The sequence below is a fragment of the Heterocephalus glaber genome, unplaced genomic scaffold, assembly GCF_053883595.1.
Source record: "Heterocephalus glaber isolate CG9 unplaced genomic scaffold, H.glaber_assembly_v1.0 deba00000347, whole genome shotgun sequence".
NCBI classification, from domain to species: Eukaryota; Metazoa; Chordata; class Mammalia; order Rodentia; family Bathyergidae; genus Heterocephalus; species Heterocephalus glaber.
The window spans coordinates 45280764-45403818 of NW_028258143.1; the positions used below are offsets into that span (position 1 = coordinate 45280764).

The following is a 123055-nucleotide window of genomic DNA, read 5'->3' on the forward strand; positions in this document are numbered from 1 at the left end:
TGGGCCGTTTCCAAGTTTTAGCTATTACAAACTGTGCCGCTATAAACATGGATGCACATATATTGCTATGGCATGATTCTTTTAATTCTTTTGGGAAGATATCCAGCAGGAAAATAGCTGGGTCAAATGGGATCTCTAATCCTAGTTTTTTGAGGTATCTCCATACTGATTTCCACAGTGGTTGCACCAGTCTGCACTCCCACCAGCAGTGGAGCAGGGTTCCTTTTGCCCCACAACCCTGCCTGTATTTGTTATGGGTCTTCTTGATAGCAGCCATTCCTTCTGGAGTGAGGTGGAATCTCAGTGTTGTTTTCATCTGCATCTCTCAAATAATCAGTGAAGTTGAACATTTTTTCATATGTTTATTTGCTGTTTCTACTTCTTTGTCTGAGAAGTGTCTGGTCGTTTCAGATGCCCATTTATGGATTGGATCTTTAAATTTGGGAGGTCTGATTTTTTAAAGTTCTTTATATATGCTGGATAGTAGACCTTTGTCTGAGGAACAGCTGGTAAAACTTTTTCCCACATTGTTGGCTGTTTCTTCATTCTGTTGGTGGTTTCTCTTGCTGTGCGGAAGCTTTTTAATAAGATGAGATCCCAGTTGTTGATTCTTTGTGCTAGTTCATGTGTAAATGAGGTTTTGTTCATGAATTCTTTTCCTACACCAATGTCTTCAAGAGTTCTACCTAACCTCTCCTCCAGCCAGTTTAGTGTTTCTGTTTTAATATTTAGATCTTTGATCCATTTTGATTTTAGTTTAGTACATGGTGAGAGATATAGGTCTAGTTTTAATCTTTGGCAGGTTGAAACTCAGTTTTTCCAGCACCATTTATTAAAGAGGCTATCTTTCCTCCAGTGAAGGTGTTTGGCTCCTTTGTTAAAAATGAGTGTGTCTGAAGTTGTTTCTGCATCTTCTAATCTGTTCCACTGGTCTTCAGGCCTGTTTGTTTGGCAGTACCATGGTGTTTTTTTAATCACAGTAGCTTTGTAGTATAGTTTCAAGTTGGGGATTGTGATACCCCCTGCCATGTCTCTGTTGCCTAGAATTGCTTTTGCTATTCTAGGTCTTTTCTTGTTCCAAATGAATTGTTGGATTATTTTCTGAAGTTTTCTGAAGTATGCTGTTGGAATTTCAATTGAGAGTGTATTGAGTCTATATAGCAGTTTTGGAAGTATGGCCATTTTCACTATATTGATCTTTCCTATCCAGGCACAAGGGATGTCTTTCCATTTTCTGATATCCTCTTCAATCTCTTTTTTCAGAGTGCTGTAGTTTTCAGAGTAGAGGTCTTTGATATCTTTCATTAGACCGATTCCTAGGTATTTCATTGTTTTGGATGCTATTGTGAAAGGAGTTGTTTCTCCATTTCCTCTTTCAGTAAGTCTGTTGTTTGTGTACAGGAAGGCTATTGATTTTTGTATGTTGACCTTGTATCCAGCTACTCTACTGAATTTGGTTTTTAAGTCTAGAAGGCTTTTGGTAGAGTTCTTGGGTTCTTTTTTTTCCCCCATTAACTTTATTAGTACATTTTAGGTATAAAATACAGTTACATTCATCATTGGGGTCTTGTACCATTACATGAGTCTCTTGGTTCTTATTTTTTTTCCCCTTCCCTTGCCCTCCCTTCACCCACTCCATCCTTCCCTATTTGTAAAGCCCTTGTTTCCATTTTTTTCTCTTCTCATATTTTTTCCTTTCCCTTTTTTCCCTTCCCCTACCCCTCCCAATTCTCCTGCTCTTTCAGACCTTTTCTTCCTGTTACACAATATCAGTTATACATTTTTAAAATTATAATATTAAGATGTAGGGGACATTACCACAGATTTTACAGAATTTAAAAGGATATAGAAAGCATATTACAAAAATCTTTTTTGAAATAAATTTGACAACTTCTAAGAAGTACCTTGGAAGACAAATTAATGAAACTAACTCTGGAGGAAATATAAAATTGGAATAGCACCTATTAAAGAAAGTATATTCCTAGCTTGAAAACCTACCTATATGACAACAGTAGGCTCATAAACATTTTAACTGATAAATTATATCAAACAATTAAAGCAGAAAAAAGAAGGAATACTTCTCCCCTCATTTTAGGAACTCAACATTGTGCTAATCCTAAAACTGGATAAAGATAATAGAAGAAAAAAGTATGAACATAGATAGAAACTTGTTTAACAAAACAAACTATTGGAAGTCAGATCTGGCAGGATGCAGAAAGTGGTTTTGTTATAGGGATGGCAGTGTTGGTTCAGCATTGGAAGATCCACCCCCAAAAGTCATCATTTTAAGAGAGGAAAGGAAAAAGCCATGTGATCCTGTCACTAGTTGGAGAAAAAGTATTGGACTAAATTCTACAGCTGTTCATGGTAAGAGCTATCAGGAGACTAGAAGTAGAACAGAAACTTCTCAACAGATTAAAGACATATACTCCATATTTCCAGTGAGAACACCTTATATGAATGGAGAAGATACAATGCTTTCTCCTTAAGGTGGGGAACAAGGGCAGATATGCTTACTCTTTATTTGTCCATTAAACTTTGAAACCTAGTCCCCACCAAAATAATCTGGCAATAAAATGACACAACTAGGATAGGATTGATATGGCAGAAGCAAAATCTTTATATGTAGATGAAATGATCATCTACAGAGAAAATACTAAGAAATCTCTAGGAGCCCCTAGAACTTCTACTTAAATTTAGCAGGATTAGAAAACACAAGGTATATATAAAAATTCAGGTCTGTGTATGCTTGCTATAAATGAAGAATTGGATATTGAAATTTAAAAGTTATGTAGGAGTATAAAGGAACTGGAAAAGTTAAAAACAAAAACAAAAACAGTGTTGGAAGACGTTTAGTACCTAATTTTAAGACTTCTTCTAAAGCTACAGTAATCAAGACAGTGTTGGTGTAAGGAAAGACATATAGATCATTTGAATAAAACAGAGAATCTAGAAATAGAACCACACATATATGGTCCACTGAGTTTTGAAAGATTATTTAACATTAGCATTTTATAAAATATAAACTCAATTCAAGAGCTGAGGAAGAGATAGTGTTTTCAGCAAATGGCACTAGAACATCTGGTATCCATATATAAAAAATAACCTCAACCCTTTATTTCCATACATAAAAATAACTTGAAGGGCTCTATGAACCTAAATAAGAAAGCCTAAAAGTATAAAACTTTAAGAAGAAATTATAAGGGAAAATATTTATGAATTCAGGGTAGTCAAGAACTACCTAGGATACAAAAAACATGATGCATAAAAGAAAAAAATTGGTAAATGAGATTCCATCAAAATTTAGAACTTTAAAGGGCATCATTAAAATGCAAAGTAGTCCTTAAACAGACCATATTTCCAATGCATATAACCTATGAGCAGAATATATAAAGAATTCTTAGAGCTCATTAATAGACAATCCAATTAAAATGTAGACATAAGAAGACGATAAATAGCCAGTATAGCACAAGGAAAGGTGTGCAACTCTAGAATCAGAAAAATACTAATCAGTACAATAATAAGATTGAATTATACACTCATTAGGGAGATGAAGTTCAAAGTTTTAAAAGCCTTGTCATGACTTTTTCTTTTTGTTGGTTTCTCCTGCTTTGCGTTTAATTTGTCACACCCAATGGATTCATTCTGCTGGGTTTCCTGGGGTTGTGATCCTCATTGTCTTTTCCTAGGGTATTGTCTAAGATTTTTTGGAGTGCTGGTTTGGTATTCATGAAGTTCCTGAGGTGCTCTTTATCATGAAAGTATCTTATTTCTCCATCAATTTTGAAAGATAGTTTTGCAGGGTACATCAATCTGAGTTGGAGGCTGTTTTCCTTTAGGGCTTGAAATACATCACTCCAAGCTCTTCTTGCCTTGAGGGTTTGCATTGAGAAGTCTGCTGTGATTGTGATGGGCTTTCCTTTGTATGTGATTTGTTTCTTTTCTCTCACTGCTTGTAGAATTTTGTTCTTCTGTTGGATTTCTGGAATCCTAACTATTATATGCCTATGTGTAGATTTTTTTTGATCAAGGCTAGCTGGAGTCCTATATGCCTCACTTATCTGTATGTCAAGTTCTTTTCCCCTGCTTGGGAAATTTTCTGCCATCACTTCTGTGAAGAGTTTTTTTTATGTCATCTGCACTCTCTCCTCTTTCTTCATTGATTCCAATCAGTCTTATGTTATTCTTCTTTGCATCATCTAGCAGCTGCTGGATTGATTTCTCATGTTCCCTTACAATTTTAAAGAAATTTTTCTCTTCCTGGTCACTAATTGCAATCTTATCTTCTATATCTGAAATTCTATCCTCACATCGGTTCATTCTGCTGCTCAGACTTTCCATGGAGTTTTTAATCTCTTGGAAATCTGTTTGCATCTGTTTTATGGATTCCTTTTGTTTCCTATGTTGGGATTCCATCATATTCCTCAGATCCTCTATTTCTTTATCTGTGTCCTCTCTAGATTTATTAATCATGTCTTGCACCATGAGCACAATTTTGCTGTTATCTGAGTAATTATTTCTGATTTCATTTTTCCCAGAACCTCTTTTGTTACCAGTTCAGAGAGTCCAGGTGGTTGAGTATCAGATTGTTCCATCTTGTTTCCCTTTGGGGTTGCAGTAGGTGATCTGGAACTCTGTTTTTAAAGCTTGTTTATGTATTTCCTCATTTCCATGGGTGGGGCCTTCTGGGGCCCACACAGCTCACCTTCTCTACCCTAGGAGCTGGGATGGCAGCAGGGAAGCTTCCTTCTGGGTGCTGGGACTGGCTGAGCTTCACTGCCCTAGGAGCCTGGGAGGGAGGCAGGGAGCTTCCTTCCAGGTCCTGGGACCAGGTGAGCTTCTCTGCCCTAGGAGCCTGGGATGGAGGCAGGGGAGCTTCCTTCCGGGTGCTGGGACCTTCTCACCTTCTGAGTTCTTGGGTTCCATATAGAGTATCATGTCATCTACAAATAAGGACAATTTAACTTCTTCATTTCCTATTTTCATTCTTTTTATTTCTTTCTCTTGTCTAATTGCTCTGCCTAATGTTTCCAGAACTATATTGAACAGGAGTGGTAATAGTGGACATCCTTGTCTTGTTCCTGCTGGGGATCAAACTTGGAACTTTGAGCTTGTGAGGCAGGTGGCAGAACCACTGCGCTAAATCCCCAGCCCCAGCATTTCAGTTTTTGACCATTTAGTATGATGTTGGCTGTTGGTTTTTCATACATGGCTTTTATCAAGTTGAGATAAAGACCATCTATTCAAATTTTCTGTAGGGTTTTTATCATGAGTGGGTCTTGAATTTTGTCAAATGCTTTTTCTGCATCTATTGAGATAGTCATATGGCTTTTGTCTTTGGTTCTGTCAATATAGTATATTACATTTATTGATTTGCATATGTTGAACCATCCCTGCATCCCTGGGATGAATCCCACTTGGTCAGGGTGTATGATCTTCTTGACGATCTTCTGCATTCTGTTTGCCAGTATCTTATTGAGGGTTTTTGTGTCTATGTTTATTAGGGAGATTGGCCCTTGGTTCTCTTTTTGTGGTTGGGTGTTTCTCTGCTTTTTGGATCAAGGTGATACTTCTTTTAAGGAATGAATTTGGGAGTATTGCTTCCCTTTCAATTTCATTGAAGAGTTTAAAGAGTAATGGCAATAGTTCTTCTCTAAATGTCTTGTAGAATTCAGCAATGAAGCTGTCAGGACCTGGGCTTTTCTTCATTGGTAAGTTCTAAATTATGTTTTCAATTTCATTGATTAATACTGGGTTGTTTAGAATTTTTAGGTCTTCATTCAACTTTGGTAATTCATATGAATCTAGAAATCTGTGCATTTCTTCTGTTTTTCATGTTATTGGTGTATAGGTTCTCACAGTAGGTATTGATGATCCTTTGGATTTCTGCTGGGTCTATCGTAATTTCATTCTTTTCATTCCTAATTGCATGGATTTGGGCCTTTTCTTTTTTCTTTTTTTGATAATATTGGCTAAGTGTTTGTGAATTTTATTTATTCTTTTGAAGAACCAACTCTTTGTTTCATTGATTTTTTTGTATCCTTCTCTCTGTCTCCATTGCATTGATTTCTTCTCTGATCTTTATAATTTCCTCCCTTGTACGAGGTTTGTCTTGCTCTTCTTTTTCTGGAAGCTTGAGATTCAGCATTAGGTTGTTTATCTGAGGTCCCTCTGTTTTCATAATATGAATATTCACTGCTAGAACATTTGCTTTTTACTGCTATATAATGCATTTTTAAAATATGACATGTATATTTGAAATAAAAATCATTGAACTTCAATTGTTGAAATGTTCTGTATGTGTTTAATAGAAAGGGCCCCAGTCCCTGGGCCATGGGTTCCTATTGGTCCATGGCTTATTAGGAAACAGGTTGCACAGTAGGGGGTGAGCCCTGGGCAAGCAAGCAAAGCTTCATCTCTGTTTACAGCTAATCTGTATCACTCAGTGCTGCCTGACTTCTACCTCTGTCAGACCATCAGTGGCATTAGATTCTTATATGAGCCTGAATCCTATTGTGAGCTGGGCATACGAGGGATCTAGGTTGCATGCTTTTTATGAGAATCTAATCCCAAAACCATCTTCTCATCCTTGTATATGGAAAAATTATCTTCCACAAAACTGGTCTGTGGTACCAAAAATGTTAGATCATTTTTCTAATAGAAGAAGTTGTTAATTGCAATGTTCAAAGCTTAAATATACTTGTAGGTTTTTCTGTACAAGTGAACTATCAATGATTCAGGAAAGTATGTTAAAAACTATCATTTCATAGTAGATTTGTCTGTTTTTTGTGATTCATTATATTTTTATTTACACATTTTAAAGATAAGTTCAGTAGATGCATTCAAAATATATTGTGATTTAAATTAAAAATTATTACACCGTCATCAACACCCCTCAAATACTCCCCTTATTTCAAATACATTTATCCTCTTGTTCTTGCTACTTTCTGAAGTGGTTCTGGATGTTCTCTTTTGTGAGTGTCCTTATGAAGACAATCAATTTTAGCCAATGCTGCTGCAATGTGCCACCTAACAGAGAGCCAGGCTCACAGAAACATTATGGTATATCTGTATCTACTTCACTCACCAGATCTGGCACCATGCAACTCCAAACTCTTCCTCAAAGTCAAAAGGATCAGGAGAAATAAATGTTTGGAATAGTTTCAGGACTTTGTGGCAGCTGTGATAGTGCAAATAAAAACAAGAAAAAATGACTGCCAGAAGTGCTTCAAAAAGTGGCAAGTGCCTCGCAAGCACAAGGTCCTGAGTTCAATCCCTGGCACCAAAAAAAAAAAAAAAAAAAAAGTGGCATGAATGATAGGATAAGTGTTCAAAGAAAAGAAATATTTTGAGGGGGATTAATTGCATTATGACTTTTAGTGTAATAATTATTTTTAAACTTAAACATTCATTGTATTTTTAGAGCACATCTCATATTTCCCCATTGGCTTACTGTTAACCTTTCTGTATTTTTACAAGTTTAGTTAATTTATTTGAAATTGCCTGATATTTGCCTTTTAACTGGACAGTTCAATACACAGACAACTAACAGCAATGTATTTTTCAACTTAATTGTTAGGTGAAAGCAATGGGTGTTTGGTTGAAACTGTACTTCACATTTGAATTTTGATCTATTCTTTGGCTACTAATATAAAATATGACATTGTCATGATGCTGGGCTATAGTCATGATTTGTGGCTCCCTGGTCATCCCAAACCCATGCTGGTAAACATGAAACATTTTATAGTGATGTTTAAAGCTTACACATGCTCCCAGTGGTGTTAAGCTCTGATGTTCAATAGATTAGGTGTATTAAAGGTACTTTTTATATATAACATTTTCAAATGATATGGGTTAATTGGAATGTAAAGTCATCTTAAGTTGAGAAGTATGTGTAGTTTGATCTCTGTGAATTAATGATTTGTTTCTATAATATCACTAATGCCATGGCATTACGTTCAACTCTGTTTTGAAATTGTTCTCCAGTGTGTACTATTTTTACAGAATATGGTGCAATTTTTCCTCTGTAATTGAGTAAATGGTTACACTGGATATCAAGCAGTATAATGGAGAGAATAAAAGATTGGTTATGGAACCAGATTTCCTGGATTAGTAACTTTTTTGTGCTCCTTCTTATTAGTATATCCTTTAACAAATTAAAGGTACTCTCTGGGTTTCAATTTCTTCATGGTTCTTAATTCATGGAGATAATATGAGTATTACCATGCAAAGTAGTTGATAAGTGATAGAGTACAGTAGCCATTTGTTTTTATGTTGGCTATTTAAATATCCAACAGGTTTGTACATTTTGTTTTTCCTATGTCTCTCTTCCACCTCATGCTTCTGAATTTATTTAATATCAGGCTGTTCTGTTTCCCCTGTCTACTAGATTTTAACATTTTTATTCCATTTCTTTCCATTTGATAAATACCTTTGGAATTTTATTGAGCACTTACAACAAAGTATTTTCATCATTTGCTGAAATAATACCAAGAGCTTGGAGTTCTTGAACTTCATGTATGATTCCCTGAGTTGACCCAAAAACATTCTATTCTTTTAGTTCTGTCTGTTGGTTTTAACAGAGAAGTTAAAATTGTTACGCCTTTGGGCCAGGGATTTAGCTCAGTAGTGCCACGTCCTGCCTCACAAGCACAAGGTTCTGAGTTTGATCCCTTGTACCAAAAACCAAACTTACAAACAAACAAAAAATTGTTACTGCCTTAAACCATAACCACTTGTGTATATTATCCACCAAGCTCAGGCCAGGTTCAAACTTTTTTCAATTTTTCTTTCTGTACTTAGAACTTTCCCATGGAAATAATTTTCATTTTCCGAAAGTACATCCTCTGAAGTATATTTCTTTTGTGGGAATATATTGTTTATAAAATATTGCTTTGAAAATTTATCTAAAATATTTTCATTACTCTCTTATTCTTAAATATAGCTTTTAAAATATAAAAGTAATTTAACAAACATTTTCTTGTGTCATTTTTGTTATTTCTGTTGTAATCTAATTGTTATTTTGATTTTCTTTCCTGTTAACTTAATATTTTCTCTTGGTCTTAACTGCACTGAAATTTTTTGTTTATCTTGATTTCAATTCTTATTTTGATTACTGAATGTTAGGATTTGTGTCTGTTATAGTGGAAAATTTTAAACTATTTTGTATACATGGATTGAATTTCCTTCATATTTTAATTCTCCTTTTGGGAATCCAATTATATTTTACCTTAAAGTTGCTTCATTTATCAAAGCTTTTTTATATTTCACATCTTTGTCCCTTCTGTCTTTGTAATTTTTTTCAGTTTACTGTTTCTCTTTTTTTTTTTTTGTATTTAATCTTCTACTTAAATCTTCAATTTTATTTTAATTTTACTTACATTCTTTATGTCTTGGAATGATACAGTATGCTTCTTTTTATCCTGCCCCTAATACTAAATATTTTAGTCCCTCTTTATTTCTTTAATATTATTAAACATTTTTATACAGTGGTACTCTGGCTCACGAACTTAGTTCTTTGCATGATTCAGGTCACAAACTGAATTGGATGAAAACCAGATCAAATTTCCCCATAAGGTCAACATTGAACCAAACTAATGAATGTGAATCAGTTCTCGTCCAATTCAGTTTGTGAGCAGAATCATGGAAAGAATTAAGTTCATGAAACAAGACCTCACTGTATTGTATATCTGAAGACTTCGTGGGTATGTTGCCTCCAGCCCCTGCAACTCTAGCAAACTTGTCCCACCTTCTCACTGTTTTCTTATTTTCCTTGTTGTGATTTCATGCTTCTTGTATTTCGTGAAAATCTCTTGAGTCCTTTCTGGATATGTGGGCTCTCAGAAAGGATTTCAGTTTGTTTCTGCCAGCAGCCCAGGATCACTGGCAACTGGCTCCACTTTGAATTTTTGACCTGCAATATTTTGTATTGGACTAATAGTATAAATAAAGGCCACAAATGTAGCTGATTTAAGCATCTATGATTATGAGTAAGGGAGATTGTTCATAAACCTAGAAGTAAGATAAGCTAGAAGAGTTTGTTGCCACTTTTCCTGTGTGTGGCTCTGAAAGTATGATGTTTCGAAAAAGTGTTTCTACTAAGGTGTAACCTTTCATGGTTTCTGAATTCATACAAGGTTTCTAACCCACAGATGGTTTCAAGTCTGTCTTCTATTCCCTGAAAGCAGGAAACCAAAAGTGAGACAGGGCAACTAAATCAGAAGCCTAAAAGCAGCTGGTGGCTTCGATGTTTGCTTACCTTCACCAGAAAGCCTCTTGCTTTTTTGTGAGTCACCTACGCATTAAAATGGAATTTAAAAATCTTTTCTTTTCCATTGTTAGATAATTTATGATGGGAAGATTTTATGGTCATTGTTTCTTTATAGATAATTGTGTACCTCCACCAACCTAAATCCTAAAGTAGTTAGTACATTACCAGCATACCTGTGAATTATTAAAGTGAAGAATAGCTATGTGATTTAGGTAATGAAATGAAACCTGACATATTTATATTCATGAGTTGTATTTCTAACTGAGGGCAAGTAAATAAAACTATTCTTTTGCTTGTAGAATTGATGCAAGTAAGGTTTTTTGGCAGTAGTTTCTGTTGGGATACAGTTACAAAGTATAGAGTATTCTCAAGAAATTTGCACAACTTTCAACTGATTACAAAGATGGATCATCTGAATAGGGATGAAAGTAAATTTGAGAATCATTCTCCATGAAGGCTAAAAAACTTTATTGGCACTTTTTTGGTACTGAAACATTTTTTTATGTTTCTGCAAGAATCAACTCTATAAGCTCTGTGTCAGAATACCGACATTCACACACTTAGCTAACCATTGTCAGTGACAGAAAGAGGAGTGAGAAAAGTTAATGGGACATATTCTATATTTTGCATATATCATGATGTGTTGAATAGAGAGACGTACAGATGGATAAATATAACACAGTATGATAAACACCACCACACATGCATATTAGGCATACTAAGAGGAAATGATGTAGTCTACCTGAAGAAGTCTGAGGAAGCTTCCTGAAAGATGAACCTGAGCTGATTATAGAATGACAATTGTTCACTTAGAGAGAGAGGGAGAGAGAGAGAGAGAGAGAGAGTAAGCGAGAAAGAGAGAGAGAAAACAGAGAGGAGAGAGGTTTTCCAGGTGGAGAGAGTAACATGTACAGAGACAGAAAAGACATCAAAAACACTTCATAACTAGAGCTTACGTGATCTGGTGAGAGGATATGAGCTATGAAGTGGTGGTGGTCAGTGACAGATTCTGGAGGGCAGAGATGAACAGGGCAATAATGCAGAAAAAGGACCCACAAGAGTCAGTCATTACATAAGTTTGGATGTATTAAAATACTAATTATTGTTTTCTGTAACAGAATTAATTGTTATAGATGTTATTTTAAGAGAATTATAATTGTCATTTATTCATTTATAAACTGTACTCTAGGGAATATGACTCATGCCCAACTTTTTGGATTATTGTGATCAATGTTATTAATGACAAGCAGATATGCATGTAGTTTGATGCAGTTTTACAAATGATTAGTGATTTATTGGGTTTGATATATTTTATTATGTATCCAGTATTGCCTTTTATAAGTCCATAATAACATGGATAATAATAGCCATACTTTCAGTCATTTGAAGTATCCTTCAACTCTGTGGTATAAAATATTTGAGGATAAGAAGACTTCCCTTAATGGTGTTAAAGTCAGACCAAAAGTTGTGTCTATTAATTATTTTCTGAGTGATGCTTTACAACATATTGATAATATACATTTTTCTCATTAAATATTGCCCTTATAAAGGAAGTTGCTCACTTTGAATAAGCAGTTTGATTGTGAACATATACTAAAGACAAACAACAGACAACATTCTCAATAATGGAGGAGGAATCTAAGGAGAATTTTATTTCCTGAATTACAAGGATAATTTAATGAGAAAAAAATGAAACTAAAAGCCAAGTATCAGGACTATTTACCCAATTCTTTTTACATTTCCATAAAAATGGTCAACTCTGTCTTTATATAATTGCTACTGAATGGTTTGAAATGCACAAAATGGTTCTCCCGTTATTTTACTGAATCCAAATTACTTGAAAATTAGTAAGATGCATACATTTATATAGTCACTGTCTTTTGGTTACAATATTTGAAACCAATAATATCCAGTTTTCTTTTCATACAATTTTTTAAAACTAAAGAACAGCCACTTAGTTTCATTTATTGGTGAAATTATGATTCTTTAATTTTATAGTATTGTTATTTTTATGGCAAACTTAATTCTATTTGATTTTCAAATTAGAATTCTATCAATATTAGTATAAAGTCTATTAGTAGAAAGATATTTCTCATGGAAGAAGTTATTTAAAAAATCTATCAAATTATGTCAGTAACTATAATCTGAATAATAATCTTTAGCTAGAGTATATTTAAAAATGATTCTATCTTTTCTATTGAAGAGTCTATTCTATTTTCAAAGATGATGGTTTAGATATAATGCATACTAATAGATTTCTTGATTAATGATTATATAATGTCAAGCATAAAAGAGGCTAAAGATTTTTTTTTTTTTTTGGTACCGGGGATTGAACTTGGGACCTTGTGCTTACGAGGCAGGCACCGGAACCACTGAGCTAAATCCCGGGCCAGAGGCTGAAGATTTTTGCAAAGTGATATTGGTTTCTCTGTGTTGTCAGCAAGACCTATAAATTGACTTGAGCATAAAGAAGCCAATTAATTTCAATTAGTCACTTTATATATGTATTTTGGTGAGATTATGAAATATATATTTAGATACAAGTAATCTTAAAATATGCATTACAACTTGAGTTTCCTGTTGAGAATAAAATTTGATTTTGACCTGCCATAAATCCAAAACAACATATATTCTCATTCCTTGTATCATTAATACTTTATGTATAATTAGGAGATTGTAGAAAACATTTCAGTAATAAGAATGTAGCATTTGTTAGTGACCAGAAATATAAGAAATGGCATCAATTAATTGAGAGGAGTTGAGATTAGAATGCTTATAGCCAAAGGAATTAATTAGAATTGGCAGCTATTGTAGGTGGCTATTACTATTATTATCAAACCTGAAAGATGGAGCATATGGGCTTGATCTTTTGCAGACATTAAAGTTCACACTTGTTTTAATTAGCCTTTATTCTGAGGAGCTTCTTGTTAGATCATGTAGTAGGTTATAAAACTCATGTGAACTTTTATGTATACAAACATAAGATCAAGTAAATGTTTCATTAACTGTATATATTTTAAACTGCCAACAATAAAAAGTCAGAGGCCAGCAAATGAAATACAATAAAAATGAAATATTTATTCTTTTGGCTCAATAATGAAGTAGCTCACCATTCCTTTTAGTAATAGCAATTCCCTGCATGCAGATCATCAATACACTACAGTAAATAATTTTGTAAAATAAATTAACATTAAACTTTTGGTTTGTGCAAAAAAACCACAAAAATTTGTATCATGTTGGGTAATTGCACAACTTTGCTACTTTGTTCATGGCTAAAAAGGACAAAGTCCATGTCATATTTTTAATAGCTTTAGTGCCACAGGAGTTAAAAAAATAAGCCTAGTTTGCATATGCAAATACTACAAAAGTTGAGTTTAAAAAAAACCAAACTTCCATGAATGACAGGTTATTTTGAGGCAACCATTGTTGGTACAAAATGGTCTAAGTTTGAATTTTTCACCAATGTATTTCCTATTAGAATGCTAAAAAATATATTATAACAAAGAAATCCACAAAACCCATTGTCTAAATTTTATTTTAGGAAATTATCTGTTGAAAATTCTTATGGATTCAAAAGTTTGGAATTGTGATTAAAAATAAGAAGCAAAAACATAAAGTAAAATAAATTGCCATGTCATTAACCTGAAAATAATTTTCTTATGTACAAAATGCTGACAAATAAATTGATCATATTTTTACATTATTTATATTTGAACAAGTTTTGGATGTATTTTTAGCAAAATATGAAGTAAAGGTTTTGACAATAGGCTGTATGTGGTGTGTTTCCTTGAAATCAAGAGAGACACGATATGATCTTCAAGTTGAATTTAAAATGCAAAAGTAAAGATGTTTTTAAATAACTTCAAACTATTCTGCTGGACATAGAGACACAAAGTTGGTTTAATTCATTCTACCACCAACATGTGGCTTCTTCTAACCCAGACTTGTGAAGAATGGATTGAGTAAAATAGAATAGCATAGGCAATATTAACATGCATTAGTGAATGAATGGCACAGGATACATCCCTGTTGGAAGCTCGCAAAAGACACATAAACTGTGGTACATATTTGATTTAATAGAAGTTGTTTACTGGGAGATATATATATTATAATATAATATAATATATATTATATAATATATATTTGCCCAAACATGCACCACAGAATAAAATAACTATTTACATAACAGAGGGTATTTAATTGACAAACTGTCAGCTTTGCTGAGAGCAGAAAATGGCAAAGCAATACTCTAGCAGAAAGTGAAACAACTATTCTAAAGTGTTACTTTAGATATACTTTTCTAGAACAGATTTATTAGACTACTTTTTGGAAAGCATTTAACCAAAATTAAATATAGAGCTCTGGAACTTAGAATAAAATTTGCACTTGCTGAAACAGAATACTTTGCATAAAAATAATCCTTTAAATATTAGAGGAGACTTTACAGGCACATAACTGTTCAGATATAAACAAACATAATAGACTAAACACCTTTAAAATTAAAGCCATATAGAAAATGGAAGTATTTGAGATTGTTAACATTAGAATTTTTCTGATTTTGAGCAAGAATTTCATCTCTCAGGCAAAATATTTTTGTGTGATTATTTTAGAGATTTGTGGAGTAGGAACACTGGGTTCTTACATACTTTTTCCACAAGGTAAACTTCATTTACAAAAATAGTGACATAGTAATATGAATAAACTATGAATTAGGGATCAGAGAAATTCACTAGAAGAAATTTTGTAAAAATATGGCAGATATGGAAGTTAAAAATAGAGTGGATGCAAGTATTGTACTAAAGGTGTTTGGTGTAGTTACAATGATCACTTAGCACAACTATTCCTATAGTCTAGGTAGTCATTAAGTTCTCCTCAGCAGTGTCAGCTGGTAATGAGAGCAGCAACCTCTCGTCAATGTTGGTACCCTGTTTCACAGAGTTGCAGTGACAGAGAGGTCACTGTCTTGTATAGGCACTGACCATGAGTATTTTTTGAAACAGTCAGTTTGGCGTGGACCTCCTCTGGGAGTCCAGGTGACACATTTACCTTCATAGGCTGTAAACAATTGATTACAAAGATCTTTCTTTGCTTCTTTTTACTTTTGATTTTCTCTGACCTCTTTCCCTTTGCTTTCTTTTTCTGTTTTGTCTTTTTCAAACTTTTCCTTGTCTGGTTTTGTCACACTATCATAAGAAGGAGGAGAGGTGGTAGAGGAGCTTCCATCTGTTTTTTCTGGGGTGGAATTTCCATTTAATTTGTCAATAACCATGTCATCTTTTATAGGTAAATCAATCCTTCCTTTGATTGTATCTTTGTTATATTTACTTGTTATATTTTTTAACCTTTGCTTTAAAAGAAAGCATCTGAAATTACGCTGAATGATAGCAGCAGACACCTCCTCTTGTTTGCGTTTCAAAGTGGTTGTAATGGGCTCATAGGAGACTTTGGAGGGGTTTGATGCCATGAATCGCTCTTCCATCTGTATTCGCAGGGCATCCATCTCTCCGCTCTCACCCAAAACCCGCTTTGTAAAAGCAAATAAGATGTCCAGGCAGTGGATCCGGTCTCCACTGACCATGGGCAGGTCCATAGCAATGAGCTGGACTTTGTTTGGTTTTGCTATGAGAAGAGGGGGATCTAGGGCAGCTGCAAAATCAGAGAGCTTTGCAAACTCTATGAACTGAGTTGCATCAGGATCGAACTTCTCCCACACCTCGTAGAACATCTCAAAGTCATCCTCACTCAGGGGCTCTGCACTTTCTTCAGTGGCAACGCTGAAGTTCTCCAGGATGACAGCGATGTACATGTTCACCACCACTAGAAAGGAAATAATGATGTAACTGACAAAAAAGAAAATCCCAACTGATGGGTTCCCACAGTCACCCTTCACAGAGCTTCCAGGATGGATTGTGTCAGGGTCACAGTCAGGTGGTGCACTGTTGAGAATAGGTGCAAGCAGTCCATCCCAGCCCGCAGAGGTGGTAATTTGGAACAGGCAGATCATGCTGTTGCCAAAGGTCTCAAAGTTGAACATGTCATCAATTCCGGCTTCCTTTTTAACATAGGCAAAGTTGGACATTCCAAAGATGGCGTAGATGAACATGACCAGGAAGAGCAGGAGGCCGATGTTAAACAAGGCAGGAAGAGACATCATCAAAGCAAAGAGCAGTGTGCGGATCCCCTTTGCTCCTTTGATCAGACGAAGGATTCGGCCAATCCTGGCCAGACGTATCACTCGGAACAGGGTAGGGGACACAAAATACTTCTCTATCAGCTCCGCGAGAAACATTCCTGTGGAATAATACAGAACACAGCTGAACAGTGAATACAGTAACTTGTGCTTATAGGAATGCTTTGTCTGTGGATAATCTATGAAAACAGACTTGATTTGAATATAAATCTTTAATAAATATTTGAATTCATTCTGTAATATTAGATTAAATATTTCTGAGGTTTTGTCAATGAATGCATAATTTCATAATATGGACTTTTGCAAATCTAACTAATCTCAGGTATTGGCATGGCAACTTCAGATTATATACCCCCATTTACTATGAAATGTGGTGATTACAAAGATTATTTCTGAAACAACTGAATACATTGCCTTGTAGTTTTGAATAATGACACTCTTTAGTTAAAGGAAAATGGCTAATATTTAACATGAAGCTCTAAATGTGGAGTTGTATAATATCTCATTTTCTCCATTCTCCTCAAATCTTAGTCCTCTCAAGACCTACATCAAATGTCAGGACTCTTACCTCAGGAAAACTGTTAACTCCTTTGAGCAGCATTGGTCATGGCCTCGTCAGTGCTTCTTGTAGTACTAACCCTACTGCGCTGTAATAATTTTTTTCAAAGTTACTCATTTCCTCTCCCAGCTGATGACTTTGTTTAGGTTGAAGAAAGCATCTGATGCTTTTTGTTTCCTGTCCTCTTCTCCAAATCTAATATTCCTAATACAGTTTCTAACTAGGTAGCTTTGTCAATAAACCCAGGTTTCAGAGTTTTTATTCAAATATATTAGTTCTGAAATTTAGATTTACACGTACTACTACTCTCAGACCTAATTTCCATGTTAAGCAGCCGAGGGTACTTAGGGCACCTGTTTCACTACCACTATGTTTTGCTGTAATTCAACTATTCTTACCCACAATGGAGAGAATCACCACCACAAAATCAAAGATGTTCCAGCCTATTGTGAAGTAGTAGTATCTGAGTGAGATGAGCTTCAGCACAAACTCTCCAGTGAACAGGACAATGAACACAAGGTTGATCCGAGACAAAACTAGGGTCATATATTTGCTCTGGTCATCTGTTTCTACCATCATGGTGACCATGTTGAGGCAGATAAGGATCATAATGCTGATATCAAAGACTTGTCTGGTTACAAAATCAAAGACCATTCCTTGAAATTTATTCTAGAAAGAGAGACAGGAGAGAGCAGATTTAAAGTGCATCTACTTTAAAATAATGATCCAGTAAAATTGAAGATAATATCTCTCCACTTATGGTCATGAGATGTATACCTTTCTCACATAACCTTAAACAATTTCGTGTGCTCCCTTTTGCTTCGTGTTAAAAAACTGAAAAATATCCTGTAACAACAGAAGATATTTTGGTTCACTTAGGCCCCATGCGGAGACAAAGCTAAATAAAACACATTTATAAATGGATGGTAACTGGCTGACAATATGCACAGACTTTGCTTGATTTTCATAACTGCTAATTTTATAAAAATAATGACAACTAGTAATGAAGATTTACAAAGTAGGTTAATATAGGCACACTTGTAGATGGATGGCTACCCCAATTAGTATATCAATAATTTAAGAATTTGCTGTTATATTGTACTTTTCAAACTATATCGGTCATTTTTCAATTCTACCTCTTTTAGTTTTGTGTGTCTATGTGTTTGTTAATTTATCTATTTTTGCTCTCCACCTATTGTCTACCTTTACCAATGCTTTGACAAAAGGCATGACTTTAAAAAATTTTATTTTTTGTTTAATCAACAACCATTTTAAGAATCACATGCTTTTTAAAGGTTTCTATATTAATATGGTTGTGAAATATAATTTTATTAAAGAAATTTTTAATAAATTAGAATGAAAAAGAAATTACATGGCTGACCCAAAACAAAAGTTCATGAACTGACAATGTTTCCAAGTTTCAGTAATCTTCGGTAAAGTAAGGTAACTCACTCCCTTCAATGGACAGTATCCTTCGTCTTTTTCTCCCTCACCCTCCACCTTCTAAACTCCAGTAATTCTTAAAAATTTAGTAAAATGAAGTCACTGATAGGATTCTTGAGACCTTGTCAAATCCCAGTTTTAGTAATTACATGTTTTGCAATCTGGGGTACAATATTTATTTTTCTTGGTCCTCAGTTTTCTTATTCTTTACCTATCTCAGAGGAGGACAGGAGAGTTACAGTATATCTCTGTGAACCTAATCCATCATTATTATGCCATTCATTATTATTATGAAGCTCCACAAAGTGTCCATTCTGAACATTCTTTTGGGGGACTGTATTTAGTGAAACAATAAATGATTTTGATGACAGGCTTCCTTTCTAAACAGATTAGAAATATTTTCTAATCTTATGAATGAAAGATCAAAGAGCAAGGAGGGAGGCCAAGGGGAGTGGAGTAAGCCTGGAAATCTCTATCTACTTAAAAAAACATAGGATAATGTCTTATAATAAGATCAGAGGAGAAGCAACCAGATGTGGTGCTGGCAGGAGGAGGATGGACCTTGCTTTGGAGAACTTATTAGGAATTCTGAGTCAGAGGTTTACAACTCACAAAATATAAAGAATACTACCTAAGAGCTCAGCAATTGGTATTGTGCTTAGCAGATGTAGATTGTGCTATACAATATGAACTTTATAATTATGTCTCTATATTGGTGATATCACCTAAAATGTTCTGGTTCAGAGCATTTCTCAACTTGATTAAATGGAAACATGGCTTTAGGCTTTAAAGAATATGAGTAATTCTTACTGAAGGCCTAGGTATAGGTTTCTGAGGTTTCTTGGATCCAAGTTTCTTCATTGCATTGTAATACTTTTTCTGTTCTTCTGTCATAAAAATATCTTGACCTCCAAAGTAAAGACATAGTATAATACTGGTTACAATCCCAACATGTGTTACAACAGCACTTTCTTAAAACATTTGAGTCTTCCTTTAGTGTTTTGTTCAATTTTAAATGGATATTCTTTTAATTGTATGTTTATTCTGCTTATCCCATTTATGTGACATTATGACATACTTAAATAATATGCAAAACCTATAAGCACATAAAATTCTGATTAGTACAGGAGTCTAACTTGTTTACACTATGTTTAAAAGAAGGCCTAAGGGTGTCAAATATATTTTCTGAAATCAAATATATTTTCCTTTACTGCTTTAGTCAACAATTTTAACCATTTTTTTGTGCTAGACAACATCCTTGATCTCAGAATTACATAAACACAAGATATATGACAAAGTGTCTTGCTCCTCAAGGGGCAAGAGACTTTTAAAAACATAGTTGGAAAATATATAGAGATATGAAAAAAAAAGAAAGCACTGCAGAAGCAACAGTACACTGGGAGACTTAGAGACAGGCTTTACATGGGCAGTACCCTTAAGCTAGGATATAAAGGATGATTAAGAATTTACTCGAAAATACATCCCAAGAAGAGACACTATAATTTGTAAAGTCATGAAGATAAAGGGCTTGACTTGTTCAGAAGAGGTTAGAAAAATTCACATAGATATGTGGGCAACAAGTGCTGGTGGTGATAATCAGTGTGTCTGTAGTGACTAGGTAACAGGGCACCAGATACAAAGAATGAAGTGTGGGAGATGAAACTGGAAAACTGGATGGAGATAATTGCTAAAGTCTGCACTGGGTGTTTAGAAACAGTGTCAAATTGTCATGTCAGAGACATTTCCAGCCATTCTGCAGTGGATGAACCTGGACAGGAGCTACTGACCATAGCTGTAACTTAACTTTACATGTAGTAAATTGAAAATAGTATAAACAAAGTTTGTCATGGCTACAAGTATTCTGCTGGTTATTTAACATACAGAAACTCAAAATAGTGAAAGATACAAGCTAAGAAATACTTATCTTCTTTTTCTGCTGGTTGAAGTTATCTATGATGACACCAATGAACAGATTCAGAGTGAAGAATGATCCAAAGATGATAAAGATGACAAAGTATAAGTACATATATAGATTTTCTTCATACATAGGCTGGAGTTTAACCTAAATCATATTGAAAATATTATAGATATTAAAATGATAAATATTTAAATTAATGCAGTGAATGTTATTACTTAACAGTTACTTTCATCTTGTCTTAAAATAGTTTTATAAAAAGAATTTTTTCAAATTAGCATGAAAATTTGCAAATATTACAATTGTTCTTGAGTCTATTTTCCCATTTTGTCTTACCTGTAACATTCTTTAGCATAAATTATAGTGATATAAGTAGGAAAAATGTCTTGTGTGTATTATTATAAGTTTTTGCAATATTTTGTTTGGGTTTGAAAATGCTAGCTCTTGGAAATTTAGCTTTATTAGCAGAACATCAACTTCTAAGAGGAAATTACAGCATATACAAATATATTTTAAAGAATTATTTTTATTTCTATTTTCAAAATTGAGTTTCATGAAACTTGTTTGCTTTTATGTATCACAATGTTCTTGGAAACTGCTTCGAAGGCTAATTTGTCACTCTCCAGGGATAGAAAAAGAAATTATTCTGCTACTGAGCAATTTTCCCACTGAATAGTTGCATTTATAGGACTAAGCTGATGTTTCTGATCCATGCAGTTGGATAATCTTTCATAGTAGATATATAAGACATATATTAGCCAAAATATTTATGTAAAAGCATAATAGCTTAAACTGACAATTTTTATATGCAATGATAAATATTCTGATTTCATGTACTATAACTTTCTAAGTATTTTAGTTAAATTACCTACAATATTTACCAAGAAAAATCTAATGGCTATAAATAGGTAGTAGTTAAGAGATACTTACATCTCGTGAATCAACAGCTGCATACATAATATCCATCCAACCTTTAAATGTGGCCTGTAAACAACATATATTTGAATTCTGCAAATTTCTCCCAAGATTGGCATTGTATCTGATGAAAATCTGACACTATTGTAATAAATAATTTTGTATAATATTATGAAACTTTCTAGGAAAATACTTCAATGAATTAAAGAAATGAAATTGAAATTTAAAAAAGGTTTGTATTTCAGGTCTGGAATTTTCTTCCTTTGTTTCTCTTGGAAGATATTCTAGTCTTTTGATAGAAAAACTTAACTAGAGACTTGATTGATGAAATTTCCATCTTAGACTTATATTCTTTTAATATCAAAAGTAAGCTCTGTGATTCAAACCTATGGCAATGTTTAAACACATTTCAATCATTTTCTCTATTTGTTCATTAGTATATTTACTGTCAGTTATGTAAAGATATTTAACATTATACATTTTAAAATCTACTTTTCTATTCAAAGTAGAATTGTATTTCTTTAGACAGTGCTACAATAAGTTATTTGGCTAATAAAACATTTAATTAATCACTATAATGTACACATTATTATTTTAACATATGAAAATTGTTCCTTTAGGTATGATCACTACAGGGAAACAAAAATGATAGTTGTGTTCAAGAAGAAAAACAAAAACAAGAAGAAAATAGGATGAAGATATGTAATATTACATTAAAATATATGGAAAGCTTCACAATGGGGAACTATAAAAATAACTACAACATTCTTTATAGTCAAATCTAGCAGATATCATTGGTGTTATCAACTACTTTCTACTGTCAAATGTTAATCATACAAATGAAAAACATCAGAGAAATAATCTAACTTGAATAATCCTAAAAATGTTTTCAAAACTCAAACAGTAACCACTTACCACTTGAAGCAATGCAAGATAGCCAGCACCAACATTATCAAAGTTTACTTTCACATTTTTCCACCGAGCTTGCTTGCCAAGGGCCTGACAATCGCTCAAATTGTTGACATCACTAACTTCAAACTTGTTACCAGTTGTCATGTTAACACAGTGATAGAACTTGCCAGCAAACAGATTCACACCCATGATGCTAAAGATCAACCAGAAGATGAGACAAACCAACAGCACGTTCATGATGGAGGGAATTGCTCCAACTAGGGCATTCACTACCACCTAGAAGGAGCAATGAAAAAAAGACAGTACAAATTACCAAAAGGAAACCACTCCATTCACTTATATATTTAGTGTTAAGAGATGTTTGAAAAGAGTTAAATAATAATCTAGGTGGATTTTTAGTTCTAAAATGTTTCTTCTAATATTTTGTAGTTCCTACTTGATAAAGAAAACAAACAGGAACACAAGTAAACACTTAAGGATTTAAGGAAAGCAAAAATACACCAGTATATGAAAAGAAATAAAAACTTGGAAAAGTAAGATGAAGTCAGAAAATATTTGCATGCTAGGGAAGAAAGAAAAAAAAGATGTATTAAATGCAAACAGAATAAATAATCATCTTTTAACAATACATTTTAATTTTTAAGAGTATGAATTATTGATTTTAAAAACAGGAGTTAAACAAACCTTTTACAAATAAACAAATACTCAAAATTTCTTAAACCTGTATACTCAGAGCAGTTAACTTTTTATGGGTATGAAGAATAAGCATGGAAATGTACAAAATCCTTTTGCCCTGATTGTTAAATTCTAAATCTAAAATGTATATTAAATTAAGAATAAGAAATGAGATTTATCCACAGATGTAAGACTACTGAATATAGCCTCATTATTATTATAGGAAGTCTCTTAAATGTTCCCTTTGGGAGCACATGTTATTTCATCAAACCAGGTTGCCCTATTTGGTTAAGGGAAGATTCAATCCCCTTTCATCTCATAAAAGTCAGAAAAGACTAAGATGTATTTTAAAATCTCTAAGGAGGTCAACATTTAATTTAATCTAGTTCATTTTGGACTGTTTTGAATTTATATTCAATTAAATTATTGTTTCATTTAAAATAAAATAGACTATTTTAGAAATCAAAATTTTTAAGTTTACATCAAAATCTGAAGTTCAAAATTATAAAAATTTTCTTTGCTAATTCAATATTATTTCTTCTAGAAATAAAGCCACGTATATTACATTGCAGTTCCCAGTTTTTTCCTCTAATGAAATTTTCATAAAATCCTCCATAATCGTACAAATCCATTTATCTTTAAACAAATATATGATCCATTTAGAGGGAATTTTCATGCTTTCATATGACTGAATTAAAAATTAGAATATTTGTCAGATTAGAGAAAAGTTCTAGTTTTCTTATGTTCAATTGCTATCTTCTCTTTAAAATGAGCTATTAATATATGAAACCAGATGACAGCTTAAGAAATATTAGTGATGGTAGAAGGCTGTTTTGTAAAGCACTTGAAATTGTATAATAATTGCTATGAATTCATTAGCAGTGGCAGTGAAATAAAACCACAATGTAAAAACCAAGCATTTCTTTCCTCATAATGCTTTTGGAGTGTCTGGACAGTAGTTTCATTCTCCCTGATGAGTAAAACTTGCAGTCAAGGCTAAAGCAATTTTATTGCCCCAAACAAACCACCTCCTAACATAAAAACCCTGTGGCCTTGAAGAAATTCAATATCCATGTGTATTTGCAAACCAGATTAAACAAAGCTGGCTTTTGTGCAAAACAGCACTGTGAGGGGTGTGGCAAGTGTGTGCTTTATGTTAGGAACCATAATATGTGCACTAAGGAAGAGAATAGAGGAAATTCAAGTGCTATGGAAAAAGTGAAGAACGTCGGAGGATGTTCTCATCTATAAAACAAAGCCTGAGGATGTCTCAATACTTAGCTAATTATCCTAGCAACTTATTTTGCTTCCTTAATATGCATAGATTTAGTAATTTATTTTTTTCTGTACAACTATAGTTTTTATTACTAATATTAAATCAAGTGAAGTACATAAAACCAATTTTGCCTTTTATTCATTGCCAGTACCTTTCTAGGAATTAAACTTATTTAGAAGGACAAAAGCCCCTCCTAAAATGAAAGTCAGTAGTGAGGAGTCATTTCTAAATATGTGACTATGAGAAGAAATAATTTGCAGCACTGTTTTTGAATGTTGTATGATCCCTGGATTGTAGTCTTAGCTCTGTCAAAATTTCTCAGGGTCTGTTAAAATAAACGTCAGTTTCAAGAGGTTAGGCTTAGTGATCTCTTAAGATCTTGCTTTGAAATTAGAAATTCTGTAAATTTCAGAAGAGTATGTTGTCCTTCTATACATAAATCACATACAATTTTGACATGCATCTTGTAGAGTTTCTAGTCTTCTTACCCTCATGCCTTCAAACCGGGATAAGGCTCTTAAAGGTCTTAAAGCTCGTAGTGTCCGTAGGGATTTGATGGCACCAAGTTCTGAGTAGCCAAGAGCATTGGCTACCAAGCTAACCAAAGAAACCTATGAAAGGAAAGCATATTAATTAGTTCATTAAGAAATAAACTGTCCTCAAAAGGCATAGGATGTACTGTCTGTTCTTCAGCACTCACCAATTGAAAGCTTCGACATTCCTTGCCAATATTTATCTTCTTCATATTGAGATTGTTGTACACAGCCAGCTTCATCTCATACTATTGGCATTTCTTACTAGTGAGTCTGAAATGCTTGCCCATTTTCATAAACATTTACAAAATCCTTCACCTAGATGTTTTATGCCAGAGACCTCTTTTAAACCTGGACATATACCAGTGATGATTCAGGGCCCAGTAATAATTCAGGGATTAGTTAAAAAACCAGAGGCTTTGTGCTTGGTTGCCGAAAAACCATATTTTTCTCCTGAAATTTTGTAGCAACTTGTTTAAGCATTTTGGAGACATTTGCCATAAAATAGAGTCAATTGGTCTGAGACCTGTTTTCCCTTCCAGGTAATATAAGCTTACTATTAGCAGGGATGGAACATTGTTTCTTTAATATGCTTAACACTGTCTAGGTGAACACATCTTACTGGGTACATGCTGTATAAATAGATAAAGGAAATTTTTACCTGGAAAGATTTTATTCAAACTACTGGACTTTTGATAAGAATACAGCACCTCCTTTTTAGAAAAATCAAGCATTTTTCTGTTATTTATACACATGTTAAATTTCACTTTGGTATATGAAAGATTAAAGAAGGCATCTTTTTGGGAAGTACATCATTGGCTTTGATTTTCATGGAACATAATTTGATGCCTTCATGCATAAATCCTAAGAAGTAGGTACTATTACTAATACCTTTTTATTTTTGAGGAAGCTGAGCGCTATCCACACACATTGATGGACAAAGAAGAAGGACCAGAAGGAGGAGAAGGAAAAGGAAAAAGAGAAGAAGAAGGTGAAGGAGGAGGAGGAAAAGGAAGAGGAGGGGGAGGAGAGGAAGAAAAGGAAATCGGGAAGGAAGAAAGAACAATTCACAGCTAATACGAGGTGGAGTTGAAGGCTTGAATCTATATGATATGACTTTAACCTTTAGCATCCTTTAAAAAATTCTTCATGTGAAACATAGAAAACAGCAACAAAAAAGATCTTAATATTAATGACTTTTCTGAATTCTTGCAAGGATGTTAGTGTTTTCCTTTATGCACTGGAAAAAAGTTAGCTCATTAAATTCACTGGGTGACTTACAGGCTTTGGGGCTTAATTTTCTGTGAAAAAAAAAAGCTGTTGAAAATGAGTATAAGTGAATTCCCTCAACAATCTTGTGATATGAGATGAAATCAACAGTCTTCTTGACATTGTGTCAAGGACGGTATCAAAACTAGAACCCAGGCTTTAAAGGCAAATGGAGCCACTGTCCCTTCATTATTTAATTTAGCACATATCTCACAGAATTTAACGAGATAATGAGTGACTTGAATATTGTACATGATCAGTGACAAGATAATGTATGAAGCTATTCATTTCTGTCTTGGGCTTGCAGCTAGAGAAGATTGATAAGATGGGAAAGGTTATTGAATAACTCATAGGGTTCTATGTTGTGGGTTCCTTTGCCTCAGGAGGTACTAACAGCTTTTTTATGTTTTGGAGTTACTCTATGAAGTCTTCTTTTATCCTCTCAACCATGTCCTTCGTTTAAGACCAAGGCTTTTTAACAGGAAGTGGCTGCAAATTTCTCAAGATCCTAAAGTAAAGAAGTGCATACTATGAAAAGAAAAGAAAGTCATGTCCAGAACCAGCGAATGCTGAAAGATGTGAAGTCATGCGTTCAAAAACTAGGAAGCATTGCTTGCCTTATCCACCAAGCTCAGTAATTTACCGTGTTGTTAGACAAGCTCAGCATTGTGAAACTGCTTTTTCAAATCCTCATGCCTTAGTGAACAAAGTGGCAGAGTTGGAATCCTGATGTATTGAGGACCAGCAGTACTCACAACCATTTTTCTAGGCTGCCATGTCTAAAAGTTTCTGAAAGTTCCAAAATGGAGACCATTAAAAACCACTTCACATTGGATTTTTCTGACCAATTTATGTGGGGAACTTTAGAGTATTTGATTTATTTAGGGAAACAGAAAGAATTTAAAAGATTTGTGGAATTTTGAGAATATTCAGTGCAGAATGGTTTAATCAAGTATTTTAGAATGTTTATTTTTCTATGCAAATTTCTCTAAGATCATTACAATCTTATGCAAATAATTTAGCTTGCATTTGACTTAAGCCAAGCTGTCATCTTGTCTAAAACTCTAACTTATTTTATTTAGTTAATTAATCTTATAAAAATCTTAATATGTCCAAAAGGCAATTTGGAAATAAGGCATTTTAAAGGTCTTTTAAGCAGAGGTAGATTCTTATAAAATATCTAAGAAGAACTCAAAATACTATTCTTTAAAGAAAAAGCAGAGAGGAAAAATTCCACTGGATTGTTGAATTAATTATAAATCGAAAGTCATTAGGGTTGTACATAAATAGATAAATGAATGAAAAAGGTTCAGATTACATTAAACACATGCTAAGATATAGTATGTGGATAATATGGTAAGGTATTAAATCAGAGGAGGAAGACCACATCTGATTATTAATTAAATTAGAAACCATTTGGAGGAGAATGATATTAGGGAATTTCCTTACATCTTTCTGCAAACAATTCAAAATTGAGGAAAACTTAAAACCTAAAATTAAAAACTAATAGGCAAAAAAGTGTTCAAGGGATAAAACTGGGTAAAAACAAGGAAATATTCTTAATGACCTTATGTGAAATGTTCTTCATATGCACAAAAAAACCCCCAAGAAGTAAAAGGGACTGATAAATATAACTAAACCAATATAAAAAATTTCTACATGACAAAAAAGTCAAGAGACAAAACCCTAAAAAGGAAAGTTATTCATAAAACGTGACAATACAGCAAATCTTCTTACTATGTAAGGAGCTCCTTAACCAAATAATAAAACCTACAATTCTTTATAAACTTGAACTTTAATCTATCTTTTTGAACAATGTATTTATTTATGCTCTCTACTGAATGAAATTCAACTGGACGGAAAGCAAAGGAGTACAAAGAGAATGGGTTATGAAACAGCAAGGAGATCAGTTTTAAGAAATTCTAGCTTACATAGGAATGACTACTTCGGCAGAGGAAAAGCAACTGAAACCTGGATGTCTGTAGAAGCAAGGCAAATTGTTTCAGTGAATAAGTGAAAGGCTCTCAACCTCGAGGCATCAGGTTCCTGGAGACTGGGGGAGGCGGAATGGTTGGGGCTGAAATCAGAATTGATTGAAAGTCTGTATCCAGGAAAACCAGATCCATCACTCTGTGACCTTGCAAGGGAGCAGAATGTAATACATCTTCACAGCCAACGGTAAAATCTATTCTTGCTACAGAGGTCAGCACATAGAAACTTTAATCCGCTTTGTGTTTGGGTTGCCCTGTCCGACCACAAAAGCTTCTTCAAATACTATGCACTTGAGGTTTCCCATTAATAGTAGCAAAAGATTTAAATAGCATGTAGATTAACTTAATATTTCTTAGGGCTAGGGCACCTGGGACTTCAGATTCCTAGGTGAAAAGCTCCCAGCCTTCACCCCAGAGCAGCCCTATTTTCTATCTGCTAGGTCCCCCCTAGAAGCAGGTTCAGGTGGTGTTGAGGAACAGATACAAAGCTACTATGAGAGCTGTGGCAAAGGTTTTTTGGTGAAGACTGGATCTTGGGGCCCCTGGAGATGGAGGGATTTGGTCAATTCGAGTGAGCATTGTGGACAGTAGGAATGGATTGGAGGTTTCTGTGAGATCAGAGTAATTCCCATGCAACATCAGTCAGAAACGGAAATTCATTTTTGAACAGTGGATGTTTGTAACTCAGAGTCTGCTTCTTTGCCATTGACATATTTTCTACTTCAATCTTAGGCTTTTATAGTTTATTTGTTGGTCTTGTACATGATTAGAAAATTCACAGTGCTCAAAAGTTACCATCTTGGTAACCATAGTATTTTTTGTGTCCTAATGGGAGGTAGTCCTCAGCATTCTTCCCTGGAGAAAGGATGAGGAAAATCTGGTAGTGCATCATTGGGAAGGCTGTGTGGCACAGAGAAGCCACGGGTTCCACAAGAATTTCACAAAATCTAAACAGTAGCCTTTGTTGTCAAAGGAAGACTTTGAATCAGGTGATCATTCTAAATTTACTTCCTTGTCTGGAATTCTTAATGCATTAATTTCAATATTGTTAAAGTAAAATCACACTACACGTTATTTATGCAGAAAAGACCAATCACAGTATCTTTCTTAATGGATGCATCATCTTTAATTACGCACATCACTGGAAGAAAATTTTCAAAGTATTGATTTAATTGATAGTGATCATGATTAGGGATGTATAATTATGGAATATATAATTACAAATCTATCCTCAGGTTTAAATTTTTTGTAAAATCACAATCTTTTTGACATTTTGCATAACATATTTAAGATTTATAGCATATAACAAGTAAATAACTACTTTATGTCTCAGTTTTCTCATCTGAAGAACATATTTTCAGTAGATGTTTCATAGGTTAAGGTTAAATGAACACATTAAAGACATAGGTCGATTTACGGCTTTGTGAAGGTTAGTTGTTATTAATATTATAAATAAGAACCCTTTTCTGTCTTTACTGTCAACATTTAGAATCATGAATGATAAGCTACAGAAGAAAAGGGGCCAAATGGATCTTCTTAAACAAAAGTTTGCTGAGGTCATAACTGGAAGCAGGGAGCACAGTTAAAATATTGCCTGGTCCACTTGGTCATAGTGGTGTTGATGTACTGTTAAAGAGGACTGACCAGACCCCAACTCATTCATAGGTAGGTAATATGCAGGAGAGTTTGCTTATTGAGGCTGTGAGGGGTAAAAGAGTGAGAAGCTGTAGACAGCACTTGGCTCAGCTTCCTGAATTCAGGAAAAAATGAATGACAGAAGGGGAAAGATAGAAGATAGGAGGAGTATTGGTAGATATCATTAAATACAATTAAAAATGTGGTTCATAGCTTTCAAAGAATGGGATACAGAATTTTATAGTTCAATTAATAGAGCTAACTGTTTTGAATCTTGCCAGTGCAAAATTTTTCTTGGTAATAAACTAGTAATGATAAAGTATAATTAAATTCTTCCCCCAAATGGGTAGAGTGACTAATTTCTACTAGGACAATATTTTGGGGGAAAGTCAAGCCATAGAGAAGATTGTTTACATGGAATTATGTCTGTAGAGAGATCAGAATTTACATGACATGACAATAATTTACAGTGATTTAATTTCTTTATCTCAAAGTTACTGTACTTTAATTCTTTTCACAAATCTTTCTGCTGAAATTGAAGACACACATGTATGTATTAGCTGGACACCTCATTTTTAAACAGCAGTACTTATGAGCAACCACTCTAAGAATGCAACATGAGAATTATGAGTAGCTGAGCACAATGTATCAGATTGATCTGTATCTCCTGAAAAATATGGGGCAAAGAGCAAAGTGCTAGATAGAGGTAGCTCTGCCATCTACCAGCTGTGTTACATTTCTAAATCTCCAAGATAGAGACAAAACGTATAGCAAAGTAGAAATAATAATAAAAAGACATATTGTGATTAATTGGAAATAATTAAATTAATATATAATTATAATTAATTAAAGTTAATACATAATTTATAATGAAAAGATGTTGATAATGAGATTTATAAAGTAAAGATTAGAAATACAGGCATTAGAGCTAGACTACTTCAGTACAAAATTCAGTTTAGCCACTAAGGTTAACTAGGGCAAGCAATTTAGCCTTTTTTTGCCCTAACTTCCCATTTGGAAAACTAAGAGTAATTGCCATTTCTAACTTATGGAACTTTGAAGATTAGATGGGTTAACATATGTAACTGCTTTTAGTAACATGTATGCACAGTAAGCAGCAAATCAGGGGTAGCAATTTTCATTATCATTATGTAAGTCTCTTAATTAGTACCAACCTCACAATAAGTTCTTAGAGTGTGAGATGTTATGCTGAGGTACTATTATGAACAATTTAACTGTGTTATTGAGAATGCCCAATAGGTCAAGAATTAAGGCAGGAAACACTAGACTCTAGAGATGTCTGGTAATTGGAAATAAATATTAGGGTCCCAAAGTGTCTCCATTCTATTGTTCACATCAACAGAACATCTGGAGGGATGAAAAAGCAGGGGAAGTGAGATTCACAGCATCAAACCAAGATCTCATTGAACCCACATTACTGCTCTGTGCTGTGAAGGAAGTGGAAATGACCTGTGGGCAATAAATACTTCATAGCTGAGTCTGGAGTTTGTTTTGGACATCTCAGCACCTTAGGGTAGTTTAAAAGCAAATTTGAGTTTTCTATGATTGATGCTCAGATGAATTTTTGAGGGATGATATTTATGTAAAACTCCATAAGGATAACAAGAAATCAAATTGCTTTTAATATATTTCAAATAAATACCAATTATCTAGTTCAACATCTGTTCAATAGCAGCATCTATAGTATAATTTGTATAATTCTGCAATGGTTTAGCGTATCTTAAATTTTAGGAAGATAATTTTTTTTTCTTTTTTTGGTACCAGGGATTGAACTCAGGTCCTTGCACTTGTGCAGCAGGCAGCGAAACCACTGAGCTAAATCCCTGGCCCAAGATAATATATTTTTGATGTTTGGATACAAAAAAAAATACAGAAACAGGAAAAACTGGGCCATCTAGTGCAATATTTGGGGAGACAGAGGCATGGATTAAGTTGTCCTCCTTGGTTCCAAAATGAATGATCACACTTGCTGTTTACTTTTCATTGGTTTTCTTCTCTCAGCCTTTTCAGACAGTATTTTATTCCCACCAATTCCAAAGACTCTCATTCACAACAGTGATGACCTCATTTTGTCAAAATCCAAGTGTCAATTTTCTGTACTTTGTCACTTGACCTTGCTGTAGCTTTTGAAAAAAATTGTTCTCTCTTCCTTTGGAAAAACCCTATTATCTTCGAGCTGTGTGACACCAGGAATATTCTGTTCTTCTTTTAACTACTATTTGTCGGTCTCTTACTCTTACTCCTCACTGTCTCTTTATCCTTTGCTGTGGTAAAGTGTCCATCAGAATTTGATTTTGGACTCCTGAGTCAATTTGCATTCCCTACCTACATGGGCTGAAACAGGTTCATAGCATCAGAGGCCATTTATATCCTGTTGATCTCTAAATTCAACATCAGGTCCTGGCTTCTCTCCTGAACTCTAGATACAGAATTCTATGCACCTAGGTATCTTCTCTTGAATGTCTAATTGGCATCTCAAATTCAATACATTTCTTTCAGCTGTCATCTGGCTACCCTGCCAAACATGTTTCCAATATTGCAATATTGCCCATGACAGTTAATGGCTCCACTTTCTACTCATTTGTTGAAGAAAAACTGTTTGATGAATCCTTTCTTCACTCCAAACAAGTCCATCAGTGAATCTCTTCATCATAGTCTACGACAAAAATCTCCTTTTTTCCAGGATTATTAAAACGATTTCCTAATTGGTCTCTCTGCTTGTAGTCTTTGCCTTCCTTTTTCTAAATGTGGTCACTTTAAGAAATAACATTAAATCTCCATTTTTCCTGCTCCAAGAGCTTCCCGTTGTACTTATAATTAATATAGAATCAATTATGTAATATATGGTACATGTAATAAATTATAATATGATTTGAACTTCTTTCTTGGCTCCTGTGTACCTTTCTGAATTTAGTTTCCCTTGCTCTCACTTGGGTTTTGCCACACACAAGCACACCAGTCTTCTTTCTGTCTCTTGAATTTCCTCCATTCATTCCCACTTTAGCACCAAGAAATTTTTTCTCTCTTCCCTCAGGTCCTCGAACGCCTGGCCTCTTTCCTTAATCACCTGCTCACAGCCACCTCCCTGGAAAGTAGCTGACATTGTTTGCCTGTTCCCTTTCTCACCTGTTCTTACCACATGACCTATCTTATTTTAGACCAGTTATCTCACCTTGATTTTATTTATTTATGTACCTGTTGCTTGTTTCTCACACTTCCTGCCCCATGGATGTGAGCTCTAATGGAGCTTGCCCTGTCCTATTCATATCTCCTTTGTCTACAATAGCATATGGTCCTTCATAGCTATTCAACCATATTTATTGAATAAATGAATGTATTTTAGGAGGTTAGAAAGATAGCTCACTGAAATCTAATTTTACTTTTAAGTAGGAGATAGAAAGGCTTCATTTCTTACATAGATGCATATCTCAAGTATATGAATGTAGCTTTTGAAAGGTACATTTGAAAGTAAAGTGTTTGTTTTAGGATTTTGTGGCAGTTTGATTTAGTTACAACAATATACCTTATGGAATTTGGAGCTGTCTTAGGATGTTTTATTTGTATTTTCAAAAACTGTTTTAACGTGATGTTTACTTTAGCTTTGTGAATCTAATGATCTGAGGACAAATTCTTATTTGTGTTTATATTAAGTCATGTATTTCAGTTTCAGGTTTGAGGAAAAAAGAATAACACAGGCTCATTTAAGATAAACTAGCTTGTCAAACCATAGAACATCTTCATTAACCAGCTGCAATCCAGTAATTTTGACTCACTAAAGAGGCAGTAATTTGTTTTGCACCTGTATTTTGTCATTCATTTACTCATTTAAATAAGTATCTAAATTAGTTATCTAAAGATGAAAAAATGATATAAGATTAGCTCTTTAGAATGTTTTTCACTATAGTATTTTCTATATACAAGTCTTTTTGAAGCACAGATCATCAAATGCATTTAGTGTCCACTAATTCAAGGAGTTGGAAATTATTAATGCTGAATCCCAAAGTCAGTTTTTCTTTGTCTCTCTTTGTCTCTGTCTCTCCTCCACCCACACTTGGCTTATATGTCTGATACCTTTATATTGGATCAGTTAGACAGGAATTCGAGGAGGGAAAAGGATAACTGAATTGAGAATTGAGAGATATGGAAACTAGTATCAATGTTTTCATGAAATAGTTGTGCTATGTCCCGAAAACTGTAAAACCAAGAAAACAGGCTAGAGAGTCTTTAAGATCCATTCCAGTTACATAACACAAGAACATTAACTTTCCCTTTGTGGATAATTTTCCAGGACAATATTGAGATTCACTTTTATTATTTATAAAACTTGAGACAGAAATTATAAATCATAGCTGATCTATTTTAAGTGACTTAGCAGCAGATATTTTATGAACTGAAAGGATTAAATACATTTTGGTTACAGAATTATAAGTGTATATATGTATGAGAGGAAAGAGTAAAATTTGGATAGACCCAGATTTGCCAAAAATGATTAAGAGAATGAATGTACACATAAAGCAATCATTGATTCATATTGGCAAGTGTTAGGGCTAAAAATAAAGTGCTTTTTGATTGCTAGGAAACAGCTAGACAGAATGCTTAAAGTACCTTGTTTTGTTGGGAGCTGTGAAGCCTTGTGCAATGGAATATTATAGACGACTAAGAACCAGACAACTGTCATTTTGCCGCAGTGCCTCTCCATTATTTGGAACAAAAATAAATAAATAAATGGGCAACAAGTCAGATAGATTCCATAATTGTAATGTTGCTATGACTACGGTCCCCAGGGTAATCAGATTGAGAGCAGACCTATACCTAACTTTGCATAGTAAATATCTGATTAGCTACTGGGCTATCTAACTACTGATTTTAAAATGGAAGTGCATCTTGTCTCTGTGAGTATGGGTCTAAAGGAATATAGGAAATGGGTTGATTTAAAATTATTTAGTCACATGTGTTCTGGTAAAATCTTAAAGAGTAATTCTCACAATTCCTGGTTCCCAAATCTATCTTGATTTTGCCTTTTGGAGATTTTAAGAATTGAATTATTAATAAAGTAAGTGCTTAGATTTGTTAATTAACAAATTTGTTATAGATATTACTTTTCTTGAGGTCCTTATTTTTCAGGGAAAAAAAGCTGTTGGCTTGTAGTATAGAACAACTCTCTTTTTTCTCTTATCACTGTCTAAATTTCTCAGCCTTCCTCTATTCTGACAGAAATCCTACATTGTAGAATTAATTGTAACTTAAAAAATCTATATAGTTATGTCAACCATAGTGACTAGGTTCTTGGCTTCAAGGTTTTAATTATACAAATATATTAAATGTCAAACTTGGCTCAAAATTAAATTCATAAAAATCATTCAGGATACTTACATCAACAATCAAGAAATCTAGCCAGCACCAGGCATTAGTGAAATATGTTTGAAATCCATAAGCTACCCATTTGAGAAGCATTTCCAGAATGAATATGTAAGTGAAGACCTTGTCAGCATATTCTAGCATGGTTTTGATTGTCTTTCTCTGTTCGATGTATATGTCTTCAAAAGCCTGGGAATCAAGAATACTTTATTTTACCTCAATGGCTCGCCTCATATAAGTACTTGAAAAATTGGGTAGTATAATATTGAGTACAAAGCAATGACTTGACAAATATTGGATCACTTCATTGAACATCATATAAAATCTAATGACTAAAACAAATTGTGAATACGTTGATAGGGAAAGGCCAATATCTTTCTTGATGTCAGCTATGCTTTATTCCTACTTTTTATGCCAAAATACCTACCTCAATTATTGCTACAAAGACATGCTTTTAATAAGGTAACATGAACAGGAAATAACTGTAAATTTTGTTAAAAAGGGATAGAATTAGCTTATGACAAAAATGCTTTCCATAATTTCCTTAATGATCTGGCTCATTTTAAAAGAATAACTTGATTACATTATGAGGAAAGCAAAAATACACATTTAGTCCATAAATGCTAATATGATTATTAGGACAAACTGGATGTCACTTGTCAGGGAAGGTAACATAGCCACAGGACCATAGGACGTGTCTGCAAAAGGTTGTCTCAGAGAAGAAAATGTCTGCTAGATAAAACTCTAGATGAGAAATTCTATCTGTTCTGATTTGTTTTGAATGATATTTTGCATAGTTACATCATGGTCACTCAGCTCTGCAAGGCACAGATAGACCTTCTGTTTTGATTCTTTTGATTTTGGTATTTTAACAGCTAATTCTTGTCAATGTACATTTCACTTACCAAAGCACCGCTACTGAGAAGTATCATGAAGACAATGAAAGTCTCAAACCAGTTGTGCTCAACAATGCTGTAGCAGGTTTTCCGAAGATTCCACCAGATTTTTCCTTTGCCTTCTTCTGTACTTACTTGACAAAATGGGAACTTTTTAATACATCCTAAAAAAGCAATATTAAATATAATAAATTAAAAAAAATCTTTACCTTAAAAAAGAAAAGAATAAGCTCTCTTTCTTCCTTGTTATCCTGGTGTAAATTAATCATTTGAAGTTAACTGGCTACTATATTCCCTAGTCATCATCAACATTCCTCCTCTTTAATGAATCATTCTCAGACCTATGTTCTCAGCTAGCTACTTAGAGTTCAAGGAATTACTTTACTTTGCCTATACTGCTTGAGTAAAATTGATTTTATTCTTCAGTGCCCACCAGGATCTCTTTTCCTCAAGGCAACTGAGGAAAATAGAATCTAGGTACATTTCTCAGATTTGGGGCAAAACTACATGTTCAAGTTGTTTATTCATATTTTCATGTGATCCTGGGCTTTTATTTCCTTCTTTTCATGCACTGAAAATCCCATAACTGTCAGTTATCAGCCACTGTTAGTGCTTTCCAGCTTATTTATTTGCAGCCTCAGTGCTTTCCTTTCTCACTTCTGTGACTCATCTTGTCAGCCAGTCATCTTATTCCTCTGTCCTCTGCCTCTAAGACTCCTATTACTGTATTTCTAATTTCTATCCACTCTTTTGAATTAACTCTCTGAGCTACTACTCAACAGATTAAATACAGGCACAACAAATCAATAAATTTATTGATTTGTGTGAAGACACTGCACTGGTCATGTGAGAACAATTATTGCTGTCCTGCCAAGGCTCTCCAACACAGCTACATTTTTCCTGAAGTTCTGCCCATAGTGCAGAACAACCACATGTTAAACTGCCAGGGATGGGAATTTAATCATTGCAGTCTCTATAAATCACATCACACTATTGCCAGTGCATTCTGAAGGCACTGCAATATCAATGACATAAAATATTTTAGAATGCCATTTATCTCATAGATCAGTTTTCTAACATTCTCGAGGACAAGAATAAAAAAACCCTTTAATTGTCCAAGCATAGTCTCTGCAATAATATATATTATGATTTGGAAATACAGACAGATTGACTTTGTGAAAGAAAACAGGAAAACAAAGATAAACACGCCTTCATAATTTCTTTTAAATATATCTTCAAATGAGGTCTATTCAGTCTTCCTAAGGAATGAAAGAAGACTGCATTTAATTACATTAGAATTTGTTTACCTTCAGTGAAACAAGCTTCTGGCTTAAGGTCTTCCTCGGGTTCAATTTCAGCTTGTTCACCTTCCCGGGGTGGAGCGACATCAACTGTGCTTCCTTCAGATGAGCTGGTTGCATTCAATTTCTGAAAACAAAATCCCATTTCAAAGATGTGAATTTTCTCCCTTTCTAGTCAACCAGTTGGGAAAAGCTCTATCATAGTGTAAAAAAATGGTAGTGATTGCCTTTGATTCTGTTAATACTACTGATAAAGATGTACTAATAATTTAACATAATTAAATTTTACTATTAAAACAGTGTGACTGCTGATTTAATTCAGTCAAAAATGGTTAGACAACATATAGTGTAGATGATTTAGAAAGGCTGCATTATATTGATTAATTTATTTTATGATTTCAACTTGTATATGGATGCCATGTCAAAATAACCCAATAACACTGACACTCTTGCTTAACTAAGGGTAGTCTGATAAAAGTTTGGTATGCTACATCTACTAATGATTACATTAATTAAAATGCATCAAATGAAATCATATCTTCCACTTCTTTAGATGGAAATTTTCAGAGGGCAAAGAATATTACCAGTTGTTTCTAAGTACTGTCCATGTTTCTGTAATTTTAGAAAGTAGAAGCAGTACATTAACATTAGTCACAGTCATTATATTTCAACTTTGAGCTATATTTTTCTCTAGCTTATGTAATTCCTTACTTTACTAGCAGAAAATGATGGATCTCTCTTTCTTTTCTTTTTTTTGAACACATAAATGAATTCAACACCTGTCAAAGAATTCTAAATGAAATGGAAATTTCTTCATTAATGGGATTGTCTAGAATCTGTATAGACTTTCATTAGGAGCTCAATCTGAATTCAACATGTGATCAGACTTTGGTTTTTTTCCTCCAAATAAATCATAGTGATATGCCACATGTCTAGAAGAGCCATTTAATAACGTAAGAATAAATAATAAATTTCCGAGATCAGTTGGGAAGACATTATAAATGAGTAACCTTCTACGAAAACCAATACAAGGACATGACATACAGCACAACCCAGGTAATGCAAAGCTTTCAGGATGAAAGATCAGCTCATGGACATACTAATGGTTTAAAAGACCCATTAATTTCATTAGCTAAGTGTTAGGGTCATGCTGCTCAAGCTTTTGGAAGAGTTAATGTGCTATTTTTAAAAAGCTTAAGTGACTCCCTAAAAGGAAGTCACATTGGTGGAAATTTGACTCAAAATTCCCTATTTATTGAAATCATAATGCCAATGTGTTTTAATATTGTACATTGTGAACAAAATTTCAAAAGTAATATTCAGATTAATACCTTCAGTAGTGTTAAAGATGACATCACCATGTACCACTAAATATGTTATAAAAATGACTTTAGATGAAAATATAATTCAATAATGTTGTTCCTCCTAAAGAGAGGAGCTAGGCCATCAATTTTGGCTGATGTTTTTTTTGTTGCAGTACAAGGATTATTGCCATTAATTATTTTCTGCAATGTGGGAAAGCCAAGACATATTTTCTTCTCCTGGGATTTTTCTGAATTGTACAGTCAGGATATCTTTTTTCTTTTTAAAAAGGCTTGAAAAACTACTATTGGGTAGAACTGTGGCAGTTGCTGAAATAATTGTTTGGTTTTAGCAGCTAACTCTTCCTTTCCAATTTCACTTGTGTTGTACAGATTGCACACTATGACTTTTGATGAGTGACAGCAATAATATCCACTGTATAAATAACACCAGTAAGTGTTTTAAGGTTAGTTAAAAGAAGTTTCCTAATTAGACTACTGTCTTTTGGCTAAGGCAAGTTCAATAATTTCTTCTGAGCCTGGTCATGATCTACATCTTACGAAGTCTTTCTTTCTTGTTTGATTTCTCCTTACTAAAGTTTATCACCCATTGGGTCCATTATGCCTATTACCTTTAATCAAATATCCATATATATGAATATATATTCACACACATGTATATATATATATAATACATATATACCAAATATAACATACATACTTTATACCAAAAGATCCAGTATATCACCAAGTATTGAATAGAAATCAAATACTGTTATTGAGTTCATAAAAAGTAAATAAATAGATTGGATGCACTTTTATATTACTTTTATAGAGAAAATTACAATGTTTAGACAATTTCTTCTCTGCTTTCTGATAAAGTGTAATTCAGTTATGGTCTAGACAGAAATCTATGTAATTGTTATAAAATAAATTTTTATTGAATAGGGATCATTTAATTAATAATTTTTAAATATTAAAATCTACATTTCCAATATGGAAGTAGGAATCAGGAAGGAAGAAAGTACTATGTATTATATTTATCCATACATATACACATATACTTTTCCACTTGAAAATTTTAGAAAATATACTCATCTTTCCTTTTCCATTTTGCCACTGATAATATAATCAGGTGATGTTTAATTTTTCATATAACTGTCATACATTCTACAGGTGTTTTATAGCAAATGTAAATATTTACATAAAATAATACTCCACAGTACAGCTAATAAACAATTGAATCAATTATCACATATGGACCTCTGAACTTTTTTTTTCTTTTTGGTACTGAGGATCCAACTTGGGACCTTGCGCTTGCGAGGCAGGCGCTGGAACCACTGAGTGGTTTAGCTCACATCCTATTTTCTTTTGAGACAGGGTCTTCAGAAGTGGGCCACACTGGTTTCAAACTTTTGATCCTCTTGCATCAGCCTTCTAAGTAGCAGAGACAACAGATGTGTGCCACAGAAACTGATTTGGGTGTATTTTTTGTTATTAGAATTGTCTTTACATTATAAATGTTTGTAAATGGTACCAACATATTTCATGTAATAATCTCAATATCTTAAATAGCTCTGGAGGTCATGTCTTCATACATCTTAAAGTAGAGAAGGACAGAGTTCATTTAGTTCACCTCCATCTACCTGGCATTGTAAGGCACAGCATTTCTTTTGAAAGGAGCCAAGAAAAAGACCTTGGCCCCATTCTGCTCTTAGGAGAATCCATTTATATGGACAATTGCTTGTTGTTATTCAGGAGTTATGTGGATTATAAGGATAAACATTTAGGCTCTGGAAAGTTCCTCTAGGAATGTTTGAAGTGACCTTAGACCTCCATGTAGCAAAGGTTAAAAAACAGCAGAGCAGTGTTCATTTTAGTAACAAATGTTTTATGGGAGGCTTCCTTCCCTAAGAAAGTTGGTATAAAGCCAACTCTTTCACATTGCAGAATTAGGCTTATTAATGTTTTAATCACATTAGTCAGAAATGCCACTACATTATTTTCAATCCTATAGGCCATATTTTTATCACAGGAAAATAATGTATATTTTATTCTACAAAAACATAGTAACTATATAAACTTTCAAAAGCTATACGTTTATCTGTTTACAAATTAAAGCTTGAATTGAATTCTTATTAAATTACATTAATGACCAACATACTGTCTGCAATACTTTAGGAGTTGGATATCTAAAGAAGTTTATTGTTGTATTTTTAAACCACTAATACACACTGTGGAAAATGAGTTAAGCTTTTAAAATTATATACATTGATAGAACAGCAGCCTACACAAATTCCATACTTTGGTATAATCTAAATAATGTAAACATTAACATTCTGGTCTTCATATCTTTGTAAACAATAGTTTAAGATACTCTTATCATAGCCATACTGAAATGATTTTCAAAGTTTAAAAGCATGTAACTGATTTAAACGCAAGTGACTGATGATAAATACAGAGAATAACTTACTTTATATTGCCATAGCTGTGATACACAATGATATAAAATAAAAGAGCAAAGAAACCTGAAATGAAATTTACCATAGTAAGCAACTCAATGACTATACTGAATAACTAAAATTAATATGTGTTCTGAAGACATTAGAAATATAATTGGGAATATAGATATAACCATAGAAAGCTTCCATATAGAACCACATAGTACAAGTTCAAACTTGTTTTTCTTGTACTATTTTCTCTCTAACCCCTCCAATATTTTACAGCACTTAAAAGTTAGATTCTTCCATCCCTTGTAGAAGACACTGAATCTACAGAGGGATGATGGCTTATGCTCTACAAATGCACACTGGAAAGCAGGTTTTGAGATGCAACATTCTCCAGGCCTAATTCAGCCACAGAAAACATGCCTGGCTGTAGCAGAAGCCTGGCGCAATGCTGTGGAAGCTGCACGCTGATCCAAGAACCATGTTCTCAAAGACATGGTACCTGAATAGGAAGTGTTCAAGGAGGTTAACCACAAATACCACTCAGAGGAATGGGTTATTTCAACATAAGAAATGACAGAATTAGCAACCGGAAAGGCCATGAGACCGTTTCCCCACCCTTCCAGATAGCACAACCTTATATAGAAATTCCCCTGTATAATGAATATTAGTCTTGATTTTTATCCAATTAAATAATGAAATTTAACTTTCAGAGGTAGAAGAGAATGTTAGCAACTGGCCTACTTCCACTGAAATGCGCTCACATTTCATTTATTTTCAATCAGCTCTCAAATGTTGGGCTCTCACAAACTGCTATATGACTTGAGACAAAATAAAAGATTCAGCCATTACAGATTGCCTTTTAAATCTAGCCATTTCTCTAAAAGAATTAAGGATTTTTGTCTTACTCATAAAAGAGGATAATCTTTTTGTCACACATACTATGAGGGCCTTAGTCTGATCTTTTGGATATGCATACCCATATCTTGACTTATGATAGTACACTTAAAAATAGGCAGCCACATACTGAAGTCATTTGGTTAATTTTTCAAGGCAGAAAAAAATATGACAAAACCAATAGCTCTTTTTGCTGACCTCTTATCAAATGGTTAAAAATATAAACTGTCACCATTGGATTTTTGTCTTGACATATGTTAAATGTATAGTAAGTGCTTAGTGCTCCTTTTATTTAAAAATAGCTTTGATGGAAACATAATTTGTAAAGCTGAAAATAATTATGTGGTGGTTGAAGAGCAGGGTAAAAGGGCACCAAAAACAGCAAAAAGCAAAAGTAAAAGGCCATTTATCTTCAGAAGAGATGCAGACATTTCCATTTATCCAGACTTAATTGGGTTTGATTCAGTAGAAGTACATGGAAGCATCAAGACAATTCTCAAAAGCTTGAGACAGGTTTAAAATGGCTATTCATACAAGCATGTGCGGCTCTTAAAAAGGGCATTTGGAAGACACTGACCGAAAAATTGAAAGCCAGAGGGGTCCTCCCTCTGCTCTTCAAAGTCTGAAAACAGCACAGTGGTTTTCCAGAAGGGCACATGCTCAGGACTTTAGTCAAGTGTCTGCTTTTAGTTTCTAAGAAAGTTTCAAAAAAAGAAGGCTATCCTACAAAAAACCATGGTGTAAATAACATTTACTTCTATTCATCTTGTGCAGAAAAATAAATCAGATTTTCTTCAATGAATAATAATGCAGTTTTATGCTTAAAACTCAGTTGGTGTTAAGTAAAAATTGCATAGATCACCAGGGATTGTATTTGTTCTATTTTTCATTAATAATTTTATTTCTGAATTTGTTGTATTTCACAACTAATTGTCAATTTTACCTAAAGAAGCAGAGCATGTATGTTCAATCTAGAGATAATCCTATACTCCAGATATTCTTTGTCACCAAAAGTCTTGAAAAAGGCTAACACTTATAAACATTTTTACTTTTTCATCATAATTTCCCTCTCAGAACTGTAAATGTTCACATCACTAGGAGAAAGTTGAGTCAAGAGAACAAAGGCTTAGTTCATCCACAAAGCTACAATAATTTTGCAAGATGACCTTTACTCCTCATAAAACTATGACTAGTAATTAATAATAAAAATGGTAACATTTCTAAGCTTGTTTTTATTTTTTTCTGTTTTGTGTAGAAAATTTGCAAAAAAATTAATGTATACTAGGGAAATTCCAAGTCAAAAGTGAGTGTACTAGACTAATTATTCAATGATCCAGATGCAATGAACTTTTCCTCTTTCCCACATCATGGTATTTTCTTCCTTTTAATTACTTTACAATGATCACTGTGGTTTTGCAGACAATTGAGGTAGCAGTTTCTCCAAACTACTGAAAATCCAAGATATGTGGTGCCCAAATGCATATACAGACTATGGCCCTTCTCAAAAACTCATGATCACCCTACTTCTTTTTACAGAGTCTTTCCCTCAAGCATGAAAGCAAATATTTCCATCTGGAGCATATGAATTGATTAGGTTGAAAATCATATTAATGGATCTGAACATAATAATTGGAAAATGGCAGTACTATCAGAAAAAAAAACCATTGAGGCTCTTTTTTTAATCATACAATTGACTTATAAGGGCTGAATCATCAACAACAAAAAATGTTGTGGTCTTATTTCAATGAAATAAAAGCAGAGAAATAAAAATGCATGCTCTTTTAAAGTCCTTCACTATATTGAATCTTAAACATTTTTATCATGTTTTAAAATACTTCTTGTAAATCCTATAGAGCATGCAATTATTGCTTTTAAAAGTCTAAAGCCTGAAAATCTCATTAGCAGAATTAAGTACGCTGTTGGGGCTGCCCATCTCGCCTGACCATGCTGTGATGTGTCACACGCTTCAGCAGAACAGCTGGGTGAGTCTGGCACTTCCTTGCCACGGCAGGGGAAGGAACAGAGCTGAGAAGCATGCAGGCAGTCAAAATTCATTTGGAAAGTGATTGTACGTGTACAACTTGCTTGGGTAACCTGGGTAAAAGTGGTGGCACGAGCCTCTGGCTGGTTAAAAAACACCAGAGCTGCATTCTTGATGGCTCCAGCTTGATTTTACTCCTGTGAGAAGAATGGTAAGCAGTGAAGGTCACAGTATGATATTGCTCGGTTAGTTTTGGAATTCAATTTCAAATATGATTCTTAAAAAGCATTTATTCTATATCCTTCACTTAGGAAGTCAAACAATCCTTTAAGAACTAAATTGTAAAAATCTATAGTTACATAAAACTGAGAAATCATGATAATGTGAACTTTAAAAATGTAAAATGAACAAAATTCTACATTAGAGTTTGTCACAAGATTTGTGTAAGTCCAAGTTTTTCCTAGATTAAGAAAAACACTTTGAAATCCATGCTTTCAACAGTCTTACATTTTTTTTTGGGGGGGGGTACCAGGGATAGAACTCGGGTCCTTGCACTTGCAAAGCAGGAGGTGGAACCACTGAGCTAAATCCCCGGCCCAGTCTTACATTTTTTTATGCAAAATTCTCTATTTGTTGCCATACCAAGCTGGTTATGTTTTGGTGTTCATATAAGCAGATGTAATAAACACACAATGTGTATAATACATGTTACATAACATACAAAATAATAACAGGTCACGTTTTTATTTCTAAAAATCTTCTAGGTTTCATTTATCTCTCACTGAACTTCTCAGACATATTTTGGTATGAAAATGAATGAAAAGAGTAGAGTAGCTAAAGTTTTCAAGTAACATCCAACTTAATAATTTACCACCTCATCTTAAAGCAGAAAAATTTTGTAATTTTGGATTTCGTTTGTTTGCTTGTTTTCAAATGAGGACTATATAACACTCTTGGGTTTAGCCTATCAGCTTAGCTACTTTGTAACCAAAGAAAAACAATATTCTGTGCTCTTCAAAGAAAACTCAATGCGCCTTTGCCTCTCTCGTCAAAGCAACAAGAATCATAAACCAAAATGTTTGTGATTTTTATGTGTATGATCATTTATTTTTAAAAAGCACCCTAGCTGATGTCAGTGGATACCTAGAATGTGACCAGGGTTCAATGTCAGCAGTTTTTGGAAACTTCAGATAAAAACTACATTTAACTAGAATTTATCCAAATGTTTCATAATGTTAGAACTGCTGATTATTGCTTTTATTTTTAAAAAGCATCTACTCTTTATCTTGTATGTGAGCATACATGTGAATTATTACCATTTTGATTTTTGAAATCTGGTACTGTTTTATTTTATTTATTTTATTTATTTTTCTTTTGGTACTGGGGATCAAACTCAGGACCTTGCACTTGTGAAGCAGGCGGTGGAGCCACTGAGCCAAATCCCTGGACCTCTGGTTCTGTTTTAAGCACATGAAGGTCATAAAATTTATTGTTGATTTCAAAACATTGTGCAAGATCATTTGAAAATTTATTGTAATTTAAAATATACATAATTTATATTATGATTTTCTCACTAATATTTTTGTATAAACAGTTTCACTATATTCTCTATTTGAATTTCACATATTCAAAATTATCTTGAAAGAGGATAGAATAGTTATAAAAAATGCACAAAAAATTTTTTTGCTCAGACAATAAATGTTTTCTCTGACTTGATAATGGGGAGGAAAGATTGCATCTCAATATTCCAATTTCATGATGTTTGAGCCACTAAAAAATATCTGTGAACCATACAAATATTTTGAAGTATTTTGCAAACCAACTACTTGATAGAAGGACATTAAGATACTTACTTTCCATGAATCCAATGTCATAAAACTTGTGGTTTTAATGTAGGGAGTTTTTTTATTTCTTTGTTTTCTTTTTTTAACCTTTTCATGACCCTAAGCTATTCATGCTATTTTTTCTCTAATTTTCTTCAAGTTTTTGCTTTATAATTACTTCTTTGGTGACCTCTTCTATTTTCAGGGACCCAAATAATTATGGAAAGTGTATTATCAAATCTATTTTAAACCTGATCTGTCACCCAGACCCTTGTTTTCAACTCTGTCACTCTATTTTCAGCACAGTCATCTCTGGGTATCCATGGGAAATTGGTTCCAGGACCCCCTGCATATACCAAGATCAGCAGATGTTCATGTCGCTTATGTAAACTGGTCTAGAATTTGCATATTACCTATACACATCCTTCCTTATACTTTAAATAATCTGTACAAATAATCCCTAGATTATTTATAATACCTAATATATTATAGATGCTATATAATTACCTTTTATACGTTTTAATGGAATGACAAGCAAAAGGCTCTAAGCGTTCAGTACATATGTAAATTTTAAAAATATGTTTTGATCCATGGTTGGTCAAATCCCTGTATACGGATTCTATAGATAAGGAGGGTCAACCTTACATTCTAACCAAAGTCTTTCCATACAAACCTTTTCAAAAGAGAACATTTTGAACAATGGCACTGCCAGTTTTCCAATTTCCTAGATTCTTCAGGTAGGGTCAAATTGCATTAGTCTCAGTTATTTATTCCCATAGACCAGAGTTTTATTAACTCATTGCTATCAAGTGATTATTACATTTTCCAAGATAATCTCCAAGATTTCTCACTCTAAACTGTTTTGTTCTTTGATACCAATAAATATTCCTAAAATATCACTTTCTTACTGTCTTCCTTGTTTAAGACGAAACAGTATAATTCTTTACTGATTGTGTATCCAATCTCAAACTCAGACTTACTTCAAAACTTTACAATCTAGGGCCGGGGATTTAGCTCAGTGATTCCACCACCTGCCTTGCAAATGCAAAAAAACCCCCAAAACTTTACAATCTAAAATTACCAGACACATCCAAACATATTTTCCACTGTCTAGTTCTTTATTTATGCTGCTGGTTTCAAATCTTCACCTTAATATTAAGAACTCACTTTCATCTCTGGCTCACCTTTTGCAGGTGTTTGCTTTTTTGGTTTCTGTTCATGTGTAGATGACTCAAACTTTGTAGCCTATTTCAATTTCATGTCTTTCATTAAGCAACTTCCCTTGCTGTTCTTCAGACTATAACTGTGTATGCAATCCTGTGGGATCAAACTTTTAAATAGGTCTTTAATGGTTTTGTGAATTAGTGTTAGTTCACTCAAAGAAGTTGAGATTCTCCTGAAAGAGGATTGTGTTATAGGGATCTTGTTTAACTTTTCCTTACTCTTAGTATTCAAAAGAATGACAATTTGACAAAAAGTGCTCAATAAGTGCTTGTTAATTAATTGATATTTCTTCTTAAATAAATCTGTTGCATGATGGAAATAAAGTTAAATTGAATTCTTAATTTACCAAAATGTTCAGCATAAATTAAAAGTAAACTCATTAAACTGACTTTGAATGAAATTCAAGGGAAGAATATTTGCTACCTCAGTTTGAAAGTACTTTTTTTTTAACCTTTTTCAAGATATTTTAAAATTTATTATTATATTTCAGCACTCTGAGAATATATGTTTGGGGAAAAATAAGGAAGCTATTATTACAACACTTTCAGCTACTTATTTCAAACATTTCAGGTCAAATTATGTTGATATACTTATTTTAAAGAAGAAAGTTTCAAAATATGTTCACAAAATCAGGCACCATTGGTCTGATTCCCATGATATCAACATCATACCCTGAAGCTATAATACATCTTTTATAACTCCATCTGTGCTAGATTTACTTCCAACTGGTATGCTAGAAGTCCATAAATAAATAATAGTAAAATATTTTATTTCCATTTCCCTCACAGAATTGAAGAATTTGTAACATAAAGCTACTACTATAAGACTCTATGAATTCTAATCATACAGTGTAATCAATTTCCCTTCTTTCTAACAACGAGTTATATGACAGTAAAAGCACTTTTTCCATGTACAGTTGAACTGTGGTCATCAAGTAGAACCTTCCTAAGTGGGTCTTAATATTTTTAAATTAATCTGGAAACTGTAGATTTGCTCCTTGCTTGAGCAAAATAAGGACAGGACTATTTGCACTTTCTTAATAAATATAATACTTTCATAAGTAAAATACTCTATCATAGTAGATAAAACTCTTAAAAACTAAGCAAAACGTTCACATTAAAAAAAATCACAGCAAAACCTAATATGGAATGTAAGGATATGATATTGGCACAATTAACAATAAAATATAGTTCATTAAAAAGAACATAATGTAGTGCAGAGTAGAATGTAATAAATAACATCTTTTTTTGACAGCAAAAATTTTTAACTTGACTTTCAAACTATCAAGAAAAGAAATGTACTAATTGTTCAAAATAGTGATTTCCTATAGTAAGTTGAACTTCCTATGAACAGATTTCCCAGTATTATCTTATGACTTTCAATACTATTCTTCTAAGTATGGGTGTATATAGTATTGGGGATTGAACCTAGGACCTCCCACATACTCAGTATGTGCTCTACCACTATATTATATCACCAGTTGCAATATTACCTTTCAATAATGCACATAAAGGCAAAAACAATACTTAAAAACCACAGTGCAAGGTTATGCTAGGAAATGAAACTAAAATTTAAAAGCACTATTACCTCTTTGCTTTCTTCTAGTTCTGACTCACTGCTGAACTCTTCAGTATTTAAGTTTTCAAAGTCAGACTCTCCCATGGCAATTGGCACTGTTACAGTTAGACTGGGATTGTTTATGAATGACATATAATCATTTTCATCTATTACATATTTTTCAACACTGCTTCCAGTACCCACACCACTGGTGGTTCCATTCCCATCTTTCAGGTAATTAAGCTCTTTACTTATTTCAATTCCAGTGTTATTGGACATGCAGCTGTCTATTTTGTTGCCTTCATGAATTTCTAGAACTTTTGGCTTTCTAAAAAAGGCCTTTTGGAAACATTCCCGTATTTTATTTTTCACATAATCAATTCCTTTTTGCATCCTTCCTATAGCAATTTGGAGATTGTTCATTTCATTGTCATCATCTGTAGCAGCAAGGTTGTCTGAGCTAAATGAACTCAACAATAAGGCCAGAAAGAGGTTCAGAACCTAAAAGAAAAAAAAGAGAGAGAGAAAGTTCTATTTATATTGAATTTTGCATAAAGCTAACAAGCTAAATAGGAACCTCATAGATCTTTGCTAATATTGCTTTAACAAATGCTTCTTGGATGCTTATTATGTTTCTGATATCATGTCAAAATCACACACTATTTGAAGGACCTGATATCTGCTTTGTAAAGACACAATGACAAATCAAGCATCTCTTCTGTCCCACTAAGAATAAGAAAGCAGATCTTCTAAGGTTTAAATTGTATCTACTCAACCTTGCCAGTAAAAAGACAAAAAAAAAACACTTTTAAGGTTTTTTGACTTAAAAATATATTAGTTTACTTCATCTTACCAGTTTGTTTTGGGAATATCTGACTTCACATGCGTAAATTTAAAAGAAACCAGTTATTTAATAGCCTACTGATATGTGCAAAACCAATATACTTGAAACACAAATTCCTTTGGTCCAGTGGTCAGAAATTTTTATAATAGCAGAAAATTCCAAATGCAAATTACATAAAGCTTAACATAGTTCTCATCAAATATACTTCGAAATTTATGTGTTCAAATAGCTCAACAGATGGAGACATCTCTAAAATTATTCCAACGTTTAGGCTAGACCCATATAATGTGAATTACTTTTTTCCTTTCTTTTATGTGGAGAAAATATGATGAAATGCTAATTCTCAGTCATGGCAAAATATGGAAAAATTTACCCAATTAAGTGATAAACTATGGCTAATGAAAGAATAATTCAAGATTTCTGATGTGAAAGGAACTTTACTTGTAGGAATATTTTAAACTTGAAACATAGTTGTGACTATCTTATGTGGTAGTGAGATAAATGTAAAGCAAGAACCCCAGTTTGTTGCCTTATTTCTGTATCAGATTCACAGAATCTAGAGGTTTCTAATTTAGAACTAGAGCTTTCTAATTTACTTTTTTCAGAAAAAATTACATGTTCACAGGTAACCTACCAGTATTCTTTTTAGAAATCTCATTTGAAATGTACCCTTTGAAGGCTTTAGTATGATTGTGTAAAGAAATTCTGTGTCCATACGTGCCTGAGAAGTTTAAGCATTAACACTCATACCCATGGAACATTAATACTTTTTTTTGGTACCGGGGATTGAACTTGGGTCCTTGAGCTTGCTAGGCAGGAGGCGGAACCACTTAGCTAAATCCGCAGCCCATGATTGTTAAACTTTTATAAGATCAACTTCCTTTAGTCCTCACTACAATATATGATTACAGTTTTTTTATTCCAATACCCTAGACAAGAAGCCTGAGCTTCAGAGTAGTTCAGTAACTTGCCCATGCACTGAGTGGGATTTGAGCCTAAGCCATTTATTATAAGATCAGAGGTATGTTTACCCCTCAGTCTATTTTATTACCACTATATGATCTCATTTGTAACACATACGTACCACAAGGTTTCCAATGACCATGACCAACATGAAAACAATAAGGCACATGGCCTGACCAGCGACCTCCATGCAGTCCCACATGGTCTCTATCCACTCTCCACACAGCACGCGGAACACGATCAGGAAGGAGTGGAAGAAGTCATGCATGTGCCAGCGTGGGAGCGTACAGTCCTCATTGATCTTGCAGACACATTCTTTGTAGCTCTTGCCAAAGAGCTGCATGCCTACCACAGCAAAGATGAAGACAATGATGGCCAACACCAAGGTGAGGTTACCCAGAGCCCCCACGGAATTGCCGATGATCTTTATCAGCATGTTCAGTGTTGGCCAGGATTTTGCCAACTTGAACACTCGGAGCTATAATCAAACAGAATGTTCTCTTAGTGGTAATCATAATATAATTTTGTAAGTTACACATCATTTTATTAATGTATCATGTAGAACCACACCTGAGGGCTATAGAAACTTAAAACAGATGAACTAATTTGACCTTAAAGCAGGAAAAATAATGTTAATAATATTAGAATTATAAATCAAATTATATCATTTAAATGAAAACAACTCCCCATTTTGATTGATCAAAAGGTACACCCCTAAAAACAAATTGCTAGTTTGGGTAGAAACTTTTTAACTTTATCAAAGAATGTCTCTTCAGACTCTATGTTGCTTTTATTTTATTTTATTTTTATTTTTTGTAGTACTGGGAATCAAAGTTAGGACCTAATGCATGTTAGGCAAGTACTCTACCACTGAGACACATCCCCTGCCCACACACTTTATTTTATTTATTTCAGAATTTTTATTAGTGCACATTGGCTATATAGATTAAAGAGTTTCAAGTTGTCAGATTTATACATGCACGTAACATACTTTAATCATTTTCTCCTCATCTCTTTTGTTCTATCCGCCCTCCTACTTTAGAAACTAAAATTAAATATCAAAAGTATGACTTATACATTCTTCATTGGCCATTATAGAATAAAAGTTAAATAACTAATTTGATAAAAACATATAAAATTCTTCCCTTCCATTTGAAAAAATACACATTTATGTAATTCTAAAAAATTACATATTTTTCAATAATTTTTTACTGTAAGTATGAAAACTTTTGCTATATTATTGTTCTAAATGTTAAAGGCATCAAATATTTTCCTATATGTTGTTCTAAAGTAGTTCCCACTAATAACACAGAGTGATTTAAAAACTTAAGATTAATTGGGATTTTATTTGAATTTGTTTACAAAACGTAAAGCAAAAAAAATCATAAATTTTAAATGAATTATAAAACACAAGCATATTTTAATGTGCCCACAACAGAAGGAAATATTTCAATCATTTTTTATTATTTTTAGAAAATAGTTAAAACTTAGCTTTAGAGAGAATGTTCACATTTTTTTGAAATAACATATTGATGTAAATTTAAAACAATAAAAGAACTATAATAACTATATAAATATACATTTGAAGTATTATGCTAGTGAGAGATCAGATATAAGCACAATATGGGAATATACCAGTCTGAATGATCGTAGCACAGATAATCCCTCCACATTTGCCAGACCAAGTTCCATTAAACTCAGGCTGACAATAATTCCATCAAAGATATTCCATCCCTCTTGGAAATAATAATAGGGGTCCATAGCAATAATCTTGAGAACCATTTCTGCTGTGAAGATCCCAGTGAAGACCTAAAGTAAAATAGAATTAACATTTGAACAGTAATGAAGAACTTTGATTCTGTAATAATTTATAAAGAACATTAAATAGTAATGATAAAAAATAAAATTTAAATTTAACACAACCAATTCAAATGTAGCATTCCCCCCATGGTCATATTTTGTTGTTTGAATTTTCTTATTTAAAAAAATCAACTGGATTCCCAGGGGGAAAAACATAGACTTTAAAATACTTCATCATTCATGTTTTAAATCTGAGGCTGAGCAATAGCCTTTGAATTATTGCTTTTTTAGTACACTATCCTTCTGTAATCACATTTTTTTGGGGGTAATTGTGCATCAGGAATGAATTAACATATTATTGGAAGTTACTAAAATTACTTAAAATTTGGTAAAATATTTTGCTGTGGTTTTGTGCTTTTCTTTAAGGGAAACATTGCATTTCTATAATTTTATAAACAAGAGTGTGTTTGCCGCAAATGTCTTATAGTGATCATTGGATTCATGCCTCAGAATTAAGGTTAATGGAATAATAGAGTAAGAACTGCAGCTTTAATTGAAACCAGCAAGAGAACACTCTCAGTATGTATATACCCATAATTAAGATTAACAAATTATTTGAGTGGCTAGATAAAATGTGTACTTTACAGTATAAAGAAAAACAATAAAACAAAGTCAGCTTTTGCTTTTCAACTTAAAACCACAGGTGAAGAGACACAAGGACAGAAAGTTATGAAATTACTCTTGTACAAAGCAATTCTTTTTATTCTCTATAAGTAAAAGCTGCATTTTATGATAGTAAGATCAAGCTTGGTCTTTACCAAAGTAAATCAGTCTTTGTCTTGGAGGAATTCTGTCAAAATAACAGTACTAAAATTATTTGCTGTCCTCAAACACCACCTTGATTTAAAATAATCTTTACCCACTATTATAAAAGGCTAAACTTATCTAATCTTTCATATTCTCAATCACAGAAAGATCTCAGGTAATACGCATGGCAGAAAATACAATTTAACTGCTGTTAGTCATGAATTACTCAAAAAGAAATAAAACGCATTCTAAGCAAGCCTGGTACCTGAAAGTCTGGGCATATGGTGGAAAGCACATTGAAAAATCATTTTTTTCATTTTATAGAATAGCTCACCATGGGATTTTTTTCAAGTAATGAGTTTTTCTAGTGAATTTAAAGTAAGTTCTAACTTGCACAAATTTGATTTTTATATAAAATTCTTAGAAGCAGGTATTATATAAAATAGGAACCTTGATGAGAAAATGCATTAAAGTAAGTTAGAAATTCTCTAGGTAAAGAATTGTCAGTTATCTCTTCCTACAGAAAATCATAAGGTGATTATGTCCATGTCTTCTGAAATAATTAGATCTCTTACATTTAAAAAACCATATTCTAAACATGCACTCTTTCACTCAAAATGTAATCCCATCATTAAATTTCTCATTAAAAAGAATATTTTAATTAAATTGCAAATCAAAATCACAGCTATATCATTTCAAAAGTCTTCAGTTTAGATCCAAAATAAAAATGAAAGAGGGAGGAAAGGAAGAAGGAGGGGACACACAGACATGCAGTATGAGCTCTTGGAGCAGGGCGTAGGCATAGAGGCTTAGTCTCGTGCTTTTCTACTTGATCATCCTGTTATCCAATCTCTCTATGCGTTTATACTCAATGGCTTTGACATTGGAAGTCTATAAAACCTCAATTTCCTGCTTTTCTGTGGTAAATTTCCAAAATATTCTTCATCTGTTCAATTTCCCTAACTGTCCAATATCCTGGGGAAAATACAAGAGCTAGAGCAGAAATATTTTCCATCAGTATTTCAAAGAAAAGTCTAAGAGGTTAACAGCATATATTTAGGAGGAAGGAAGCTGTTTAATGAGCATGTGCTAGAAGCCAGCCATGATGGTCGGTGTTTTCACATCACCTCATTCGACCTTCACAACAACTCTCAGCGATGGGTATTATTGCATCCATTTCAAGAACAGAAAACAAAGACTCAAATTGTTTATCATAGTTTCCAGAGCTCATATTATTCTTAAACACTAGCAACTACAAATCCAATTTCAATCCAGATGATTCTAAAGCTTGTGCTGTTTCACAAAAACAGTCTCCCTCAAGCAGCCCCTTTGGGAATGAAACCACCTGTGGGTTACTTATTGCATGATCTTTATGAGAACTGGGGGATATATAATAGAAAGATGGGATGTTACCTCTGCCACTGAGTAATTTATACCAGACATGAAGTCAAAACACATAGCATAATAAAATGTCTAACATCCAACCGTGTTTTATTCACAAGTACATTAGAAGTTAAGAAATGTTTCAACATGGACTGAATATCATGTTAGGGCAGATGTCCTGAAGTTGAAGCTTGATGAATATGAAGAATTAGGATGAAATGAAAGAGAACTCCCCATGTATGAATGTTGAGAACAATGAATGAAATATATTCCCATATGTAAATCTGTAAATAAATATTTGCATGGTAAAAACATTTGCATGGTACAAACATTTGCATGGTACAGTGACAGAGCTATTCTGAAGGGGCTGATGGTGCCTGTTCAGCAAACAATGGTAGTAGTGATAGAAATATTATATGAATGATAGTTTTAGGAGAAAAATATATTTCAAGTAAGAAATAACAGGCTTTTATAGCAAGGTGATATAAGAAATGAAAGGTGTCACACACCAAAATGCCAGCACTCCGGCACGATGAGGAAGGAGGATCATAAGTTTGAGCCTAGTCTCAGCAACTTGCAACTTAGGCAACTTGCAACTTAGTAAAACTATCTCTAAGTAAAAGATAAAAAAAGGGCCGAAGAGTAGCTCAGTGGGAAGGTGCTGGGGTTCAATCCCTAGTACTGAAAAAAGAAAAAGAAAAAGAAGAAAAAAGAATAAGTCATTAAGAGGTACAATATTTTCTACCTTTGGGGCTAGAAGGATGCAATAAAAGTACCATAAAATAGAAATGAAGTTGATGGTACTTTTACTCAGTTGTGATAAGATGATTTTTCATCTCTGTACATAGTACGTTTAAAGTAAACCTTAGCAACGATTTGATAATAATTGGAATAACTACTGGATCACAACTTATACTGCTGGAATAGATAATTCATTCTGTTATTGAATACATAAAAACATTGAGTAAAAAATATACCCTTAGTAGGTTAAAGAACCCTCCCCCAAATAAAGAAGAAGGATGGATTGGAAAGATCAAAGAAATAGAAAACAATTAGTATAACATGACAATAATAAATATGTTGATCTCATGAGCCAACTGATGCAGGGAAGTTAAGGTAACTTATTAGGATACACATTTGAGGAATTTATTGCCCAGAGTTCTTTCTCCTCCTCTTGGGGATTGCTCCTCCACCTGCAAGATTCCTTGAGATGGCCATACTTTCACAAGATCTCACATCCTACCAATGCTGATTAAAGAGAATTGTGCCAAAGTTCTGTCATGAGAATCTTTAAATTGTAACTCAAATGTAGATCTACTCTTTTTCCAGTGCAAAGGCTGTGAGATGCAAAATCTAATATTTTTATTGGGTTAAGCATTTCACTTATACTCATGAGTAGTTTTCACTGATAAACACCCTAGGTTCAAAGATATTAAATAATTTTCAAAAAGCCCAGTTATTAAGAATCTGAGGATCACACTTTTTTGGTAGTATCCTCATTAGTAACTTTCCATTTAAAGAAGATGGAGCTTTCTAAGGCAAAACTGATATGAATAACAAGTTACCTTCCTTAAGATTAAACAGTATGATTCTAAAGACACACTTAATCACCACAGTTGGTACTGTTGAACCTCAGCACTGATTAGATACCCTTGATCAGAGAATAATGCTATCACCATAAGCGTTTAACAAACCAAATGGCATCCATTCCTATTCATGACTATGCTCACAAGGAAACAATGTTCTCCAGGTATATATAAACTATTTGTTAGAAACTACACTGTCCCTTACATATTAATTTGAAATATTTCTAGGTGATATGCACTAGGGACATAGCAGAGAAAAATAAACATAATCACTAATATGCTATGATTATCTTTAATAAGTCATTAAGTACTAAAATTGATGTATTTCATTATAAGCAAGAGTAATTTTATGAGGAAGAAGTATGTGACATTTTGAAGGTTATAACTCCAGAAAACTGATCTAGCATGGAGGTCACAGCAGTCACACTTGTCTCTCCATTTTGTTTGTATAGCTTGGGGAAAATGTATAATCACACACACAGATATAGATGCAACCTCAAGTAATTGAAACAAAAGTGTTACTAAATTACAAGTGAATTTTTACCAACCATTTCTTCTCTTCATGAAGCATTTTATTATGCATTCAATTTAAACAGAATGTCACAGTTTCTCTGGACCTGCATTTCCAGTAAAAAAAAATCTATAAAGATAACAAGGCATTAACAATTTGAAAGCTCCAGTAACTGGAGATTAATCACCTCAGACATTGACCTAAACAGTCAGCATTGAAAACAGTTGACACCTATTTCTGAGATTTCCTGTAGTTTACCTTCAGATGTTTTTTTCTCTGAAAAAAAGGGGATACACTTTTTGGGTTCAAATCAGCACAAATTATATTTTCCTTTGGATTATTTCTCCCACCCCTGCCAAGGAAGTAAGTAAATTTCAAACAAACTTACCAGGTTTCCTACAGTCAACACACTACTGAATTGATCAGTCATGGGATAGTGTTCCATGGCCATGAAGAGAGTATTTAAGACAATGCAAATAGTGATGGCAAGATCAACAAATGGATCCATAACAATTAAATTCACAAGATGCTTTACTTTTAACCATGCATCACAGCAATCCCAGATTAAGAACATATTGGCAAATCTATACCAGCATGGTGGACATTTCTGTCTAGATTCTTCAAGTTCTGGGGAGACAAAAAGATGAAAGGTAAATAAAAATAAAAATAAAAATAAACTAATCTTGCCAATAGATTACATATTGTTTGATAAAACTAATGGTTATTCTTGGAATACAGACATTCAAAGTAGTTAAACAAACCCGAGAAGAAAATTTTACTAGATTTTTCCATAAAATACTATTTTAAAATATCATTCACATAGACTTTCTTTTTTAATTACAAAAACTAAATACTTTCAATGTAATTTGTTTCAAAATAATTAATGATTGAAAAAATTTCTAAATAAGATTTAGAGCATTGTTAAATTTAGTAAATTTTTATTTCTTTTTAAAATACCTTTTAAAGAACACCATCAAAAGCTATGATCTTCATTAATATGTGACTGTTTTCTCTGATTATCTCCAAATCAATATTAGTCTTTCACATAATAAGAATATAATATGGCTTTACTTTTTAGTATAGATTCAGACTCAAATCTACATCTGTGATTTACTAATATTTTTTAAAATTCTAGCTTCATATATGAACAAATTACTAGTAATTTTAATGGGTGAGTCCTGTTACAAAAATAATATTATATTACTATTTGGAAATCCAATATTTCAATATAACAAATGCAAAATGTAACGGATGTTTTCTAAAGAGAACCTATGTTACAACTGATATAATGGGCTTACAAATTACAGTACTAATGTAATATTTCTCCATACTTCAAGGAATAAGGATTTGCTGAATGTATGAACAAGGGAGTAATAAATAGTTCCTGATCACTCTTGTGTGTTAAAATCAACAAGCATTAGTGTCACCTGTCCTGTGAGGAATGTCATGGTTGCTGTGTATCTATAAGATGGAGGAGAGATATTTTTAGAGTCCCTGTTGGAGTGGGACACAAGTCTTAATTTATACAACTCATTTGTATTTCTCTCCATGACATCATTGCCCTGTACTTCTGCATGCCCAGACTTTAAAAATGAAATGTTTGTTCTGTTTGCATAAAACTAATATAATATTAGAAGAAATCTTCACTGATACAATATCAAGTGATAAAATATCACTCTTCAGATGAGATCAGAATCCAAATAAATAATAAATAGGCCAGAATTATTTTTAAAATCCATATAATAATTATGAACTCCATTTATCACACACATACATGTCTATAATAGAATTCTAATGTTGGAGAGGAGATACTAATAACTAGAAAAACAAAGTATAGCTCCACAAAACATAGAATCAATAGCAAGCCAACTCTCTCATGGCATGTTTCTTACCCTCCATTGTGTTGGTCAGGATGCTGGCTATGCTCATGGCTCTTTGCCTTCCAGAGGAATCCTCTAGCATTTCCATTGAAATCTGGTAAGAACTTAGCCTTCTTTTTCTGACTTCTGTTTCAGTAGTGGTGCCCTGCAAACCAAATACCAATAGCTCAAACCACCCTTTTCAATTAATAATATCAGATCACATACATCTCTTTAGAAAACCATGCTGCATGCAATTTTTTTCAGATAACAATTTTTAAGCAATACTAATTTAAGCAGTTAGAATTGTTGGTTATATTAGAAACACTTCTTAAAAAAAGTCACACGATAGCCTTTGATGAGAATTCACAGGTTGGATGCAAGGCAAGGCAACTGTGTTACAGAAATATTTTACTTAACATGTTAGAATTTTCAGGGCAAACTTTCTAAGCATGCCAAAATTTGTTACTATTTCATTCAAATAAAAGCTGATTTTCTTCTTATATCAATTATTAGCAGCCAGATCAATCTTCCCTCAAAGTAAATGCTATCATATAGTCTCAAGGATAAGTTATTTTCTTTGAGGCAATATTGACAAACATGGGCCAAATTTTTGCCATGCACAAACACAGATGTACAATGAAATGTGTGTGCTTTCCTGAGATTTCTTTAATTATTTCTATATGCCATCCTACACAAAATCAACCTTTTATTTTAGAGACATTTTAAATAGCACTAGAATACTGACAGTTCTGTGAAAACTGACCATTATCATTATATTGCTCATTACAACATTTAAGGAATATGAACTTTTCAGAGTATGAGTAATAATTATATAACATTTGGTGAACCCATGTCTATAATAAAGATTTGATTGTCAAAACACTCATTATTTTATATTGGTAGGTTTACTGAATTTCCAGATATGTTTCATCCAAGACTCTCAAAATTGAGCCTTTTAACCTAAAACATTTGAAAACTAATGGTCTTATACAATTCAGTTGGTTCTCAAGATTTTATTGTTTCCCATTCAATTAGTCATGTATTGTTTTTAAGGACTTATTTTGGGGAAGCAAGATGGTATAACAGGCTAAACTGGCCAGACCTTGATTCTTTCAATTGCTGTATAATGTCAGTAGTAGCTAGTTTATCTATTATCACCTCTGGTTGAAGTGGTCCAGTAGGTGACGTTAGAGCTGAAGGTCCACCCACCAAGGAAACCACACCATTGCAATCCACAGTGCTGTGCATCTTCCCATTTGCTGGAAGCCCTGGCACCATCCTGGATGACATACTGGCCTGACTAACGTTACTGTTGCGTCGCTCTCCGTGTCTGGGAGGCACAAACAGTGAGTCTCTCCTGCTCTCGCTGTCTTCAAAGGTGCTGTGCTCATCATCGGCAAAGTCATTTTCAGATCCAACATCCTTGGCCCGTCCTCTGAAGCTAAAAATGCTCGTTTTGCTATTGCGTCTTGGGGAAAACAGGGAGCCTCGGATACTCAACAGAGACTGAGGAGACAGTGAAGAGGAGAGGAATGGGAAGGGGAACAGTGTATGGGGTGGGGTACAATTGTTTATAAAATATTTTAATATTGTAGAAATGATTTGCTTTCAGATTGAAGTAATCTTGCTCTTAAACATAGGTTATCAAATTCATAAAGAACACATATCATTGGGCCTTTTTATTAACTTCACATTTAACTGTGGAGAATGTTGTTATGACTAAGAATCCTGATTTGCAATTTACAAAGTGCACAGGCATTTTCTTTAATCTTCACACGATTAATCTTGTGACATTGGTTGTGTTACCATAACGTGACAGGTAAGAGACCAGAAGCTGGGGAGGATCAATGACTCTGATGAAAGCAGTGGTTAAACAATTAGCAGATGGCTTCCACTTCTCATTGCTAAGATCTGAATGGTGCATACCTGGGAGAAATAAGTTTTGTCTCAAGTGAGACTGTTGCTTCACATTTTGAATACTTGTATCAAATATTTTACATTTTGGTAATTATAGCATTGAAAAAAACACTCTTATTTCTCCCTTCTCTTCTTCTGGATTCTAAAATGAAGGTCTTTAAACCTGTTTGTCTCTCTCCACATAGGAATAAAAGTCACAAAACTAACCTATGATTCCGTCTTGCAAATTTATTATTATTTCCCTAATGGCAATCGACAATTCACTTTATTTGACAGGTTATTTGTCATAGCAAATGCTGCATAGAGAATCCCTAAACAACTCAATATATCATCATTCTTTTTAAAATTTAACTTTAGCCCCAGGTGTGGTGGTGCATGTCTGTAATTCCAGCACTTGGGAGGCTGAGGCAGGAGGACTGCTGAGAGTTTGAGGTCAGCCTGGGCGTTCAAGTCCAGTTTGGACTACATAGTGAGACCCTGTCTCAAAAAAACAAAAAAACCCCTCCAAACAAACAAAATATAAATTGACTTTAGCTAGAAGAACCAATACGTATAACAGGACTTTACTAAAGACAGTGATGTGGAAGATAGTTCAGTCTTTTGATTTTATTTTAATTGTATTAAAGGGAGCTAGGTGGTTCAAAATTTTTCATGGTCTTTTTGTTGTTTTTCTGTTTGTTTTTTGCATTGTTAGAGTTCCAGTCCTGGACCCCTCACACGCAGGCCAAATGCATTATCACTGAGCTACACTGCCAGCCCACAAAAACCTTTTTTTAATTACAGATATTCATGAATAAATCAAGTAAATCATATTCTAATAGCAGAAAATGGGGATTTGACTTAAAGCTCCTTTCATTTTTGAATGGATTTTAACTTTGTGATTAGTGATTGGTTTTAAGAATGTGTATCTTCAGTCTCCAGAATATTTGTGAACTTCCCTCATCACTAATAACAGTGTTCCTCTGTAATCCCTCTGCTTACTCTTGCTTCCTTCCCTATCCTTCTTCAAATACACTGTTAGAGCTCATATCTCATGTCCTGCCACAACCTCATGCGCTCATAGGTGGGGCTCATGGGAGGTTGCTGGATCATGGGTGTGCGATACTAGATTATGAGTGTATGATAACTGAATTAGTCCACTGATTTGTTTAGCATGCTTCTGGGTGTGGAAAATGGAAAGATCTACCCCAGGTGTGTGTGGGATCCACCCATAGGCTTGTAGCCTGAATGGAATAAGAAGGAAAAGGATTGTTCCTGTTTCCTGCCTGCCACATCACAAACTGTTTCTCCTCTGCCATGCTGGCCTGCCTAGGAAGCAGCTGACTGTGGACTCTCTACAAACCATGAACTAAAAGAAATCTTTTCTCCTTTATCTTGTGAGTGTTAGGTATTTTTGCCCCAGTAATAAGAAAGTAACTAAAACACACACACGTATAGGAACATACGCATATGCAAATACATACATATGCCAGCAGCAAATGTATTTGGACATTTCCTTTCTTCTTTTTAACATCAGTTAATACCAAATAAATAATTTTAGTGGAAAAAAAGTAGGAAAACCAGACTCTATCAGACTGTTTTTGGCCTCTTTGCTTAATTAGGTCAGGCTGATTTTCTTTTCTTTTTTTGGTACCGGGGATCGAACTTAGTAACCTTGTGCTGTGAGGCAGGCAGCAGAACCACTGAGCTAAATCCCCGGCCCAAGGCTGATTTTCTCAAGCCCCATATTTAGCTCTATTTCCATGACTTTTCCAGGACCACAAAATACCAGAATAATTTTTGTTGCCCTCTGTCCCAATGATCTTGTTGAAAGATGTTATGAAGTGCACTGTTCCTTTGGATTTGATTAAACTCTCCACAGGAACTAGTGGCTGTTCAGCTTGCTTAATTTGAGACTGTGTCTATGTGACACTCAAGTCTTACAGTAGGACCTACCTCATGCCAGACAGTAAACTGATTTCCCATCAAGGTGATAAAAAGATTATACCCTCCTCATTAATAATAAATGCTAATGTTTCCAATCCCCTAAGACTCTAGTTAAATTATTATTATAAGATTGGTTATGTTGAGAGCTAGTTTTTTAAAACCTTAGTTTGTAAACAAATCACTTTGAGTATTTAAAACACGCATTTTGAGGTCTTGTCTTTCTGGAATTGTGATTCACTAAGGTTCTGTGTTTGAATGTGAGTCCCTGAAGTTTATGTGTTGGAATCTTAATTCCTCAGTGTGGCAGTACTGGGAGTTGGGGCCTAGTGGGAGATGTTTGGGTCATGGGGTGGAACCCTTGTGCATGGATTAGTGCTTTTCTTATTAATGGATTGGCTATCATGAGAGTCTGGTACCCTCTTCTCTCTTCCACTACTTATCCATTTGCTCTTTCACTCATGAGATCCTTGTGATAAGCTGAGCAGATGCTAGTACCATCCTCCTGAACCCCCTAACCTCTAGACCATGAATCAAAAACCCCTGTTGCCTTTATAAATTATCCAGTCTCAGGTATTCTGTTATAATAACAGAACACAGAATAAAACAGTAGGAGATAGGATTCAAGAATCTGAATTTTCAAAACACATTTCAGGTGATTCCAAATGCAGGTGAACCTAACTTTTCACTCAGAGAAATATAAACTTACATTATATTATGATTATGTCTTATATGAATCCATAGGATGGTTCAATATAATCACCTTGATATACCTATGTTCTGAAACTCTCTGTAAACTAAAAATGTATTTAGGGATACCAGTTGGGAGTATGCTGTATTTTTACATCTATAACATATCTGGTACATGCTTTAATTTGCATGTTTTTATGTTGAGTTATTTTCAGAGGCATTCCAGACCTTGAAGTTTATTTGAAACACCTATTCACTCTTTGGAAAGTGTAATAATGGGTGTGAGCACAGCTTTCAAGGCAACACAGACCAAAAAGGAAGATAACAAAAATAGTTCTCAGAGAAAATAAACTAAAAATAACACTCTAAGATGCAGCAAAAAGGAGGGAATACCCATAGTTGCAGCAACCCTTTCTCTAAGAGGGAAGAAGAGCTTTTATGTTGAATAGAAAGGCCAGCTTTCTTCATCTCAGGCTTGCCAAAGCACAAAATAAAAGGTATCTTGTTTTTGAAAATCTTGTTCTAAGAGAATAACTATGTTTTTTTTCTTAATTTTCAGTAACAAAAAGGAAGACAGAAGAATTAAGTTTGTATAACACATTTCTGCATGTAGGGTCTGGATTAAAAGTTGGCTGGGAATAGTCAAGAAGGTAGATACAGGAATTTCAATGTGTTCATGTGGAAATATGTAAAATGAATATTTGTTGGAAATACTCACTTCAGGTTAAATGTTTGCTCCTCTTGTTGTTGCTACAAGTCATCAACTACGTTTGGTTTTAGCTACAAAGATTCTAGTTTAAAATAAATGGCCTCAGTGTGTTCAAAAAACATGGACGCAATAGAAGTAAAATAACATTTCAAATTTATGTTAGTAGAGGACATGGTGCGTATAATTTATGGCCTTTCTGCTTTGACATTTTCAGAAGTTGGATTCATTTTGAGAAGTATGCCTTCTTCATCCTATACTTCCTGTCCCTTCCATCAACACCAATTCTCTTTCCTGACAGAGAAAGTCCTTCGGTGTTTACAAAGCCAGAGTATAAACTGTTTTTAGGATATTTCTGTTCATGAATTGTATTTCTGCCCTTTTGTCTGTCTTTACTAGGATCTGTAAATTCAATGCTAATCAGTTTTTCTACTTTTGAAATTCTATCTACAAATATAAAATGAACTACCTATACCATATGCATGTACTGGTACTGCTATTGATGTTAAAACTCTGGCTGTCAGCTAACTTCCCCCTGCTGCTTCCTCTGTGTGGTTTTCTCAGCCCCAGGGCCCCAGGACTCCTAGTCACTCTGAGTACTGCAGACTCACTATTAGGCCTTGCACTTTCTCCTCCATCAGCCTGGCATGCTGATCTAGGAGACAGCTTCCTCCCTTGCCTCTTCTAAAGCTCAGTTAAAATGTTCCATTTCAAAGCCTTCCTAAATCACTTTCTTTAAATTTCTGCTTGCAATTATGATTCTTGATCCCATGGTATTGTTTTATTTTTTCATGGCATCTACCACCACCTTCCAGCATAGTATATAATTTTTATCTTTTTGGTATTTATTAACCTTTAATAGAAGGTTTTAGGAGGTGAATGAGTTGAATCTCTTTGTTCATTGAGGGCTTATTCAACATCTAGAACTGTTGATGCCACATAGTAGGTGATTAGTAATTTTCACATGATGAATTTATCAACTAGTTTTATTATAATAAGAGAAAATATTATTTTAGAAATATAGATAAACTACTAATTATATTGATTTATGAGTAATTGAAACTAGTCAAATTTTTTAGTTTCTTTTATCTGGCATTTATTCGTCCATTTTATCTCAAGACTCTATGTCCCATGGGGTTTCTATGTATTGCTTAATTCTCCATAACTTTCTAAAGTAGGTATTATTACCTCATTTTTCAGAAATTACAAAGTACAAATGACTTAATCAAGGTTATAAAATTAGTGTGAAGTTGAGTCATGAACACAAGCTTTTGTTATGTCAATCATTATGCTACATTGCTAAGTACAACTAATCACTCCTATAGTTTTAAGAATGCCAAAATATCCATAGTGACACTTCAATAATGATAAAAATTGTTGGTCTGAGTAACTGATTTCTGTACAGAATTTCAAATTAATTCCTAATGTCATTGTGATATATTGACTAAATACCATATTTTATATTTATTTTGTATGACAGTAGTAGTTGCATCCATCAATAACAATTTTATCTGTAGAAAAATGTTGCATATCTTAAAACTCTTTTTGTCTGCATGTCTATTTTTTCTAAATGAAGCATAAGTTTCAAATTATTAATGTAGAGATTTTTTTCTTTATTAAGATATTACTTACATATTTAGTATAAATTATAAAATAATTACTGATAACTTGGATATTGTCATTTCTCTCAATTAACAGCTAACAAGTACACTGCATTTAATTTTGTGATTATCACTCTTACTTTTATTAAAGATTTTATTTCTTGTAGAAAGGACATCATGGGGCCGGGGTTTAGCTCACTGGTTTGGCCACCTGCTGTGCAAGCACGAGGACCCGAGTTCGATCCCCAGTACCAAAAAAAAAAAGATTAAAAAAAAAGATCTTTTAAAGGATTAACCTTAAAGTATCATAACTGCACAGATTAATCTGATTAGCTGAGTTTGTCTTTAACAGCATATGAAATTTTAATAAACCAAACAGAATGTTCAAAGTCATAACTGTACTTATTGCTGATCTAAACTACTATTTACATTATGTAACCCATAAAATGCATTAAGAACAAAGTAATGAAACTAATTATTTTCACTCGAAAATATGCTGAAGAATTGGGTAGCTGTCTTCAATGTCATTTCTTCAAGAGCATTTAGGTTATTATTTCATTCTAATGTATCATGGCATGACCCCCACGCCGGCCTAATGGACAATCAGCTCAGCTCAATCCTCATACCAAAGGATGAGGAAAACTCTAGAGACATTTCTTTTCAAAATTCATGCATACGTTACACTCACAGCTTTAGATGGTAAGGCAGAGAAAGCTCCATTCATAAAGAAGATAGGTTTGTCTGAAACCCCAAAATGTCAAAGGTAAACAAAAGCTTCTAAAATTGTCTCAGTAAAGAGAAAATCTTGATAAGTAGGTTATACCCCCCAAATTAAGAAATATGGTCTCGAAATCATGAAATGTTTAAAGTTATGAATGGTTTAAGTTTTAAAAATCTCTTCTATGAACAATTTACAATAAGAATTTAAATAGCTAAATTACATATTAGTACCCTGTCCTCACTTACATAGTGCAGACCCATCCATCCCCAAATGAAAGATAGCAACTAAAAGGCAATAGCAAAGACGAAACAAACCAAAGCACTTAGTGGACATCCCTACCTGATGAGGGGAGCAGAACTTCTTGTCACCAGTCAGCCGGTTTCCGTCCATGGAGAAAAGGAAGCTTCTTCTTTTGACACTGTCTTCCGATTCTGACTTGGGAAACCTGTCTCCCTCGCCTCTGCTGTTTCTTCCTTCAGGATGGTCCCTCTGTCTTCTTTTCTTTCTTCGATTCCTCCACTCCTTGGCACTTTTGGAGCTTAACTTTGATGCTTCTGAAGAACTTTCCAAGAGCTCTCCTAACCCACCTATCCCACTGAAATCTCTTGAAGCAGCAGATGCCGCCGCGACTGCCTGTTGTGAAACAAAGCCAAATACTGTTTAAAATGTGTAACTTAGAAAATAGATGTACAGATCTGGCCATCTATGACTAGTAGCTATAAGTGAAAATGATGTCTTCTGATCCTTTCATTTTGCTTTAGCAGAAGAGCTTACTTAATGATGATTCTGAATGTTTCAGATAGTGCACAGCAATATGCTAGTCCATGCACACATTAAGGCAAGGAATATTTGGTCTCACATATCTCCTGAATTGGATTATTTTTTCTTCTAGTTTGGTGGAGATTATCTTCAGTTTGGAGGACATTTGCTGTTTTAAAATTATTTTGTATACGTTACAAATAATGTTTTTTCAGTGTAGCTGTTCTTTTGATCACTATTCCAATTCCATCCATTGGGTACCTCTTCCCAAGTACAAATGTGAACAACTGAGTGGTATTGCTTTTTCCTTCAAATACAAGACAAAAAGCTTTTTCTCTTCTATTTTCTGAACTCAAATTATTTAAAGTATCTGCTATTTTACTCCTGATGGAATGGTAGGAATGTATTAGCTAGATTTTCTTCATCTTTAATTGAGTTATATTTAGTTAAGATTCACATCCCTGGGGTCATGTTAATCCCAGAGATTTTATTATAATAATAGTTTTAAAATTCAAGTTTTTACAAATTGTCTATTATCATGGCTAACATATAAATAAAATAAATCTCTGGAATATTTTTCAAGGGATTATAAGAACTTCAAATATTTTTCCCACATTTCAGCACTACGTATTTTAAGCATTTTGAGTTCCAGTATCTACTAATGAAACACAGCTAGTTCTGAGGTAAAATATGGCAAATATTTAGTGTTGTGTCCATCTACAGTACTTTTAGACTGGAAATGATTTAATCATGACTGCCAGAGGCTATAAAACAACAATACGATTTATATAAAAGCTGAACTCTCATTAGGTATATTCCTACTTTTAAACAACCACTGAAGTAGAAATAAATTAGTTATGAAACTATTAGTTAAAATTTTTATTTATCATTAATAAATAAACAGATCTCATTATCTACCATTTTGTCTGTATTCCTTATGAACTATAAGTTAAATAAAAATTTTGTCATTTTTTTTTTGTATGCAGGGTCTGGTATGTCTCTGGATATAAAAAGTGATCGGTATGGTAAATGAAGATTTTTTTAAAAAAGTCTTGGCCTTGACTTTTCTAGATCTATAAACCACTGTGTGTCAGGATGGCCTATGTAATAGCAACATATTTTAGGACAGAATGAAGGTAAAACCCATATTCCACAAAGCTTTGGCAACATATTTTGCTTTCTCTCTTCTTGTGAAGTAGTTTTTATTTTTGAATTATTATTTTCAACTAAAATCCATTTTATTTTTAGCTGAATTTATTATTTTTTTTGGACTAACATTTTTTTAAAAGTTAAAACAAAAAAGTGTGGTGCATATTCTCTAGGATTAACATAGCAAGAGGAGGGAACTATAGTATTGAATATAGTATTAAATGTATATGTTGGACACACCAACACTTATAATGTAACATAGATACTTTATTTATATAGAGAATTACATTTACACAGAAATCCACATCTAAGACTTGATAGAAGACAATCTCTAGCATTTAAATGAAAAAAAATTTAGAATTTATAAAATATTTATAAAATTGATTGTAGTTAGCCAGATTTCTTTTTAATTCTTTCCTCTCACTATCACTTCTAATGTCATCCATTGTCATTAATATAAAATATTAAAATATTTTATAATTGGACTATATGTACACTAAAGTGAACAAATTAAGCACTTGTCTTTTGCAAGTTAAGAATAGTTATGTAGTACTTAATAATAGGAGGTACCTAATATATACCATTTGCTGAAGGAGTGAATATAAATGTATGTTTTAATTCAAATAAAGTCCTTAATTCTTCCTTCTCCTTTGCACAGACATAAACACAGTGATAATCATTTATTGACTTATTTTTCCCTGGAAACAAAGAAAGTGTTGGTAATATTCCTTTAGCATAATCCTGAAAAAAATGTTCATTTAAATCACTTCTGGAATTTGTTTTGCATAAGATATGATTTCTCTACTTATTCTGAGTAACAGTTCAAATAACTCAAAGCCAAAATGGATTTTTAAGGCAACAAAGGTAACCTCTGACACAACACATTTTCTGCGTCACTCGTCAACTCAAATCTGTCACTTGTTCCACTTACAGAGATTTGTTGAGTCCCTCAAAGGCAGATGTTTCCTGTCATCTCTCATGTCTGTGTACCTGTTTATAACCAGCTCCATGACACTACCAGTGTCCTGTTTACTTGGAATAATGGTGATTCTTTTTATAGTTAACTTCCTAAATTTTTCTTGTAACAACAAATTAGTTTTTGATATTTACATAGGTAAGAATTTTTCTATTATAACATTTCTCTGTGATTCAAACAGCTTTATAACTCACTGTGTCCTTAAAAATATAAAATATAACATAACTAATACTTTCCTCATTTTAAACATGAAATCCCATTCCAAGCCATAAAATAGCAAGTATACCTGTTTCAATCCATCCCTAATTATATTAGATCTCCTAAATGCCATTTCTAGTTTTGTTCTATAGTTTACTTTTATTTTTTCTATCAGACCTATGTATTTTGTGATGGAATATGTTAAAATGAACAATATTAGACATTTAAAGATCAGAAATGCCAAACATAATTATAGTGTTGTGGCACAAAACATTTATTTCTTTATAGAGTTGACCTTTTCTCCATCCTTTAAAGTTGCATTTTATTTGTGAGTTTAATGAGCTGAATATGTCATTTCTTCATGTTCTCACAATTACTAGCACTAGAAGACCATAAACAGGTATCAATAATAAATTAATAAAGATGGAGACAATGTAGGCTTCTGAATTTATTAGGTAGATGATGAGTTTTATAGTTAATGAGCAAGAACTAGTATATGCTGCAGTACAAATAATTTGTTAGTATTTCCCTCCCTCTGAATTCATTTTGCCTTCAACTTCCTCCTCTGCTTCAACATTGGCTTTACCAGTCATCATTCTATTTGTTGTCAATAAGGAAGCAAAACTGATTTGGTACTGAGCTATGCAAGTAAGTATTCAAATGATTTCCCTGTGATCAATTTAAATATTGTAAAGTTAAATCTGACTATTAGATCATGACTATTCAGTCATTGGAATCTAATAATTTTTAAGTGGATAGAATTGCCGTATTTTAACTGAGTTAATTATTATGTAGAGAAATAGATCTTAAACTTTTGTATGTATAACTTTACTAACATTCACTAAACACACACATATACAAAAATTAAAATTATTCAAAAAAAAGCAATGCAAGGGGAAAAAACTATAATAATAAAATATAATAGAACTCAATCAAGGCAAAACTGAAGAGTACTTAAACATTTTTCCATATAATTTAAAAAAAATCTCAAGCATTAACAAGACATCAAAGGATGTGATTTGTTTTAGAAAGATTTTCAAAATTAATACTGAACAAATAGTGGTCTGGAAAACAATTCGAATTAGCTAATAGACTCCACATAGGCCAAATTTTTTAAAATTTAAATTTCAATACAGTCATGTGACACGTGATGGAAATATAATCTGAGAAATACGTTATTAGGCAGTTTCATCCGTGTGCATCGAAAAGTACCACACAGAGTGCCAACTTCTAAGTGCAAACTGAGAAGGTATACATCAGTCATCTGTGATGGCCCCTTGATACTATCCAAATACGCAGTTAAACATGAGATACATGAGGCTACCACTGGCATAACAGTACACTATTTTACAGTAAACTCTTTTATATAAGTAGGATTGTGCTTTAAAGGATAAAAAGCACAGCATGTTATGATAGGTACCTAAAACAGTAACAGTCATTTATCACACTATCGAGTACTGTGTACTGTATATAGTTGTATGTGCTTCTTCTGGAAACACACTCTTCTCTCCTTTCATCTCAGTGACTCTTCCTTCCCAACCCACTGATGAGCTCCACCCTAGTCTCTATCAACATCTCTTCCTATAGTTTTAATAGTTTGAAACACAATCTATATATGGATTCTTTCTAGATTCCAGCCTGTAACTCTGATCTCTCCCTTTTCCCTCCTGCCAATCCTACACCTTTGAACCTTTTCTTCCTCTTTCAAATGATCAGTTATTCATTTTAGTCACTTTAATCCTTAATTACACTTTCAGTTTCTCACACTAGAGAAACCATTCGATATTTACACGTGTGTCCTATTTATTTCACTTAAGAGGACAGCCTCAATAAACTTTTATTAGATGTTAATTCTAAACTCCAAAAGCTTATACAATTTAATCAATTTTATATTTTACCCTAAAAGGTGGCTGCATATCAGAATAAACTTACTCTTGTATTGTTATCTGTGTAGCATTTTTTAATCAGATTACTTTGTCTCTTTTTATAAAAATGATAGAATAATGCTTTATAGTACAGTTATATGCAGGACATACACATTATTTTCTATAAAATTTATTTTAAAAACTGAAATTAGAAAAGTCCTTGATCTCTAAGTAGCTACCTTGCTTTTTTATCTTATGAATGTGTTTTATTTTAGTTGCATAAAATAAAACTCAAATGATTGAAATATGGTAGAACTTTCAGGCAGTAAGAATGATACTTTACATGATTTTCAAATTTGTTTATACTTTCCTTTTCAAAGCAATAGAGCACAGTCATATTACTACTTCATATCCAAGGGAAGATGCAAATAGCAAAACCTGCATGTTCTGCAAATGCTAAACCTATGGTAGAGATCAGTAATTAGCCAAACAACTTATTGCTAATTCCCTGTTTTACCAAAAATCCTTCAAACAGAATCAATGTAATCAATGTAATGAATCATCAAAGTAACTCACAATTGTTAAAAACTTAAACTTTGAGTCTATAAGTTCCAATCATATAACATCATTCACAGAATACTTTGAATGTCTGGATTCATTTATCTGAAAAAATATCACAACAATATCACTATACAAAACCATAATTTGAAGATTCAAAAGGATCAAACAATTTACAAATGAGTTAACTATATCCCAAAACAAAGATCAAGAATTTTTATTTGAATACAGAAAAATCCAGCACTCAGAAAAGTAAAATTGACAGTTTCTGAAAATCAACTGAAGACTGTCAGAAATATAAAACAGAAATGATTTATACCAAAGGTGAAGAGAAAAAGATCAGAACTGACCAAGACCTGACACAGACAAGGGCATTGTTTATATCCAAAGTATTAATTAGACAGCAAATATAAAGAAGGTCCAAATCCAGTTTTATAGATGAAAACTACAATGTTTGAAATGAAATTGAACTAGATAAAATTAACAAATTAGAGAGTGAAGAAAAAAAGATGATAAACTTGAAGATATAGTAATAGAAACTATCTAAATTGAATTAGACAAGCTTATTCCAAAACTCATATGGATCTAGACCAGCTAAAACAACTTTGAAAAGACAAGCAAAGTTAGAAAGCTAACAGCATCAGTAGACTTACTATGAAGTTGCAGTAGTAAGAGAATGTGGTATTGATATAAAGAGACAAATCATCTAGACAGAGTAGAGTCCCAAACAGATTCATATATATGTGGACAAATATTTTTGACAAAGGTTCAAATCCATAAAAGGATATTTATGTGTAATAAATGGTGTTGGAATAAGTACATACTCTTATGTAAAAAAAAGAATATACGTGACTCATACCTTATGCAAAATTAAAGTGAATTATTGTTCTTAATATAAAACATAAAACTAATTAGCTTTAGAATAAAACTATCAGAGAAAATCTTTGTTGTATTATATTGGCAAAATTTTCTTAGATGCTACACCAAAATCATTGATTTTTTTTTTAAAAAAACAAAGTAAATAAACTTCATAATCTGTACATCATCAAATTTAAAAACTTTTGCTCTTAAAAAATACTGTTAGGAGAAGGAAAATACAAATCCATACTGGGAGATAATATTCTCAAAGTATATATATGATAATGTATTTGTACTTAGAATGTATACAGAGCACTCAAAACTCTTAACAGGAAGGTAACAAGCCAAAGAGAATAGAAAAAAAAGACAGGATGTTTAAAGATTTTAATAGATATTTCCTAAAAGAAATATGAACATGAAAACTAATAACACATAAAACTGTTTAACATCAGTATTTATTAGAAAAAGGCACACTAAAACAGTAAGGACACACTTATTAGAAAGACTTAAACTAAAAGACTGACCATGTAAAAGACTGGCAAAGATTTGGAGGAATTGTAACTAACTGACATGAAGCAAATTCTTACTATGTCTCCCACAATCTTTATCTTGCAATAGAGCTCTCCCTGCTCACTTTTTAATCCAATACTGCGCTGCTGTCTTCCGTCAAGACATGAATGTCCATCACATTATAATCCTAACCCAAACCAAATAATATTAATAAAAAAATCTAAAGTTAGCTCATAATTTCAGATGCCACCCTGATATCTTGATATGAACTATAACAGACACCTCTTTTAATGCAGAAATTCCAAAGATGGATTAAGCATCAGTATGCATAAGGTTTTCCTGTTAACACCACAGATCAAGTAACTTCAGAATGAAATCTCAAATTTTGTAATTCGTGGTGAAAATTTTTAGTTGTAAACTCTAGCCATATTTCTTTTTCCAATTCAACTAAAATTAAATTCTTTCCTGTTACCCTGAGATAACTGCATAGTAAACCTTGCACTAAATGTAATCTCTCCCTACTACCTGGTTTCTTTACAACATATAATGCTTAAAAAGATGCTTTGATTTCACCTTCAGAAACACTGTTAGGATTGAACAGCTTTCTCATTTCTAATGACAATATCAATGTACAAAATGAAAGGCCAACTCAAATTAATCCCTGTAGTAAGTACAACAATATCTCTACAAAGAAACTACAACAAGAAAGGTTTGTATGCTATCATTTAGTACCTGAGCTTCTTCCTGTTGCTTTTTAAGCTGTTCAAGCATCTGCTGAAATTCTGCCTCTTTCTGTTCAGCCTCTTCCAAGGTGGCCTGATTCTGTTCCTCATAGGCCATGGCCACTACAGCCAAGATCAAATTCACCAGGTAAAAAGAGCCCAAGAAAATGACTAGGACAAAAAATATCATGTAGGTTTTCCCCGCAGCACGTAATGTCTAGGGAAGAGAAGGATAAATTTCATTGATATTTTAGTATAATATCCCTCAACAAAGATCTGGCTACCACAGATAGAAATATTCTCTCTCACTTCAAACACTCATCTCATTGCTCTTGCTACTTTCTGAAGCAGCTCCGGAAGTCCTCTTTTGTGTCTTTATGAAGTGTAATAAAAAACTGGTGAATGGTGCGACCAAGTGTCATCCAACAGAAAGGCATGTTCGTAAAAACATTATAGTGTGTCCTTATCCACCTTTTTCACCTGATAAGTCACCCATTCCGAAGTCTTTCCCAAAGTCAGGATGACCATGAAAGGGAAATATTTTGAAACAATTCAGGTCAGAGAGGGAGCCATGATAGCACAGATAAAGACTTATGAAAGAGGTCTAGGAGAACTGCTTCTGAAAGTGGCAAGAATGATGGGATAAGTGGACCTGAATTGAAGGAGAGTATTTAGAGGGGGATTAATGACGATGTGTTTTTTACTGTAACAAATTTTTAAAAATTTAATTATTCACCATAATTGTTGATCATACCTCATAAACACATCTCAGATAAGTATATATTGGATATATATTTGAACATCATTAAAATGTCTCTATTAGGATTCACTAAGCAAGGTACTATTACAAATGAAGGGGCTGTCTTTAATTTCTTTCAATAGATTTCCACATCCACAGCATTTATATGCTTTACATTATCCAGTGTCATCTTTCTTCTCTCCTCTTCTAGCCTCAGTTAGCTATTGTTTCATTTGAAATTTTATATAACTGATTTTAAAAAATCTTTTCACATGCAATTTTTATCTCCACAACTAGATTATAAACTTCCCAAAGTCATGAATATTCTTTGCATTCTCCATAGCCCCCAGCAGAAAGCCTGTCTCATATAAAAATCTCACCTCCCAGCCTGACTGTAATTCTGACTGAAGGACAGATGAAAATTCTAGAAACACTTACTGTACATTGTATTCTCTTCTCTATGTCAGAAGTTTAGTAACAAATATCCTTATCATTTTATATGGAAAATAAGTAAAAGTATACTTATCATTTTACATAAATTCATAAAAATGAATATGTTAATTTGGACCTTACCAACTGGTAAAGATTCTCCCAGTAGTCTTGAGTCATGAGTCGAAATAGAGATAAAAAAGCCCAGCTAAAGGTGTCAAAGCTTGTGTAGCCATAGTTGGGATTTCGACCAGCCTTCACACAGATGTATCCTTCTGGACACTGGCTATAAAGAAGAGAAATGACAGTGAGTTCAACATAGATATTAGAGCAATTTCAATCAATCTTGATTTATAAGAATTGTCAAAACCCGGTTACTATCTTTGATGATTTTTTTTTGCTTTCATTTCTAGAACTCCTGAGATGATTGGTCATAGGAAACTCAACAGATAAAATATATCTTTTAAAAAAGTAGAAAGTTTAGGTGTAAAGGAGTCAGGCTACAGACATTTACAATGGCAGAGAGGCAGCAACCACATACCTTTTCCTCTGACTCAATCTCTATTCAACACTAACAAAGTGGTAAGAACCAATCACTAAAAATTAAAAACCAGAACGTAGTCAAAGGGATGGAAACCATTTATTGGGTTATTTCAGTAATCAGATTCATAAAATAATCTAAAATAAAATTTATATTTCAGAACAAATTTAGAATTACAGAAAAATTATGATAGTACAGACGTATATGCTATGCTTAATTTTTAATATTAGTACATTATTATTAAAATCTATACTTTATTCATATTTCCCCAGCTCTTCCTTAATATTTTTGTTCTGTTCCAGGTCAAACATTACATTCAGTTATCACTGCACTTTAGACTCCTCTTGGTGTGTCTGTTTTTCAGACTTTCCTTGTTTGTGATGATGTTGGCAGTTTTGGGTACCAGTCAGATATTTTGTAGAAATATCCTTAAGTTGGAGTTTATCTCACTCTTTCTTTAGGGTTATGGATTTTTGGGTGGAAGACTAAAGAAGTAAAGTACCATCATCATCACATCACACCGAGGATACATACTTATCATTATAACTTATCACTGTTGATAAATTTTCTTCTGTATGTTATATTTCTTAATTTATTTGGTCATTTATTTACATCATGATATAGTCATGGATATTCATTTTATACTGTTAATTATAATGCAATGATCTTTTGCTTTCCTGTTCAAAATTTTCTTCTGCCACTGGAACCTTTTTTTAGTCAATATCTGTCTCAGTTTGACATATCCATGGTTGCATGTTTTGTCTTTACTTATTTCCTAGGGCTTTCCTACTTTCTGGGAGTAGAAGATGATCCAAGTTCAACTTTGATTTCACCTGGGCAAGTACCAGAAACAACCATTTCTACAAAGAACTTTGGTTCCTTTTATTGGCGAATAGTATTAGAAATCAAGATGTGGGTGTTAGCAGGGTGTTCTTTGCTAATAAGATATTATTACTTCTAGGTCAACCAGTTGACATAACAAGAAGATGTATGTGTATGCTAACTGAAGATCTATAGACAGATCTAAAAATACAAATATCCATCTTTGTCACTATTCATGTTCAGATTAAGCTAAACTTGAGGTCATGTTCACGTCTCCAACTTGAATCCACTACCATAAGGAATATTTTAGATCCCTCTCCTTGCTTATTGATAACTTGTCATTTCATCCTCTACCTAGTTACTTATCGGCACATATGCAATAGCAATTTTGGGATTATCATTCACACTACCATAAGAATCAACTTTATGTACTGGAGTGCTGTTTGCTTTTAATCTCAAAGACTCCAATCATGTTCAGTTACTGAGATTAGAACATTATTACTCCATTTCCTTCCATAAGTTTGTTCCATACATTTATATTTAATTATTTGTATCACATTCTTTTAAAAAATTTATCCTGGAGTCCCACCCTCACAAAGGATTCTTTTTATGAATTTTAAAACACTAAAGTTCACTCCTTGTTCTATGAATTTTGACAAATGATTAATGTTTTGTATTCACCATTACAGAATCCTCACAAGGACTGTCCATTATAAAACTCTAATGGATACTACTCAGCTATAAAAAATGACAAATTTGAGATATTTATGGGAAAATGGATGCACCTGGAAAATATATTTTTGAGTGAAATATGCCAGACACACAAGCTTAAATCCCATATGGTATCTCTCATTTGAGTGAGACAAAGTACAACAAAAAAGAATAATAAAGGGTGGATAGAAGGAGACAAGTAGACAGATCTCTTGTAATAGGGAAGGGTTCAGAGGGAATAAAGGCAAGGGAAGAAGAGCAGGGGAAGGGGAAACAAGTAGAATAAAGATGTGCCATGCACAGGAACCTAATAACCTCAATGAATATAAACATTATATGCCATCACATGAACTAAGATTAATAATATCAACAGAAATAGAAACTTGGATGAGGAATTACAGGAGGAGAGAGGGAGGGGGAGGTAAAGGAAAGGGAATAAAAAAAGAAACAAGCTGTAGTATGTATATGTACCAACTCCCCGAGATGATTTTAGATAGAATGTACTGCAATGAACTAATAACATAAAAATAGTTTTAAAAAACTCCACTGTGCTCATCTAGTCAAACTCCCATTATGAGTCTTTGGAAACACTGATTTTGCTCGTCTCTATTGTTTTGTCTTTTCCAGAATGTCATGTAATTGGCATCATTATGTAGCTGTTTCAGGTTAGCTTTTTTTCATATACAAACATGTATTTTCTAGATTGAATGAAGTGTTTTTGTGGCTTGATAGCTCATTTCTTTTTAACAATGAGTAATATTTCATTGCATGTATATACTAGTTTATTCATTCATGTACTGAAGGACATATTGGTTACTTGTAATATTTGGTGATTATAAATAGAGCTGCTGTAAATGTTCATACTCAAGTTGTTGTACAGACATATTTTCAGATTGATTGTTTAAATGTGTAGCAATGCTGTTGTTTTATCATCTGGCAAGACTGTGTTTATTTTGTAAGAATTTACCAAGCTTTCTTCCAAAGTAGTGCCATCTTGTGCATTCCTACAGGCAATTAATGAAAGTTCCTCCCAATGGCAAACCCCTTAGTTAAACAAGGTAGATAGGCAACACTGCTTTTTATTATTTACATATAAGGCTTCCCTGGTATATTTTTTGCCTACCAATTTCTTCTGCAAAATGTTCTACATCTTACTTTTTAAAAATGTATATCTAAAATGTACCAATAAATGTTTTTCTTAAAGAAATGCATTCCTTACCCTGCATCTGAGCCATTTCCACAGAGTAAAGGGTCTTTTTGTCCATCCAAAACGTAAAAGTGATCTGTTAATATAAATAATACACTACTTTATTTCATATAAATCCTATTCATATTAGGAATAAATCAAGGTTTAATTATTTCAGTTAATTTTGAAGTGCACACCTATAATGTGCATTTGCAAAGGGGACTTTCTCATGCAGTCTCAATTCTAGTTGTAAATCCATTCAACAAGGTTAATATATGTGGCAATGCTTACTGTCATCTCCAATGTAGTCTTTCCAATTAAATGTACTCATTGTTATATTAATAAATGTTCCATTTGAATCCATTGTGCCATTAAAATAGGTAGTGGTGTTGGTTTCAAAAGCAGAATTGCTTGGGGGCCATTGCAAACATTTATTCCGCAGGTTGCCCATGAACAGCTGCAGCCCTATTAGTGCAAACACGCTCAGACAGAACACAGTCAGGATCATGACATCAGACAGCTTCTTCACTGACTGGATCAGCGCCCCCACAATGGTCTTTAAACCTAAGGAGCAAGAACTGTATGTCAACTAAAGAGGAGAGCCATAAACCAATATTTCTTCTTAATATTTGCATACTTTCCTCTTCCCCCACAAATGATTGCTTGGCTATACAGACATCAAAGCTTTATGGAGAGCCTGATGAATTGTAAAACACATGAAAAGTAAACTGGAGGTTCAAAAATGAAAGTTTATACACCTAGGAAGGAAGTATTGTGTGTTTTTTATGTGCTTCCATGAACATGTAAGAGACAAAGTTATTGTATTTTTTTCCTTCAGAATTTTGTGTTTCATGAGGCTGTTTCCCTCCAAACTATTCTTTACACTTGCCTCCAAGTAGCAGTGATTTCAAGGAGAAAAGAATTTTAAGATAATAGAAATCCCATGCCATATGCATGCCATTCCATAATAATCTTTTCTCCTTTATAAAAGATCTGTTTTAAAAATAGATCTGCAGCAAATGGTAAAATACAAATCAGTTTGTAAAGCCATGATAGTAAAGCTTTATCAGAATGCAAGAGAGAAAAATTTTACATTGTAAATCAGAGCGCAACCAGTTATTTTAAAAATAGATATCTCATGCAATTTTCTGTTAAACTCAAAGGCTGACTTTATATAAGTATAAACTACCTAAAATTTCAGAAACTGAACTGGCATAGAGATATTTTTGGTAGCTTTGATAAAGAATAATAAAGAACAAGGCTAATGCTATGCCTGTGGTCTCAATCTCAGTATTATTATTGCAATGTATTTAAAGCCAGCCTCGGTGTTTAACGTAGCTCTCACCTGGAATGACTGAAATAGTTTTCAGTGCTCGGAGAACTCTGAATGTTCTCAACGCTGAGACATTGCCCAGGTCCACAAACTCTGTCACATATCTGTAATAGGGAGTTCACACACAAACACAATAACACACAAGAAAAGTTGGAGATATAAGGGGCCTACCACCTTACACCAGTTTCTTCTTACCTGGAATTACAGAAATAGTTTTCAGAGCTCGCAAGACTCTGAAAGTTCGAAGGGCTGAAACATTGCCTAGGCTTACAAATTCTGTTACATACCTGTAGAATTAAACCAGAGTTACTGATAGTTTTGGCAAAGTTCATACTAAATAAAGAGTTAATGTCGGATTTGGCACACAGAGCCCCTTGAGTTAAACAAACAAAATTGCTATAGATCTCAGGGTACTGTATGCTGAAAGTTGCCTTTAAGGAAAAAAATTTTGTTGCTTTATTTCAATGTAATTTTCCTAATCTAAACACATTTGTTTGCAAAAGTGATCAAAATACAGTTGTTGTTTTAGGTTGTAGTCAATGAATAACTTCATTTTGATTAAGAGAAAGACTATGAACATGAAAGTAATTTCATTTCTAGGTCATTTACCAGATTATTTATGTTGCAATATATATTCTAATATGTACTCTCAATATATATGAGGAATGTAGTTGATTTAACCAGTAAGACGGTTCTACATTTAAAATATGTTTCAACAACTTAGTTTATGCTACAAATGTTTAAATTTCTTTAATTCATCAAATTTAATAAAATTACTCACGCCATCACAATGACACTGAAATCTAGCCAGTTCCATGGATCACGAAGGAATGTAAAATCTTCTAAGCAAAATCCTCTTGCCAAGATTTTTATAAGTGATTCAAAGGTATAAATTCCAGTGAATGTGTATCTAGGAAAAAGCACCCAAGCCAAAATTAACAATTTCACTTGCACAGTTAAAGTAGGTTTTAAAGTATGGCGAATACTGTATTTGTGTTTTCTTTTTAATTCACTAAAAGTTTGCTCCTTATTTCTATTTACCAAAAAAGTATTAATTTAATTGATATCTTAACACTAAGTTAAGGTTTAAACTGAAGTGAAAATATATTCTTTAAGAATCTGTTAAAGTTAAATTAAGTTTTAGAATAATAGCTTTGTATATTTTGTGGATAATCATTAAGCTTATCTTTTTAGAATGAATAGCAGTGTCCAATAGAAATATAATGGAAGACACAATGTAATATTCTAATTCCTAGTAACCAAATAAAATGATAAGATCATGTGAACTTAATTTTCATATTATATTTTATTTAAGTTAGTATATCCAGAATTATTAAAACTAAAATGATTAAATTATTATATTTAAAATTATTAAATCATTAAAATGATTAAAACTAGCTCAATTTTAAGTTTCAATAATAACATGTAGCTGGTGGCTTCTTACCTTGGCAGTAAAACTGTAAAATGCAGCACAGCTTGGAACCATTTACTTAAGATAAAATATTTCCATTCAAATTTCAAAATGATTAGATTCATTTTTAAGGGAATTTTACATGTTATTTAGAAAATATACTTCATTTTGTTTGGATCAATGTGTCATGTATAAAGTTATAAAACTCCTGTATCTCTTCTCTCTCTCCTTTTTTCTCTTATTTATGATTTCTCTTATATATGTAAAGACATATAATTGTATATATAAACATATTCATGATTTTATATAGCTACACATATACAGTCACAAGAAATGTTTCAATTCTCTAGTATTTTATGGATGTGTCTATACAATTACTAAAATTAATAGATAAACAAAATTATTGAATCTAAACTTGCATCAGCTACTATTTTTTATGCAGGGGTCAAACAATTTAGACTTTACTTGAATTCAAATTTCAGCCTCCAAAATGGTGAAAAACATTCCTCTTTGCTATAATGTGGTGTATTTCTAGTCCTTTTTCCTTTGAGCATTGACAATGAAAGTTATTTCTGTTTCTATTTCTTCCAAAAATGGTCGAGAGTACTTATTTTCAAAAATTTTGTTCTTTGAAAGAACAATTTACATTTATTTTTCAGAGTACTTCCCCCAAACCACAAAGATTTGATTTGCTCTTATTATAACTCATTATATTTTCCAGCCTATCGGTATTATATCCATAAAAAAAGGATAGATATTTGTGAAATGTTTCAACGGAAAGTTCTCTCATACAAGGAAATAAGAGGAAAACGTGCACAGAAATCTTCACATCTAATTCTTCTAAGTACACTCCTCTTCTGTTTGTCCCAACAACTCAATTGGTTTCATGGGGAGCAAGTATTATCACTATTTTTATTTATCATGAAGTAGCTCACTGTTAGGTAGTTATATTTTACAATCCAAGCTTATGTGTACTTATGTTTTAGCTTGGACTTGTTGTGTGCAACAAGTAATTACCATGACATTTCTGTTAGGGGAGATAGCTGGCCTTTTAAAACATCTCTTCATTATATTAAGACATCATGCCCTACAGTCTCTGCTAAGGCTATACGCTATGTCATCTGCAGAGTTACTGAGAGTAAGATTAAAGTCTCCACTTCCATTTCTATTTTTGGAAAAACAGAAACATTTGTGGGACACTTGGAGTGTGTGGTTTTGGTAGCTGAGTATAGAAGAGGGACCTAGAACTTAAAAACTAGACCGAGTTTTACACAAGACAGGGATTCACAAGTGGTTATTAACAAACAGATTGCACAGGTGAGTGGGAAACAGGGGGCCTTGATCTTTCTTAGCTCAGCCCCCACCAGGTTCCTGATCATGCTGTCCCTGCTGTTCGTGTCCATTGTTTTGTCTGAAATGATGGGGTATCTAGAAGTGCCCACCTCACTACCCCATGTCATCCTCAGACCATATTGGCTATGACATGCTTTGCACTGGGAGTGTTTTGGATATCAATGACTTCTGTTTGCATCTTAGAACTGAATTATCTTCTCTTTTCATCAGACTCTTTTTTTCTGGCAACAACCATTAATATTTTGCTTTTTCCCCTCTGCTGAACTGGTTGGCAAGCTTCTAGAAATAATTGATCAGAAAACTGGTGCAAAGTTTTCTAATTGAAAGATGTAAATGAAAAACTTGTAAAGTCAAGTCTATTTTCATCATGTGTATACATCTCTAAGTCAACATTGTTCCTTTAAAAATGACTTCCATATTCAAATATACTTTTACCTATCTTAAATAATTCCTGCTGGGGAAATCACAAACAGAATTGTTGTATATAGGTATGTACATTTTTAAACAGCAAAATCGTACATGGTAACTGAGAGCTCTGTTAAATGGCCTATGGCCTGCTTCAACATAAGAAACTGATTCTCTGCAATGACTTTTAGAAAGTGCTTTTTTTTTTTTTTTTTGGTACCGGGGATCGAACTTGGGTCCTCGCGCTTGCGCAGCAGGCGGCAAAACCACTGAGTTAAATCCCGGGCCCTTTAGAAAGTGTTTTTAAATATACTGTTTTAAAAAAAATCTTTAGCTAATGTGTTACATCACTAACAATGGCTTACAAGGGTGCCATCATCTCTCACAGAAACCTGTGAAAATGTGTAGAAATAAAAAGTGGCAGTATCTGTTATGTCTTAGCTCTGTTGGGCATTACTTAAAAAATATAAGAGTAAACCTGAGCATGATGGCACACACCTATAATCACAGCACATGGGAGACTGAGACGGGCAGATCATGAATTTGAGTCCTGCCTGACTAAAGTAACGAGATCCTGTTCCAAAATTTAAAAAGGATGAGGATGTGGGTCAGTGGTATAGTGGCCTGTGGTCATCGTATCGAACTATACAAGAATACTCTATATGATTTAAACACTTTCTGTCTCACTAAAAAACACATTTCTTTCACACAAATAATTTCATATGTGACTGGCAAGGGGATATTGTATGATGCAGAAATTGTGTTCATTCATGCATAGTTTTCCCAGCATACAATGTTTTGAAACAAGGAAGACTTTTTCATCACACTTAATTTAGAAAACTTTTAATGTAGGAAATCAATAGAAATGTTTTATTTTAGTGCAAATGAAGGGTTGGTGTCCCCAAGGATGTTTGTGCTTAGATCTTTCTCACTATGTTAAAATACAGAATTAAAAATTTTCTTTCGGTGATATCAAATGGCCCTCAGTTTCAATATCAAGGGACAAAGGATGAGGAGGGCTAGTTTTTAAAGCTTTTATGGACTCAATGGTTGTGATTTTAGGTATTCATATTGGAAGAATAACTGGGTAAGTATTTTTTTATTGGTATCATTATGGCTTTTAATTAGTTCTCTGGTTACAAAGTTTCTTAAATTTTGAGTGCAGTGTCCTAACCATGGCTTGCCTTAAACCCTGTTATTTTTGGAGCACAGATTTTCAGAAGATATTTAGTTTCTTTAACAGAACACGTGTTCTGCTGGGTTGTAGCATATATCCTATGTCTAAAGAACCTACACATCTAAAGTTTTACTTTGCTTAAACAACTAAATATAACCATTTTGTAATCAAAAATCTAATATAATAATATAGAGCTAAACAGACACCTATTTAACTAGAATATAGCAATAACAATAATGTATTAAAATAATTTACTCCATCAGCACTTGCGAGCATTGTATTACTACAGTGTATTACATCTAAAATGCTCAACTATGATTGAGTCTTCACTTTCAGGCCCAATGATTAGTTTAGTTTACCAGTAAGTAAATACTAATTTATAATTTCTCTGAAACAGAGACTGTCATGAATTTGTTGGAAAAAATACTTACCTCAGAAGAAAAACTCCCCCAAACAACTTTCCTTATCTTCTTTCATATTATGGAAATAACTTTTTCTTAGATAGAAGTGTTAGCCTGACTTCAAAAGGGGAAACTGTGTCAGACACAATTACAAAAGCAGTGCTAGAGAGTTTGAGTGTGCATTTCTTATTCTAAGCAGTATTCTTACTTACTCTACGTTCTTTGTCCAATCTGGAGGGTTACTCAAGGTCATAAATACACAGTTGGTCAAAATAGTGCACATGATAAGCATGCTGAATAAAGTAGATTACAGTTAAGGAATAAACATTAGTTTGTTGTAATGGCCATTTAAAAATGATCTAATGTAAAACTAATCAACACAGGACAACTGTGAAATTAATCTTATTTGTATTAAATCAATGATTTTAAAGTGATACTTCAAAGACTGTCATATTATTTGATTTACTTTTTACACATCATATACTCATAAAACTGAATTTGATAAAGATCTATTTGAAGCAAGTGGGAATTATTTTACTTCCCATTTCATGCAGTGAAATTGCAAATGGGCTGGGTATCCTTTTAAAGTGCGTTTCAATTTTCTCAACCTATGACTTGATATTGAAAAATATTTCTGTTTAAAAATATTTATCTCAAAATAATTCTAAACTTTCATACAGTGAAATCTGTATTGTTATACCAAGAGAAAGGAATTCTAATTCTGAGGAGAGCTTCAGAATAGTGCTTATCTGGTTTGGAATGAGGTATACTATGTACTCGAGGTTAAGTAGGTGGCCTCATGGGTCCCTCTACATTTTAAAGTGAATACAAAAAATGGGAAAATAATTTTACTTTATAAGCACACAACTGTGCCTCCCTTTAATATGATACAAACTATAGAGAAATGAGTTACATTGCTAGAAGGTTACTTGAGCACTTATTTACAGTAGAGTTCCCGGTCAATGTGATCCTTGAATGTGCTGGTTTATATATTCTCAGGCTTTATACATTGCATCCATTAGTCTCTCATAAGTCAGTGGAGAATTATACCTGAAGTGCAATCTTACCACTTATGCCATATTGTAAACTTAAAGAATAGTAAGTTCCCCTGGTAGTGCAATTTCTCTTGGTAAATCGGTTTTTAAAGTTTGTACATAGGCTTGTTTTAAATTTGTCTATATAAAGTACACATTCTTAAACACTGCCTTAAAATAATCTTTCTGTTTGATCATTACTAAAAATTTATTAAAGTTAACATGTCTTCTTCCCTTTCACATACACTTTCTGATATAAATTTGTATGTGTTTGGTGGGGATTCAGATTAGAGCATGCTGGACAACTGCTCTTCCACTGAGCTATGCACCAGTCCCCAAATAATTTTAAATTTTACAATTTTTTGCTATATTTTCAACCAGGTACATAGGCACAAAGTAGACATTTAGTATACATTTCAGGAATGAATGAAGGATAGATTTAGAGGCTAAATATATAGAGACAATTAAGGCAAACTGGTGAACATTTGGGAATGCAGATAAGAACACTAACTCCAATAGACTGCTTCTTTACAAATAGTTATATATGATTTAATTAAGGCTAATGAAAATGTGAAGGAAATTTGCTCCTGTTCCTATTGTATGATGTAGTTCATTTATACACTCATTATCATGGTTTCACGCTTACTTCTACAATCAATAATAATGTTATAATGATCTTGCTACAGTATAAATAGGAGAAAACCAATAGTAACAATCAGTTAAACTAATAATGTTACCAATGATCTCAAACAAATTACATAAATATCTGAAAGTAAGAATAACATTCCCTTTAAAAATCATGTTTTAAATAGCAATTAGACAGTTCACATAAAAAAGGATATGAGTGTACCAAAATCTTAATAGCAACTTTCCTAATGGGGTTTAGTGGAGTTAAAATATACAAGGCAGAGGTGGCACTGAATCGGAAAATTGCCTTCCCTTTATTCAATACTATAAAAGTCTGAAAAAGAAAATATGAAAAAAAATTATTGAGTTAGACATGTGACTTGTTTGAAGAGTTTAACACATCAAGATCCTTTTTAAAGCTCATTTATTTGTTCAAACGTGTTTCTTTAAACTAGTTAGTACTGTGCAAACATGTTAGATGTATTCTATAAATATGTTAGGTATTTCTCCTGAAGTCAACATACAGTTACAAATAAAGATTCAATTTACCATTATCTAATCTGTCTCCAAGATTCTAACTTGCTGATACAAACTTATATCCTACACAAAATTTTTTACTAAATTATACTGCAGCTTTACAGATTTCAATTCTATTTAAAGCTTGCCATCTGTCTTCAGCTTTGGTAACTTCAGCTTTGGTATTCTGTACACACTGCTATTCAAATAATCTTTTACAAATATTTTAATTATATCAAATATTTTAACTGCAAAGTTTGTAGCGGCTTGCTATTGTCCCTAGAATTACCTGGTTTCCCTATTCTATAGATCGAGTGAGCAGGGATCAGCTTTCCAGCTAATACCGAGAAGGGACATCTGTGCTGAAAATTAGCCTAAAATACATCACTTCAAAGAATCTTCCGTAGCTAAAATTCTGTCATCTGAAACCTATCATGATCAACTTAGCATTTAAGCTACGCTGCCCAGGGATCCTTCTAGATTCCCTCTAACCACCTCTTTAGGATCATCTTTTATTTTTTCTCTGCTCTATCCAATGTAACCCTCTTGTCAATCCTACTCACAAGTGTCAAGCTCTCCATCTGACCCTGAAAACACATGTCACAGATCCTTAGAGAGAAAGGTGGCAAAAAAGAGGTCATCAGATACAAACTTCCTGCTATTTCAAGAGGACATCTCAGAGCAGACTTGACAATAAAGTCCCACCCACAATGACTACTATTTATTAGAGGTTCTTACAGTCGCTTGTATACTAGAATATGCTGGAGAGATTTTCAAATTGCTAGTTTAAGTCCCACTTCAGACCCACTGAATCAAAATTCCTGGAGGATGATATAGGTTTTTAAATTTTCCTCAGGTAATTTTATTATGAAGTAAGGGTTTAAGCCCTGCTCCCTGCGGGATGTTCTCAGCTGCCAAAGTGATCTGCCTTGCATCTTTCTGCTGTCTTCTGATCACTCCCTAATTGTTTCCCCTACTACTAACCATTAATATATTAATTTGTACACTTTTGCACATTGCTTGTAATCAGTCAAGCAGAAATTTCCACATTGTGTTCATTCCAGGGAGGACTGGGTTAGATATTATAAACCACTGAGAACAAGGAGCCTGTAATCCACTTCTTCTCCATTTTGCCACAGTATTTAATAGGGTGGTTTGCAAAGAAACACTTGTTTTAATTAAATGTTGGTTTACCATTAAGATGCTGTTTACCTTTATAGCATCTATTCTATGTATTGATTTACTTGATAATATGTTTTTACCCTTTAACTAAGGGCTGTATACTATACATTCATGCTCACTGACAACATGCTCTGTTTGAAGAGGTAGGCAGAAATATTTATATTGTGAGTATAAAGGGCAGGGAAACCAAGTGTTTTGTTTATCAACCTTTTGTATTTAAGACCATACAGGCAGCCATTACTTAACTAACTATATTCAATAACTGCACTTTATAAGTTAGAGGAAGAGGCTAAGTGAACTACATTTTAGCAATAGAAGGATTATCTGCAAGGGACAGAAGACATTGGGAAGACATCCCTGTAAGTACAGAAGGATTAAAAGATTGTCTTGACTTGCAGGATTAGGTGACTTAATATTACAGTCAAACAATCAAGAAGCATTTAGGCATTCAACGGCAGTAATAATGTGCAAAAGTTCACTAGAATTTAAATTGCATTAATTCACACTTTTTTGGAGACAATTTCTCTGAAAAAATAAATTTTGCAGTATTAGGAGAGAATTTTATTTTGAAATATCTCCAAAAATACAGTGAGCAGGAACAAACGGTCCCTTTCAACATGGAACCCTGTTCTCTTCCTGCAAGATTAGCCTGTGTAGAACTAGTGGAATCAAAGTGGACACTCTGAGATCACCTTCATTGAGTTTACAGGTTCTGAAACAGTGAAGGCCTTAAGGACAAAATCTCAGTTTATTTCTAGAGAATAACAACTGCCACCAACAAAACCCTGAGTTATGAGAAATGAGAAATAAAACTGATGTCTTGTATACTGAAAGAATTACAAGAAAGATGTTTGAAATTTGGGGCTGTGATGTTATTGATGATGTACTTCAACCAAAAATTATTTGAGAACACGATAGATAATTAGGTGGTGAATAAACAGTACTAATTCTAAGGGTTGGAGATTTAGCTCAGAGGTGCCACTGCCTCCTCTGCAAGTACAAGGTCCTGTGTTCGATTCCCGGTACCAAAAAAAAAAAAAAAAAGAAAAAAAGAAAAAACTAGTACCAATTCTAAATCATATTTCCAAGTAATGATGTGACTTTAAAATTAGGACACATTGTTACTAACATTATGAACGCTATAGCTGAAAATACATTGCCTCAGGTATTTTTTACTGTGGAATGCTATTTGCTTCTTTTCCCCAGGCAAATGCACACCTTACGAATTTGCTAAAATTTTTGTTAGTTTGAAGTAAGAACAAGCTTTACATATCAATGTGTAAGACTATATCAATCACAGAAATAAAAAATGATACAACCTAATTTTAAGTCCTTTAAAGTGTTGTACTACTAAATACTGTATGTAATTTCACCTCTGGGTTAAGAGCTCCGGCTCTGGAGCTGAACTGTGTAGGTTCAGATCCTGGATCCACCACTTATGGAGTGAGACCCTGTTAATTTAATAAACCTTTCTCAATTCCCATCTGTAAACTGAGGCTAACAATAGCAATTGCCTCATCATTTCACTGAATATTTAATGAGCTAAAGAATTCAAATGGTGTCCAACACGGTATGAGCACAGCAAATGTTAGCTATTATTATCACGAGCACTATTTTTAAGCTCTTACTCCACTGTCATTGTTTTGAAGTAATTTTTCTGGTCAACTTAGAAGTCATTAAGATGTATTGTGGCGTTACTCATCTGGTTAAATTAATGGCAATAGTTACATTACTAAGCTGCACAGTGTTTATTTATTAATATTTTAGACAGGGTTCACCAAGTACCTCCAGCTGCCCAGGAACAGGCTCTGTAACCCAGGCTGGCTTTGAATTTGCAGTCCTCCTGCCTCTCAGGCCCAGAATCACAGATGTGGACCACCTTGCCTGACTAACCTTTACAATTTTAAGATTCCTTTTACCTGCATCATTTCATGCAATTAAAATAGTTTGGTGCCATGTTTTTAAGTGTTAGAACTTCCTCCATTAACTTCTTCCAAAACTCCTAAAAGTCACAGACTACCCATGTTGCATCTCAATATTCACCCATAGAAATATTTCATGAATTAAAATAGTGCAGTTAGCTAAGGCTGTTCACACCACTGTAAATATATCATGGTTCAAGTTCTGGTTCTCATTCATGGGGAGGATAAAAATAGACTATGTTAGCAAACAGGAAAATTCCATTTTTTAGTGGAAGACTCATATTAACCAAACTTAAAAGCCTGACACATAAAATCAGGTGCCAATCTATTTACAATGAGAAATATTACTTTCACGTAGATTAAATAATTACAATGGCATAACCATCATATTCTTTCCCTTTAGTAGATCTATGGGAAAAAAAATTATAAGCAGAAGTTTCCTTGTTATACATACAGTCCAAACCAGCTGACTTAATTAAATGCTACAGAATTTTTATTGTCATGTTAAGCAACCTGTCCTTTTCTTTCCAAAGTCATACCAAGTGAACCATTCCTTTTCTTTAATTAGTAAATATTTTAAATTATGTCAGAGTAAATCATAGCCCTCTATTTTGAAGACATTTGCAAGCATACAAATTGTAGATCAATAGTTCTTAGAGGGGAAATCCTTTCTAGTTTCATAGGGTATGTTTCATTATAATCATCTATACTAATATAGTAGTTAAATTTCAAAACTTTAACTCTACAGTATAGGACTTAAATAAATTTTATTGAGAAGTACATGAATATATATTTAATGCCAAATTTTGCGAAACTTGTTTAAAAGGAAAAAAAGGAACCTGTTTAACTGTTTCAATTTTTATATGACTTCAAATAAATAAAACATTTTAAAGATTGCTAATCAAAGTGTGGCCCACATTCTACTGGCAGGATGGATATCATCTACTGAATGGCTTGTAAGAAAGGGGGGGTCTTGTGCTCCATGCAGCATGGTGCTGCAAGTCTATAATCCCAACAACTTGAAAGTGAGGTAAAAGGATAGCAAATTTGATATCAACCTGAGAATTTAGCAAGACCCTGTCTTGAAATAAAATGTGAAAAGGGACCTGGGGATATAGTTTAGTGGTAGGACACTTATCAGTTCCATCCCCAATACTCCAAAAAGAAAAAAGAAATCTTGCCCTAACCCAGACGGGTGCAATCAGAATTGGCAATTTAATAGCATCTTCAGGTGATGTATATAGGCAAGTTTGAGGAGTAGTCCTTTAAAGCAATAGGACTAGTCCCATTCTGAATGGTTAGTATCATTTCCTTTAGCCAGCACCTGTAACTTCAAATTTTGCTTTCTTTGAATGCAATTTCTTCAACCATTGCCTTTAAAATAGTCTGATTTGACTAATCAAGTTGTTCATATCTTCCTTAATCCATAAGCCATCAACTCATAATGATATTAATATATCTTTGGTTTTTAGATTGAACTGCTTTTATGCTGATAAAGGCAAAATATAGACTGGTAATAAAATGTCAAAATAGTCAGAAAAAATACCATCTTCACTCACCTGATTTAACTATAGAAATTGGTTAATTCTGACAGAACAATGTGGTTATTTTAAATTAGGAAAGTAACTTATAACTGTTGCTTTGAAACACACACAGATAGAAAACAATTGAAAGGTTTTTGTTTTGTTCTGTTTTTTTTTGTTTTTAAAGCATTTTAATTTTAATATTTTTCCCCTCAGAGTAATGTTTTAACCATGTGTAGGTGATCCAGAATCTAGCCTGCCATAATCTCAGTGAGGTTAAGAGAAGTTCCTAATCATATTCCAGATTAGTGGATAGAAAGCAAAATGTATTTCTGGTTAAACTTCCACATGTATCATTTGCCTGTGGGAGGGTGCTAATTCAAAGATTATTTATTGGCTTCTATAATGCAGATGATTGTGAAGAAAGTTCAGGTCAATTAAGAAGTATAAAAACAAGAAGTACAACATGTATTAAATTTGGATTTTTACATAGCTACTATTTGGGTAGCTATCATGTGCTTAACCATGTTAGCAATAGTAGGTAATTAGTTGTATTGATATCAAGTTCAAATTTTGTTACTGTGAAATAGAAAGTGTTAATCTATTCATATTTCCTCACTATAACAAATTCTTCATGTCTTATAAATGTTTCTGTTTATTATACTTTATATAAAACTAAGTGACAGTAAAGAGTATTATAAAATCTTTCACATGGAAAAATTATGGATATCTATATCTATATCTAGCTGTCTATCTATCTATCTATCTATCTATGTCTCCAGTACTACATCTGTTGTCAAACTCAATTTGTTCCATGTAGGTGCAGTTCCACTGAGCTACAACCCCAACTCAATTTGTTCCAAATTCATGTTCAAACAACAAAAAGTTCAAGAACTGAGAATATTTTTCCCATAAGAAATAATAGGAAACCAAATAATTGGTTCTGAGGCTCAAAAATTACACGTATAAATTCATTTTTCCAGGACTTTAACAACTTTCACAATGATTTCTTTCTTTAACTCTATCTTGGTTCTCAGTTTTCTCCTCAGCCTTACTGCTAATATCATTAACTTTCTTTGGAGCCATGGTTACAATATTTAATGCAAATAAACCCTCAAAATACACAAGGATGAAAGTTTTAATGTACTGACACAAGCACTGTGTGTTGTCAGGGTGAGAGCAGCGCTTAGACTGAAGCTTCACCCCTTTGCAACACATAACTCACTCTTGGTCCTTACAGGTATTTTTCAGGTCAGATTTTCCATTCAACTATAGAAAGTTAAGAACACAAAGCAGATTTTTTTTGAACTTTGCTGTTCAAGTAATGGAAAGTTCAACCTTGGAGCCATTCAACAACTGAGGTATCACTGTATATAATTATGTATGTATGTATATATATACACATCAGAAATTATATTAAATTTAGTTGTCTAATTGAAGACTTAAGTGAAGACACTGTATATGATTATATATATATCAGAAAGTATATTAAAGTTAGTTATTTAATTGAAGACTTATTGGAGGTATAAAGTCAATACTCACTTTCTTATTGATATAGTAGGGGTCCAGGTCTTCCAGGGGCTCTGACACCATCTCTGGAGGAATGTCTCCATAAATAAATGGGAGGTTCTTTCCAGCTTCCAAGTCACTGTTTGGCTTTGGTTTGTTCTCATCATCGTTGTCTTGCTCTTTTTTGGGTTTCTTGGCTTTCTCTTCTGCAGCATGTTTTTCGATAGCAGCAAGAGATTCTCTAGTAAAAAGGTGGAAGCTTTCAGGTCCTGGGGGTACCAGAAGTGCCTGTGCCATCTTTTCATCCTGCACATTTAATTACGTTTAGCTTCTTGCATAAGAATTATCTACAGTAAGTGAAAAAAATGCAGAAGAGTGAGGAAAACAAGTGACAGAGAATAAGAAAATCAATCAGGATGCCATTTAATCATCTTTAGTAATTTTTAAATGTGAATGTGAAGTCATGCTTTTACAGCTTTTAATTCAGAAACATTATCATTTGATCCAATTTTTAATAATTCTTTATAAATCTGCCAAAGGTCTGTTCTGAATCTTAAATAGCTTGATTTAGCCATTTTACAATGCATTTCTATGTTAAAACATTGTATTGTAAGCCTTAAATACATAGAATATTGTTAATTAAAAAATAAAATGTTAACAATAGTCTGTTCTGAAACTTTTGAGTTAAAATGTTTTATAGTATACTTTCAGTAAAAGAGTAATGCTACTACTACTGATCAGTAAAATTGGGTAAGGGGCCATTCATAATTCCCCTCTCCCTTCCTTTTCCATAACTTAACTAACTCCTCAAATAATGAAGTACTCTTGACAATGAAATTTTTTATTTTTGGTACCGGGGATTGAACTTGGGTCCTTGCACTTGTGAGGCAGGTGGAGGAACCACTGAGCTAACTCTCCAGCCCTGACAATGAAATTATTGTGATACATTCCTGACTCAAAAAATTTCAGGCTAGGAAAGGAATTTTTGCCTAACTAGTCAGTTCTGGTTCAGTATCATTAACTGCAGCATCTAAAAAGTTCTCAACACCAGCAACTAGGAAGCCACTGCCTCAGAAAGATGTATCCATCTTTGGACAGGATTTCATTTTTATCATTAAGCCAAGATCTTTTTCTTTTAACTTTTCACCTTGGAACCTTTGGAGGCACCTTCTGAGGCAATGTAGAATATGTTTACTTCTCTTCCAGTTTGCCGCCCTTCAAATATTCTATGACAATTTTTTATATTCTTCCCAAATCTTCCTATTGGAGTAGTGGTTAGCAGAATGAACTGTGTGACTAGATTCTCTCTGCTCTGAACCCTGGTTCTGCCACTTAAGAGATGTGTGACCTTGGAAAATGGAACCCACATTGCTTCAGTCTTTATGAAATGGGAATCACAGGAAAACTGACCTTCCAGGATTATAAAGAATAAATGAGTTAATTGATGTTGTGTCTAGGATAGTTCTGGAATTAATAAGGACTATATTAATGTCAATTATCATAATCAAATTATCCTCAGTTCTGCTAGCCCTGAACCTTCTGTTACAGTTTCAAGTATCCCATAATTCAAACCATTCTTCTTTAAGCAAGATCTTGATGTGCTGGAACCATAACTGATCTTAGAGTTTCAGGAAGGCAGTGAGAGGTATAAAATATCAGGGCACATTCATGCAAACCTGTCACCTGGCTGGGAGAAGAAAGAGTGAAGGCAGACAGGTGGAGGGCCCCTACTCAATTTCCCAGGGAAGGGAAAAAAAAATCTATCTACAGGAAATGTGACAGAACTATTAAAAATACAGAAAATCAGATACATGAATATTGAAACATGAGTAGCAGTTATTGTATTTTTCATCATGCCAAAACCACAGTTTAAAAATCAAGATAGAAAATAGAAACAAAGATAACATCAGTCATCCTGCAAAAGCATCTATACCTATGGCATCAAAGTGATCATTAAAGTCAAAGTCATTGTGGCATTTTCCTATCCCCAACCACATCTCCTTCAGCCTCCTAATTTATTTTAGTCTTCATACTAGTTTATCCCTAAGAAATCTCCTAGTTCTTGGTAGTTCACTGCATGGCTATCCTGAGCTTAGAAATGAGAAACTCTGGGTCTTTCAGTAATATGAGAAAAACATTATTATTTATAACATTGTCATAGTATCAGACCTGTCAAATAGTTACATCATTTTTTTCCTACACATTTTCAAAAAGAACTCATGTTTTGTGATTCTGGGCTTTAAAAAACTCTTTCTGTCTTTATTAAGTAACACACAAATTAGAAGACTTGAGTACAATTCAGTTTTCCTCAAAAACTATTTATTTTGTACTTTCTAAATTTATGGCAGGCAGCTTAAAATTGAACTAGTGTCCACAGTCATCTCATGTCAATTTTGATGGCCATATGGACAATCTGACTCCAGGCTATGTAGTTTTGCAGAATGAGCTGGAGCATTTTCTGCAATCTTCAAATACCCAGAGACAAGTGAGGCACCTGTCTCACATCACCTGTCACAAATTGAATTGCTAGGGTTCTTTCCAAGTGCTAAATGAGGAAGCAACAGCATGGCAAACATGTCTTATGGAAATGCCCTGAAACATGGTTGCTTTTTAGGGAGGAAGAGAGATTGCTTTTGTATTTCAGCATTAGTTTAATTTACTTTGATTTCTTTAGTACCTAACAATGAAATGGAAAACATGCTGAAATTGGAATGGGAAGTCTGGGTTAGTAGAGAATCTTCCACTGAGAGTATTCCTGTGTCATTTAACCTTGCAAAGTCCATCTTTTTCAAACTACGTCACCATGCAGGGAAGAAGACTTTGTCATGTAGACTTCTGGTTCTTAAGTTTTCAAAATAAAATTAAATTTAAAATACCAAACATGGAACTATCTCAGTAATCTTCATAGATTATTGTGATTTCTTTATAATGACATGGACAGATGTAGTCACACAACTACAAAAAAGGTACTTGCAAAGAAATAAATATTCATCTCCTTCTTCAGTTATGAAGGGCTATAGTAAAGAATTTGGTTCTTGATTAAAAAAAAGAAGTAAAAAGTCTCTGAAATTCTCATATCATAGCTCTAAGTTCTGAGAAGATAGGCCAGTTTCAGACTCTCAGACTTTCCCTTACAAGGGCAATCAGTGCTTGTTCAATATTTGTATGAACAGAGAATTTAAAAAATTCAATGAGCAGAGTTTCCCAAAGCTTCACCTACAGCTTTGCGGTTTAGAAATCTCTCAACGCTCTTTGGAAATTCTCTTTTCATTTCTTCCTCTTTCTTGTGCTTTGTGAACTTATTTTACAGAAGTCTTACATAATTTTATAATAATATTGAGCAGACTTAAATAATTGTTACTGATGCATTGATATGGAACATACATTATTAATGAATATATGTAATTATAATTTGTTAAAGTACACTGGATTTAGTATAGTAAATTTTTACTAGAACTATCTTTTCAAGAAAAAAAAATAAAGGGGGGAAAATTCTGAAGAGTTATTCCTTTTGATTAAAAATAAAGAACCTGTGTATGTGAATGTGTATGAGTAAAGAAAATGCAATCCCTTTTAATAAGTAAGAAGATTGTGGTTCAATGCAGCTCATTATAAGAACAGACCACAGAATTTCAAACTTGGAAGGGACTTGAAGATCACTTATTCAGGAAATATTTATTGAGACTACTATGTATGGATAATTTTGCTTGCACCAGCACTGGAGCTCTCTTTTCTCAAGTAGCTGACAGTCCAATGGGAGAGACAGATGTCCAGAGAAAGGCAGAAGAAGGTTTCCTTGAGTAAATGATACTGGAGTAGATTTTGTAGGCGAAATGGAGTTTGAGAGGAGGCTAGGGTGATGTTAGTTGGGGAAGGGATTGAAGATATATCATAAGAGACATGCTTAACAGGGAGCATCGTGTGTTTGGGCTCAGAGACAAGAAAGAGCATGGAGAGTTTGGGGAGAACTGCAATCAGCTTTTATGGTGGACCCCAACCTGCACAAAAGGAGTGCTATGAGACAGGGTTGGAAAGTTAGGCAGGATAGATCACCAAGGTTCATGTACAATACACTATGGTAGGGCAGGGATGAAGAGTGACATGATCAATTTGAAGGTTAGAAAGAAGAATGGTGGCAGAATGAAAGATAGATAGGCAAGGGATGATCCTAGAGCAATAGTTTTCAAATGCTTTGGTTTCAGGATCCCTTTACACTCATAAAATTATCCATGAATGCAAAGTAATTTCCTCTCCTGGTAATTGTGAAATTTCTTTGATTTTGTCAAGACTCTGCAAATCATAGCTATTAAATTAGTTTTAATAAAGAATCTGAAACCACATCCAAGTATCTTTGATCATTCTTGCCTTTTGAATCCATCTTTTAACTAATCATGCATGATTTTGTACCATCATACATGGATCATTTCAAAATATTATCACATTATATGCAAATATTCACATTTTTGACAAATTTGATTATGTAAGATGCAAAAATCACATTTGTTAATATCACTGGTGATGTTATGAGAAAAGTTACAATGTACTGGGAAGCTGTCAAGCCCCCAGTGGCAGGTGAAAGTTTTCCAGAATTCCAATTTTTACTTGAAAGCTCCAATTTTTAACACTAACAACAAATGCTGCCATTTGCTTTTCCTGAAGTGACAAGATTTTCCTTTGTTCACTTTTAAGAATATATGTGCCAAATACCAAAGTCTGAATAACCATACTTTGTCAGATATTTTTCAAGTGAAACTGATGTTCTATGAAAAAAAGTGACTTATTCACTCCTGATGCCAATAACCGCACAAATGCTTTTGCTAGAGACAACAGTGCTTCAGTATGCAGTAGCAATTTTTCATGTATTCTTCTCATTTCATCATAGAAAATACTAAAAATATGTTTTAGGGTTGATATTTAACAAAATTATTATTTACTGCTTCACTAGAGATTTATGTGAACTGGCATTTGTTTTCTTATTGAAATATATGCTAAAGAAAAGAAAAACTACTTCTATAGTTTGATGTTGCTCCCTTGATTCCTGCTAAGGCACTGAGCATTTTACCCCCATAATTACTGTATTATCACTGCAAATGTCGAAAGAGTGAGAAGAGACAAATGGCATCTTGACATTAGTATGAAAGTAGTTTAAAACTCACAGCTATTTCCCAAGAGAAGTTGCAAGACTTCAATTATCTAAAATCTGCAATAGATACTGGAGAAGAAAGCAGTGGGAAGATCGAACAGCAGCTCCAGGGCTAATAGGCATGGACTTAGCTACTGAAATTGGGCTCAAGCCTGGCTTCTGCTACATTTTGTCAGTTTCTTTATCCTTTAGAGTCATCAGTTTCCCTCATTCTGTAATGCAGATAATCATGTCAATGCTAACACATACTTCATAAGGCAAATGTTACATTTGAATGAGAGCATAATGCCTGGAAGACAATAAATTAGGAAGGAAAATTATGGCCGAATGGATGTATTGGAGGCACAACTGTGGGAGAGAGAAAACCAATGAGAGTGTGTGACTGGCTGACTGACTTGCTACAAAGAATGAAAATGAGTTATGGTGGTAAGGCCAATTCAGATTTCCAGTTTAAATTCCAAGTTGATATTATCCCACTAGAAAAGTGGAGGTTTGTAAGGCTTAATAATAAATTTGGTTTGGGATTGTTTATTTTATAATGCCTAGGGGGCATCTGGTATGTAATTAAAATGTGTGGCTGAGACTCAGGAAAGGCATCTGAGCTGGAGAAATATTGATTAATGTGTCATGAATTGAAGCAGAGGCTAAGAATCCATATGATGTCGTCTAGGAGAAAAGTAGAAAGGTGCAGAGACAGAACTCACCATGCTGCTGGTTTTAAGGAGAGGGAACATAGGAAGATGTTAGACAATGAAATCAGAATAGTTACCTGATACCAATAAGAAATTTTCAAAATATTAATTAAAAGGCATACATTGGATTTGACAATTTGTCAAAGTTTTTGCCTTTAAAATAAATGAGGAGCTCGCCTACAAAAACTACCTAATTTCCATTGAAATGTCTACTGACAAATACAAATTTTTCTTTAAGGCAAAACATTTTCTGCACATTCTATTCTTCGTTAACTTTTCCTACTATCATAGATGCCTTTCATAAATCTTTTTTTTTTTTTTGTACTGGGGATCGAACTTGGGACCTCATGCTTGAGAGGCAGGGGGCGGAACCACTGAGCTAAATCCTCGACTTCCTTTCATAAATCTTACTAGAGTGTGGTTTCATTTTAAAGAACAAAATTGTATACAAATAACAGCAGAGAAATAGATTTGTATAGTTCAACTTGGTATTCCAGGTTCAGTTTGATATAATGATTTCTTAGATTTTCAAAGTATACGAAACCAACCAATACAGTGACTATAAGCACTAATATGTGTCAATAAACCGGAATCTGGTTAATGCTGGGGCCATGCTGTGTCACTACCACTGCAAAATATATTATTTTTTTCCATTAGTCACATGGCACATGGATTTTCATCTTGCCTAATTTTCCAGGAGAGTGGATGATTTGATAAAATTTATTGCTCTGCAACTAGAAAGTAGTCTCCCTCTGCCCCTTCCTCAGTTTTTATGATTATGTTGCAGACAAAATCGATTAGTTCTGGTCTGTTCCCATGGAAACCAATTCATGTCAGAAGGCTGTAAATTTTCTATCTTCAAGGATAGAAAGTTGTTCTATATCAAACAACTCAAGATATCAAAAGAGATCACAGCATATTTTCATGTCTTTGGTAATGAGAAGTTGTTAGGAAGGATTGGGGGCACATTGTGAAAGAAAAGATGCTGCTTTCTTAGCAACAATAAAAGAGAAAAAAGAACAAAAGAGAGACTATTCTAGAAAGGGCATAATCTAAAAGACAAGATGTACAGATTAACCACCCTCCTACTGAAGGAAATTATTTTTTCCAATAGAATTTCCATTTAGGATTAAAAATTGTCTCTCTACAGAACCATGAAAATGAGTCTGTGTACAAGGCCTCATTAAACTTGATTGAGAAGTATTTCTCAGTAGAGGAAGAAGATCAAAATATTGTGCCAGAAACTACCTCTGAAGGCTATACCTTCCAAGTTCAAGATGGGGCTTCTGGTACCTTTAACTTCTAGATGGTGCAGCTGAGGAAGGCATCAAATTTTTGTTGTGTATTATGTTTGGTATAAGTTTGTCTTCTGTTTCTCTACTAAGAACTCTTTTTAAATGTGGTTTGTTATTGTAGCACTTTATAAAACGAAACTATACTTGAACAGTTCCAAACTGTACATACTGTATGAAGCTTATCCTCTGAAGGGGTTTCTTATTTCTATGTGGAATTTCATATTTTGCAGTGTCCTGTAAATAAACATTAAATTCCAAAAAAACAAAAACAAAAAATTGTCTAGTAATTATAATATATTCTCAGCATATGTGATAGCAGCATAAATTTTATTAAGACATACATACAGCCTTCAGAATATTATGATGATAATCACTGGGCACATCTCAAGGCAAAATTAAACACTACTTTCCATAACTCAAGAATTTTGAAACAATGTCTGTTTTGTGTGCCTTCCTAACTAGATGGCTTTGAAGGCTGAATAATAGTAAAATTCTGTTGAATGATTATTATGTTTCAGATACTTCCATGTAATTTGTTCTTATTATTCATATTGGCTCATTTAAATATCAAAACAATTTTATGAATTTGACATTATTTTTCTGATTGTACTGATAAAAAACAGGGGAAAGGTGGTTAGATAATTTGTACAATTTACAAAATTAAATTATTAAACTGTAGTATGAAGATTTAAACCTGGATAATTTAGGAGGGAAAAGCTAAGTTTTTAAATTTACAAAATGAGGAGATTCTTAGTTGATGTTTGATGAAAAGGAGTTAGGATAAGTCAGTTATTGGGTTACTAAATAGAGAACCCCGCATCAGGAATGGAGTGGTCTAAGATAAGAAAAGCAGCGATATGATCCTTACCTTTATTTTAATGTTAAAGATAAAGCAAACAGGAATGAATTAATACAAGCATAAAACCAAGATCTAATAGACATATACTCATAGGTATGTTAAGCACTTTGGAGCTATTTACAGGCAAACTAAAAGTTTAGCCCAGCTTTTTTTATATCCTATACTGTACCTCTTGCTGTCAGTGTGTTGTCAAGGAAGTCAGCACCACTATTAGTCTGAAGGAACACAACAAGAAAGTAATTCTGCAGCAGATAAATCAGTATGTTATGACCAAATACAAATGAAATCTACACTTTTTTTTTTTACTATTATTCTGTCCCTGTTGGCTAAATGGATGATTGTCAACGTAGATATCATTGATTTCTATTTAACAAAGTTTTTATGCATTTCTGTCTTTCTTGAACTCATGTCATGCTTTGGAAAAAAACAGCAGTGTTTAGAATTATCTTGGAAATAATGATTAATTTTCTGTGACTTTGTCGTTACTGGATAGCTATAAACTTGAGGATAGCTTATGACAACAATTAAACTGGCATTGTCATAAAGAAATCAGCATCACTGGCTTTATTGACTATTAAATTTTCTACTGTATATTTACAAAAGTGAAGTAAATCATCTGTTTCCCAACATGCATTCCTCCCTACATAGCTTTTCTGAGCTCCTTGACTTAGCGCTTAAGGAATAGATATGCAACCCAATTCTGGCCAATGGAAGGTGAAGGGAAGTCTGCCAAGTAGACATTCATGAAAGGTTTTGGCACTCCTTAGAAAGAAAATCAGGGGAAGACAGCATTCTCTGTCCTCTGTCCTCTAAATCCTTTTGCACTGGGGTGTGATACAAGGCGCTTCCATAATCAAGCACACAACCAGAATGGATGCCAGTCTGTGGACAGAGCTGACACACTGAATGTGGCAGATCACAGAGATGTGTTTACCCCTGGGCCCTTGAGCCCTTGATAGATCACTCAGTTCTTAGACTCAAACAACCTCTGAATTGCTTGTTATGTTTAATATACATCCTTCCTGACTCAGATACCTTTAGACAGCTTTTTTAGTTAGTTGCAGCTGATACACCAGATAAATGAGTAGTTTTTGGTCAGCTCCAAAACTTGGTGGCCAGTTCTGAAGCCAGTTCACAGCCAAATACTAATGACTTATTTAGATGTCCTTTACCCAGTAGGAACAGGTGAGCTATGGATCCAATTACCAAATAAACACAGTAAAATTCAAAGTCAACACAATCCTAGGTAATTTATTAAATACACAAAATGACTCTCCCTCTTAGAAGAAAAAGAACTAAAAAGCTGGGTTAATCCTCTTTCTTGCATCAATAGCTTTTGGCATTATTCCATGCCCCGAGGTCATCTCTGCCAGGACTCCATTTGTTTGCCTCTTTGGAGGAACAAACTGATAAGGGGTTGGGGGACAAAAAAAAATCACTCTTTTGCTTCCTTTCTGCACTGATACAGCTGTCCTTGGTAGCAAATTGAAATTTCAGTTTACTTTCCACAAATACAAATTTATACCCACGTAGTAGTTCAGGTACCTTTGATAGTCACAGCACCTTTTTTTTTTTTTCAGAAAAGCTCCAGGCCCCTTCTGGGAATTAGCTCATTTATTCTTATAATATCTCTAGAAGAGTTTCTGTGGTTTTTTTTCCAGTAAGCCACTCTGCCGTGACTTCTTGACAGATATCTCATCGCTGAATAATTGTGACATGGCTTGGTTTCAGCTTTCTTGCTCCATGATCTGTGTAAAAAGAGAACACAGTTAAGTTGGGCCCACATCTTTAGCACTTAGTATACAGTGGGGGCTCTGGCTCTGGATCCTGCTTTTGGAACTTTACTTATATGAAGAAAGCAGGATATGTGACCCTTATAAGCAGCATGGCCTGGCATGTTCTAGGAAGGGTATAGCCAGGATTCTGGGGTGGGCAGGGGACTCTCCTCCTTCTTTGACTGCTTTGATTCATTTACTCATTCTAAAGACATGGTGACACTCTGGAGTCCATTTCTGTTCTTCACCTCCTACTTCCTCATCTCCTTTCTCCTCTTTTCTTCTTCCCTTTGTCTTCTTTCCCTGGGATGCCTCATAGCCCAAAGAGCTAGACTGGTGGAGCATGTGGTCCACTTTGGTGCTATGGCTCACTATTCTAATTCCTTTTTCCAGATCTTTATCCTGTTCATCTAAAACCCAATTTAATTGGCTTACTAGGACAAGACAAATAAATCTTATTCAATGGCTTCTAAAAGTAAATTTTAGACAAACATGCTAAACCAAAGCACAATATTAACCGAAATATTATAATCTGCTGTCATTCCCTTCTCAGATCCATCCATTAGCAAAGGATAGTTTAGTACAGCTAAACAAATGAGGATTTTTCAAAGGACAATATATGTGATTCTAAAACCAGCAATTGAGATTTAAAACAATATTTACTTCAATTCACATGTGCAATGCTCACAAATCGAACTGGTCATATATTCTCATCAACAAATCTCCCTTCACCATTTGCTCTGACAAAAAAATATTAAATCTCACTTTTAAAATTTTATACATAGTCGGTTAAAGTCTCTATCTCCAGATGAGCTCTCTCCAAAGTCATCAATCTATTTTCCATTCTGTTATCAGAGACAAGAGTATTAGTACAACCTTTCAATTCTATCAGTGACACAGTGTCGCATTAACAAAAGTTGAGAGTGCTTTCCTGTTCTGGCCTCTGCCCCTCTCCTACCTCTCAGTTTGTGGCAGCACACACATGGTTCTGCCATTCACTAGCTGGATTTTGTTAACATATTACTTAACCAATCCAGATTTTAGTTTCTCATAGGTTGATGGGATATATCCAGCAAAATAGGCTTGTTTTTAAAATTAAATGATATTTCAAAAAAATTACATACATACATATATACTTAGACACATATTTGTGATCTTACTTATATACCAGCTGGTATAAAGGGGGTTTTCCACAAAACTGGATGTTCTAATAGTATTATTAGTAGTAATTGTACTATGGTCATTATTTCTGTAAAATGACAATAATGCAAGTAACAGTATTGATCTGTTATAAATTGGATCTGAAAAGGTTCCCTAAGGACCCATATGTTGTGGGCTTGGTAATCAGCCCATAGTGCATTGGAAAGTAATAGAACCTGAAGGTCCACTAGGCTCCAGCTAGGAAGCAAGTTAGATCATTGAGGGTGTCTCTTTGAAGGGGATATTGGGGCCTGCTCCTTCCTCTTCCTCTCCGTTGGCTTCCTGGCTGCTGTGAAGTTTATGAATTTTCACCATGTGCTCCTGCCATGATGCACTTAGTCCTGCCACAGGCCCAGGATAACAAAGTGAAGATGGACTGACACTCTGAAACCATTAGCCAAAATACACCTTCTCTCCTTTCAAGATGATTCTTTCTGATATTTTGTCACCATAAAGGAAGCTTAACACAACATTAGACAGATCCATTCATTAGAGATTGATTATTAGACTGTTAAGCATATAGTTATTCAATAAGTGTTAGTACCCTCCACTTCATAGCCACACATTTATTAAATATTACTTCCCTTAGCATCACAGCGTGGAAATTGCTAGGTTTTAAATACTTTGTCATCCAGCTTGGCATTAATGAGAATGACATTAAATAACCAAAATATCAAGTTAGCTGTATTTCTTGAGAGGCGCTCCCCAGGGACACTGAGGGGGATGAGAGAGTGAGGTCTGGATGTCAAAGAAGAAATAAGAGTTAAGGAGGAGCTGGAGAGTGGTTATCAAGGAAGCAGCCCTGAAAGTTCTGATTTGCTCAAGATCTCTTCTTCCCATTCTTAAGAACATTGTTGATTTACAGATTGGGAAAATGTATCTTATGGCTTGGGTTTCAAAGAGGAGAGAGTTTATAAATCTCCCCTTCCAACTGGAAAGCATCTTGATTTCTGCATATGGGCTCAACCAATTGAGTCCTTATGCTCCAAGCTGCATCTTAATAAGGTGCCTATCTCATCTTTAATGTGGTAAGTCATCTTAAAGTTTTATAGTTTTAGTCTTTCATATTTATGTTCATAGATCCTTTCAAGTTATTTTTATGTGTGGAAATAAAAGGTTGAGGTTAATCTTTTACATACAGATGCCAGGTGTTTAATACCATTTGCTGAAAACACTATCTTTTCCACTGCTCTTGAGTTGAGTTTATGTTCCATAAAATGTTAATGTTAAATAATCTTTCAAAACTCAGTGGGCCATATATGTGTGGTCCTATTTCTAGATTCTCTGTTTTATTCCAATGATCTATATGTCTTTCCTTAGGCCAACACTGCCTTGATTACTGTAGCTTTAGAGGAAGTCTTAAAATTAGGTACTGCATGTCTTCCAACGCTACTTTTTTTTTTCTTTTTACTTTTTTACATAACATTTAAAATTCAATATCCAATTCTTCATTTATAGCAAGTATACATAGACCTGAATTTTTATATATACCTTGTGTTTTCTAATCCTACTAAATTCAAACACAAGTTCTAGGGGCTCCTAGAGATTTCTTAGTATTTTCTCTGTAAATGATCATTTCATCTACATAAAAACATTTTACTTCTACCTTGCCAATCATATGGTAATGGCGTCTTTTTATTGCCAGACTATTTTGGTGTGGGCCTATGTTTCAAAGTTTAATGGACAGCTGAAGAGCAGGCATATCTGCCCTTGTTCCCCACCTTAAGGAGAAAGCATTGCGTCATCTCCATTCGTATAAGACATTCTCGCTGGAAGTATGGAGTACATGTCTTTAGTCTGTTGAGAAGGTTCTGTTCTACTTCTAGACTCCTGATAGCTTTTACCATGAACAGCTGTAGAATTTATTCCAATACTTTTTCTCCAACTAGTGACAGGATCATATGGCTTTTTCCTTTCCTCTCTTAAAATGATGACTTTTGGGGGTGGATCTTCCAATGCTGAACCAACACTGCCATCCCTATAATAAAACAACTTTCTACATACTGCCAGATTTGACTTCTAATAGTATGTTTTGTTAAACAAATTTTTATCTATGTTCATACTTTTTCTTTTATTATCGTTATTCAGTTTTAGGATTAGCACAATGTTGATTTCCTAAAATGAGGGGAGAAGTGTTCCTTCTTTTTTCTGCTTTAAATGTTTGATATAATTTATCAGTTAAAATGTATATGAGCCTGTTGTTGTTATATAGGTAGGTTTTCAAGCTAGGAATATACTTTCTTTAATAGGTGTTATTCAAATTGTATAGTTCCTCCAGAGTTAGTTTCATTAATTTGTCTTCCAAGGTACTTCTTAGAAGTTGTCAAATTTATTTCAAAACAGATTTTTGTAATATGCTTTCTATATCCTTTTAAATTCTGTAAAATCTGTGGTAATATCCTCTAAATTTTGATAATGTAATTTTAAAAATGTATAATGGATATTGTGTAATAGGAAGAAAAGGTCTAAAGGAGTAGGAGAAGTGGAAGGGGTAGGGGAAAGAAAAGAAGGGAAAAGAAAAAAATGAGAAAAGAAAAAAAAATGGAAGCAAAGTCTTTGCAAATAGGGAAGGGTGGAGGGGGTGAAGGGAGGGCAGGGGAAAGGGAAAAAAATAGGAACCAAGATACATCATGTAAAGGTACAAGATCCCAATGATGAATGTAACTGTATTTCATACCTAAAATGTAGCAATAAACTTAATGGAAAAAAAATAGTGGTAGGTCATGCCTTATAGAGTAACTGTTACATAAATTTAGATTCTTTATAGCCATTCTAAACTTCAGCATGAAAATTACTTTGGCTACTTGCTAAAGAAGGTTTCTAAGGGGGCCGGGGGATTTAGCTCAGTGGTTTTGCCGCCTGCTGCGCAAGCGCAAGGACCCGAGTTCGATCCCCAGTACCAAAAAAAAAAAAAAGAAGAAGAAGAAGAAGATTTCTAAGGAAGGCCTGTGTCAGGATCCAGAAAGTGTACTAGTGAATTCGGTACATATAGTATACAGACTACAATTTGAGAAAAGAAGTCACAAGGAAAAGAGTTGAGATTAAGAAGAATGAGTAGTGTGCATAATCAAGGCTTGAAAATAGCTCTTGTGCATCTGATACCTAAGAAAACATGGAAGCACATTGAATCAGATTTTATTCTATTTTAGAAAAATACAAAACAAAAATAATTCCTAAAAGTATGTATATAAAACCAAATTTATTCCAAGATCTAAACTGGTGAGAAGAATATTTATCTAGCACATAGCATAAGGAACAGTAAGTAGCTTACTCAATGTATATCTTAAATTTAATTTTATAAAGACTTATACAAAGTTTAATCAAATGTCTTCTACTATTGGTTAAAATTTGTTAAACTCAGTATATTTTCACTTAGAAGGTGGTCAGATTAGTCCAGAAACTTTGTTTTCAGATGACCTAATAAGTTTATTAAACTTAGAGACCTTCCCCAAATGGTTAGTCTTTGAGATTTACTTATTAGAATTTCACCATTTTTGAAATGCAGGGGAAACTCTTCATTCCACAATGAGGAGGAATTGTTAGCTCAAAAAATGTGATGGAAACTTTACTGTGAAAATGAATGAGACTAGCTGCAGAATTTTGGATGAAGTTACTTTAAATTTATTTCTCTTAACTAATTCCTATTTTTATCATTGATGTTATTAACAGTATCACTAGTATCAACAATTCAATTTTCTAGAGGTAAGATGAATTGTTTATACTCCCTTTTGTGTTATTTTCATTTATCTTGACTATCCTTTAAGATACCTAGTCCCCAGTGTTTTTTTTTTTAGATTTTCATTTTGGTATTTCTCCATTGATTTTAGCATCACTTTGCATCTTTAGTTTATATTGTTATTAATTATTATTATTATTACTACTACTATTAGTGATACTGAGGATTGAACTCAGGGCCTTTGCACTAAGCTGTATTCAACCCTTTATTATTTTGTATTTCGAGACAAGGTTCACTAAGTTGCTAAGCTGCCCAGGTTAGGTTTGAATTTGTGATTATTTTACCTCGACCTTCCAGAATGCTAGGATTACAGCTGAGAGCCCCAATGCCTGGCTATCCGTTAATTATTTTTGGCCATCCATACTATTTTCTTTCAATCCACTTTATCTTCCTTTATTCTGACATGATAATATACTTGTGGCAGAACTTTCCAGGTCAAAATCATATCTTTCAGTCAATACACTATAAAACTGTGCTTCCTCAGCACTTTGGCAAGTACTGGAGAAGATCCAAAGCTACTCCTTGAAAATCTGAAAGCTCTTGGTCAGCAGGTCCCTGGAAGTGTTCCCGTGAGGAAGGAACCACCTTTCTCATCTTCTGCAACAAGGTAGCAGTCTTACCTACAACCTGCTTATCTGGTTTTAGATCTTGAGGTCTCCATCAAGAATGTAACTTTTTTCCATCATGAAATTAGCAAGGAGTGAAATTGTGTAACATTATGTAGGGAAACAAACCATACATCCACTCCCAGTGTGCCCCAGGGACCCTTCTTGGATGCAAAATCTAAGATTTCTTTGTGTTGTATAAGATCCATTTCTGCCTTTCTTCTAGAAATGATGGGGCCAGTTGGCTTAGAACTAAATGTACATTCTCAAAGAGTAATTTCATTAACCCATAATCTTTAATACATATATCATATACATGGTCTTCATTTTCCTGGTCTTGGACATCCTATTGCACAAAGCTTTAAACAAATAATATGTCAGTTTACATTACCTTTTTCAGAGCTATGGGATACGACAAAAACAAAATCCCTCTAAGAGCACATCTTAAAAGTTTTCTTCACTCTTAAGCATGGTTCTATACTTTTTATAAATAACCCATTTTTTCTCAAGAACTCTCTTAATTTTGCAATGATAATAAATCTTAAAATTTGAACTTGGAAACACCATATCCTCAAATTGGAAAGAATCTTTCAGGCCATCTAGTTTTCCTAACTTAGGGTATAGTTGAGGTTCTTAAGATTTAACTCAGAACTAGATAAGTGATATGCACCTATAATACCAGTTGCTTAGGAGGCTGGGGCAGGAGGATTGCAAGTTTGAAGTCAGCCTAGGCAACTTAGAGAAAAATTAGAAAAATAAAAAGGGGTAGGGATGTAGTTCAGCAGTAGAATGTCCCTGAGCTTCATCCTCAGTACTAGAAAAAAGAATATGAGTTTACCTGGAAAACTTTTTAATAAAATACAGCTTCTTTCTGTGCCCCACTCCAAAGCTGTTTATTGCAGTAGATATGGGTGGGGCCTCACTTTGCATTTCTAGCAAGTGACAAGTTATGCTGGTGCTGACAACTTTGGAACTACATTTTGACAGTGACTAAGCTAAACAGTCCAAAATTTTGGTTTCTTTGAAGTTAGAAACCTAGATGTTAGTCATATTGCCCTCATTTCAATGATTTTTCAAAGATGACAATCATAGCCTCCTCTGTCTCATTTAATGTCCTGTGGCATGGTTCCTCTGAACCTCAAAATGATTGATGGCAGCATTTTGCAGAGCCTGCAATAGCTTTCTGTCTCTGCCTTTAGCCCGACTCCCATTGAGCCTATTTTCATACCACCAGTCACAGTGAGGTGGAGACAATAGAAATCAAATCATGGCGCGCTTCTGCTCAGAAGCCTTCAGTACCTACCTAGAAGAAAGTCCAAAAACCCTTCCAATTGCCAGCTCGTCCTTGTGACCTGACTTCAGCTAATTGGTTGTCCTCACCTCCTTCTGCTCTCCTCCCCTCCTTCTGCTCTCCTTCCCCTTGACTGTCTGGCCAAACTGGCTTCTGGCTGAGCTTTGAGCCTGGAAGCACAGACTGCTTCCTCACCCCTGAAGGCTTCTCCCAGTGAGCTGAATGACTACCTCACTCATCTCCATGCATTGATCAGAATTTACCTTCTTACAGAGACTGCTCACACATTCCCTCTAGTCCCTTACCTTCCTCTGTTGTTCACCAAACACTTATCAACTTACTATGCGACATCTGACCTACTTATAATGATAATTCATTTTCTGTTTGTCCGGAGTGGCATATAAACTTCACAGAGGCTAAAATATTTGCTTGTTGAGGCATCTTCAAGGGGTGATTAAAATACAAGGGTAAATTTTTTCTAAAAAATGTATTATAGTAAAAGGCACACTGCCAAGAACAATGGGATAAGTGTGTTCAAAGCCAGGGGAATATTACAAGTATTTTAGGGGCATTAATGGAAATGTGTCTTCTACTGTAATAACTTTTTTAATTTAAAAATTCATCATATTTTTTTGTCACACCTCACTGATCAAACTTTTATGATAATTTCTGTGAAATAAAAGCGTTACAGTGTGTCCTCATCTACCTAATTGACTGGATCTAGCACTGTGTAACTTTTGGCTCTTTTCTAAAATCAAAATGACCATGAAAGCTAAACATTTTTATAACTCATGGAGACAGCCACAATAATGAACTAAAGATATAAAAAAGGACTTCCAGAACTGCTTCAGAAAGTGGCAAGTATCATGGGATAAATGTGTTCCAAATGAGGGGGAGGATTTTGAGGGAAATTAATAGCATTATCTCTTTCACTGTAATTTTTTTAAAAATTTAAACATTCATCATAGGTTTTGATCAAACCTCATATTTTGTTCACCAATGAATCCCATGTCTCTAGAATGATATGTAACACATAGTAGGTGCTCAATAAATATTTTTAAATCATCAAATTATTTAATTTTGGTTTCTCAAAAAATTTTAATAATTTTTATTAAGATTTACTATTTGGATAATCACCCATTTTGGAAGACATGTATTCTATTTATGGGAATATATTTTATTATAGCACACCTAGAAAAACTTAAAATATCCTCATGTAAGGAATTGGTTAAGTATATAAAGTAATTCAGTTTTGTGTTTTGTTGCCATTAGAATGCAAAATATAAAAGAACTCACTGTATCAAGAACAAACAAATATCCTATAAGTATCATATGTTCTATCATATAGTCCTATCTAATCTAGATCAAAATACATACATTAAAATCCTGTTTACTTCAAAGATAGCTGTATAATTCTATTGTATAACTCTGTATAACTCTAATTGTATAACTCTGTATAATTGTAAGTTCAAGGACAATTTTGGGCAACTCTATTGGACTCTTTTCAAAATAAAGCAAACTAAAACCTGAATGCTTCACTTAAAGTATTACCTACTCTAAAATATCTTAAAGAAATGATAATAATAATAATGGTACCGAGAATATTGCTTAAGCACTTACTATGTATGCCACACACAACTTAATTCATTTAGTATCCACAACAATCATAGGAAATAAATATCATTATTTTCTTCATTTTGCATATAGGAAAGCTGTAAAGTTCAGAGATAAGTAACTTGGCGAAGGCAAGGTAGGTAATAAATAAAAGCTGCTACCAAATCCAAGGCCTTCTTTCTTTAGAAAAAGTAACCAAAGATTCTCTAAAAATATTTCACCACCCTACTTCTCCAATTTCGTCATACATACTCTGCATATATATTCTTCTCTAGTCAAACTGATCTAGTTACCATTCCCTGAAAGTCCCCAGCGTCTAGTGTCTGGAATTCAAAAATGTTTCCTGTGAGCCGGGTGCAGTGCTGCAAGTCTGTAATCCCAGCTACTCAGGAGTCCAAGGCAGAACTGCAAGTCCAAGGACAATTTGGGCAACTTAGTGAAATTCTGTCTCAACATAAAATAAAATTGAAAAAGGCCTGGGCTTGCAACTCAATAGGTAGAGTGCTCTTGAGTTCAATTCCCAGTACCACACACAAACACACACAGACAGACCAACAAATACACACACACACACACACACACACACACACACACAAAGTTCCCTCTACCTGAAATTTCATCTACCAGCAATCATTGTGGGTTAAAATCCTGCCTGTACTTCAAGGCTCATTATATACCAATCTCAAGTCAGGAGTGATTTGCTCTTCCCCTGAATTCCCAAAGCACACACATATTGCCTTCAAAATTCATACAATAATTATAATATTCTGTCTTTTGTTGTTATTGAGGTACCTTATCAATTCTACATCTACTATTAAACTCCTTGAGGACAGAGTCTTTCTGAGTACTTAACCTCTTATTAGATACAATTACTTAAAATAAAGTCTACAAATGTTCTGTCCAATATGATCTCTACTGACCACTTGAAACGTGTGCACTTGAAATGCGTGTAGGTGCCAAATTTTGACATAATGCTTTGAGCATATTATTTCTAATAAAATATTTCACTGATTAAATTAATTGTACTTTCTGTCTTTTTTTTCTATTTTTAGTGTTAGCATCTAGAAAATTTTAAAGAACATATGACGATGTCATCATATTCCCAGTGGGCAGTGTTAATCTTGTCTATATCTTTCTACGATATCAACTTCCTCCAGGTGATCAAACCCATGAACAAATGCATGATTACAGCATGGCAATTCCCTACCCTGAGATGTTCTAAAAGGATGGGGCTTTCTCTGAATAAATAGTTTTCTATCATGTTTAGTTAGATTGTTGCTTTTGTCCTTAGGACATAGGATTTTGGATGAAGAAATACTGTGATGAAAAAGCTACTTCGCCCACAAGCAAATATTCTGTGTGTGTGTTTAGAGGAATAAAAGGCACATTTAAATCTAAATAATAATTAAAGGAAGATTTCTATTTTGAAATAAATTGTCAATGTGGCAAATAGAAAGCAAACAATATTCTCAGGCCAATAGCTAATTCTTGATCCATATTCCTACCTCCACCTCAGCCATAATAGCTCCGGGAGGTGCTCTCAGCCACGTTTCTCCTACTGCTTCCTGGTGCTGTGTGCTTTAGGCTGTTTCTTTGCAGGCAAACACAGACTGTTTACTGACTGTAATCAAAATGACAGCACACTGTTTTCACAACTGAGGGTTGAGATTCAATTGCCCTTTTCCCTTGGCAACCTAAGGGAAATTCAGAACTGGGATACTGAGGTACAACTTGCATTCCATCAATATGGTGGTGCTGACGAGTCCACATGTTATCTGCAGTTCTTGAGTTTTGAAAACCGATGATTAGGATTTATCTAGCCTGGAGCAGAGAGGTTTAATCACTGCCTGCAGACCAGTGCAAGTGGCCAACTCCACTGGAGCACAGGATGATTTAGAAGGTTCTCAATTCCATTTGTCATGTTTTTTTTCATCAGCCAAAACTAACCACAAGAGGAGGCCTTCTCTACTAAGCATGTCCCATGAATAGATGTTTATAATGCCTCATTGTAGGCCACCTTGAGATGGTATCACAGAATAAGGGAAACACAATAAAAAAACAGGCCTTGTCCCATTCTTTATAGAAATAAGATTTAACAAAAGACAGGGTGGAGGGAGGTGTGGAGGGGAGCAAATTGTAATCCAGGAAATCTGTATTCTAGACTAGTGTCTGCTCTCACTTGCTGTGATACTTCGACACTCAAGATCTCAGCAGTTTAGTATCCTCGTGTGCAGGAAGAAGGGAGAGGCAGGAAACTGACCAGTGTAGTGCCTCTTTTACTTGTCGAGCTCTAAATCAGTGTCCAGACTTGGGCCTCTGTATAGGGTATACAATAAGCCTGTGTCCTTTCTGAGAGGAGTCTGAATGTAGAACAATACCATGTACTCTGGACAAGGGCCACTGAGTCCTGCACTACTGTTGTTACTCTGGCATCCTTGTCAGAGGATATCTTCATTTTTAAAAAGACTTTAGTAATCTAGGTGCTTGCACACTTCATTTCCAGTTCAAATTTAAGTTCCTTTTTGATGAATGTGAATGCCTTGAGTAAAACATGGTTTGAAGGTGGTTGCTGAAAAGTACTACCTTCTGAATCCTTTCTAAATATAGTTATTTAATTGTATATCCAATTGGATGTACATGAAATTCATGTACAATTGTACATAAAACTGTAATATCGAGTCTCATTTATTTGAGAGATTTTATATAAATTACAGTTTTCAAAAAAACCTGCCAAACTTTAGGTCTGGTTTTCAGTGAACTCTGACTATTCACTTGGTTAAGTCCCCTTAAAATAAGACCTTTTGAAATAAATGAAAGGTGGAAAAATGTCTTTACTGGGATACGAATTCAGGGCCCAGAGTGTCTGTGTTTTTCCTTCAGTAGCTGAGAATATCATTGGCACCAAAATAGAGCAAGGGGTTGAAAACACTGGCCTAATTTAGGTGTGGATGATGCCACTTACTGCAGTGGTGAGCAGAGGAGAAAGTTTCTGTGTGTGAAGGCAGGAGAGATGCTGCCTAGGGCTTCATGATTTTAATGCCAAAGGAGAAACAGAATACCACAGGTAAGAGAAAATTACACGTGATGTAAAATTTTATGTTAGGGACCGCAGCAACCAAACTGCTAACAAGGAGTAATTTAAAAGTTGGCATGCTCTGTTTGTCTTTCCCTTCAGGATAGAGGATCTAGTAAGTAAGAAACTAGCTAGAGAAGGCAGAAATCTGAGGAGAAGCTTAAGAAGAAATGATGGGAGAAGATGCCAGGGAAAGTAGTCATTTTACCATGCCCCAAGTGTCTCCTCAAGGACATGGGTGATTCTGGATTCTGAAAAAATTTTCTGTGTAAAATTGGATGCTGAAGTCTCTCATTTTTCAAATCCCACCCATTTAAAATTTTAATAGGCTCTTTTAAAGATCTATTTTAGGTTTGTAGAAAAATTGATTGGAAAGTACAGAGAGTTCCCACATGAAGTCTTAAATATTTAGCCTTCAAAATTTGTATTTAGAAAAAAATTAAGAGAATGAGTAGAAAATATGTTGTTATTTACACATCTTCTCAAATTCAGCTTTCCTGAGGAATGTGATTTTAAAAAAATGTGAATTGTTGAAAAAAGTGTTTATTATTTTCTAATAAGACTCATTTCATAGAGTATTGTCTGAAACCAGGCACCACTACTGTACATTTATTGGGATACTTAAAACAAATGAGTCTTACAATGACTCAGGATAACTTTAAGGTACCAAGTGAAAAAGCATATCTACAAATGCAAAAGGGGTAGCTCACTATTGCTCTGGTGGTGTGTCTTAACACTTCAGTGTTAATTTGCCTAATGACCTGCATCATGATTTAAATATGATCTGCCGCTTTTTATGTACTCCTAAGCATTACCTTTTATTTTCACTTATTATGATTTTGAATTACAAATTGAAATTATTTCCCCAAGAGAATCAAGTCATTTCTTATAGTAGTCACCATGTTGGTAGAAATTAATATTTTTACCAACAATAAATTATTCACTCTCTGATTGAGTTGTTTAAGGTGGACAGTCTCCAGGCTTTCATTCTTATTAGCAGCTGAAAGATTCGTTATTTATACACTCATGGTGGACTGCCTAAATATTTTGTGTACTGTATAATAGGAGGTGCAAAGTGATCCGATACCAGTGTGAGAACCCAAGCACTGTGTCAGAGACACTGATCATGAGCCTGGCGTGGAACATGATATTACATTCCTTCTGTTTACAGCAGAGGCACCAGCCAACTACTTCAACATGTGGATCTTCTTAGCCTGAGATTTAACATGTTTGTTCCATAAGATGATAATTTTACTCTCCAGGTTGAAAGAATGTGAGAGATGGTGTAGAAAGTCATTCTGAGCAGTAATATTAAATGATGATCCTCTAGAGGAAAGATGAAGATATAAGTGCCCTGAGGGGCACAGAAAATTATTTTATTAATACTACTATGGTTTCTTGCTCAGTTGTGGAGAGAACTGTAGGAAGCTAACACAGAAAACAACTGAGGTGTTAGCTCAGAATATTGTCTCCTTGAATAGCTTAACAAGCTGATTCATTTTAAGAATGGAATTCCTTTTAAGAAATGCAATTAATTAATAATTCTATTTATCTATTAGTTTAATTAACTCTTAAAATATAATTTAAAAATGCATTTTGGTTTTTAAATGTTCCTTGATTTACAGAAACTGCCGTTCTTCAATATCTTCCAAAAATTGGAGTTTCAAAATATTGAAAATTAAAGTGTTTTGTTTTTAGGTAGATGGCCTGGATATTCAAAGAATATCTTTTAAATAATCTTTATTTGATTATTTAAAAGTTATTTCTCAAGACAGTAATTTATAAGCTAAAGAATAAAGATGACGGGGCTGGGCATTTAGCTCAGTGGTGCTGCCACCTGCCTCGCAAGCAGAAGGTCCCAAGTTCAATCCCCAGTACCAAAAAAAAAAGAATAAAGAGGATGGCAAACCTCTGTATAAATTGATGTCTACTGGTTCTTACTTCTAAATATACACATTTGTTTGTACTCTCACTTTGCTAAGTATACCATAACTAGCACCTATGCAAACTTTTAAACAGAATTAATGATAATAAACTATTTGAAACACAAACTATTTTAATATTCTATATGCATAAACATATAGAATCAATGCTAACCTGATCAATTCTATTACTTCACTCATAGAAATTGATAGGAGTGTATTTCTTCTTATTTTTAAAGTATTTGTAATATCTTTATTTAACACATGCCCACTCATCAGCATTTTGAAATTATTTTGAAAGTCATTTGCTCACTATCTTTTTCTCTTCTCTAGATAAGTTTTTCTTAGCATATCATATTTTTCTCTGCCTCCCTCCACTTGTTCCCTTCTCAAACCTGGCTGTGTTTTTGAGCTCTGCTTGGAGAGCTTTTAAACAAACACAGATATCCAGGCTCAGCCCCAGAGATTCTAATTAAATTGGTCAAAGGTGGAGCCAAGCATTGCTCTTTTTCCAGCTTCCCAAGTGACTGCAAGGTGCGGACACAGCCTTAGGCCACTTTCAATGGGCTCTTGAGGGTGTACCTCTTTCTGTTTCTCTCAGCATGCTCTTATGTCTTTCTTCCAGGTGTTTTTTTCTCCTGTCATTTTAATTCATGAGGTTTCACAAATGTACTTGTATCTTTTCTCATTTTCCTTTTGACTTTTCATTTACTGGCCATAAAGTTCTCATTCCAAGTATGTATTTGATTGGTATTCTTATCCAATACTTCCTAGGTTTTATGTCAATGAGAAAAAATACAGTATGATTGTGAATTATATTTTTGTCTTTTGCCAATGTTAATTTAATAGTATAGATGAATTTTTGTATAAGTATATAAAGATTAATAGCAGAACTTAATACAATTGTTGAAAACTAATATTAATAAAGGATTTACTGTTTTGGGGATGTAACTCAGTGGTAGAGTACTTGCCTAGCATATGTGAGGCCCTGGATTCAGTATTAAGTTCTTAAAAAAATAAAAGAAAGGAAAAGAGAAAGCAAGGGAGAATGTACTTTTACTGTAATCATTATTATAATCATTACTGGGTATGATTGAAGATAATATGAAATTTTAAAACTTTTGCATGCTGTAGACCTCTAGGACATGTAAATACCCAATCAATAATATTTTTCAATTGCATAGCTAAAGGACTTATGTTTTCTCTAAATTTTAAGCTTTTAAAGATCTCAATAGTCTCTAACAGAGTAAAATTGAGTATATTGTATGGCATGAATTAGCACAATAGGGACAACATAGCAATGATAAGGGAAGCATTAATAGTAAAGGAAGAAAAAAAAGGATCTATGATGCTAATGAAAGAGTATGCCTCCATGCAGAAGCACAATGTCACTTCTTAGCAATAAAGTTGTGATTTAGTGACTTTTTCTAGTTAAAACTCCTGAGGAAAAAAGGGACAAAATGTTCTGTACAACTCAAGTGAGAACAAAGTATATTCTATTAGGAGATTAAAATTCCCAAAAGAGAGCTTCTTGGAAGAAAATGGTCAAAGTTATTTAAAGAGTGACTTCTCATCTTTTAGTTCACCCATTGAATAAAACAATATTAAACCACTCTTTAATAATTCAGGAACCATCATTTCTCTGTGCTCTAGCACAGAGTTTAATCACATGAAGGGCTCCCTATATGCGGTCTCCAGGAGGATGAAAGGTGAATTCAATTATTACAAAAATAACTCCAGAATTTTAAAAGAGTTCTCTTAACCTTAAAGGAACTTAAACAGCCTCTGAAAATTGCCTTATACAACATTTCCTAGCATATGTTTACATGCATTGTATCTTAATATTGTCAACTTGCTGGGAAGTTTCTTCACAATTACTCTTTTATTTGTATCTCATGAGCAACACTCTTCTTTAAAATTTTTTCCCATAAGATCCTTTATCCCTTCAAATGCAGAGAAGAAAGGGATAGAGATATAAACAATCAATCAATCAATATTAGGCACTCTGGAACTTGTGATATCCAGCTAAAGAGATAGTCACACTAATTTTAAAGAAGGGTATGTCTAGACATATGTTTAAATTTCAGATATTCAAAGAACTGCAGATAGGCAGTTTATAAAACAAAGTTTATCTTCCTTAGCAAGAGAGATTTTACTTATTACTGTATTATTAAAAAATTAAAGTTAGCACTATTCTGAACTAGAATTAATGGCTATAACTTATTACATTTTATTAAAGTGTAAACTAAAAAGTGTGTTAGCCTCACTCCAGAGTGAAAAATGTCGTTATATAAAATTGCAATACAAGAGTACCCTCCAAATCAAAGATAAATGTGTGAACTTGCAGGACAAAGTAACACCATGACTGCCTTTCTCTCTTCTCAAATTTTATACCTGCCTCAAGGAACAATCTATCTCAAGAAGTAGTAATTCAGATGTCATTTGTGTATTGTTTTTTCTATGAAAACTGTTTATGGAGTAGAATTCAAATGAAAGTAAAGGTAATTTAGGAATAAAAGAAAAAACTAGAGATGAATTGTTAATATCTTAAATTTATTTCAAGACCATTTGGGTAATTAATCATCATTTTTGGGGAAAACTAATGAAATAAACCACCAATATTAAGATGGAAATCAATAATATATTTTTAGATGACCAACAAGACATTCTCATCCTTCAGTGAGTTCACAGTATTTCCATACAAGAATGATAACAAGAAAAAAGTAATTGGCATAGGCATTCATTTGAAGAAATTTCACTATCTACTCACATGCTCACTCTTCAGTGAAAAAAACTTCTGTGTTATACATATGAATGCTTTCGGTAACCTTCAACCTTAGAAATAAGGACTAAAAGGACTGGGAGTGACCTAGAGCCACGAAAGATGACTGGGAACAAATTCAAATTCCAAGCACAACATTTGTCTAATTGAGAAACCTTACCCTCCTATCTTTAAGCTTCCAAGCTCAGCCATCTCAGATCTGTCTAATCATGTGTCCATTAAGTCATCTGGGCTGCCATGCAGATGAAGCTGACAGCGCAGTTACTTGAGTCATTTTAAAGAGGCCCAGGGTGGTTGAAGGGAAGGATTAGGAGGCCTGAGGTGCTGAAAGGTCATCCTAGCTCTAGCTCCCAGAGATCCCAGGAGCACATGGCTGTCAGGAGTGCAAAGCTGCACTGAGAGAAAACCTTCGGAGAGAAGCCAGGATTTTGCAGTATGTCAATAATTTCCCCAGGCACAACTTCCTTTTCACCTTTACTGAATAGATCAATAGATTTGAGTGGTGGAGAGCAGGTGAGATAACCACATAATCAAGACATTTCTGGGATGGAGGCTCTGTTATCTGGCTATCATAGTAGACATTACTTGACATTTGAATGTGATGTGTGATGAATCCTAGAAGACCCCTGCACATTTTCCCAGGAGCCGTTTGTCTAATAGGTATATCCTGTTAAGGAAAAATGAAGTAAGGCTTCTAGTTCTGTCTTGTTGAAAAGAAAAAAGGCAGAGGAGTGGAGTTCAGAATGGCATCACAGGGCAGAAAAACTGTCTTCTAGAAGGTATTGTGAGACTTCTAGGAACACTACTGGTGGTGCCCAGGACATCACCACCAACTGGTATTGTAGGTAACAAATTTGTTGTTACTGTTTGTTTCACAAGGGCACTCTTCTAGAAGGAGAACTGCTCACTGCTCATCTACAGAGTTTCCTGGAGGTTTCATTCTATTCCTCCTGTTGTGGTAGCAGAGAGTGTAACAACAGCTCTGATAATAACTTTAATACCTATCCCTTTTGGCGGGGGTTTAGGGAACAGATAGCAGAGGGGGCCATAATAATGTTCAAGGATCTATACTAAGCACTGAAGAGACATTATTTTATTTCCACAATTTTTTAAATGGGCATTATTCTTCATTCTTATTTTATTAATGATTTATAGATGCTCACAAAGTTTATTTTGTTAAGAAATATTGGAGCTAGGACTAAACATGTCAAGTTCTTGCCCTTAACCATGTCACCATATTGCTCCCTGCTTGTATCCACCACTGAAAGAATATTTAATTTATTCTGCAATAAAAAATATTTATTTCAAATACATCTATCCTCATGTACAGCTTAGAGCCAAATTTGTATCAAATTATATTTAAACTGTAAAAACAACTGGGGAAAATCTAGATGAATTAGAATCATAGAATTTCAAAAACAGATGTCCTTCCAATCTTTTACAGGCAAGGAACATGAGTTTCAGTGATACTTGCTATCTTTTCTGAGGCAACCAAGCACAACTTGAACCAGATCCCAAGACTTCTAGCTCAGAGCTCAGTCAATTTGCCTCCACCACATGAACAAACCACAGTATTACTCTTGGCCTGCCAAATGAAGTCACCATTAGATTTTGTAAAGAACAAAATAGTCAAACTTATTTTGTATATCACTTAATCAAAACACATTTTCAAAGAGCACATTTTGTGAGGTGAAGAGTTCCATGTGCATTTGCTTTTCACATATAGACCACATGTACCGATGAACAACAAAAAAATTTTGCTACTATACCAGAAAAAAAAGTGGCATTCAAGGCTGAAATACAAACATTCATTCATAACTATAAACCAGTTCAATCAACCAGCTCTGATGTTTACACAGAATAAAGTTACTCACATTCAGTCACCTGTAGGGAAGCATGGTGTGCAGTGTACACTTGAGCTAATTAACATTTATTTCTGAGAACCCTTTCCAAAGAAATAGTATTCTTTATATGCTATGGTAGGAGTTCTTCTGAAATACATAAGACTAGGGCTTTCCACTGAGGCAACCACTATTTTAAAATGCTTTTAGGGGGGATTATTGCTACACCATATAAATTATTAAGTGCGATACTATTTTTTACAGTATCATTAGAAATTATAATTAAAACATCTCAAGTTATAATTTTTAAGCCCTTTCTGCTTGTACTGACAAAAAGCCTGGATGGAAATCACAGGTCTTTATTTCATATAGGCAGACACTATTTGGAGTGAACGTGATGAAACCTTTCTTTGCAAATTTTTGCAAGCCTTTTTGTCTTCATCTTTGTCCTCATAAACAGCACTACACTACCTGTTGTACATATAAAAATCTTCATAATTTTAAAGACCTTTCAGTTAATACAGACATATTTTCTGTCAGTAATTTTCTAATCCTAGTATGTGACTGTTAACCATGTGAAATATTTATGGTTATGCTATAGAATATTTTAAAGACAACTGCAGAAGAATGTAGACCACAGATAAAATAAACTATTATTATTTTGGTGAAGTGGCTTTCCCTGATAATAATGATAGTAATAAAAATAATAATCAATCAATAAATCTGCACAGAAAAAATATATAGAAATCTATCAAGCTTATGGGACCATTCATCATGAAGACATATCCTTTAAATCAATGAATTAAAAGGTAAATGTTTAATATAAGTGAGTATATTAAAATGTATGTTATAGAATATATAGGGATTTTTTATTATTAGAAGGTTTAATCTCTTTTTAATAATTATTATTGATGAACTTCTTCCCTCTAGAAAGCAAATTTTGGAGAAAAATGGAAATGTGTTGCAAACAGCCAAACAGCACTGTATTGTTGTCACTCCCTGTGTGCATGACCTCTCCAGTACTATTAAATAAAAGACTAAATCACAAGATAGATAGCTCTAATTTCACTATCATTTATATTTTAAAAATACTGGACACATTGGACATTTAAATAGGTGATGTAAAGCTATGAAATTCATTCGGTTAGCTTTCAATGTAATAAAACATATTTTTTCTGAATACAATGAATCATAGGCATCTGCATGTTTCAATAACACAAGGCCACTAATGCCTCGTCTGTACTATAAGTCACCATTTCTAAATAGAGGCTCTATTTTCTGTGGGAAATAAAGGAATAAATAGTAAGCAGTTTACACATCAAATGGTGCCTTTGGTTCTTGTAATTTACTCCTAAACATTATGTTAAAAATAGCAGCATGAAGATGATTTCAAATGAGGAAAATGACCTGGCGGCTAGATTCTATAGTGCATATAATTAAATATTTTGTCAGCTTACCTGATACAGAGCCTTAAGAATCACAGCATAACAAAGCCCAGTATCCAAGATGGTTAGAATATAATGTGCCTTCCCCTGCAGTTCTTCAGATTTTGACCAGAGATCTGAAAATTAATTACAATTTTTTTCTTGCTTTCTCTGTGGACAAGAAAACAAAGAGACCTTTCCAGAATCTGCTGTGCTTATGCCTCCGCTTCCTGTTCTGAGATTCACTCTATGGTACCCAACATATATTAGAAAACAGCTTTGAAAAAAAAAAAAAAAAAAAGGTGGCAGCCCTCGACGTGGTACCGCCATCTACTGGTAGACACACAAAATTGAACAAAAGACAAATTCCCATTATCCTCTATTGTAGAAAGGTAAATCAGTGTGGCAACACTGTTATTTGTGAAGGTGCCCAAGATAACAGCACTGAAATGATGGAGAGTAAAATTCGACAAGATTCAGAAAGTGTAAACAAGCTGCCATATCTGAGCAGATGAGACTGTTTTGTATACCTTCTTATTTTCACCTCACTAACATTTTCCCTAAATTTTATAAAATTGGAAAGTTGCCTTATCTATAAATAACTAAAAAACACTTTAAAAACCCTATAAATTCCTGTACAAAACTAGATAGTTATAATACCTAAACCTTGGGGGTAGGGTTTTGTGTGATATTTCCTATGGCCTGCTCTGGTTTTCTGGAAATGGCTTTTCATCGTGGAATGAGTTACTTTCAAAGTAACCTGACTCCTTAGAGAACAGTGTAATACATACATATTCAGGCATAGCCTTTTTATATTACTCTCTGGTGAAAAAAATTTACAGAACTATAACATCTTAATGTAGAAAAATATGCTTTACTTCAATAAATCTTAACTAATTTAGAAGATTGGATTATCTTGGGGCACGTGTGTGTGCATGTACATGTCTGTGTGTGTGTGTGTCCAGAACCACTGAAATTCTCTTACAGAAGATAATTCAAATCAATGATTGCACATTTTAATGTCTTTAAAATATTTAATAAATTTATTGTTTCCAAGTATATTGAAGCACAAAATATATAATCAAAGTGAAAATAACTTTTTACTTGTAAAGAGAGTTCTAAATTTACAGAAGTGTTATTTTTCATTTGACTTTTCATATTTACTTTAGAACAAAGAATTATAATTTTATTAGAGTTTACCATTAACTAAATATATTAAATATATTTATATTTATTGAACAATTGTCTGGATGGGCAAAAACAGTGTCAAGCATTATATTAGCTTTGAAGACAAAGATAGAAACATGCAGTGCCTGTCATTAAAGATCTTGCTTATAACAAAGAGAGACAAATACAGCTGACACCATATTTTCAACCATGTGCACAAGAAATGTTATTTACTTAGTTTTTAATTACAGCCCCAACTTTGCCTAAGTGAAAAACCAAGTCTAGTCAGTTCCAGGTACACTGAATCACTTGAGGCTTTTCCCAGTTATTTCGGGTTCACAGTAAACCAGTGCATGGTTTTTCTCTACCATCTTTCCTTCTCACGGAGACTGGTCTAACTTCAGGAAACTTGTGGGCATAGAGAAATCAGAGTGCAGTCTCGGTGCTTCCCTTTTTCTTTATGGGTACCCACTGAGGTCTGGAATCCTGTGTGATGCATGGGTGAGACTGTACCACC

General features: G+C 33.8%; 1 protein-coding gene across 11 annotated transcripts; it reads right to left on the minus strand.

Annotated features, from left to right (window-relative positions):
• Positions 1-10721: 10721 nt before the first annotated feature.
• Positions 10722-121637, minus strand: Scn3a (sodium voltage-gated channel alpha subunit 3). Of its 11 annotated transcripts, XM_087199700.1 has the most exons (29): positions 121405-121637; positions 101654-101856; positions 100278-100323; positions 92153-92466; positions 85683-85801; positions 84019-84108; positions 79841-79969; positions 79255-79346; positions 78018-78290; positions 77760-77823; positions 74611-74752; positions 73309-73515; positions 66043-66336; positions 59304-59651; positions 58176-58308; positions 56672-56910; positions 51832-52005; positions 50318-50674; positions 48420-48890; positions 37166-37286; positions 35868-36022; positions 34978-35151; positions 24644-24766; positions 22208-22480; positions 21308-21361; positions 20387-20524; positions 19273-19377; positions 17418-17688; positions 10722-16561 (listed from the first exon to the last, which is right to left on the minus strand). In XM_087199700.1, exons 4-29 carry the CDS (start codon positions 92414-92416, stop codon positions 15366-15368), a joined length of 6006 nt encoding a protein of 2001 aa, XP_087055826.1. In that variant the 5' UTR covers positions 92417-92466; positions 100278-100323; positions 101654-101856; positions 121405-121637; the 3' UTR covers positions 10722-15365. The 11 variants fall into 11 exon arrangements, with proteins under 11 accessions (XP_087055826.1, XP_012931492.2, XP_012931503.2 ...); XM_013076038.3 differs by lacking the exon at positions 100278-100323 and having other exon boundaries at positions 101672-101856; XM_013076049.3 differs by lacking the exons at positions 79255-79346; positions 100278-100323 and adding an exon at positions 79072-79163 and having other exon boundaries at positions 59451-59651.
• Positions 121638-123055: the final 1418 nt, after the last annotated feature.

Excerpts from the sequence above, each read along its gene's own strand:
- Scn3a (XM_013076038.3), bottom strand. The coding sequence starts at position 92,416 with ATGGCACAGGCACTTCTGGTACCCCCAGGACCTGAAAGCTTCCACCTT. Across the intron at positions 79,970-84,018 it reads GATTGGACAAAGAACGTAGA|ATACACATTCACTGGAATTT; the intron begins GTAAGTAAGAAT and ends GCTTTTTCCTAG. Across the intron at positions 19,378-20,386 it reads TCAACCAGCAGAAAAAGAAG|TTTGGAGGTCAAGATATTTT; the intron begins ATAAGTATTTCT and ends CTATGTCTTTAC.